The 144,179-nt window shown below is 48.3% G+C and overlaps 1 protein-coding gene across 1 annotated transcript; it reads right to left on the bottom strand.

Moving 5' to 3' along the window:
* Window positions 1-24,569: 24,569 nt before the first annotated feature.
* On the bottom strand, window positions 24,570-125,009 carry ST3GAL1 (ST3 beta-galactoside alpha-2,3-sialyltransferase 1). The gene is made up of 8 exons (XM_077351453.1): window positions 124,720-125,009; window positions 82,833-82,917; window positions 42,623-42,965; window positions 40,479-40,675; window positions 37,800-37,979; window positions 32,833-32,878; window positions 30,447-30,566; window positions 24,570-29,416 (listed from the first exon to the last, which is right to left on the bottom strand). The coding sequence occupies exons 3-8, from the start codon at window positions 42,923-42,925 to the stop codon at window positions 29,243-29,245; spliced, it is 1,020 nt and encodes a 339-aa protein (XP_077207568.1). The 5' UTR covers window positions 42,926-42,965; window positions 82,833-82,917; window positions 124,720-125,009; the 3' UTR covers window positions 24,570-29,242.
* Window positions 125,010-144,179: the final 19,170 nt, after the last annotated feature.

Here is a 144,179-nt window from a genome sequence, read left to right as displayed (position 1 = left end):
AGCAGGGAATCAAATCCGGCTTGGCAGATTAGAAGCCTCTGCTCTGAACCATTTACACCAACCGTTCTTCTTCTTCCAACCATAGAGTTTTGCCTCAGAACTAGACCGTCACGCCCCCGATGACTGCAACATTCCAACATGATTTCCAGGTGACATCAGCATGCCACATTTTAATGTGACATTCTTCTGGGTTGAGGGGAAGTTCACTGGGGAAGGGTGAGGTGCATCCAGAAAGCAGAGGACCCACCCCCCTGACCAGTGTCCCTGGCAACCCTATACCCTCCTGATTTCCTGATGAACCATGCCCTTCCCTAGTTCCTCCATGAATTTCCCAACCTGGAGCTGGCAACCCTAGCCAATCTTGGCATTTGGAGAATTCGGAGATCTTCCTTGCCTCCTGAAGGCCAGATTTACTGTGCAGAACCTCTCAGCGTCTTTTTGAGGATGTCGGTTTGATGCCCGTGTCTTTGTTTTAGCTGGCTGAGAACCAGGCGAGCTGCTTGTTATCCTTTCGCTGGTTCTTGCTGGTTCCTTAAACTGTTTTTACTGGCGTATTGAGGAGAAGGCAAGATGGCTATTGATTGAGGTCAACTTCTCTTTCCCCCCTACAGACTTTTGATTTCAGGGCAGCAGGGAAATGGAACAGGACACGTTTTTCCTGCTGCAGGGACGTCGTCACGGGGAGAGCTTTCCCTGCATAACGTCTGCCTGTCGGACAGACAAATTGGACTCACAAGATGCCTTTCCTGAACCATCCTTCCAAGCCTTTCTCCGTGGCCTGCAGTGGCTGGATTGCAAGCTCTGGTTTGCGAAATACCTGCGGTTGGTTCTTATATGCCGCTTTTCTCTAGTCAAAGGAGTCTTAAAGCGGCTTACATTCGCCTTCCCTTTCCTCTCCCCACAACAGACACCCTGTGAGAGAGCTGAGGCTGAGAATGCCCTAAGATTTCTGCTCGATCAAAACAGCTTTATCAGTGCTGTGGCGAGCCCAAGGTCACCCAGCTGGTTGCATGTGGGGGAGGACTGGGGAATCGAACCCGGCTTACCAGATTAGAAGTCCGTGCTCCTAACCACTACACCAAGATATCCAGGTCCCACCTGGAGGTTTGCAACCCTGCATGTAAAAGTTGCTACTGTCAGTGGCAAAGCTCTGGGAAGCCTTAAACTGATGCAGGAGAGACGTTGACAACATACAGAATTTCGGAAAAGATTTGAAGGTATTTACTATCTGCCGCTCTGCCGTTGTGAAACGTCCCACAGGGCAGGCTTTGACTGTAGGCCCCAGCCTGGTGGTGAAAAGTCCCAGCGCCCCATAGGAATTTCCGTTTGACAAGCCCATTTAAGAAATCGCAGCTCTGCTGACTTCACCGGCCCCCAAATTCCTCTCTCTGTAAACAGAGGGCTTGCTCCAGGGTCAGCGGAGATTTTGTCTCTGCCAGCTGAGGCCGTTCATCGGGCACTGCTCGCTGGCTTGCGCTTGCTCCTTGGAAAGATGGTGTGTGTTGTTACGTACGGGGATATCTGTTCATGCCATAGAGTTCGTGTAGCTATTGCAATTCGCTAGAATGTTTCCAGCAGCCAGTTGGCAGAGTGTGTTTCGTAGCTGTTAAGTCTGCAGGTCGGGTGAATCCATAAACAGTTGTCCTTCGAAAACAGCTCTCTTTATTAGAAATAACAACCAGCCAACCCCAACAATACCAAACAGGGAACATGGGGAAACACACAAACTTATATACACTTCAGTCGGCCCGCCAAGAGCCCTGATTGGCCCTTAATGAGGCCATTTGATTGGTCCTTCGAGTCCTACAAATAACTGTCCTTGATTGGATGCATTTCAAGCCCTTATTTGCATGGTATTCATGTTGCCACTGTCCACATACCTAACAGTAGCCAATCATAAGGGTGTGTTAACAACCAATCCTGTGGCTAAGGGGCGTGGCCTGAAGCAGGTGAATACGTATTTAAAGCCTGTGTGTTCAGTTTTTCTCCTTGTTAATAAAAGTTCTCTTCGCATTGGTGCTGGAGTGTTTGCATCCCCACTGAACCCACGGATTCAAACCCCCCCCCCCCGCCAACTCCCCCTTCCCCAAATGTGGCTCCGCTTGTGTCAATAAGAGCAAATGGCCAGCAGGAATTGAGCTGAGGAATCTTTGCCTTGACATATTTATTTAGTTATTTACACTCCTTTCCCCAAGGGGGAGCCCAAAGTGACTTACGCCATCCTCCCCGCCCCCCTCTCCCACTCTGTTTTATCCTTGCAACAGCAACCCTCTGAGGTAAGGGAAGCTGAGAGAGAGAAGTCTAAGTTGCCAGCACTAGGATGGGGAAAAGTGGGATACTTTGGGGGTGGAGCCTGCAGTGGGATGGGGAGAGACTTCAGTGGACACAGCCCACCTTCTGAGTGGCCATTGTCTCTGAGGGAACTGATCTCTGTTATCTGGAGAGGAGCTGTAATTCTGGGGGACCCCCAGTCTCCCCTGGAGGCTACAAGCAAGAAGGTCAAATAGTGTGAAATATGGGGGAACCCCATTTGAGACGAGTAGGAAATCAAAATATTATTTGATGTGGTTACTAATGTGAATCTTAATCAAATGACTCTGTGTCAGAAGAAACTATTAGAATCATAGAGTTGGAAAGGGCCACCTAGGCCATCTAGTCCAACCCCCTGCTCAGTGCAGGATCAGCTTAAAGATCCAGGATATCTGTCCAGCCGCTGCTTGAAGACGGCCAGTGAGGGGGAGCTCACCACCTCCTTAGGCAGCCCATTGCATTGCTGAACTAGACTCCTAGAATCCTAGAGGGGGAAGGGGCCATGCAGGCCATCTAGTCCAACCCCCTGCTCAGTGCAGGATCAGCCTCAAAGCATCCAGAATAAGCCCCAGTTCAGCCACAGTAAGGGGGAGCTCCCCACCTCCTGAAGCAGTCTATTCCACTGCTGAACTTTTTTTCCTGATATCTAGCTGATATCATTCCACCTGTAGTTCAAACCACATGTGGTTTTAATCTTCTCCATGATGAGCATTTCAAGGCAATTCATTTCTGGGTTTTTTTACATTTAACCCAATGGGTCCATCCTCCAAGCTTCTGTGTTATGTTTTTCGTTATATCTAAGAGGAATGTTGGGAATTGTCTGATATAGAATGTACGCAATCACAAAGACTTTTTGGGAGGGGCATTTTCCTATACTGGCTCAATTTACCACACAGAACCTTACATTATAGCTCTGGCAGGACCCATTGTGTGAATGTTTTGATCCGCCAGGGGCCATTCCTTGGCTGCTCGATGCAGGGATAGATAAACCTGCCGTCTTCCAAGGGGAGGGTTGTTGACAGTTCCCCCCCCCCCCACACACACACACCAGTGCTTTAGGCCTAAGGATCAGACCAGTCAGATTATAGCGGGCAAGGTCAGTTCATCCGCCACACTGAGAGGCGAGGACTGGAGGAACATTTGCGATGCACAGCACAAGCAAGCAGAAGATTAAAATTGCGATTTGTGCCGAGGTAGTTAGCTGCGTTTTCTCCCTCCACCCTAGCCGCTCTCTGTTCATAAGGTCAGGCTGTACTTAACTCTGGGAAAAATTTATTTTAAGTTGGCCCTCCCACAATCAGATAAAAGAGACAATTTCGGTGCCTGAAAAATCACAGGCTTTTAATTAAGTCTCTAGAAAACAGGTTTTGCCGCACGGCTGACAATCATCGAGCACACTAAATAAGAATAAAAGAGAGAGAGGGAGAGCAGATTTGAGGTTAGTGCTGGCCCGTTTGGAGTCTTAATAAAGGATTTGTGGACTAAAGAACGCGCTGTTATGGGATAGCTCTGTGATAAAGCAGAACGCCTTCTCCTCGCTGCCTTCGATAAGGTCGGAGAAGCACAAGTGGTCCTCCCCCCTCGGCTTCACAACAGCCCTGCGAGGCGAGGTTGATGGTGAATCAATGGCCTGGGACAGAGATCAGTTCCCCTGGAGGAAATGGCTGCTTAGGAAGGCGGACTCTGTGGCAATATATCCCCAAAGGTCTTCCCAGCATCACAGATGTGGGAGTCTGAGGGCATTTTATCCACAGGAGACCTGTGTCTCCAGGGAAAGCCATGCAGAGAGAGGGAGAGGACAAAGGGAGAGAGAGGAGAGAGGGCAGCTCCTGGGTTAACACAAAGACCGTTTATGCACTGGAGGTTTCATGCCAGGCTGCAGGCTGGAGTTTTAGTCGTGGCAGGTTATCCCACCTCTTCCTGCACCCACATGGGGGAGCACTTGGCCTGGTGCACGTCGTCCGCCCCTGAGTTGTGCTCCTGCACAGGAGCTAGGGCAGTGAAATCCCCAGTGCATTAACGGTCAAAGAGAGGCATCCCATTCAAGGCGATAACTCCAGTACAATCTCCAACAAGAAGACCCTCTGATATTCCACAAGATCGTCACAGGAGGTTCCATGGCATCAGAGTCACATGACAGGTTATGACCTTCCCAGTGTCAAGACCAGGAATCTATGCAGCAGAACAAGAGAACTGGGGACAGATAATATGAGCCAAGCACCAAGAGGCTGATCATAGTGTGTGTGTGTGTGTGTGTGTGTGTGTGTATGTGTGTGTGCGGGAAAGACCAAGTGCATCAAAGCAACACTGCCCACATCAGATTCCTAGTTCTGTGTCTTTACCTCCTGGTAAAGCTGGACTTTGGAAGGACTCCCCAGATATGGATTTCGTAACATTTGAGACAAAACGGCTGGATGGCAGCTCAGCATGCCTCAGGAGTCACAGAGTCTTGAGAGCAGTTGAGAATTTGGCTAAAGCAGAAGTTCAAGACCTGAACCGGCCTGTTAGGAGGCCTATGTGGTCAGCAAGTCTGGAGGAGATAGAGACACCAGCCTCCAGGTGGGGCCTGGGGATCCCCTGGAATGGCAGCTCATCTACAGAACATGGAGATCGATTCCCATGGAGAAAATGGATGCCGTGGAGGGGGCACTTTGTGGCATTGTGCCCCGCTGGAGTTGTCAGATTCCTCCAGGCAGCCAATGGGGGCTACCAGGAGTAGGGGGTTTCATCGTTTCAGTGATATGCTCACGCGGTTTCCAATGTGACTCAGATGTGACATAGGCAAGTCAGAGGTGTCAGGCTGATGTCTAATTTGGTGGCAAAACCTCTATGGTAGAATTTGCTTCTATCATAGAATCTCCGCAACCCCCTCCCCCCAAAAACCCCGGACTCTTGCCCCACTGTGCCTACATCAGTTCAGGGACATGTTGATGTCATTTGGTATGTTGCTGAAATGTTGGGTGTTCCTCCCTTTTTTGGGGGGGCAATCCCCCAATCGGTGACAGTGAGGCGGGGTCTGGAAGCAGGGGACTACTGGGGATGGGGTGGGGGTGAGGTCTGGCATCCCTGTGCCCCTGGTCCCTGTCCTCCCCAGGATCCATCCCCAAATCTTTGGGGTCTCCCAATCTGGATCTGGTAGCTCTAGCCCTCCCGCTGCTGACAAGCCCAGGAAGGGGAGATTCGAAGAGGAGACTTCCCACATCGGTTACCCTCCCCCTTGTACTGCCTCCTGCACCCCAGCCAAGCTTGCCAGAACTGTAATCATGGATACTGTGTCTGTCTGTCTGTCTGTCTGTCTGTCTGTCTGTCTGTCTGTCTGTCTGCCTGCCTGCCTGCCTACCTACCTACCTACCTACCTACCTACCTACCTACCTATCTACCTATCTACCTACCTACCTACCTACCTACCTACCTACCTACCTACCTACCTACCTACCTACCTATCTATCTATCTATCTATCTATCTATCTATCTATCTATCTATCTATCTATCTATCTATCTATCTATCTATCTATCTATCGTTATAATTGTTGACTGCCACACCTGGTCCAGCTGGCTGCTGGTGGTTTACATCAGATTTAAAATACAAACGTCCAATACCTAACAACCCTAACTCACCCAACCCTCTTCCCTCCCATCAACCCAATACTTCCCCCCCACCAGATACCACAGGAGAGGGGTGTTCAGAGGAGGACCTAATAGATGTCCCTCATCCCGGACTCAACCAAATGCCTGGTGGAAGAGCTTGATTTTGCAGGCCCTATGGGACTGTGATAGCTCCGACAGGACCTGTAGCTGGATGCTGTAGGCTGATGTTTTAGGTTGATCCTTCACTGAACAGAGGGTTGGACTAGATGGCCTGCATGGCCCCTTCCCCCTCTAGGATTCTAGGATTAATTCCCAGTGAATGTGCTCTAATGAGGGGGTCCTATTCTATGCTATGTGCAGAAGGCTGCCACCAAATTGCCAGCTGGTGTCTTTCTGCAGCCTAAGGAAAGCACCCCTTCTTGTTCCCAGCTCAAGGTTAAAGTATCGTGGCCTCGGCCTCCAGCATTCGCAGTGGGCCAGTGTGCCAGGAATGTAAAGTAAACATTACCCTTGTGCATTAATCACACTTCCATAATGCTTCCACAATCCTTCAAGGTAATACTTTGGAACATGGCCAGCTGATTTTACTAGTGCCAGCAAAGGAGTGATTGTTTGACTAGGAGCAGAACAAATTTCTGGCCTGGGCCTTCCAGGTGCTCAGGGTTGGTCTAGAAGCTGCAGGAAGTCAATGACCCTAGTTCCAGATCTGTGATGTGCAATAGCAGACAGATCCTGGCTCCGGAAGGGACATGATCAGAGAGCATGCAACGCCCCAAGACTATAATGTGCATGGCAAAATACTATAGCAGGACTCAGTAACCTGTAGGCATGCCAGACCCGTGCTGGGACTGGGGGAACCTCCACTTTGGTGTTCCTCTGCATGCTTTTGGGGGTCTCAGAAAGGGTAATTCCTCCCAAGCAACTGCTTTTGCATCCATCCTCACCCCCATACCTCTCTTTCTCCACGCCTCCTCATACTAGCAGGACCAGGAAGAACATCCCGAAGTCCTGATATCACCCGGAAGTGATGTCAGCTAGCTGAGGTTGGCGGGGGAATGACACTCTGGTTTTGGACAAAACTCTATGGTTTGAGGCTGATTGTTTTTTTACCATAGAGTTTTTTCAAAAGCCAGAGTGTCACCTACAATGTGCCGAAGTCATTTCCAGGTGATGCTTTCAGCATGCTGGAAGCTCTTCCGGGTTCAGGTAAGAGTGCGTGTGCACAGCTCCTGGAGAGCATCCATCCTCCCACTGAAATCATGGTGGTGCCCAGCAACCGTAGTCACCTGTTATAATTAAAGGGCCCAAATGATGTCAGCATTCCTAGTGAGACATCAACAAAGAGCTAGTAGAAGAGAGCCCATGTACAACGTAACAGTTCCAATTACAGATTGATGGAGTAATGATCCATAAAGTTTCTGCCGTCTTGATCATGGAAACGCCAGCCTTCAGTTCACAAGACCTGAACAAGACAGGACATTTTGGAGGTCACTTATTCATGTCAGAGGTGACCAGAGATGGGCAATTTGGTTCAGCCGTATCCAAGATGAATTACCCATCCCCGCACTTTAAATGGTTCCAATCAGCTTTATTTGAATCACAACACGATTTGGAGATTCGGATGCAATTTGGCAATTCAGTCACACTCGAATCTCCGAATTCAAACCAGCAATTTCGGTGATCCGGATTAGGCCGAATCGATTCGACCCAAATCTGAAAAGAACCATTTCTTCCCCTAAAAATGCACATCCCTAAAAATGACTTGACGTCACACAACTCATGCACAACAACAGGTTTCTGCAGCTCAAACACCGGCAATTTGTGTGAATCAGTTATGGGAAGTGGCACAAATCGAGGTCTCACAAGAAGCAATAAATATAAACAGAAGCACCCCACATTAATTCTTGATTCATGCTTACAGTTCACTTGGTTTGTTCTTGATTCGTGCTTATAGTTCCCTTCTATCTGCTTTGTCCACACCGGATGTGAGCCAAACAGGTGAATGTTCAAACATCCCTATTGTGAGTCCTTTCTTGGTGACCTATGAGAATATCCAGACAAATACATCAAAATAAATTGTGAGGATCAGCCCCCCCCACACACACACACCCCTTTCATTTTCAATGGAAGCAGAGATTTTGGGGAAACTGAATTCCATGACCAAATCCACCTTCTGTATATTTTATGCACTGCTTATTCATGAAGGTAACGCTTCTGTTTTTCAACATCTGGAGACTGGGGGCTCTTGATAACTATCTTGAGCAGGGGTAGTCAAACTGCGGCCCTCCAGATGTCCATGGACTACAATTCCCAGGAGCCCCTGCCAGCATTCGCTGGCAGGGGCTCCTGGGAATTGTAGTCCATGGACATCTGGAGGGCCGCAGTTTGACTACGCCTGATCTTGAGTCTACAATTAACTTTGTCTGCGAGTGTCTTACTCACTCAGTGTGCCTTCCTCTGCCTGGTTGCATTTTAGCGTTTATTCCAGGGGTCAAATCAAAATATTGTTCCTTCAACTGTTCGAGTGACTAAATTGAACACAGAACTTTGGACTCTCACCATGTGCCTCTCTGGTCCAGTCATGCATCCATCCCAAGAGCAATCCCTTGTGTCAGGCGGCAACGAAGAGAAGGACGATGACTGATTTCATTTTTGTAATGTATAACTAATCGGAGAACTTGGTGTGGCAAAGGTTCCTTGAGCATTTTGATTGTTTGGGGGGAAAAAAACCTTAAAAGGGACATGGCGGCACAGATACTGCCCTCTGAGTTTTCAAGCTTTCCTCTCCATGTTTTCGTTCATTTAGCAGAAGGACGTGTAAGATTTTATGTGCAATTTTACGTAATTCTTCAGTTTTATTTTGACTTGGGGAAGTGCAGGAGAAAAGTTTGGAAAGATATAAGTGCATGTGTGCATAGATATTGGCTAACTATCGAATTCTTTGGCATCGTATGGCTTAATTTGGATATTAGGACAATTTACTAATTTGCCACAATATGCTTTTGCCTTGTATATGTGCACTTATGATGGTTGTTCATTTAGTCTGAGGAAGAGGGCTTGCACTCGAAAGCTCACACCTTGAACAAATCTTTGTTGGTCTTAAAGGCACTATAGGACTCTATTTTTGTTGTGCTACTTCAGACCAACACGGCAACCCCAGACTTTCACAAAACCCTGGTTGAGAAAGCTTGAATATTCCAACGGTTTGGGCTCCAGCAGCCATCCCAGCACAGGAACCTTCATGAATGAAGCACAGTTGCCACGGCCATTTTGTGGCGGCCATTTTGCTGCTGTGCCCACCAGACCAGATCAGAAATCCATAGGCTCAAAAAGGTAGGGAAGCCCCTTGGACAGATGCTTTGTTCCCAGTGGAGTATATGAACATTTCTTTCACTTCTATGTCAGCATGTGCCAAACAGGTCAAGTTTTGGAAGCAACTCAAAACCTATTCATTGCAAAGATGGCAGCGCTAGAGGTACCAACCTTGGTTGTAGAAATGACAGGAAGCAGGGTGGGTAACCTATGGAAGGTAGGGTATGGAGAGGGGAGGGGCTAATGCAAGGCTGGCCAAACGGTGGCTCTTCAGATGTCCATGGACTACAATTACCATGAGCCCCTGCCAGCATGGCCAATTGGCAGAGGCTTATGGTAATTTTAGTCCATGGATATTCTAGAGTAGCCACTGTTTGGCCACCCCTGCTAATGCCATAGAGCTGACCCTCCAAAGCTGCTCTTAAATCCAGTCAAACCAAAATATATTACCTGGATATCATTCATTATTCTAGGGGATCTCCAGGTCTCAGCCAGAGGTTGGCAACCATAGACAGTGGGATGACAGTGCACTGTAGACAGTGCACAGGGCAAGGGGAGAGATGCTGCTGTCATTCGACCTTTGACTCTGCCAAAACCATTGTTTCTCTCCATCCTGAATTTCATTTTGCCCTTTGTACCCTCAGCAAATGAGGTACGGAGGATTTCTGGCTCCTTATGGCTTCATTAGTGTAAGCGTTAATGCAGCCATTTGCAGAAATCTGCCCCACCAATCACTTCCGCACCTGATCTGACCCTCCCTAATGACTTTGCATTGTAGCGCCTCTAGCATGCTTCTGCAAACTTCCTTGGGTCTGAAGATGCATGTCAAGGCATTAATTAGATTTTTAAAAACCCTGATAATCGGATTTCTGTCTCAAAAGCTATGGGGGGGGGGGATGGGAATGGTTTCAGAGCTAGAAGGAAGCGATACTTCCCTGCATCTTATTTTTAACCCAGCACAATAGGCATTCTGGCGCCCATTGTTCGGGGAGGTGAGCCCACGTGGGTGAAACTGAGTCACAAGAGAAACTCATTAGCCAGGCTGCTGAATGCATCTTTTGATACCCGGGCCAAAGCACAAGGAAGGCTCTGTTGTCTTTCGGAGCGGCTGATTCTGGGCTTGTGGGCAGGGCTGGTTTCTGGAGACCGTGCGCAATGCTCTTTAAAGACATATTCCTTCCAAGTCGAGAGTTAAAAATGCCAGGTCTCCCCTCCCTTGACCCCCCCCCATCATTGGTCCTCTTTCTGCACAAAGTTTGTTTCTCTTCATAATAAAACTATCTCATTATTTTAAGCGGACTCGTCCTCAACTCCTCCATGTGAATTTACACTCTGATGACAATTAGAGTGTTCAGGGCGGCTTACAATATTAATCAGACACACTTCCCCATGTCCATCAGGATGACTGAAATAATGGCCATTGTGGTGTTCAGGAGTACAACAGACACTAGGATTTGGGGGAAGGGGGGTGGAAGAACTCTACAGATGGTCTCTCCCGCCCCCCAGAACCTGGAAAGGCTGCAGGCTGGAGGCTCCCGAGCAGGGAACTCACTGGCAGGGGCTGCTCTCATGCAGTAGGGATCTGCAGCTGCTGAGCCTTGGAGGGAAATTGAAGGAGGAGGGGTTTTTCAGGGGTGGGGGACGATTGGCTGGCCGCTGGACAGACAGGCAAGCTGATTGGAGGAGGAGGCGGCGCTCAGGGGCTGAGTGGCACTTAAGCTGTGAGACCAACTCCTCCTCCAAGCCCTTACCAGAAATATTAAGTGGAACATATTTATTTATTTATTTATTTATTTATTTATTTATTTATTTATTTATTTATTTATTTAAAAGCCTATATATGAAATATGAAGCAAAACTGCCCGGGGCAAAACAAGCCTGATGGCAGCGGTGGCCAAACTGTGGCTCTCTAGTTGTCCATGGACTAAAATTCCCATAAGCCACTCCTAGCCTATGGCTTAATGTGCATTCTTTGGGGGAAGCAGGTCCAAGATCACATTGATGGATGGCTCTCGTTTCTATGTCACGTGATTCTGTGTGGTCTTTTTCAGATGTTATGAAATCCAAGATGGAACCCACCAGGGCTAGTTCCAAGATTTGATGGGCTCCAGGAGACAGACAGAGTACAACCAGGAACCCTTTGGTACAGCCCCTTTCTCCTCTAACCACGCCCCTTTCCATTGGTCTCCTCCTCTGACCACACCCCTTTCCATTTATCCCCTCCCCTTTGGCTCAGGAGAACTGAGTGTTCTAATTCCTTTTCTATATTTTTACCAATTTCTATATAAAATTCTATTATTTAATTTTAAATACTTTATTTTTATATTGCATTGCACTGTTTTTTTATCTGATGTTCCCCACCTTGAGTCTATCGAGAAAGGTAGGCGACAAGAATAAATTTATTATTATTATACTATATTATATTATTATACTATGCCTGTATTGAACCGCCAGGTTCTAAGCCTCTCCCTCCTGTGGTATCTGAAGTGATCTCTGTACACATTGTGGTTTACACATTATTCTTTTTTATGGTCTCCCAGTTCGCCCACAACATCCACCGAGGTCTTTTTCCTGGATGAACTCTGAGGTCAAAATATGCGTCCGATTGAGAAACTTCGAGCCGTCTCCTCTTATCAGGCCTATGTCTCGGAAGATCGGCTTGTGCCAGATAAGAGACGGGAAAGAACCAGGTAGAACATCTGAGGGGGAATGGAATCCTTGACATTTGGGAGGGAGGCGTGACTCCCTGTGGACCTGAATCAGCCAGTTGTGGAGACAGGAACTCTACAAGTCTTCACTTCCAAGGACCGTTCTTGGCCTTCTGGGAGGCAGAGGACCTAAAACTCAGCAGTCTTGTACTGCGAGATTTTAGGAAAGAAGGAGAAGAGTTGGTTTTTATACCCCACTTTTCTCTACCAGAAGGAGTCTCAAAGGGGCTCACAATTGCCTTCCCTTCCCTTTTCCTACAACAGACGCCCTGTGAGGTGGATGATGCTGAGAGAGCCCTGATATTACTACTCTGTGAGAACAGTACTATCAGGGCTGTCATGAGCCCAAGGTCAACCAGCTGGCTGCATGTGGGGGAGGGGGGAATCATCTTCAGACCATAGAGATCATTGTCCCTGGAGAAAATGACTGATTTGGAGGGAGAACTCTTTGGCCTTGAACCCCATGTCCTCCCCTGTCCTCCCCAGGCTTCCTCTTCAAGTTTCCAGCCGTTTCCCAATATGGTTGTGACAACCCTAGCCCCCCATCCCCTACCAGTGGCCAGGGGAGAACTTGCAAGTGAAACCCTACAGAATGTTCTGACCATAGAGTTCCTGGTGATTCCTTGAGTCACCCTGAAGTCAGATGGTTAGTTCTAGGAATCACTAGAAACTCTATGGCAAGTTTACTGGCACTTCTATCTAGAGAAAGGGAGAAAGGAGATATCCCGTTCCTAGAATCATAAAAGTTGGAAGGGACCATACAGGTCATCTAGTCTGACCCCTTGCTCAATGCAGGATCAGCCTAAAAGGTCAGCCTGGTTTTCTCTGATCTCACTGCTTCAAACCACCCCATCCTAGCACTGTATAGTTCTAGGAATCACTAGAAACTCTATGGCAAGTTTACTGGCACTTCTATCTAGAGAAAGGGAGAAAGGAGATATCCCGTTCCTAGAATCATAAAAGTTGGAAGGGACCATACAGGTCATCTAGTCTGACCCCTTGCTCAATGCAGGATCAGCCTAAAAGGTCAGCCTGGTTTTCTCTGATCTCACTGCTTCAAACCACCCCATCCTAGCACTGTATAGAATTGTCGAAATCTGCATGATTGAGTTGATTTCTCAAAATGGCTGTTTCCAGAGCCAGGGATGACCTTTGAGGCAAGGTTACGGGTCTTTCATGTGAGAGCCATCATCTTACTCCATGGAAGCACGTCGGTCAGGTACAAAACAGAGTCATGCGATGAGTCTCACCTGTCATATGATGTGGAAGTGGATAATCATTCCCTCTGGTGCAACCTGCTGCAAATCTTGCATTATGTCCTGTTAGTACAAGTCTTAACCTCACTGGAGTTTCCTTGTAGATGGAGACTGGCTTGTAGCTGAGTCCTCAGGAACTCTGGTTTTCGGAGTTAAGCTATCACCTCGCCCAACCCTGCTGACTAATCATCGGCCCAAGGCATTCATGCAGCTCTTCTCTTCAAAGCAGAAGGGATGTTTTGATGTAACGGACAGAAAGACTGTCTTGTCCTCAGGATTATGTGACACCCCTTATGTAGTGGTTAGGAGTGCGGACTTCTAATCTGGCATGCCGGGTTCGATTTTGCGCTTCCCCACATGCAGCCAGCTGGGTGACCTTGGGCTCAACACAGCACTGAGAAAGCTGTTCTGACCGAGCAGTGATATCAGGGCTCTGTCAGGCTCACCCACCTCACAGGGTGTCTGTTGTGGAGCGAGGAAAGGGAAGGCGACTGTAAGCCGCTTTGAGCCTCCTTCGGGTAGGGAAAAGAGGTATATAAGAACCAACTCTTCTTCTTCTTCTTCTTCTTCTTCTTCTTCTTCTTCTTCTTCTTCTTCTTCTTCTTCTTCTTTTTCTGTCAGCAACCCTAATATGTCATGGAGACGAGTTCCATCAACAGACATTTGCCAGAATAGCGGAATAAAACCTCCAAGGCTAGAGGAAGTATATCTCTGAGTGACAGAGTCCAGGAAAAAGTGAACAGGAAGGTTGCAATTGACTTAATTCCCTGCTTGAGAGCTTCTCAGTAGGTCTTTATTATGAGTGTACATAGTGCGTAGTTTATGATGGGCTGCAGCCCCTAACAATCACTGTCAAAATTTAGACAGCAACCCCCCCACCCACCCACTGAGTGCAGTTCCCTAACCACTATATTACCCTTCCTCTTAGGGTACAGGTTAGAGATCTTTTCTCCGATCCAGGATGTCTGGTGAAGTTCTGAGACCAGTCCCCTGCTTATTGTGTTGTGTATGGAGGTCAAGAAGATCGCAGAGTGGGATCCCCCCTATTTCTACTTCTGTTTCCAATTTTTATCGAGCAAGACACCCGGGTCATCTTGCTTGGGGGTCTTCAGCTGGGTCCATTGGCTGGAACAGCGCGGCTGGGTATAGTTGGGTTGAGATTTTCTGCCATCGGTTCTCCTTGTTGTATATGTTGTATGGGGTTTTATGGGATTTTACATTGCAATTTTGATACTTGTTTGTGAACCTCCATGAGACGACTAGTCGTGACTGACAGTAGACAGACAGACAGACAGACAGACAGACAGACAGACAGACAGACAGACAGATAGATAGATAGATAGATAGATAGATAGATAGATAGATAGATAGAAAGGTAAAGGTATCCCCTGTGAAAGCACCAGATCATGTCTGACCCTTGGGGTGACGCCCTCTAGCGTTTTCATAGCAGACTCAATACGGGGTGGTTTGCCAGTGCCTTCCCCAGTCACTACCGTTTACCCCCCAGCAAGCTGGATACTCATTTCACCGACCTCGGAAGGATGGAAGTCTGAGTCAACCTTGAGCCGGCTCCTGGGATCGAACCCCCAGCCTCATGGGCAGAGCTTTCAGACTGCATGTCTGCTGCCTTACCACCCTGTGCCACAAGAGGCTCTAGATAGATAGATAGATAGATAGATAGATAGATAGATAGATAGATAGATAGATAACCGCAATTCAAATGATGGGGACTTTTAACATTAGTGGTCAACTCGCAGGATCCATCTAGCTCTTGCTTCCATTCAAATGGACCAATCAATTCATTCCTGGAGAAATCACATGGGCCTTAGTGGGAATCCCCAACTGTATATAAGTTTGAGTGGTGAGTCACTGAGTTCGTTTCTGTGGTGTGATCTTAATAAAGAGTCGATGCTTCACTCTACGAGTGGCTCTGAGCCTTGTTGAACCTCGCTATACAAGACTTTGGGCCTCCAACATTTGGCACTTGTATGTTCAAGAGACATTCTGTTCTCCTTCTCGCCTTTCTTGCCCTTGTCCAGTCCCCTCATCTCGTCTTCAAACCTTATCCTCCATATCTTTCCGTCCCTTCATCAAACTTTCCAAAAAACACCTTTCTTATCTTTCCCCCGGATTGCTTTGCTCTCCTTCCTTCTGTTTGTTCCTGACTTAAGTGTTATTATCCCTTTTTTTTTCTTTTCTCAAGCCAGAGATCGTGCTGATAGAATTCCTACCCTTGCTTTCAAAAGAAGCACCGATTCGTGCTTTTAAAAAGTTACTAGCAAAATGGGTTCGTTTCTCTCTGTCCATTCTGCCCACTCTTTTGGCAGGGCCAGACTCAAAGCCCTCCCCCCCCACCACCAAAGGCAATTTATAAACTGCCCCAAGGCTGTCCACAGAGAGGGGTGGTATATAAATCTAATGATAAATTATAAAGAAAGTAAACTCTGGAGCCACACAAATGAGGAAGATGATGACACACACAGTGAGGCAACTGGGCACCAATACCAGAATGCTCAATAACTGAGTTGGGAAAAATCTGGAGTTTTAGGAGTAGAGCCTATGAAGGGAGTGGTTTGGGGAGGGGAATGGCTTCAGTGGGATATAATTTATTTATTTGTAATCGGAAAGGCCCTGCATGTTTTGTCCATCTAGAACAGCCTTTCTCAATTCTCTTTTAATCATTGTGAACCCCCTGAACATTCTCCAGGTTTCAAGAAATCCCAGAAGTGGTGTGATGATTCAGAATATGGTTGGTAGGCAGAGATGTGGACACGCCCATCTGGGGCCCCTCCCCTTCCCACCCCCTCCAGGCCATCATTGGCCATTTTGGAGGGCAGGTCGACATGACCATATATGGTCATATCATAATAAATGATTAAATGATTTTAAAATTAAAAATATGTTAAAAAAATTAATTAACTTCCACCTTTTCAGGAAACCCTTCCAGGGCCATTAAGAAACCCCAGTTGAAAAGGACTGGTTCAGTATTTTCCCCTATGCTCTCAACTGTCTTCATTTTTAAATGCAATAGGTATGATATATTTAGATATTACTTTGATAGGGCTGGTGATACCTTTAGCAGATGTCATCCCCCAATTTCCAGCAAAACTCTTCTACAGTAGATGTGGAACTATCGATCCTTGACAGGTTCTTAGATGCTGTTTGGTCACTTTTATCTCTGAAATAAGCCTTCTTTCACTTTTTTTTTTGCCATTTCTACTACACAAAAGTTTCTGTTTTCTTTTTCAATGAATCGGTGTGGTCCTTTTTCTGATACTATTAACTGCAACTGTCTATTTGAGGAGCTTAGCTCCACTGTGATTCTCACTAGTTTGCGGATGTCATCAAGGAGGGAAAGGAAGCCACTGGCGGGCCAAAACGGTAACAAAACCTCTAAATCAGGAGTAATCAAACTGTGGCCCTCCAGATGTCCATGGACATCTGGAGGGCTGCAGTTTGACTACCCCTGCTCTAAATCCTGGAATAGGAAATTCTTATTTTAAAAGCTTCTTCCGAATATGCTTCCTGTTGCTCTGCCCTGTTACCGATTTGGGCGCTGTACGGAAGCAGTGTTTTAAAAATAAAAAATAAAACGAACCGCTGGTCAGTAATTGGTGACTGATATATGGAAGATCAGGTTTGTTCCCAGGAAGAAGAGTATCCTGATCATATTGTTACAGACTTCCCCAACAACATGTTGGGTCTTCCTCGTGTCCTGTTGATCAGATGAGCTCTGCAAATAAATTCTGAGGCGGGTGGGGGTCCAACACGAGGGAGAGAGGGCTTTAGATTCCTCCCCAGTCTTTTTCTCCCGACCTTGTTTTCCCAAAGTCAAATGGTTACGTTTCCTCCTCCGAAAAAACAGTTGTTGTTGTTGTTGTTATGTGCGAAGTCGTGTCCGACCCATCGCGACCCCATGGACAATGATCCTCCAGGCCTTCCTGTCCTCTACCATTCCCCGGAGTCCATTTAAGTTTGCACCTACTGCTTCAGTGACTCCATCCATCCACCTCATTCTCTGTCGTCCCCTTCTTCTTTTGCCCTCGATCGCTCCCAGCATTAGGCTCTTCTCCAGGGAGCCCTTCCTTCTCATGAGGTGGCCAAAGTATTTGAGTTTCATCTTCAGGATCTGGCCTTCTAAAGAGCAGTCAGGGCTGATCTCCTCCAGGACTGACCGGTTTGTTTGCCTTGCAGTCCAAGGGACTCGCAAGAGTCTTCTCCAGCACCAGAGTTCAAAAGCCTCAATTCTTTGATGCTCGGCCTTCCTTATGGTCCAACTTTCGCAGCCATACATTGCAACTGGGAATACCATAGCCTTGACTAAATGCACTTTTGTTGGCAGGGTGATGTCTCTGCTTTTTAGGATGCTGTCTAGATTTGCTGTCTAGATCTGGAAAAACAGTACCTTTCCTAATTAAGCAACAGCTAATCAACACGTAACTCTATTCACCCAACCTGTTTGCCTACCCATCCAGTACTTGCAGAGTCACAAGCCTCGTCTACACCAGGGGTAGTCAACACTGGCAGGGGCTTATGGGAATTGTAGTCCATGAATATCTGGAGGACCACAGGTTGACTATCCCTGGTCTACACCATTGTCCACCTAAGGAAAACTATCGGGCCTGAGCTACAGGGCACTTCTTTTTCCGGAATGTTCTCCGCTACAGTATTTCAGCTTTCTTTCAGACTGGGGGCTCTCCTCTCTGTTTCTTGCTTCCTTCTCTCCTTTCCAGTTACATCAATCTACCTTTGATCTGACCCCCCATCTTCAATGACATTATACAAATATGCCACACCTTTCTTCACAAGGGTGATCCAAAGCAGCTTGCATCTTTCTCTGCACCTCCGTTTTATCCTCACAACAATCCTGTGATGTAGGTTAGGCTGGGTGGGGAACCTGAGTCTCCCATATCCCTGTCTGAAACTCTAACCACTATACTATATTAGACTACACCAGCGAGAGTCAGTTTGGTTAAAAAGCAGTGGACTCTAATCTGAAGAACTGGGTTTGATTCCCCCCCTCCCCATGCCAGGTTGGATGACCTTGGGTCGTTCACAGTTCTCTCAGGGTTCTCTCAGCCACACCTATCTCACAAGTGGACTGTTGTAGGGAGAAGAAAGGAAGGTGATTGTGAGACTCCTTTGGGAAGCGAAGAGTAGGGTATGAAGAACAACTCTTTGTCTTCTACAGTGGCTTTTTGGGGTGGCATCTGTAGAACAGTAGTGAGTACCTGGGCCTGTAAAGATATGGAAATTGCATGGCTGATGCCAGAAGTGGCCTTATGTATCTTCTCTCAAAAGCCAAAACAACCTGGGAAAGGTCCTATTCCCTCTCCCTACCTTCTATTGCCAGAAACCAAGGTTTGCAAGCTGGTAATACTCTGTAGTTGCCTAGCAACCATCACCAACATTTGTTTCTTAAAGCTACAGATACTACTTGTAACATTCAAAGAGTTAGTGCCCCCCCCCCCCAACATATATTTCAGATCTTCTTGCAAACCTGGGACATCTTCCAGTTTGTAGAAATATCATGTGTGCATGGCTCCTATTTTGAATTTAAGTATCCACAGATTTGGCCATGTTGAGAATTAGATATATCTATAAGCTCCTGTGCAGTCTGGCCTTGGTAGAGCTCAGGAATGGGTCCACCTATGTGAATAAGAACTAACCAGAGATACCAGTTTTCAGTTTCATTTGGTTGTGGGGCTGTAGGAATAGTAGATAGACTGCTAAAATTAGGCTTTCAGGCCTGTGACTTCGCCACTCCCTATGCAACCGCCGTGGACTGAAAATAGAGCATTCCTTGTGAGCTACAAAAGTGGGTGTATTTATTCTCTTAGGTGGTAGTTACTCATTAAAAACCGAAGATAAAGAGAACAACCTAACATTGCAAGATAGGAATAGATTGCCTGAGAACTGTTGATAAACATCTGGGTTACCAATTAACTAGTTTGCAGGATTCTGTAACTATAAAATGATTAATGCAGAGTGGAGACCAAAATATTGGCCTGTGCCAGAAAGGGGTCAAAAGTTTACAGCAGGAAAGTTATGTTTTTTTTTCTGAAATATTCGAGTGGGTGAAATATTTTTCAGGTTGAAGGTTCTGCACCACTGCCCCCTACTGGGAGGAACATGAGACTGCGGTGATGTTTGCCAGCTACCAACTAGTGTAGAAAAGGTGGGGGCGTAACCCTGGGGCAATCTTCAGCTGACTTCCTGCTCCTATATGAACTGCTAAGGGGCCAAAGCATTGTTAGCCTCAATCAACATCTGTCAGGGTGGTGTAGCGCAGGGATCCTCAACCTGTGGTCCTCCAGATGTTCATGGACTACAATTCCCATGAGCCCCTGCCAGCAAATGCTGGCAGGGGCTCATGGGAATTGTAGTCCATGAACATCTGGAGGACCACAGGTTGAGGATCCCTGGTGTAGTGGTTAAAGAGCAGCAGGCTCTAATCTGGAGAACCGGATTTGATTCCCCATTCCTCCTCCCCATGCAGACCACGGGGGGGGGGGGACCCTGAGCCAGTCACAGTCATATTAGAGCTGTTCTCTCAGGGCTCCCTCAGGCCCATCTACCTCACAGGGTGTCTGTTGTGGGGAGAGGAAGGGAAGGTGATTGTAAGCTGCTTTGAGATTCCTTCGGGTAGGGAAAAGCAGGGTATAAAAAACTCAACTCTTCTTATAGAATTGAAGAATCATGCATTTTGAAGAGTCTGACTCCAAGCCCCTTGCAGGATCTTGTTCAGCCACTGCTTAAAGTCTCCCAGTGAGGGGGAGATCACCACCTCCTTAGGCAGCTGATTCTACTGCTGACCTACTCTGGCTGTGAAATCCCCCCTCCCATACCTAGCTGGTACCATTCTATATGTAGTTTAAACTCATCACTGCGGGTCCTCTCCTCTGCTGCCAACAGGAACCGCTCCCTGCCCTCCTCCAAGTGACAGCCTTTCAGATATTTAAAGAGAACCATCCTGTCCCCTCTCCACCTCCTCTTCTCCAGGCTGAACATTCCCAAGTCCCTCAGCCTTTCTTCACAGGGCTTGGTCCCAGGTGCTGCTGTTTTGAGGCAGAATTCAGAGCTATGGCTATCAGGATCTGCTAATGCAGTAACACTCCACCATGGTTTCAATGTGTCTGTGTGTGTGTGGGGGGGGGGGCTTCATTGATCTGGCACAAGAACAATTCATTCATTTGCTTGTCTGTATTATCTCACTTTGTGCCGTGCCCTTGATCTGTTGTGTAGACGAATGGTTAGAGTTTTGCTGAGAGGATGGTGTTGGAAGACAGAGGAAGTCTGTAGCCTTGGGTGCTGGAAGTCTTGTCAGATCTTCAAAGCTAAGCAGGGTAGGCCCTGGATATTATTTGGATGGGAGACCACCTAGGAAGTCCAGGGTTGTGATGCAGAGGGAGGCAAGGAACTACCACCTCTGAGCATCTCCTGTCTTGTAACCACCACCAGGGGTCACTATAGGTCAGCTTTGTCACTCTCACCATTATGGCATCTATGGGCACTGCATTGCAAAGCCCAGTCCAAAGAGTCATAGGGATCCCACCTGGGGATCCCATTGAATTATAGCTCATCTCTAGGTGACAGAGATCAGTTCACCTGAACTAAATGGCTGCTTTGGAGGGTGGGCTCCATAGCATTATATTCTACTGAGGTCCCTCCCTGCCCAAAATCTCACCCACTCCTGGCTCCACCCCCAAAGTTTCCAGATATTTCCCAACCCAGAGCTGGCAACCCTACAGGTAATGATTTCTTAGCTTGTGCGTTTATAGCCATGTGTAAATTTCTCCCCTCCTGCCTTCTGCCTGGATGACCTCCCAGAAGAATAACTTTGTGACTCATCAGCATTGTTAGTAGAGATGTCAGGGGAGGGGGGAACAGGAAAGAAAAGAGGGAAAATGAGATTTGCTTCTCCTGGAATCCATCCTGTTGTTGCAAGTGGGGTGGAAAGTTTGACTTCAGTCACCTGCTTGTGAGTTAGGTCCTGGATCCAGCAACTGCTTGGCACACACCATGTCGCTTGCTCAAATGAACCCAAGTAATGTTTCCTTTCCTTTCCCCACATTTTAAAGTGGGAGCAGGGACTGGAATAAGACAGCGAATCCATACAAAACGGAAAAGCTCACCAGACACAGTAAATCAATGATTAAAAAGGGAAAGCAAGGTTAACAATTAACTCCAAGGTTTCTGTTTACCGTCTCTGATTTGGGTCTTGTTGATTTTTTGTTTTGTTTTAATAATACCCCATTTTAGATCTGTTCATGGATTTTCCTGTAGACCAGATTCCTCCCCCCCCCCCAATTTGTAGAATCATCCCCTCTGTAGGTGTGTCTTCCCATTGTGCAAATGTATTGATCCAGACACTGGGGCCAAATTTGGAATTCGATACAGTTGTGGTCAGCCGCCAGTAACTTGCCTAATACAGTCCCTTCTCCCACTCGGGGGAGAATTTTTGGAGAATGGCCCATTTCATGTGACTATCATTCATTCATTGACCTCAAGCAGTAGCCTGGTGGAAAAGCTCTGTTTTGCAGACCCTTTGGAACTGAGAGAGATCCCAGAGGGCCTGCAGCTCTTCTGGAAGCTCATTCCACCAGGAAGGGGCCAGGACCAAAAAGGTACTACCTTAGTGCACTTACCCAAGGTCACTCAGCAGGTCTCACGTGTCTCAGAGTGCATTACAATCGCCTTCCCTTTCTCTCCCCACAACAGACACCCTGTGAGGTGGGTGGGGCCGAGAAAGCTCATAGACAGGGCGCTGATCAAAACAGACCACTGGCCTGATCCAGCATGGCTCTTCTTATGTAGTTTTATTGTCTCTCTTGTTCTCAAACTTTTCTTTTTTTTTTTTTACCAGTCCACAGCCATGAAAGTTGTCAGGGCTGGGAAGAAGGAAATGGTGACATCAGAACACTCAAGATAAAAAATAGTTGCAATTGGTTTCCATCCGCCGAAAGTTGTTCGTGAGCGGATGCTGCCGTGACCCTCTCAGCATCGCTAAGAGCATTAATGCGTCCATCCTTCCGGTGAATTTTGGTCGAGTTCTTTTTGAACAGCTGGAAGCCAGGAATTCTTCGGCGGAGGATTTAAAGAAATTGCTCTCCCTGCTGTTCTTGGCTACCCCATCGGCAGGCTCTCAGAATACTTAGCGGTCCTTTTTGGCCTTTCCCGTGGATCAGAGTTGTTGATAGAGTTTGAATATGTTAAAGGGGGACGGTTGCTTAAAGACTGAACAGCTTCGTTGAGAAGCGAAACAACTCAGAAGAGAAGAAGAAGAGTTGGTTCTTCTATGCCGCTTTTTGCTACCCGAAGGAGTCTCAAAGCGGCTTACATTCGCCTTCCCTTTCCTCTCCCCATGGCAGACACCCTGTGAGGGAGGGGAGACTGAGAGAGCCCTGATATTGCTGAAGAAGAGAAGTTGGTTCTTATATGCCGCTTTTCTCTGCCCGAAGGAGTCTCAAAGCAGCTTACATTCGCCTTCCCTTCCTCTCCCCAGAACAGACACCCTGTGAGGGAGGTGAGGTTGGGAGAAGAAGAAGAGTTGGTTCTTATATGCCACTTTTCTCTCCCCAAAGGAGTCTCAAAGCGGCTTACATTTACCTTCCCTTTACTTTCCACGACAGTGGGGAGAGCACAATACAACAGACCACATTGAGTGGAATATATTTGAATTCAATATATTGAATTCATTAATACCACTTTGTGGAGGACTCATTTTTGCCACTGATGAAAGGGCTGAAAATGGAGGAATAATCTAGAGCAGCGGTTCTCAACCGCCGTCATGCTGCATCCCCAAATGCGGTGGCAGCAGTGGCGCAAGCACACATGCGGGTGGCGTGTGCAGATGTGCAGGCTTGGGCAAAAGCACACAACAATATGGAGGTGGTCAGTGCCATGGCTCCACCGCCTGCCGCCTGCTACCGCCACCAGCCACTGCCACCACCGCAGTGGCCACCAACCCACGGAAAGGGCCAGGCAACCCCAACCTTGGGGTCGGGACCCCAAGGTTGACAACCATTTTTTTTGCAGAGTCCAGGTGGAAATTATAATAATAATAAAGAGATAACAGAGACTCTTAAGTTTTGATTAAGCCATTGGACACATTATTTTTTTCTTTGTTGGGTTGCCATAATTTGGCAGCAACTCGGTGCCACTCCCCCACCCCCTTTAAATGGGATGCTGAGTGGGATGCAATTTGCCAAGCTGAGAATCAGGCCTCGGAATTAGGGAGTCCTTACCCCACTGGGAAGGGACTTCATAGTCCAAACTGAGTTAGGGAATTCCTGGCCCCGGGCGGTGCTGTCCCAGGGCCTACCCTCCCAAGCGGCCATGTTCTCTCTCATCTGGAGATCAGTCGCACAGGGCCTGGAGAGCTCCAGGTCCCTCCTGGAGGTTGGTAACATTACTCTGGGGTTGTGGGGGAAACTGCAATGCTCCTGGGTTTGCTCTGTGAAGATACAGCAAGAGACGGAGAGATTGACCTCTCTGTCACTTGTCACCGACCGGATCTTTGCCACTTTTTCACTAACTGCATAACAAGCTTTTGCAGCTCCATTCTGCAGGGCGTCTCATTTGGGGAAGAAGTCACATAACAAAAATATTATGCTTCAAGTGAAGAAAGACGGACAGTACGGAGGAAAAAGGCGAAGGCTGCACTGAACTGGGGAATAACAACTCTACTTCTCTCATAAGAGGAATCTTTCCCAAAGAGAGTGTAGAAGCACAGCACCCCCTTGTGGCCACAGCAAAAATAAGTTCTTTTTCCTTTGGGTAGTCTCACATTTGGGAATGGAAAGCTAAAGCTATGAGGCTGAAAAGATGCATGCATGATTTGAAACTGTAAATGTAGGCGGATTGTGAGTGAGGGGGCAGGGAGGGTTGTGTCCATGCTTGACTCTTGGGGCCCTCTCTTGCATGCCCAGGCCTTGTTTTTGTTATTCACAGAGAATTGATTTTAAAAAATCTCACTGACTGCTACCTGCATTCTTTGCTGTATTATAAGTGTGTTCAGGAGGAAGATCCAGTTTGGGGTCAAAATGTGTTGGGTCTAGCATTGTATGGTGGATATTATGTGATTTTGATGAACAGCATATGGGCTTATCTATGCTTTTAACTTTACAAGTTGTGCACAATAAAAGTTGATTATTTATATTTTATGGACACCTAACCTTTTGGGTCCTAACTATTTGTCGGCTAGATTTGTTGCTTTTCGATTTTTGTAACATTATCCCCTTTGGGGTATTCTTTTATTCCCTGCTCATCAAGCATGGCCTCTCCTTATAATCTGAGGACTCCCAGAATTGCAGTGAAAATATATTCCTAGGACCACCTGATCTTCACCAAAGCCGAACTTTGTGTAGTATAATCAATGAGAAATTCACACTATTCATCAAGCAATGTGTCTTTAATCAGAAGACTGCTCTATTTTTTTAAAAAGGTATTCAAGCAGACTTAGTTACAAATAAAAAATTTTAAATTTTAAATCATTTGCATCATATCGGAAACGTGAACAATAAATAAGAATGTCATCCAAATACAATTGATCCTTCATTTGGAAAGAATGATAATCTTTTTTAAAAACATAGTGTAAGATCAAAATCAGAAAAGAGGAGACCAAAAAGGGAAGAGGGGAAGTATTCAAGAAATTTGGTTTTTGTTCAGACAACACACACACACAAAATAAATATGCAAGAGATACTTAGCATTGATAAGAAATGCAGATAGCATAGCCATATATCCTCGATTCCTTAAAATAAAATTATATATAGAAAAATCCCCCCCATCCTACAAAATGTGTGAGATTTAAGGTGATCAAACAACCAAGGAAAACAGGGATGTAGGCCTGACCCTACACATTTAATATCTCCTCATTCTGTGGAAATCAGCAGGAGGGATTCACAGCTTTTCAAGGAAACATCACCCACCAGTATCTGCTTGGGTAGCAACTGCTAAAAGGCACAGGAGCAGTGGTAGCCCAAAGAAGTTGGCGACCCAATCTGTGACCCTTGCAAGAAAACAATTACGGTAATACAGACCTGGACAGCCAGAGATCTGGCACCTCCCACGCTGGTTTCAAGATAACCCGCATGTGGCATTCTGGAACACCAGCATTTCTTTGCTCTGGGTAGCTGGGCAGGAAACAGAAATTCTGAAGCAACGGTGGAGAGGAGGTATGTGAGAGGGGTAAGAAAGAGGCAGAAGAGGGTATCTCCCTTCTATTGTGAGGCCCTCTCCCAAGAGGGCAGTGGCAGTGGTAGTGGTAGAAAGTACTGTCGAGCTGTGACTGATTTACTGTGGCCCTGTAGGGTTTTCAAGGCAAGAGTTGAGCAAAGGTGGTTTGCCATTGCCTGCCTCTAAACTGTGACCCTGTTTGGCTTCCAAGATCAGATGAGATCAGGCTAGCCTGGGCTGTCCAGATCAAGGCAAGCGATGAAGAGAGGTGGTTTTCTGTTGCCTGTCTCTGTGAAGCAATCCTGGGCTTCCTCGGTGGTCTCCCATCCAAGGACTAACCAGGGCCAACCTTGCCTAGTTTCTGAGAGACATTCAGAAGTGGTTTGCCGTTGCCTGCTGGCATTTTCACTCACTCAAAATAAATAAGGCGGTTTCAATCCACGCCAGCGACTGTTTGTAAGTCGGCTTTGCTTTTTTAGACAGTAAAATCCAGTTGCAAAGTGGAATGAAAATGCCTTATTTAGTGGGTGTGGAAGCATCCGCTGTCTGACTAACGACCAAGCTAACCCAACCCATCCAGGGCTCATTCCGCTCTTGTAGGATAATGCACTTTCGATGTGCTTTTGCAGCTGGATTTCCCTGTGCAGAACCGGAAAATCTACTTCGAAAGTGCATTGAAAGTACATTAACTGTTGTGTACAGAATGGGCCTGGGAGAGAATGCCACACATGTTGGATCCTGCGCTTCCAATGCACTTTAGAAGCAGACTTTCCTGTTTCGCACAGGAAAAACCCAGCTGCAAAAGTACATTGAAAGTGCATTATCCAACAGGTGGAGAATGAGCCTAGGCAAAGACTATCAGTGACTTTCCTTGCCGTTCAGCAGATAAAGCTTTTCTTGGCATTCAGAGACAGGTGAGATACAACAGTTCGCCTCACACATATCTTCCTGTTAACCGACTGACATATCAGTGTTATGCTTCTATTTCTTGTCTTCCCTCTAAGGTAGTGGTCCCCAACCTTTTCATCACTGGGGACCAGTCAACGCTTGACAATTTTACTGAGGCCCAGGGAGGGGGGGGGTAGTCTTTTGCCGAGGGACTTCACCACTGCCTAAGCCCCTGCTCTGCTTGCTTTCCCGCCGGTGCCCCTGACTTCCCACCGCCAGCTGAGGGGCGCTGCCAGCAGCAGCTGCACAGTGCCTCGCCAAGGAGTGAGCCGGTGGCAGAGTGGCAGGGCAGCCCCCGAGGCAGCAGCTGGGGAAGAGGACAAGGAGAAGCCACGACCCGGTACCGACTGATCTACGGACCGGTCCCGGTCCCCGGACCAGGGGTTGGGGACCACTGCTCTAAAAAACACAGGGCAGTATATGCATATCTCTGCGTCTTACAGCAAGCCTGCGAGGTAGGAATTAAGGTTGCCAACAGACCTGGAGGAAAACATCTTGTGCCTTTAATAGAGGCGCGATACATAGAAAAGGGAGCTGAAGCTTATTGTGGCCTGGCAGTAAGGGATATCCTGTTTTATTTATTAGATTTGTCATTTATAACTTGCTTTTCTCACTGGCCCTCAAGGCAGCTTACAAAGAGCGAGGCAATACCAGCTGGAGGATGGGATGTTTCATAGTGAAGAAGAATAACTGGGTTTTTTAATACTCCACTTTTCACTGCCCGAAGGAGCCCCAAAGTAGTTTACAAACACTTTTCCCTTTCTTTCCCCACAACAGGCACCTGGTGAGGTAGGTGAGGCTGAGAGAGCTCTGACAGGACGGCTCTGTGAGAACAGCTCTATCTGGACTGTGAGTGGCCCAAGCTCGCCCAGCTGACTGCATGTGGAGAAGCGGGGAATCAAACCCAGCTCTCCAGATTAGAGTCTGCCGCCCTTAAACACTCCACCATGCTAGAAAATGCAATAGGATTTGGATCGTAGAACCGGAAACCACCAGAAATCAGAAAACAGAACTTAAAAGCAAAGCATGAGTTATTAACATGATACATCAAACAGTGGTAAAAATTTCATAGCAGGAGCCTTCTTACAATTAACCCTCTCGTATAGGGTCAGGATCATTGTCCATGGGGTCGCGATGGGTTGGACACGACTTCGCACCTAACAACAACAACAATAGGGTCAGGACATTCTTTATCCTCCAGGCGGTTGGCAACCCTAGTCTGAAGTCAACCAATGGCTGAGTGGGGATTTGAACTCACCTCCCTCAGCCCCAATCCAATTCCACAACTGGGCCAGAATGCTTTGGGGATAGCAGTTATCAGCTTTCCGGATAATTTCCTAATTGCTCTCCGCTGCAAGACTAAATTACAAGCTCTGACCTCTGGGGGATGTTCTTTTATCTCTAACCTTTCTTGGCAGAGAAATCTTTCTCCATTTCCTAGAAGAGGCCTCTGTCATCGGTGACATGACAGGTGCTAATTCAGCAGGGGAAGCAGTCTCCTAGATGGCGTGCCCCTTACTCGGAAAACTTGCACCTGCTGAATTTTTGCCTTTCATGCAACTAATTACTAAAGACACAGGAACAGTGGCCAGGGGGGGGGGGAGTGGGGGTGATCCGTCACTACGACCAGTGGGTTTACCACCAGAGATTCCTAGCCTGTCTTGTAAAATAATCTCTTTGAGAGGGCAGCTGTCTTAGGCTGCCGAAGAACAGCTAGATACAACTCCAGAAACACCTTAAAAGCTCCACCAGATGTCTAGGATATAAACTTTCCAACAGTCACATGTCCCTTCGCCCGTCGAAGACTCCGTCATGAAAAGCGCGTTCCCTCCCTGCAATGTGGCCTTTTTACTCCATCTGTTTGTCTAAGAAAAGTCTAAGCACAAATCTTGTGAATTTTCTTTTGTTGTCGTCGTCCCTGGTTTTTAAAATAAGGCAAAACGTTGACCTCTCAAAGGGAAACGAAATGTTTGTTTTCGGGCTTTTTTCTTTTTCAAGTAGAAGACCATCGATACAAAACGTTACCAGGACCGGGGCTCTAGCTTTGGTCGGTGACTTTCGAGTGAGGGAAACTCAGGTGACTGAGCCTGTGAGAGAAACCGCCCCTCCCCGCTTTGATTCTGCCCATTCTAGAAAGGCACGTCAGATATAGAAATATAACAAATTTCAGTCTTTTACAGAAGACTCCAGAGAAGGACGTCTTGAAAAGTAAACAGTAGTGGTGAGTTGGTTCCATCTTCGTGGGTTTTCCACGTACGGCTTCTCCCCCGTTTCCTTATGGCTGCGAAGAAAATAAAGGTGTTTATAAAAAAATCAGTAACCAGATATGGAAAGAGTCTGTATAAATTTTCTGGATGCCAGTAAATGCAGACTTGGTGCTCCGAAATACACGTGCACCATGGCCTATGTAGTACGGAACGGGAGCTGGAGACCTTCAGAGAAAAGGTCTAAAGATCCAGAGCAATCCAAGATCCTTTGAGGTATTCGTGAACAGAAAGGGTGGTTGCATCTCCTCTCGTCGGGCTGGAAACCTGCAAGCTGTTTCGGCATCTCTTCCGGCCGTTCGTTTTTCTCGCCAAAATTTCGAGAATGTGGATTCGGGCAATCTTAGGAAGCAATGCAGGCGTTCTTTTCCTCCCACTTGCACAAAACGAAATTTCGGGACTGAAATATTAGCCGAAGACTCCCTTTGCCCTCAGCAGCCGCGAAGAAGAAAGAGTTCCTTTCCCCGTTGCAGATTTCCACGTTCTTCCTAAGAAAGGAAGGCAGGTATGCAGAGCAAATCAATTCGGTTTGCTAATTCCCGTTCCACGGCTCCATCCCCTCAAGCTTCAAGATCCACTCTGCTTCAGGATGCCTTTCTTTTTCTCTTTTTTTCTTTTTACAAATTAGTCAATAATCCTTGCTAGCGGAAACCACTGCGCCCTCCAAGATGGGGGTCATCTGCCCTTGAAGATACGTATTTTGTCAACTGAGGCCAGAGTCAATGTGACGTTAGATTCAAAATCTCCGTCGTGGACTCCCGTCTGGCGGAACGCCCCAGCAGAAGGATTGTTCTCCCAGTAATGGTGCCAGTTGCCTTTGCTGTCTGCTCCAAATCCGTAGAGATCCACCTGGAGAGAAAGAAGAACAAGAGTTGGGTTTTATACACTGCTTCTCACAACCCAAAGGAGTCTCCAAGTGGCTTACAATCACCTTCCCTTCTTCTCCCCACAACAGACACCCTGTGAGGGAGGTGAGCCCTGACAGGATTGCTCTGTGAGAACGGCATTATCAGGACTGTGACGAGCTCAAGGTCACGGAGATGGCTGCATGTGGAGAAGCGGGGAATCAAACCCGGCTCATCAGATTAGAAGCTGCCTCTCACTACGCCACGTCAAGGTTCAGAAATGGGCCAAACATCCAAAGGAAAGATATTTCACATACCTTGGCATTTCCAATTTTAAAAGGATCCGGTAGGAGGTGAGGTGAAAGTCCTTGAGACCCATTTTATTTCCCTAGATCAAATCATACCCCTTCCCTTTGGCTGCCCAAGGGAACAACTGAAACGGTCTTCTACTGTGTCAAGCCATTGGTTGACCGAGGGCAACACTGTCTACATCCGGGGTAGTCAACCTGTGGTCCTCCAGATGTTCATGAACTACAATTCCCATGAGCCCCTGCCATGGGGTCTACATGACACTTTCTGCCAACTATACTCCCACTGAGTTCAGTCAGACTTTCTCCCTAGTATGCGTGCTTCAGACAGTTAGCAAATATATCCAATAATATGGCAATTCTTGGACCACCATTTCAGCAGCATACATTTTCAAATCAGGAAGAGAATAAAGGCTTAGTTCACACACAAAGAACAATGAAGAAGAAGGAACCGGAAATCACAGAATGGACTGAACCACCAAAGGCAGCCTGTCTAAATCATACATTCCTGAGAGCTCCCTGCAAGCAGAAAGACAACACCAATGAGAACCTTTCCTCTGTGCTAGTTTTCAGCTTGCGTGGGTGTGGAGAAGGCTTGTTTTTAACGCCGATAATCATTCAAAGTTGAGAATCGACCAGCTGAGATCTGAAATAACCATGCCATTCCAGGGAATTTCTGTTCCATCATCTCCCGTTTGTGAACCAAGATCTAACGGTTGCACATACCTCATCGCAGATGTGGAGGGCAAATATAACCGACAGGAAGCCAGTCGAAGGGTATCTTCCATGATGCTGCAGCCAGTTGTCGTAAACATATTTGATAAAGTTGGGATGATAAACCAGGATCTATGCGGAAAGCAGCAAAAGGTTTGTTGGTTTGGTTGCTAACACCCTGTTCTGAGATCAGGCAAGGCTTTCTGAAAGCTGGAATTGCCCAGTCAGCTGGGTGATTGTGAGCAAATCCCTTTCTCTCAGCTTAATCAACCTCACAGGGTTGTTGTGAGGATCAGAGGAAGAGAAGCACATGACCTGCCTTGAAGGTCTTGTCATCATTAAAATAATAACAATAATATATTTAGACCAGGCTTTGGTGACGTCTGACTTCCAGGGTCGGGGTAAGAATGTGTGGCTTGCTGACATTATTTCTGTGGTTTCTTGAAGCCTGAAGATTATTTCAGGGGTTTCTCAATGGTTAAAAAGGTCAAGAAAGGCCAAATTTAGACTAAAACGGCACAAGTGCAGTTCCCAGCGTTTGCAGCAGGTGGCGATGCAGCCACAGCTTAGACCTCCTGCATCTGGTCAGAGTTTCAAATGAAATTGGGAATTGCACAACATTCTGCAAAACAGCATTTTGTTTAAAAAAGTTATTGCTCCAAAGGGCTCGAGGTTGGCCGGTACTTCATGGAATGCTGAAGGCTCGGTAGCGTGCAGACACAATGATTGCAAAGAGTCTAGCATGATAGGTTTTATAATACCGCTGGGAAGCAAAACTAAATCATCTACTGGCAGCAGGGACAAGGGCTGTGAGTCCTGTCAATGCTGGGCTGGTGATTTCTCCAGGTTCAGGGATCTTGGCACCTTCGGAATCCTTCCTGCGGCATCATTGCTTTAGGATGCTTAGGGCTAATCCTGCGTTGAGCAGGGGGTTGGACTAGATGGCCTGTATGGCCCCTTCCAACTCTAGGATTCTATGATTCTATGATTCTATCTCAAGGGTCTGTAGGATCCTCGACAGAGGCAAAACTGTGCTACCTGCAGGAGTATTCTGGGCTGCAAGTTGGATCCAAAGTGGATATAGTTTGGGGCCTCAGCGCTATAGTACTATAGTGCTATATACATAATAATACTGTATATATACTATAATACTATACTGCTAGAGCTATATACATAATATACATAATAATAGTATATATAATACTGGTTAGAGCAGTCTTTTTCATCCTTTTGATCATGGAGTAATCCTTAAAAAATTTTGCAGTCTTCAAGGTAACCTGGAAGTGATGTCAGTTAGCCACGCCCCCAGAAGTGACATGTTACTGGAAGTGACATCACCGAAACTCTCCCAGCCGGCTCCAGGCTGCAGTGGGAGGTGGGAGCTCGGTCAGCATAACCCATCTAGAGCTGACATAACCCTGGTTGGGAGTCTCTGGGTTAGACTGCTGGATCTGGAAGTCCTGGATTCAAATCCTGCCAGTGAGGAGGAGATCACCACTTCATTAGACAGCCAATTCCACTGCTGAATTGTTCTGACTGTGAATTCCCCACCCCCTAATATCTAGCCAGTACCATTGTACACGCAGTTTAAACCTGCATTCAGAATGGCAGAAGATCTTGGGAACAGAATTTTGCAAAAGTGCAGCTCATGGCCTGTAGCTATTTTCTATGATACCACCTTTGAGAAATCTGCAGCTACTGTTTGAAATTTACTCCAGGGTCTATGAATCCTCTTGTGTTGTCTTTGCAACTGAGGAAAATATTTTAAATGCGGTTGTTACTAGATGGCACTTTGGGGAAAACTACAAATAAATCAGTAAAAAACAGACAAAAAACATTTTTTCATTGGTTTGCTATTCACACATTGTACTTGAAATGCGGATTCTGTGAATTTAGGCAGATTGGGAGTGGATAGGGAGAAGGGACTGTGTCTGAGCTTGGCTCTTGTGGCCCTTCCTTGCAAGCCCAAGGAAATGTTGATTGCCATTTTGGGGTTAGGAGGCAAATTTCCTCCAGGCTGGACTGGTCAGGGATTCTATTGGGAGGACGCATCATCTGGGCATGGAATTTGGGTCACTGGAGGTGGGCAGCTAATTGCGAATTCCCTGCATTCTACAGGGAGTTGGACTAGATGATCCTGAAGGTCCCGTTGAACTCTATGATTCCACTTTATTCAGCCCCTGTTCAGTACTGGTTCCAGTTTAGGTCCATCCATACAATGTCAATACCTGCGGCATCAGCTTAGATGGGACCTTTTTGAAGGTTTGCTCTTAAAAACTAAATCTGCTGCATGAGACTGGAGAATTGGAAGGAAAAAAACACAGGAAACTGAACAGGAAGACTTAGTGCTAATCAAAGAGAGAGGCATACCCCAGGAGGAAGCAGAGCGATTGCTTACCTTGTCTTTGTTGACTTTAATTTTGCGCGGGACTGGAATGTACGTGCTGTTAAAGGAGATGAAGAGAGTGGGTTTAGTCCAACTCAACTTTATAGCGCATCAGCAAACAAACAAAAATGCCGACCCGTTTCTGATATTCTGATTCCTATGGGGACATTTTGTATAAAGTAAAGGTAAAGGTATCCCCTGTGCAAGCACCGAGCCATGTCTGACCCTTGGGGTGATGCCCTCTAGCGTTTTCATGGCAGACTCAATACGGGGTGGTTTGCCAGTGCCTTCCCCAGTCATTACCGTTTACCCCCCAGCAGCAAGCTGGGTACTCATTTTACCGACCTTGGAAGGATGGAAGGATGAGTCAACCTTGAGCCGGCTGCTGGGATTGAACTCCCAGCCTCATGGGCAAAGCTTTCAGGCGGCTGCCTTACCACTCTGCGCCACAAGAGGCTCATATTTTGTATAAAGGAAATGCCAAACGAAAAGGCGGAAGATCTGGATTTGCAAAGTTAAAGGAGAGGAACAACAGGTTAGTAGCTGACTCAGTGTGCTACTTCCTCTAGCTCAGGGGTAGTCAAGCCACGGCCCTCCAGATGTCCATGGACTACAATTCTCATGAGCCCCTGCCAGCAAACGCTGGCAGGGGCTCATGGGAATTGTAGTCCATGGACATCTGGAGGGCCGCAGTTTGACTACCCCTGCGTCTAGCTATTGGCTCAGCTACTGTGAAGCCACGGAATGTTCACAAACATTCCTTCAATAGATCCTGCTTCTCTGGCCCTTCTGAGAAAAAAAAGACGAAAGGGTGTCAGAAAAGTTGAGATGAATTTGCACGCACTTCTCTAGGCGCATCGTTGGGTTACCCTCCCTGCTACAGCGATTTCGGCTGCTCTCTGGTTGCCAGAATTCATTTCTCGGCGGAGGAGAGATTGATGCCCTCCTCCACTCCGACAGAGACGCTGGCAAAATCAAGCGTTTCTCAATCCCCGAACACAATCCTCAGAACCCAGACATTTGAAGAACATCTCATTGTTCACGTCTCCGGTCTCGAAACATCGATTGGATTCGGGGGTTACCCTTCCAGCGGCCTGAATTTTTTCTGCTCCTTCTCATTTACTTTCATTTCCCTCACTGATTTTTTTTCTGGGGGAGGGAAGCTTTCAGTGATGGTCTGATCAAAGTGACCCCTTTTCCCCCCGTACCAAAGAGAAAACAATACTCAGAGAATGGGCCAGGGGCACAGGGTAGATTATTTTCAAACCATGAATGGGTCTGTCAATTGCCACATAATTTTACTATGTACAAATCCTACTATATATGAGGCAGGAAACCCAAGGGGGACACAGTACCCTCTTCAGCACAGGTGGTCTTTAAGCAGCAGCTGACAGATACTTCTTATTGATGCTTCAAGCTGATCCTGCACTGAGCAAGGGGTTAGACTAGATGGCCTGTATGGCCCCTACCAGCTCTCTGGTTCTAGTATAATCGTAGTGTAAATTATAAGAAATTCCTTCCTTCCTTCCTTCCTTCCTTCCTTCCTTCCTTCCTTCCTTCCTTCCTTCCTTCCTTCCTTCCTTCCTTCCTTCCTTCCTTCCTTCCTTCCTTCCTTCCTTCCTTCCTTCCTTCCTTCCTTCCTCCCTTCCCTTCCCTTCCCTTCCCTTCCCTTCCCTTCCCTTCCCTTCCCTTCCCTTCCCTTCCCTTCCCTTCCCTTCCCTTCCCTTCCCTTCCCTTCCCTTCCCTATTGTCTCTCCTTTTTCCCCCCTTTCTCTGTCTCTCTTCTGTTATTCTTATGAGTTCTGGTTTTTTTTGTTTTTTATGTCATGATTATGGACCAGTTTGCTTTAGGGCCTGGGTCAGGGGTTTGGAAACACCCTGAACCTGGAAACACCCTGACCCAAGAATGGAACTAGAGCTTTCCCAGTCTGTGTCCACCTTTAGTTAGAACTGAGTCCAGTGTCCACCCCCAAATAAGCTCCAACATGTTCAGTTTCTGAATATAAGTGAGAACTGACTTAGCACCTATAAGTGAGGTAAGAAGCCAATATCCCTGTTAAGTCCAGGGTGTTCCATTGCTCTGAGTGTTGTAATAATTTGTAATTCAACAATCTCCCATTCCAGTCAGTTTTTGAAATCCCTTTGCCATAAAACAGCTATTCTGAGGTTTCCCATGGAGTGTCCTGGGAGGTTGAAAAGTTATCCTACCGGTTGGTCAGTGTTTTGATTCTTGATGTCAGCTACCTGATCCTAGAAGAGCCCGATTCAAGTCCAGCAGCACCTTACAGACCAACAATATTTGAGGAGCGATGAGCTTTTTAGAGTCAAAGCTCCTTACAAGTTCGCCTTAAGTATAGCTGTGGTTTGACAGCAGTTTTACGCACACGCAAGGATGTGTGATTTTGATTGGGAAACATTCAGACTTCACCAAATAACACCCTGGGCCAAATCCTTCTGAAACCGTACGTTCCCGGAAACTGAAACGGGTGTGGTGCTGACCGAGCAGACAAAGTTGAGCCCTGACAGGACAATCTGACATCTTTCCCATAGCTATCGTGTATCTTGAGGCAAAATCTTATCTCCTGCGCAGCCCGGGCGAAATATTTTTGTGGTTGAGGAAACATTTGTTTTCCTTTCCCATAACGTGCAAGTATTTCGATAGCGAGCACTTAGGGGAATATGGGTGCGCCGTCACCCCAGGAGAGTCCACTGGATGGTACTTGTGACGTCACAACCGGGGAGGGATTTGAAAATCCCCAACATCCCCCCCCCCCCCACTTAAGCAGCAAAGCAGGAGTGTCGACAGAGAAGGGAAGATAAAGAAACGTCAGTCCGGAATGTTCTCCTCTCTGTTTATCTAACCTCGGGAACTGGCTGACTCACATTATTGGAAGCGGCTACATTTCTCCCTCTCCTCTCCCCTCCTCTCCACCTGATCTTTATTTCTGCCCCTTTGCTGTCCATTTACTGAGTCTATAAAAGTAGCCGTAGATCCAATCTCCAAGGAGTCTCGCCCGGCCCAGTAAGTTCTCTCCAGGAAATTAAAAAAGGACAAAGGAATACAATGCAGAAGCTCACTCCTCCGGCAAGCGGCTAGAAGAGGGGGCCACCAGCCAGCGGGCTGTTTCTCTGGAGTGGAGAGCTTAGGCTCCCAAATGGGCACGGAGGTCAAGACGGATGGAGACATCATTCAGTTTCGATTCTTGACTGAAAAGACCAGGAGGAGAAGAGCACAAATGCCGAACGGGGCGGGTGGATCCATTGCACAGAGAGCTCGGCACTGTTCAGCCACCCTCTTACGCTGAAAAATCAACAAAGGGGCTGAGAAGAGCAATTTTGTTCAAGGGCTAGATTTCTGAGCATAACGTTCTACAGTTGTGCTCTATTATATATTACTAGGGGCCAAGCCCGTTGAATTCAGGAATACAACGGGCGCTAGATTGGGAGGGTGAAGTGGAAGAACTCTGTGGATGGCCTCCCCCCAGGACCTGGAAAGGCTACAGGCAGCTGATAGGGAACTCACCAGCAGGGGCAGCTCTCACACAGCAGGGATCTGCAGCCTCCGAGCCTCGAAGTGGGAGGAGGAGAGGGTGGTCAGGGTGGTGAATGGAAGGCGATTGGCTGGCTGCTCGGACAGACAGGCAAGCCAGTTGGAGGAGGAGGCACCTAGGGGCGGGACAGCTGCCCTGAGTGGTTATTAAGCACTGAGTGGCACTTAAGCCGTGAAACCAGCTCCTCCTCCAAGGCCTTGCCAGAAATATTAAAGGGAACAGATATTCTATGTTGAACTCTTTTACAAAGTAGCAGGGAAGCCTATTGGATTTGGGAATTCAATGGGCGCTAGCACAGAGGACTTGCCCCTGACCCCCAGGTCCTTCGTGAACAGAAAGCAGCATCAGGACTGGGGCAGCCCAAATAGCCTCCAGGACCAGCCATGGCAGTGCCAGGCCATCTCCTCCCCCACTCACTAGCATATAAGTGGCCCAGGGGGTGAGCAGGGCTGCTGCAGCCAGTGGTCCACCTAAGGTGCTGCTGCATGGGCTCATCCCTCCTCCCACCGCTCCTCAACAGGCGGGGAGAGGCATCAGGAGTGGAACGGCCGAACCGGGGCAGGCCTTCCTCCTCCAGTGCTGCCGAGTGTGGCCGGGTCCGGAGTGGGTCAGCCGGGGAGCAGGGGCGCAGTGGCTGGCATGCCCAGGCTTACCTTCGGAGTCAAGCACATTGTCCCATCTGCCCACACCCGGCTGGATTCCACAGAATGGGTATCGATGCCGCCATGAATGGCACCCTTTACTGAGACTCTCCATCCAGGTCCCCAAATATGGCTCTGGCCTGGATGGCCCTGGCTAGACTGAACAGTTGGTTTTTCTACCCCACTTTTCACTACCTGAAAGCAGCTTCCGATCGCCTTCCCTTCCTCTCCCCACAACAGACTACCTGGTGAGCTACGTGCGGCTGAGAGAGTTCTGAGAGAACTGCTCTGCGAGAACAGTTCTAACGGGACTGTGACTAGCTCAAGGTCACCCAGCTGTCTGCATGGGGGAGGAGGAGCGGGGGATCAAACCTGGCTCTCCAGATTAGAAGCTGCAGTTCTTTACCACGTTACCAAGTTGGCTCATCAGAACTCAGAAGCTATGCAAGGCCGGCTCTGGTGAGCAGATGGGTAGGAGACCACTGCCTCAGTCCAGGATTGCTATGCAGAGGTGGGCAATGGCAAACCACCTCTCTTGCCTTGAAAACCTTACAGAGTCACCATAAGCTAGCTGCAGTTCGACGTCACCTCCTGCCACTAGCAAAAGAGGGCTATGGGGCAGCTTGCTCCGCTGGAGCAAGTTGCCCCATAGCCCTTTTGCTAGTGGCAGGAGGTGCCCTCAAATCGTAGCTGGCTTATGGCGCTTTGCGGTGTCTTTGCTTTGCCCCACTGTCAAGTTAACAAGCAATCCCAAGCCTCCTCTTGGGTGTTTGCAGGAGCCACTTACTGGTTGATGGTGCCTGTGGTCAGAGCACTGACGACCCAGCGCAAGTCCAAGGTCTTGAAAGGAATCAGGATCATGTGGACGTCCTCGGCCAGCTCTCTGTAGCTCTCCGGGTAGACAAAGTGGTGGGTGGTTTTGCTGCCGACGTCTGCTTCGAAGTTGGCCGTCGGGGCCTTGTTCATTCTGCGGTGGGGAAAAGACCAACAGGGACGAGGAGAGAAACGGGGTCAAAGTCAACAGGAGGGCGGCCAGAGCTCGGCCTCCTGCCGTGGTCTTTCCGTGTCGCTCTTTTTAAACCAGCTGGATGATCAGAAGCCAATTAGGAATGAACTTGTGACATTTCTCCCACCAACTAGATACACTTAAGAAAACGCTGTCTGATAAAGACAGTGAATGGACTTCTGCCGTAGCCAAATTTGCTTGGTTGGCTACCAAGATTAAGAATGTCTGGAAGGAATCTGGAAGAAATAAGCCAAAGGTTTGGTGCTACTTGCTAAATTTAATTAGAACGTTCTTATTATTTACTAGGGGCCAAGCCCGTGGAAATCAGGAACACAATGGGTGCTAGATTAGGGGGGTGGAGTGGGAGAACTATGTGGACGGCCTCCCCGTCCCCCCAGGACCTGGAAAGGCCACAAGCAGCTGTTAGGGAACTCACCGGCAGGGGCAGCTCTTATACAACAGGGATCTGCAGCCTCCGAGCCTCGGAGGGAAGTGGAAGGAGGAGGGGGTGGTCAGGGGTGGGGGACAGAAGGTGATTGGCTGGCCACTGGACAGACAGGCAAGCTGGTTGGAGGAGGAGGCACTCAGGGGCAGTACAGCTGCCCTGGGCGGGTGTTAAGCGGCGCTTAAGCCATGAGATCAGCTCCTCCTCTAATCCCTTACCAGAAATATATTATGTGTAAACAGATGACCCTTAGAATTTTCATGTTTCATTTTTTTTGTAAGTTTCAATTCGTTTTATCTGTAAATATTCTGTATCCTGCTCAAGGGACATAACAAATCTAAGCGGTGATGAAGCCACCGAAAGAGGACCAAACTGGAATCCCGTGACTGAGGCTCATTGTGTGTCATTTAACCCGAAAAAGCAGCCATTGGAAGGAGCCATTTTGATGGGGACAGAAGGGACAGGGCTCGCCCACTCTCAGAGCTGGCCATGATTGAAGTATTTTGGTGAAATAATTTAAAAACTGGCACAGCCAATCAGATCTCCAATGGTCAGTCAGGGGCCTTGCTGGGCAAAAATTCCACTGGGCCCAAGTCTACTTTCTGAAAAGACTTGGGGGGGCACCAAGAAAGGTGTGGGCAGATGCCATGGTGCCCCTGAACACCACCTGACCGAAAGACACTGCCCTAGCCCAGTTCATGGCCCCCAATGGCTATGAGGTCGAGCCGGATTACAAATCTGGGGTTCACTGAACTCATGCGTCACATGTGCTCGGGCGCATGGCCTGCTAGTGAGAAAGCATCATTTGCTGAATGCAGTTGGATCTTGCTCAAAGTCAACGCAATTACAATTACTTTATTGCCTTTTCTTTCCTGGGGTCACTTGGGTGCCACTGAGACATTACTGCTCTCCTGTCTAAGTCAGAAATTAAAACTGGGTGGGTGCAGTATTTAATACAAGCTTAACCCCATATGTCATCGAAAAAGGGGTTATCTTATATTTGCATACAAGTTATAGGAATGAGCAACGATGTTTAACTTCAAGGGGTGGGGTTGAGTCACCTTACATTCAGGATCGTATTCTGCTTGTGTAACTAACAGTTCTTGCGTGACTAGTTTTTAAAAAAATTATTTATAAGATTAAAAGAAGAGCTGCTTTCTTATACGCCACTTGGGATCCCAACGCCGCTTACAAACACTCTTCCCTTCCTCTCCCCACAGCAGACACCCTGGGAGGCAGATGGGGCTGAGAGAGCTCTAAGAGAACTGCTTGGCAAGAACAGCTCCAAGAGAACCTGCAGCTGGCTGTAGGTGGAGGAGCAGGGAATCAAACCCGGTTCTCCGGATAAGAGTCTTCCGCTCTTAGGGAGTGAGGTTACGCAGAACTCTGACAGTGACTCTTCAACATCTCGGGCGGAAGGTTTGGGTAACGGGATGCCTCTTCAAATGAACGCATTGTTTAAAAACATTTTTGTGCATAGACACACTTTCATTTCAGTCCTGCAATTAAGATCCTTGTACTGTGGTAGCAGCTGCTGCCAAAGCAATTAAAAAAAAAAATCTGCACAGCCAAGGGGATTTCCAGTAGCCAATCAGAAGCCCTGCTGGCCTCTGCCCACTTTCTAAAAACACTTAGCTGGTTGATACGAAAAAGTGTTGGCAGATGCCATGGTGCCCGTGGGCACCCTGTTGGGGACCACTTAGCCACTGGCTCAGCTCCCTCAAGGCTCTTCTTATATTTACTCAGAGATAATTCCCATCGAGCTCAATGGAATGAGAAAACGACAGCTTGGTGTTTCTTCTTCTTCCTAAACCCCCAGGCTCCACCCCCAAACCTCCAGGAATATCCTCCTCCAGAGTTGGCAGCCTGTAGAGTTGCGCGATTCGGCCGCTGAAGCATCCCCACCCATCGCAGCCTGACTGGGATGGGCGGGAATGGATGCTTCGGCGGCCGAATCGCACATCCCTAGGCGGGAATGATCCAAGGCTCAGGTGGAAGAACCCCATGCCACTCACCTGAACACAAAGTCATGGCCGTCGATCTCTTTGCCGTACTGCGACTGCTTCAGGTTCCCCGAATTCCCCACCACGGCGCACCTCCGGCACTGGGACCCGCTCCTCTCCAGAACTGACTCCCTGTCTCCGGGAATGACCTCAAACAACTCCCGGATGGACTCGTTCATGTACTTAGGGTTTCTCTCGCCTTGTAGTTTCTGGGAAGAAGAACACAGAAGTCATTCCACAGAAGGGGGAGTGAGAAGATTAGCTGACCTGAGAAATGTCCTGCAATGACAGCCCATCTCCAGACTGCGGACGTCAATCCCCCTGGAAAAAAATGAATGCATTGGTTGTTGTACCTGCGTTGTACCTCCTGCGTTGTACCCCACTGAGATCCCTGCCTTCTCCAGGCTCCAGCCCCAAAACTCCAGGAATTTCCCAATCTGGATTTGGCAACCCCACTGTCCCCCATCCCTACCGATAGGCAGAAAGGACCGGGTAGCCCTAGCTGACCCTGATAGGCCTCTGCTGGTCATGTGACAAGGCCTGGGCTGTATAAAAGCATCTAGATCTGTCTTGCTATTCGGTGTGAGCAAAAAGAGGACCCGGATATTCCACGCCACAAATTCACCGTGACTTGGCTTTGCCCCTCCCTAGATGTTGTTATGTATCTTTGCGCAGATGTTTCCTCATGGTAATGGATGTTGATCTGTCCTGATCTCTTCTTCTCAGTTCCTCATTTCTTCATGCATCATTGGTTGCCCTTCTGCATTTCCCTCACCATTTGTCTGCGGCTTACGGTCCGGTTTGGGAACCCCCTCAGACATTCTAATACCTGACTTATGGTTCCCTCAGCGGATCAATGGGGACACCCATGTGCAGAGAGAGGGCTAAATCTCTTCCCTCACAGGAATCTTATTCCCGTCATTCAACCTATTTCTGGCTGCACTTTCCATTTTTTAAAAGAGGCAAAAAGATTCCAAATTTGGATGCTTTGTCCCTTAATCTCTATTGCTCTTTCTGCTATGATCTTCTTTCCTTCATTCCCCATCCCTGTTTTTCTGCACACCTAGAGAGAGACACATTTCACAGCGCTCAGTTTGAAAAACCAGTGCAGCAGTTAGAAGACCTGTTAAGACCCAGAGTAAAAGAAAAAGGTCTTTATGACTTGTGCATGCCTTGTTGTTACCTGCTCTGAGATAACCAGGAAAGATGGGCTATAAAAATAAAGTTGTTATTATTGTACTCTTAAAAGTCTTCCATGAAGATCCAAGGCTGCAATCTTCAGGATGTTTTCCTGAGGGGATCCCCACATGGGGCTTATTTTTCAGTACAGTTTTCTCAGGCCTAAGTGACCTTTGGGTGTTCTTTCTCTCCCAGCTGACCCACCTTGCAGGGTCGTTGTGAGCCGACAAAAGGGAAAGTGGTCCACCTACGGCGCCCTGAACTCCCAGGAGGGCAGGATAAAAAGGAGGAAAGTAGAAAGAAGTGATGTCACTCTAGGAATCTTAGAGCAGTGTGATGTCACTGGTATGTCCTGGACACGGCGTCATTCTAGGCATCCTAGAGCAGTGTGATGTCACTTCCGGGTTTGCCCTGGAAATGACACGATGACATGACAGTGCCTCCACTAACCCCACTTCACCCTCAGTCTGCTGCTGGGGGCCAGCCATTGGCTGGCAACCCTCTTGGGGAAGTTTGTAATGCAAATGGAATTGTAGGTTGGGGCCCTGCAGACAGCTGATGCTGTCCTATATTGGATCAGCCCTGGTCCATCAAAAGTCAGCGCTGACTACTCTGATTTGCAGTGACTCTCCGTGGTCTCAGGAAGAGGTCTTTCCCATGATCAGCTGGAGAGACCGAGGATCGAACCGGGGACCTGCTGAATGCCAAACAGATGATCTGCCGCAGAGCCACAGCTCCCTCCCCCAGTTGCTGGGACAGCCCTACTATCAATGCAAGAATGTACCCAAGACATGTGCTGTTGGAGCCTATGACCTGGGGATGGGTAGACTGTCTATCTGAAGGCTTTTGGAAGGATGGACATCCATCTGCAGTGTGGATTTTCAACCCGAGGATTCGGCGCCTTCACGAAAGGGCAACACCGACCCGCCAAACATCCCACCCGCAAGCCAACGCTCTCCTTCTCCCTCCTGACTTACCAGCCACCACTTGTAGTTCTCTGGAGGCATGAAGGCATTCCGTGGGGTCAAGATAGGTTGCATAGTTTGGTTAAACCTCTCGTCGAACCAAGGCGAGACCCCCTGCTCGGAGATGCAGGCGTTACAGCTGCAGGGCCTCCGGGGGTATTTCATCAGTCTCCGAAACTGCTCGATAATCAGCTTTGGGTCCCAGGTGGCCATGACGGCGTTGTTGGTGTAATTCAGCAAGAAGGAGGTGATGGTGATGACAAACAGCAAGGCCAGCGTGAACATTTTCAGACTCTTCTTCCTGACGGCCAGCATGTTGACGCGTGACTTCCTCGGCCGGAATGAAAGGCGATGGCTGATGGAAGAAAGAAAAAGGAGGGGGGGAATCAAAAAGAGGGGGTTTATTTTTCGGGACTGGCCCCTACGTGGTGGAATGAGCTCCCGGAGGAGCTGCGGGCCCTGGGAGAGCTTTTGGCTTTCCGCAGGGCCTGCAAAATGGAGCTCTTCCGCCAGGTCTAGGGTTGGGTTCAGGGCAAATACTAGATCAGATGGGGCTTCCCCCCCCCTTGAAGATATGCTTCCATGCTGGTCCATTGGTGTGGTCAGATCTCACACCCCTCTCCAGCCACCCTGGCTGTTAATGGGGGCTGTTAGATAATGTGCTGTTATTTCCACCATGGTTTTAACATTTTTCTTTCATTTTATGGGGTTTTGATGGGGGATTTCAATTGAAGATTGTGTCATTGTGTGTATTTTGTATTTAACCCGCCACAAGCCAGCTTGTCTGGGAGTGGTGGCTAATAAATCCAACACTAATAATACTAATAATACTAATAATACTAATAATACTAATACAAATAATAATACAAATACAAATACAAATAATAATAATATAATAATAATAATAATAATAATAATAATAATAATAATAATAGCAGCATTTCCCCAAACGGCGGGCTGAGTTTAATGACCTTCGTTGTTCAGAGACGCCAGGGAATAAAACAACCACCCCTCGTCGTGTCCTTGGCCAACCTCTGAGGCAAACCCGGGCCTGCCTCTTTCTTCTCTGCCTTCCCCAACTGCACGCCCCAAACCCTCCGGTGTCCTGGCTCTTGCGGAACAGCTGCTAATTTCTCCCTCTGAAGGTTTAATCAAAGGGAACAGCGGCACTGTTGCTTTTCTCACCCTGGCAGATCTAAGAGGAAATTATCAGCTCTGTCAAAGACGCTTGGGTTGCGTGGGAGGAGAAACCGTAAGAGAAAAACCAACAAAACAAAACCCCAGAAACGGGCGAGGGTGGCCAGCTCTGGGTTGGGGAGTACTTGGCGACTTTGGGGACAGAGCTGGGTGTGGTCGGGATTTGGGGCGGGGAGGGATCCACCCTTCAAAGCGAAGTGATCTCTCTCTCCTGGAGAAGTGCTCTCCTTCTAGGGGATCCTCAGGTCCCACCTGGAGACTGGCATCCCCAACGATGGCTAGAGAAGAATCCCCCTTTCCTCTTGGTCATTATTTTATGAGCAGCTTTTGATCAGCTTGCATGAAGGCCAATGGACAAGCGTCATCCTGGTGTAATTTCTCTAGTACCTGGGCAAACTAAAGAGAAGGGGAGCTTCACCAGGACGTTTTATGGATCTTCTCATTTAACTTAAGGTTCTGGGTTGTACTAAAGTTGACATTGTTTGGACTAGTATCTAGAAGCCCAGGTTTGAATCTCCACTTGTGCTGTGGAAGCTCACTGGGTGGCTGTGGGCCAAGAACACGCTCTTGGCCACACCTACCTCGCAGGGTTGTTGTGAGGATAAAATGGCGGGCAAGAGAATGGTGCCATATGCTTTGATCCAAGGAATCACAGAATTATAGAGCTGGAAGGGACCTCCAGGGTCATCTAGTCCAAACCCTTGCGGAATGCAGAATTTGGTTCTCCATTAGGTGGGTAAGGTGGGGGTATAAAGGATATGATGTGATATTTAACCTCCTTCCCACTCTTGTCTTTCTGAAAGCATTAAAGGTTGCGAGAATCGGATTGCCGCGTAAGATGTATGTGAAAGCATCAAAAGGATGCTCTGGGTTTTTTTTTTCATTTTTTTCATTATTTTTCATTTTTTTTAAATGTTAAATTATTTTTATGTCAAATCAAACATCTCCACAAGATGAAACTGTTGGTTTTTGAAGTTTTGAAATGGTCTGAAAAATAACAAAGATACTGCAATACAATGCGATGGTCAGACCACACAGAATATGGCTTACTAGTGAAGTGTGCACCATGCGCCTGGCCTCCTGGATGCTTACTGCTCATGTCTCATAGAATCAGGGAGCTGGAAGGGACCTCCTGGGTCATCTAGACCAACCCCTGCACTATGCAGGACACTCACAACCCTGTCGCTCATCCACTGTCACCTGCCACCCCCTTGAGCCTCCACAGAATCAGCCTCTCCGTCAGATGGCTCTCCAGCCTCTGTTCAAAAATCTCCAAAGACGGAGAACCCACCACCTCCCGAGGAAGCCTGTTCCAGTGGGAAACCGCTCTCACTGTCTTCTTCCGGAGGTTTAGACGGAATTTCCTTTGGATTAATTTCATCCCATTGGTTCTGGTCCGTCCCTCCGGGGCAAGAGAGAACAACTCTGCTCCGTGCCCTTTAAATTCTGCCGGCCAATGATTACTTTCGTAATGGAGTTCCGTTGCATTTTCCATTGCCGTGGGCTAGCTGGAGCTAGATCTCGGACTACAAAGCAGGCCTCATTAGTATTTGGAGGGGACCCTTCCAAGGAATACCAGAGTCTTACCACATCCCTTGCCTTGAAAACCCTGCAGCAGCCTTTTTCAATCTTTTGGCTGGGGACAATTTTGTAGGCGTCAAGGTAACCCTGAAGTGATGTCAGCTGGCCACGCCTCTCTGCCACACCTCCAGAAGTGCTGTGTCCCCTTCTCTATGTCCCTCCAATCCACCCATCTACCCAGAGTGAAAAACCTGCACCAAAAACCATGAAATAACCCCCCTCCCCGACACAGGGGTTGTGTATAACCCTGGTTGGGAAACGCTGCCCTGCAGGATCACCGTAACTCAGCTGTGATTTGATGGCCTTTCCACCACCACGGTTCCGCACTCTAACCACTGCACCACGCTGTCTCCTGCTGGAGATAGTAATAGGAGGCACAACTTTTGTCTTCTGGCAGATGGCACAGCCTCCTCTGGCAAACAAGTCAGACGTGGGTCCACAAACGCCCCGCAGTACACAAACATTCCCTACCGGTCAGCTCCTCATAATAATTTTACTAAGAAAGAAAAAAGGACACACAAAGAGGGCTGCAGCTCATGGAAGATCAACAATACGCTGACAACCTATCCTCTTGTGTGCACCTGCTCTTCCTGTTGATTCATGTTTTTTTTATGGGAGTTTGTAAAAAAAAGAGTTACCAAATATTTGACAGCTCAAACCCAACCGTCCCTCGCTAATCAGCACTGTTATCTCTTAGGTAAGGCTCTCACCTGACCCTTCTCTGCTTTCTGTTCCCACTCTCAATTTGTGCAAGCATCAAAGAGCCATCCGGTACCTGATTCGACTAAGAATAAGAACCAGGGAGGGGAGGCGATAAATGAGGAAGAAACGGCAGAGAGGAAGAAATAGACAAGAGAGAAGGAGGAGGATCTGGTCTTGAAAACCCTTGTCTTTGCTTAATTCTTCCAATATGGTACAGTCTGATACTGAATTTGCTCTCCCCTCTGTGTGCCCCACCAATAAACACACGATCTCTCGTGGTGCTTCCTTCCCGGTCCCACTTTGCACACTGCAGGACAGTTCACACATTCGTGGACACTGATTGTGGCTGCAGCATCAGACGCAAACTGGATGTCAGAGCATAGGAGTCAGCCTGCAACTCAGGGGCAAGTGTAAGAATGTAGGAGAAGCTATGCCGGATCACGTCAATGGCCCATCCAATCCACACAGTGGCTAAAGCCCGGTGAGCCAGGGGAGAACTGGGTCCCAGGTCCAATCCCCAGCATCTCCAGATAAAGGAATCAGGTGGCAGATGATGTGAATGGAGAACTGGTGCATGACAAAAGGTCTTGCATTACAAGGCAACTTCTTAGAATCCTAAAATCCTAGAGTTGGAAGGGGCCATCCAGGCCACCTAGTCCAACCCCCTGCTCAATGCTTGCGTGTGGACATGTGGAGAGCAATACATATCCATACTCATGCCAAGAGAAAACCTAAACTTCAGGCGAAATATTTTAAAATACTTTTTAAAATTTAGCAACTGGCAGACGCAGCGGTTGATTTCAGCTGTCATGGGGGGGAGCACCCCCGTATTCAATAACTTTTCCTTGTTTCAAAGAATCATAGAATCATAGAGTGGGAAGGGGCCATACAGGCCATCTAGTCCACCCCCCTGCTCAATGCTGGATCAGCCCAAAGCATCCTAAAGCATCCAAGAAAAGTGTGCATCCAACCTTTGCTTGAAGGCTTCCAGTGAGGGGGAGCTCACCACCTCCTTAGGCAGCCTATTCCACTGCTGAACTACTCTGACTGTGAAATTTTTTCCCCTGATATCTAGCCTATATCGTTGTACTTGTAGTTTAAACCCATTACTGCGTGTCCTCTCCTCTGCAGCCAACGGGAACAGCATCCTGCCCTCCTCCAAGTGACAACCTTTCAAATACTTAAAGAGGGCCATCATGTCCCCTCTCAACCTCCTTTTCTCCCATCGCAGCCTCCTCCTCCGACATCTTTTCACCATCTTTCCTGCCTCTCCTCCTCCTATTATTTCCCAATTCACTCAGCCACCGATGTCCGTGAACCTTTTATTGGCGGGCATTGCAGGGTCAGTTTCGATGTGCCAAAGTTGGGATGCAGGCAGCTTTCCCCCCTCCCGTGAGGCTCACACGACATTGTGAGGCTGTTCCTTTCATTTCCTGCTTTTGTTTTCTTCCATTCCAGCAAATGAAGAGGGAGACACGACGGCTGACCTTTAACAGAAAGTAGTAAGCAATCCCTGCTCAGGCAAAGAATGCAGCAGCTCTGCATCCAAGTCTCTGGGCTGCACATGAATTTATTAATTTTTAAAAAATCCTTTTTTAGGGCATGTAATAAACAAAAGCATGGTCTGTTTATCTGAGCAAACTTCGGTGTCTCTGGGGGGGGGGGTGTTTTTCCCGTTCTGTGTTCGGCGTGTTAATAGCTAACCCCAAACCTTTCCCTTACATCATCTGTAGTTTTCCACTGGCTTCTAATTGGGATTTAAATGGTCACACCCTTGTTTTGCTTTTTGTCTTGTTTTTAAACAAGGTGGTTTTAACAGGATGGCTGGATCTGGCCAGGACTGTGCCTTAGCGGTAGACCACCTGTTTTGGCATGGCGAAAGTCACAGGTTCAATTCCGGGCACCTCCAGTTAAAGCAACAGAAGAAGAGTAAGTTTTCATACCCTGCTTTTCTCTACTCTAATAAATCTTTGAAGTTAAGAATAAAAATGCAATTTTGCCCCCTCCTCTCTCAAGAGGCACTCGGTAAAGCAGGCGGGGCTGAGAGAGCTCTGTGACTGACCCAATACCTGAAGACTTTGAAGAAGAAGAAAAAGTTGTGTTTTATACCCCGTTTTTCACTACCTGAAGGCGTCTCAAAGCAGCTCACAATCATCTTCCCTTCTTCTCCCCACAACAGGCAGCCTGTGAGGTAGGTGGGGCTGAGAGTCCTCTGACAGAACTGCTCTGCGAGAACAGCACTATCAGGGCTGTGACTAGCCCAAGGTCACCCAGCAGGCTGAATGCGGAGGAGAAGCGGGGAATCAAACCTGGCTCACCAAATGAGAGGCCACTGCTCTCAACGGCCACACCAAGTTGGATCTTAGTGGTGGAGCCAGGAGTGTGCAGGATTTAGGGAGGGGAGGAACCTCAGAGGAGTATAATGCTATAGAGTCCCCCCTCCAAAGCAGCCATTTTCTCTACGGGAGCCACTGTCACCTGTAGAGAAGCTCTAAAACTGGAGGATCCCCAGGTCCCACCAGGAGATGGGCATCTTAGAAGGCAAGCGTGCCTCTGATTCATCCTCTCCCTGCAGATTCATCCTCTCCCTGCCTTGTCTGTTTTCCCCAGAGCCAGAAAACTAGACTCAACGGATCCTAAACCACGAGGGCAGTTCTGGTGAGTATATTACACAGGCTCCGTGCCAACCATGTATCTGTCCATTACCCAGAGAAGGAATGGCCCTGAACGGACAGCTCTGGCCAGTGCTGATTTATAGCTCTCCGCCAACTGGCAACGATTCACAGCAGTCAGCTCTCCTGCCCTTCATGCGCAAACATATGGAACGCACACTGTCCCCCCCCCCCCACATAAAGTTCAGCTGTGCCAAAAGTTTGGTCTCCGGGGCATGTTGACTTCTGCTGGCCCAGTGCTTGGATGGCAGCCATCGCATAGACTGGTGAACCAAAACAGCATTTCTAAGAGCTGATGGACAGCCGGCTGGGGCGAGAGGTAACGTACCCCCATGCGTCCAATGAGCCAAGGCTGTCAGCTGTTACTCCAAATGCTTCCCTGTACAGATCTCCTCGCTCACGCCCTGTAATGAGGCAGAAGGGCTCCCCGTTCCCCAGCCCTGGACCATTCTTAGGGACGTGTTTGCATCTGAGGAGCTGAGAGCTGACCCTTTTCCAGCCCAGGACCCAGAAGTTACGATCATGGAGTTGGAAGGGGCCAATAAGAAGAATGATAAAAGAGGAATAAAAGATTAATACAAGAATAATTGTTATAAGAATAATAAAAGAGGGGAGGGAGGGAGGGAGGGAGGAAGAAGGAAGAATATATTTAAAAGGCTTTGGATTTTAGCTATGATAAATAAATATAAATATATATGCAATTTCTTCTCACTTACATTATGATTATATTGGAATCATTGGAGTGGGAAGGGGTCCATCCAGGCCATCTAGTCCTACCCTCTGCTCAGTGCAGGATCAGCCTCAAACATCCAGGAGAAGGATCTGTCCAGCTGCTGCTTGAAGACCGCCAGTGAGGGGGAGCTCCCCACCTCCTTAGGCAGCCCCTTCCGCTGCTGAAGCTGAACTACTCTGACTGAACTTTTTTTTAACTGATATCTTGCCCATATTTTTCTACACTTAGTTTAAGCCAGGGGTAGTCAAACTACGGCCCTCCAGATGTCCATGGACTACAGTTCCCATGAGCATTGCTGGCAGGGGCTCATGGGAACTGTAGTCCATGGACATCTGGAGGGCCGCAGTTTGACTACCCCTGGTTTAAGCCCATTACTCCTCAGCTGCCAACAGGAACCTTTCTCTGCCCTCTTCCAAGGGACAACCTTCCAGATACTCCAAGAGAGCCATCCTGACCCCTCTCCACCTCCTCCAGGCAGAACGCTACCAAGTCCCTCAGCCTTTCCTGACTGGTAACCACCGATTTTCATGCTAGAATAAAACCTTGTTATCCTAAGTTAGGGTTGCCAGCTGTGGGTTGGGAGAGTTTAGGGGTGGAGCTTGAGGGCGGAGGAGTTTGGGGAGGGACCTTAATGCAGTCAAATGCTACGGAGCCCACCTTCCAAAGTGGCCATTTTCTCCTGGCAAAATAATCTCCAGCTACCACCTGGAGGTTGGTAACCCTTTGGAAAATGCGGCCAAGTTACCGACGGCTTATGGCAAGCCAACAGGGTTTTAATTACCCTGAGAAGGAACGGTGATAATTAGTGCTGATTGATAGATCCCCACGACTGTAGCGTGTAGTGATGAAGGAGTGAAGGCTTCTAGTCTGGAGAGCCGGGTTTGATTCCCCGCTCCTCCACATGCAGCCAGCTGGGAGACTTGGGGCTAATCGCTGTTATCTTAAAGCTGTTCTCACACTGCAGTTCTTCCAGAGCTCTCAGCCCCCCCCCCCATCACAGGATGCCAGTTGTGGGGACAGGAAGGGAAGGTGAATGTAAGCCGCTTTGAGACTCCTTTGGTCAGTGAAAAGCAGAGTATAAAAATTAACTCTTCTAAAGGCAAGAGATGTCCCGAGTTGGTTGGCCCTTGCCTGCCTCTCCATAGCAACCCTGATCTTCCTTGGGGTCTCCCATCCGAGGGCTAAGCAGGGCCAATACTTCTTAGCTTGGGAGATCTGATGAGGGCAGGCTAGCCTGGGCTACTGGGGGCCAACATTTAGGGCCTATCAAATCCTTTTAGGACAAAGGAAGTAGGGCCAGGGGATGGGGGGGGGGGCACTTTTCCTGCTGGTTATTAAGACCTGTTGTGTTTGTAGGCCTGCTGCTTATGGAGACCTGAGGTCTGACGCAAGATTGCAAGTCCGCACTGCAATTAGCCAATGCGTGGCTAGATCCCGTCTGCAAGATCCAGTTGGTTTAAAATGAAACTGACCAATAGCGTGCACTGCTGGGAAGATCCTATTGTTTGTGGATGTATATAAGTTGGGGTCTTTCTTTTTTTTTTGGGGGGGGGGGGTTGGTCCAGTTTCAGTTCTCCTTGTTCCATGCTGGGGTCATAAATCCTTTCCAGTATCCATGTCTACGCCTGAACCTACAGATTTGACAAGACCTTTTAATTCCTCATTCGTAATGTTTTTAAAGAATAAAAACACATCCCTTCCCTCCCGTTCGAGGTCTCAATGGCAAAAAAAGGAAGGAGAAAGCCACAAAAATGATCCACGCCCTCTTATATTTGTAATATGTTGATTAATCATAAATGCAGTAAAAGGTTTCCAAGGAAATTTGGGGTAGGGGGGGTAGGGAGTAGCTCTTTTGGTTGCATTTTTTCCCATTCGCTTGGCTATTTTATTTGCATTTTCATCACTTTACAGACCTTCTTGAAAACAGAAGCAAAACAACAAAGTAGAAGCTTACAGCTCTGCGGATTAACTTCCCCTCGTTAATAACAAAGGTTCCTTTCGGGGTTACCAAACTTCATTTCCTCCTCGACAGACTGTCAGCACATGGTTTATCTTGGTGCCCACAGTTCACTTTCTATAAATCTGTTCCGTGGAAGGCAATTGTCACAAAGCTGCCTGGTAACTCGGTTGTTTCCTATTTGACAATTTAATTAAAATCCAAGGAGGAGCTGTTCTTGACTTCTTGCTTGGACTGCCTGCGTTGACTCTACACGTATGTGTGTGTGTGTGTATTTCCCCCTTCACCTGCATCTTTCATAAACCCAAATGTAAAATCCAGAAGTCACCGCTTTCAAAAATCTTGGTGTACTGAGACGCAGCTTGTTGTAGCGGTTAAGAGTGGCAGCTTCTAATCGGGTGTGCCGCGTTTGATTCCCTGCTCCTCCTTCACATGCAGCCAGCTGGGTGACCTTGGGCCAGTGACAGTCCTGATGGTGCTGTTCTCACAGAGCAGTTTCTCTCAGAGCTCTCTCAGCCCCACCTACCTCACAGGGTGTTTGTGGTGGGAAGAGGAAGGGAAAGGTGTGTACAACCTGCTTTGAGACTCCTTTGGATAGAGAAAAACGGGGTAAAACCCCCTAAAATCAAAACCACCAGTTCTTCTTCTTCTTCTTCTTCTTCTTCTTCTTCTTCTTCTTCTTCTTCTTCTTCTTCTTCTTCTTCTTCTTCTTCTTCTTCTTCTTCTTCTTCTTCTTCTTCTTCTTCTTCTTCTTCTTCTTCTTCTTCTTCTTCTTCTTCTTCTTCTTCTTCTTCTTCTTCTTCTTCTGTCTTTTCCAACCTTTTGACCATGAGGGACCAATGGAAGTGGCTGTTTCCCTAACTTGTGGTCATGCGGGCCACAGAATCCCTGCTTTATCTACTTGGTCATTTTCTGCTCCTCCGAGTGGTCATCCCCCTCTTCCCTGACTAAGTTGATCAGTGCCTGCAGCTAGGCCTGTAGGTGTTGGAAGGGCTCACAAGAAGTGGAAAGGGGGCAGGGGAGTTTGAAAGGGGGGAGGGTGGTGGCAGGGGGGCCCTCCCAGAAGACACAGGCCTTGGCAACTGCCCCACTTTGGCATATACGGATGCCAGCCCTGAGTACAATGCTATTGTCTATGAACCTCAAAAAGTAATAAAAGGACAGCCACAGCAAATGCCTTAATCTATCTGCCATATTTTTATTCAGCTCCTTCTCCAAGGAATTCGGGATAGGGTTGCGGGGCAGGGTACAAGGGAGCTGTGACATCATGTCCCTTCTGATGAAAAAAATGAAAGTGGCGTGAGTAGCTCTAGAAATTGCCAAAACCTCTAAGGTAAAGACATAGAGTATCTGGTGATTGCTAGAACTACCCTATGTCACTTCCAGTTTTTTCTCCCTGGATGTGATGTGATACTGCAACCAGTGTCATTAAAAAAAAAAAAAATCTCCCACTGCTGCTCAGTGGAAATGGACAAGGGGACAGTGGTCAGGGATACCCCCCCCCAAAAAAAGGGGGGCATGGCATCGCTAGTTCAAGATATTTTAACCCCCCCCCCCCCCAATGAAGCTCTCCACTGTAGGGAAGATTCTTAATATTACCGCAATTACTGAATTCACCAGGGATAATGTGGCAGCTAAGGAACAAATGGTATTTTGTTTTGAATGAATGAAATGAATAAAATATGTATTTTTAAAAAAGTATTTATGTATCTTTTAACATGTTTTAAACCACATTGAGCCATATGTAGAGAAGTGGTTTAAAATTTAATGATGATGATGATATTTTTATAGTTTCAATTGTATACTATTGTTGGAAACTGCCCTGAGCCTATCATTGGGGAAGGGCAGTCTATACATTAAATTACAAATAAAAAATGAATGAATGAATGAATGAATGAATGAATGAATGAATGAATGGATGGATGGATGGATGGATGGGTGGGTGGGTGGGTGGATGGATGGATGGATGGACGGATGGACGGACGGGTGGATGGGTGGGTGGGTAGCTGGATGGATGGGTAGGTGGGTGGGTGGGTGGATGGGTGGAAAATCTTCTTTAGGCCTTCCGTGTGATGTGAATAACAATAAAATGATCTACAGGTTTAAGGAAGGGGAAAATATAAAAAGTACAGGGGGAAAGGGGGATTCTAAAAAATATTCTGTATGAACCCAGCATGGTGGACATTAGCTTGATTTATGACCATCACGGATAAAATCGGAAATCTTTTTTATTTGTCTTTTCTTGCTCTTTCCCCCCTGTTTCTTCTTTGGATTGCATTTTAAAATTCCCATAAAATACTATTGGAAAAAAATTATTCCGGACAATTTATTGGTTGCTGGCCCACTCTCATCCATCAGCTCATGGGAGGCTTGAGAACACTTCTAAATTACGAGGGAAGCATCGAAGTTGCTAACCGTTTGGGGTAAATCAATGGTTATGGCCTCTTATCTGCCTCTACCCTTCGGAGCACACTTAAGCCCGGGAGTGGGATAAGGACACTTTCCCGTTGGTACTTCGATCCGAACACGAGAGAGTGGGCACAGCATCATTTGTCATGCGCTTGGCAGGGCGGCATTGGCAGCTGAAACGAATGACCAGCCTTTCCCCCTCCAACCCTCTGAAGAAGACGGGGAGAAACTGAAACGGGCACCAGGAGTCCTGGACCACAAAGAAGCTGCCGTTTTACCTCCTGTTCTTTTACAGTCTCACTTCCTCGGTTCTCAAGCAAGCCAAAGAAAACATCTGTACATAAAACAACGGAACCAAAGGGCCAGTGATACGATCCTTTTTCTCGTCGTGTCTAGAGGTGTGAGTGGAGGACCTCAATTTGGGCTGCCAGCTCTGGGTTGGGAGATTAACGGGAAGTTTGGAAGGTGGAGCCTGGGGAGGGCGGAGCCTGCGGAAGGGAGGGAACTCAGAAGAGCAAAATGCTGTAGACTCCACCCTCCCGAGCAGCCATTTTCTCCAGGGGAACTGATCTCTGCCATCTGGAGATGGGTTGCAATTCCAGGAGATCTCCGTCCCACCTGGAGGCTGGCAATCCTAGACCTGAAGGGGGCTGGATAGACTTTTCTTCTCTCACAAATTTCTTTAGCGCATTTTGTGTCTCGGGGTGGCCTCTCAGCAAACGAATCTTTCCTATCAAACCAACCATACGTACCCAGAAACCCGGGCTGTCCCAAGCAGTTCCTGGCTCCAACTTTCCAGTCTCACTCATTGGCCTGGGAGAGCTACTTTCCTTGGTGGTCCAGCTTTCCTCCGCCCTCTTGTATGGAAAGTATGGGATGGTGGAGGAGTGGTGGACCTAGCGTCATCAGTTGGGAGCCTATAGGGCTGGAGATTAGGGGGAACAACAGTGTGATGTTTTGATGGAACTCACATTTAGGAAGGACTGGGAAGTTAGTGCCATCCTTCTGGTAAAAACCCATAGAGATTAGGGCAATTCCTAGAATGTGGCAGATTGGATACACACTTTTCTTGGATGCTTTAGGATGCTTAGGGCTGATCCTGCGTTGAGCAGGGGGTTGGGCTAGATGGCCTGTATGGCCCTTTCCAACTCTATGGTTCTATGATTCTATGATTCTATGAGATGCCATGATGTCACTTCCAGGTACTTAAGCAGGAAGTGACATCGCAGCATCAAATACTGCTGTCTCCCCAAATTTAATTTTTGCTGCCCCACTGAGTGCGGTCCAGAGTACGGGGAAAGGAGGTAGCCCTCCATGGTGTGCAACCTGGTAAGGCTAGATCTGGGCTCTTCAATTTCCTATGGTCACCTTTGACATTCTGACACAGCCTCCTGGGTATGTGCACAAAATGGCTGCCACAGAAGAGGGAACCAGCTACAAAATGGCGACCAAAGCGTCCTTTCAGTCCCACAGGGAAGATACAACCTCCTGCAAAGCTAATCAGAAACCTTCACCCCTCACTGTACAGCCCTAAGCACCCTTATACCATTCTAAGCCCATTGAAGTCCACACTCTTGGAACGGCGCAACTCTGTTTAGGATTGCCCTGCAAACCTCCATACGCCAAGCGTATCCACGTGCTTCCCAGCCCTTCCTAAGTGTGACAAAGACGACAGCCCAGAAGGTACGCATGGAAGCGGCTCATCAAACATTTAATTAGCACGCATCCAGAAATCAAGGGATGGCACTCCTTCTGGATTAATTAATTGAGATGGCCTGCCTGCGTTCGCAGAGATGCCCCTGACTGTTGGCAAGCACGGGTGGCATTTTGGTGCGGAGGCGGCAACGCAATTCCAGAAAGTGGAGACAAGAGCCACAGCGAATTTCAGAGACGCTTTCTTGGACTCGTTCATAATTAAATTGCACAACCCCAAGCCGACCAGAATCTTTTGAAAACACCTGCTATTATCTGTGTGTGTTTGCGTGTTGTCTCCTTATAACGACAGCCATGTTATCCGACAACCTTCTGCGAAGCAAAGGGATTTGCACATTCGATGCACGTGCGCCTCCTCCACAGATGTCATGCATGTTGTCACCTGTCCGTGCCATTTTCCTGTGGGCTCCTGAATCTATATTCTGACCATGCTATGTTGATGCCCTGATCTGATATTTGCTATGGTGATTACATTACGCACAAGAGGTGCTTGTGCTTTGCGTAGTGGTTAAGAACAGTGGCTTCTAATCTGGCGAGTTGGGTTTCATTCCCCGATCCTCCACAGGCAGCCAGCTGGGTGACCTTGGGCTCGTCACAGTTCTGTTCTCACAGAGCTCTCTCAGCCCTACCCACCTCACAGGGTGTCTGTTGTGGGGAGAGGAAAGGGAAAGGCAACTGTAAGCTGCTTTGAGAACTTTGAGAACTTCCAGTAGAGAAAAGGGGCATATAAGAACGTCACTTGCCTTGTCAAACCCTGCAGGGTGGCCAGAAGTCGGCTGGGTATAAAAACCAACTCTTCTTCTTCTTCTTTGCTTGACCAGTGTGTGTGTGTGTGTGTGTGAGGGCTAGACAGTGTAAACCAGGGGTAGTCAAACTGCGGCCCTCCAGATGTCCATGGACTACAATTCCCAGGAGCCCCCTGCCAGCAAATGCTGGCAGGGGGCTCCTGGGAATTGTAGTCCATGGACATCTGGAGGGCCGCAGTTTGACTACCCCTGGTGTAAACGATGCTGTTCTAACTTTCAGATCTGTGGGAGGCTGGCAGTTACAGTCCATATGTATCTTTGGATAGCGGACCACACTCGACTCCCTTTCGCTTTCACAGGCTAGCTGCATTCACCTGAGTTTTGGTTCTAAGGGGTGCTGCGGGAGCAAGGCTGGGAGCATCTTAAATCTGGGCCACTGCTCGTTATCCTCAGTCTTGGCAAAGAGTGTTCTTGTGTCTCTTTTATTAACCCCTTAATAAAGAGTTTTCTTCAACCAAGAGTCTGCTTATTGGGGAATTTGACAGGCATGTGAAAATAGGTTAATTATCCATTCAGGGCTGTATGTACAATGCTATCTTTCCCCTGAGTGTATCCCTGAGGCCTAGTGGTGGGAACTCTGAGTTTCCCAGGTCCATGAGGACCCTAGGATTTTTTGCCTTCTTATTTTCCTCCCTTGTGTGTTCTCATTCTCCCCCCCCCCCCCCGGTGTTCTGCACATGTTTTGCTCACTCTAGTGGTCGATTTGGTATTACACTGCCTTACGTCCGGCATATTTCTTGCTGATTAAAACTGCAGATTTTCATGCTGGACATACAGTGATGTAATACCAAATTGACCTCCAGAGGGGGCAAATCATGTGCAGAACAGGATAAAAATATGCAGAACATGAATACACAACCAAGGAAAATGAGAATGTGGAAATGCCCCCAGTTTGGATTGAGACCAGGGTGTGCAGAGAGTAAGGATGGCATCCTCCAGGTGGGACCTGGGGATTCCCTGAAATTGCAGCTCATCTCCAGACTACAGAGATCAGTTCCCTTGGAGAAAAGGGGTGCTTTGATGGGTGGGCTCTAAGGCATTGTACCCCACTGAGGCCCCGATTCTCCCCAGATTCCACCCCCCCCCCAATCTGCGGGAGTTTCCCAACCTGGATCTGGCTTAGGTCCCTCCCCTTTCTGCCCAGGCTTTACCATCAAATCTCCAGGAATATCCCAACCTGTAAATTGGCAACTCGACCAACAGGAGAGACATGCAAGTACAATACAGGTAGCTGATATTTTATCCATGGTCCCAAGTCATCTTTGGCCCCTTAGAACCCAACAATCCTGTTTCAAGTACAAAATATCATTATTTTAACCTACACTCCCCTCGGTCAAGCAGACAGGGGATGAAAAAGTCTAATGACTTACAAACTCAATAAAACCCTGGATTATTATCTCGTAATCTGGAAGGCACCATCAGGCATGGATAGAGATAAGTAGGAAACAGAGAGAAAGGCAACATTTATATTATCGGCAACACACAGGAGAAAAAGGGCAGCTCGCAGCGTCGGGCCAGGTTGTCTTACACCTGTCTATCTTCTGCTATCAGATTTCTATTCTTCTCATATTCTTGGGTGCTAATTCCTCTTCTTGACCTCTGGGGCTATAAAATTCCATCGAAATACTCCATGATTCTCTCCCTGTTCCCCTGAGTACAGAAATCTTCTGATCATTCTGATCCTAAACTAGGAAAAGAATTACATTGTTGGCGGGGGTGGGGGAGGAAACCCAAAACATAGATGGGTTTGCGACACGGCCTAGCTCTCAAAGTCATTTGTGAATTGACTTCATTCAAACCAGAGGTTCCCAAAGTGGACAGTATGCCCCCCTGGGGGAAGTTGAAGGATCAAAGGGGGGGGGGGGTGAGGAATTTTGGGGCAGTAGGGGGGGAGCAGTAGTTTGACTCTTCCTAGCGAGAGACGTTCCAAGGTGGGCTTGCCATTGGCTGCCTCTGGGTAGTAGTGACCCTAATGTCCTTGGTGGTCTCCCATCCCAGTGCTGACCAGGGCCAACCCTGCTTAGCTTCCTAAACAAAACAGCAACTTCAGAAGGTGGCCTGGAGGGAATCATCTTTCCTGCTGCGCTCCTTCCCCTCTTCAGACTCTGCCTTTCCCAGGCTCCATCCCAGATCTCCAGGAATTTCTTTACCCAGGGTTGGCAACCCTTCCCCCAAAGCCTCCATCTTTGGGAGGCTGGAAAAGCCTTCTCCTGCTTGCTCCTGGACAAGGGATTTTCCACTGCTTGCTTCTCTCTCTCTTTCCCCGTCGGTCTTTCACCCCAGTGAGTTCCCAAAATGGCTTTTACAAAAAACTTATATATATTTTTGCCAGACTAAAAGATGGCCGCTGTGCAACAACCCAAAAAGAAGTGTGGGCAACTCACCCCACCATCAATCTGACAGTGAACCAATCTATGCAAGACATATATTTTTTGGACACTTTTGTAGAAAAACACCATGGATGCCTAGAGATCACCTTATACCAGAAGTCAACCGACAACCATACCTGCATGACTCCCAAATGGCCAGGCTCTATGCTACAGCTGCCACTATTCCAATCCTACAGTCATTCTCAACTGAGGGATCGGCAACAACTCTTTTTGGAACTGAAATATCTACCTGACAAAGTCAAGGAACAGATTTAGGAATGATGCCCAGAGAAAACCTGCAGCACAGGCCAGGTCCGAAAGGGATAAGAGCTGAACGCCACTCATGGTCATGCTCGGCTCACAACTCAAAACAATTCAACGCATCATCAGCAACTTACAGTCTCCATCGGAGCAGGGAGGAATGAGATTTTTGGCCTGAGTTGAGACAGAGGGTTGACAATTCTTGCTTTGGAAATCCCTGGAGGTCTAAAAGGCTGTAGAAGGTGGAGTCTGGGAGGGAGGCAACTCAGAGGGGATATGATGTCATCCCAGCACTTTTGTCTCCCGTAAACTCTATCGTATACCATAGAGACGGCTACGGGGTTTTTATTTGTAACTGAATTAGCTGAATTTTAAATCCAAATCTTAAATTTTAAAACTATATTGTATTACTTACTTTGCATCCAATTATATTGGACGCTGCCTTGATCCCTTCTGGGGAAGGGCCCTATGAAGATAGGTTGAGGGACTTGGGAATGTTCAGCCTGGAGAAAAGGAGGTTGAGAGGGGACATGATAGCCCTCTTTAAGTATTTGAAAGGTTGTCACTTGGAGGAGGGCAGGATGCTGTTCCCATTGGCTTCAGAGGAGAGGACACGCAGTAATGGGTTTAAACTACAAGCACAACGATATAGGCTAGATATCAGGAAAAACTTTTTCACAGTCAGAGTAGTTCAGCAGTGGAATAGGCTGCCTAAGGAGGTGGTGAGCTCCCCCTCACTGGCAGTCTTCAAGCAAAGGTTGGATGCACACTTTTCTTGGATGCTTTAGGATGCTCAGGGCTGATCCTGCGTTGAGCAGGGGGTTGGACTAGACGGCCTGCATGGCCCCTTCCAACTCTATGATTCTATGATTCTATGATTCTATGATTCTATGATTCTATGATTCTATGATTCTATGATTCTATGATTCTATGATTCTATGATTCTATGAATGCCGGGGCAAAAATCAAATAATAAATAAAAGAAAGAATTCACCCTGCAAAGCTGCAAATTCTTCTGAGGGCACCTGGAGGCTGGTCCATGGCCCACCCCGTCGCTATGCTGCTGTGCCAGATGTGGGAGGTGCTTTTGAGAAACCGAGATTTGTATGCATTAGAGAAGCCATGGGCGCTCGGCATCATCTGGAATAGGGAAATGCAGCGAGGGCGGATTTCAAAAGGGATTCGCTCAGGACAAAGCTCCACGAGAGAGCCCCGTTTGGCGGGGAACCTTAAAGCACATTTAAAATGTTAATACTGAATGAGGCGGGTGGCGATAACAGAAGCAAAGTGCCAGTGAGGCAGACCAGTGGAGCGTCCCCCCCCCCCCCCCAACCTCAGTTCCTGGTGTGAATCGGAGCCATTTGTGCCGTTTCCCCTGCCTTTTAAAACATGCGATATCAAAGCCTTCGTAGTCTGCAGGAACGGCTCCCCCCTCCCCTCGCTCAAAACAGAGTTTCAAAGACTCCCGCCACATCCATCTGCGTGCAGATTAGCAGAGAAAGTCTTTTTAATTAAAACTGGAGCGCAAAAGGGATTTCGGTGCCCGGCAGGATGACAACATTAACGAGCCGGGCGCTTGCCAAAGCCTGCGGAAGCGCGGATCCCAACGAGGCCGCTGCCTAAACAATATACCTGGCGGGAACCTCTTTGGCCCGAAATGTATTTGTTTATTTATATTTATATACCGCCCTACCTTTCATCACAGGGCGGTTTACATTGCAAACAGGGAAATGGCAATCCCGTGCAAGTTTCTGGCATCATACAAATGCGTTCGTGAACCCATAACATTATGTAGAACTTGCAACTTATAATTGTTTTGACATTAAAGGCATAACTTTGCAGATTCTGCATCTGCGTAAAGGTTAAACTGCGGTTAACTAAGTCTATAAGAGCCTCTTGTGGCGCAGGGTGGTAAGGCAGCAGGCATGCAGTCTGAAAGCTCTGCCCATGAGGCTGGGAGTTCAATCCTGGGAGTTCAATCCCAGCAGCTGGCTCAAGGTTGACTCAGCCTTCCATCCTTCCGAGGTTGGTGAAATGAGTACCCAGCTTGCTAGGGGGTAAACGGTAATGACTGGGGAAGGGAATGGCAAACCACCCCGTATTGAGTCTGCCATGAAAACGCTAGAGGGCGTCACCCCAAGGGTCAGGCATAACCCGGTGCTTACACAGGGGATACCTTTTTTTAACTAAGTCTACCAGACTTTGGGAGTGTTTTTTCAAGCTTTCACTGAGTGCAGGCTGCTGGCGGGAGGGGCCCCTGGGTCTCTAGCTTTATTTTTATTGGCCCTGACCAAAGGTGGAAGAGTTTTATTTTATAAGCCCTGCGGAATTATTTCAGCTCTGGCAGGGTGGCTAGGATTCCCAGCAGCATAGCCACATGGTGATGGCCGTTTCTGCGTTCTTCACAACATTTGAGCCGGCTTTGCGTTGCTATAGCAGTAATAAAAAAAAACCCCAAACAAATCCTTTGGTTTCCCTCCTTTAAAGTGAGTCCATAACTGGCATTACAATGGGGGGAAAAAATCCCCGGCATTAATTATAAATAAATGTTAGATTGGCTATAATAATAGCCTGAATTTATAGCGCTATCTCACACGCCGCTGCGTAAACCAGAGGGGCTGTCAGTTTGATGCATGTCGGACTCCCGGAAAGTGCGAGTCCTGCAGTTTGTGCTTTACTGCCTATTAAAGTGAATGCGTAAGTAGCAATAAAGCAAACAATTACTTAGCGGGGGGAGGGAAAAAAACAAACTCTTTGGCCTTAATAAACTGATGACTTTGTGGGTGTGCGCACACATGCGCCCATGTGCCATCTGGACTGGCTGAAGGCAACCCCCTGCTCTCTGAGAACAGGAAATCTATAGCGAAGAGCTCGGGAGGGACGACAGCCTATCTTGAACTCGAGATCTTGCAGAGGGGTGGAAGAAATGGACGGAATGTGGGTCAATGGCAGAACTTACATAGTGGATGCACAATGGATCAACATCAAATTCTTGGATGCTTTAGGATGCTTTGGGCTGATCCGGCGTTGTGCAGGGGGTTGGACTAGATGGCCTGTGTGGCCCCTTCCAACTCTATGATTCTGTGTTCTCCACCCTCCCCCTGGGGACTGACAGCCCTGCAGACCACCCCTGCCTTCTACACATCTTTTATGATTCTAACAGAAAGTGGAGTCCAATGTTAGACGGTATTCCCGCCAACCTCCAATGGCTGATCTCTTTTCTCCAAGGTAGCCCTTGGGGAGACTCAGTTCCGTCAGTTGAGACATTCCTGGAGATTCTGGGGAGAGGCCTGGGGAGGACTGGGTTAGGGGTAGGGACCAACCTTGGAGAGGGGATTACGTCACTTTCCCATGTGCTAAATAATGTCCTTTCAATTGACGTTCAATGCGTTTTGCAACTGGGTTGTCCACCCTCCAAAGTAGCTGCTTTCTCCAAGGGAACCGACATCCCTTGCCTAGAGATCATTTCAATCCCAGGAGATCTGGAAATGATCCCTGGAAAAGGAGGTTGAGAGGGGACATTATAGCCCTCTTTAAGTATTTGAAAGGTTGTCATTTGGAGGAGGGCAGGATGCTGTTCCCATTGGCTGCAGAGGAAAGGACACGCAGTAATGGGTTTAAACTACAAGTACAACGATATAGGCTAGATATCAGGAAAAAAATGTTCACAGTCAGAGTAGTCCAGCAGTGGACTGGCTGCCTAAGGAGGTGGTGAGCTCCCCCTCACTGGCAGTCTTCAAGCAAAGGCTGGATACACACTTTTCTTGGATGCTTTAGGATGCTTAGGGCTGATCCTGCGTTGAGCAGGGGGTGGGACTAGATGGCCTGTATGGCCCCTTCCAACTCTATGATTCTGTGATCTCCACCCTCCCCCTGGGGACTGACAGCCCTGCAGACCACCCCTGCCTTCTACACGTCTTTATCTGAACGGTGTCCACTTGCTGGCCTTATGTGGGGAAGGCAAGCATTAATGCTAGGCGGGCCATTAATCGGTCGCGTTCACCCACTGTTTAAATATTGTTGTAGTTCAAGTGGCAAACAGCGGCCGGAATTAAAGGCTGAACCAAAACACACAGAGACACACACCCCTCCAAAAAAAAAACATACTGGTTGCTTAGTCGGTAAGAAAATGAGCCGGGATATGCTCAAGAATCCACCCAACTGCCCATAGATTAACATCACCCAACCCAGCCTTTCTCAACTTTTTTACTATAGAGAGTCCCCTGGAACATTTGTCAGGCTTTGAGAAACCCTAGAAATGGCACCATCATGCAGAATATGGTTGGGAAGCAGAGCTGTGAACACACCTACCGGGGGTCCCTCCCCCTTCCCACCCACTCCAGTGTATTACAATCTGTTAGACACGTATTATATTTATATAATATATTTATATAATACGGAGACGTTTGCTTTCAGTGGAAACAAGGGGGAAACAAATGTTTCAGTACGCTTTCGTCTGTCTCACTCTTTCTCCCGATGCTATCTTCACATCAAACAGGGGTGAGGGGACACACACACACACAAATGTGAGTGTCGAATCACACAGGAATTTAGACAGGATTTTCAAAAACAGGAGATTCTGCGGGGTCTTATTTCGAAGCGCAGGTTGAAATCGCCCACTGAACAAATGTTCTCTTTGCATCCTTTTGAGCGTTAACAACAAACTGGGATTGGAGAATTGCCAAGAGAACGTTGGACTGGCAGGGGAGACAACCGCTTTGGTTTTGACCCAGGAAAGAGAGATTTGGGGACTAACGGCTTCTGGATGCCTCGCTTCCAGACCCAGAGCTCTCAAACGCTGCGGGATCCTTAAATTTATCCCATTGCCAAATGTGAACAAAGTTACTCGTTCGATGTTAAATCCCTTTTGGGGGAAGCAATACAGGGAGAGGCAGTCCCGCGGGTGTGAAGAAGGAATCAAAGAATGCAGCCAAAAGTGAAGTCTTGATAATTCTGCTTGCGACTTGCATTCTTGAGTACGGAAGGATTCCGGAAGCTCTCCTTCGTTACCCTTCTCTATAATTAGGGTGGCCAACTCTGGATTGGGAAATACATGGAGGCTTCAGGGGTGGACCTGGGAGTGGGTGGGAGTTAAGGGAGAGACCTCAGTGGAGTATAAATGTTATGGAGTCCCCCCTCCAAAACAGCCCTTTTCTCCAGGGGGACTGATCTTTGACACCTGGAGAGAGACTAGAATTCCCGGGGATCCCCCAGTCCCACCTGGGGGCTGGCATCCCTACGTAGAAGTGATACAGGCCGGGCTGCGGCCCTTTGCTCGTGTTCAGGTTCTTTGGAGCTCCGTCCCTGAACCCAAAGCAGGGCTCAGCTCGAAAGGCAGACAGAGTCCTGCCCCCTCTCCACCAACATTAAAGAGATGCGCCGCAAAATAGATGTAATCAATTCGGTGCTACCTCCTTGGACAAGACGATCCATCACCTCGGCTCGGTGTGTGGAAAGAGTGAGCTCAGCCCCTGACGGGAGCGCAATTAATCATCAAAAATTAATCAGGGTATTAATTAAGCACTGTAGCCTATTTAAGTACACGCGGGTGTGAGGTTTCCAGTTTCCAGTGACAAGGAGGGAAACGCAAGCCCAGCCGGCACACACAACACATACCTTCTCTCCCCGCCCCATTCCCTGTGAAAGAGAATTAACCAGCCACATCAAAGTGCACATGTAAGAATAGCTAATCTATGAAGAATCCAGGAGCAAAACAGGCCCTAGACCCCAACAGTTCCGGCTACAGAGGGACAAAGGACTCTGTAGTTTAATTCTCCTTCATAAAAAAGCAGCTCGTGTGTAGAAAGCTAGCTGACAAGGGGAAAGGAGCAGCCCAGGATGGAGAAAGCTAGCAGATGAGGGGAAAGAAGCAAACTCAGCTTTTCAGCCTGCTAACATCTGGGATTTCTCTCCAGAGATGTGTAAAAACCGCGGGAGCTAACAGTTCATTTTGCCTGGCTTTTGTTGAATTATTAGAGTAGAGCTGGGTTTCCCATGATTCCCCCCCCCCCAAAAAAAAAAAATGGTGGCTCAGGACAGCCCTCCAAACTGGTTCCTGCTATTTCTGGCTCTAAGTGAAGAGGAAAGAAAAAGGGTTTTGTAAATTACTCTAAAAAAATAATTATATCCTTATTGGCAGGGGCAGTCAACCTGTGGTCCTCCAGATGTCCATGGATTAAAATTCCCATGAGTCCCTGCCAGCAAACGCTGGCAGGGGTTCATGGGAAATGTAGTCCATGAACATCTGGAGGACCACAGGTTGACTACTCCTGCTTATTGGGACAGGTTGACCAGCCCTTCCCAAAGTGGCCAATGATGGGCCTGGAGGGGGTAGCAACGGGAGGGGCCCCGGTGGCTCCTTTAACTTCCGGGGCACGTGGCAGGGAGGGATCACCAGCTGACATCACTTCCTGGTCCCTCAGCGCCCGAAAAGTATTTTAGCGGCTGGAATAGGCTGAAGTAGAGTAATAAAAAAAGATTTTAAATTCTTCACTGCCCCGCCTGAACTTTTGGGATAGATAAATGGACTGAATCTGGTAGTTGTGGGCTGCATCAATAGATGCGTCACATCAAAACTGCATGATGTCATAGTCCTTCTGTATAACTCACTGGTCAGAGCCTGGGTGCAGTTCTGGAGGCCTCACTTCGAAAGGGACATGGACCAAAAGAAGAGCCACAAGGATGATCTTGGCTTAGGGACTCCTTTCCCAAGGAGGAAAGGCTGAGGGACTTGGGAATGTGCAGCCTGGAGAAGAGGAGGTGGAGAGGGGACAGGATGGCTCTCTTGAAGTATCTGAAAGGTTGTCACTTGGAAGAGGGCAGGGAGCAGTTCCTGGTGGCAGCAGAGGAGAGGACCCACAGTAATGGGTATAAGAAGTTGGAGGTATCCCCTTTTGCCACTTTCTCACTGTGACTTGACAGTAAAACAGAATCCAGGGAGGGGGATGGCCGCTATTAAACAGGAAGAAAATTCTCCATTGTGAAGCACCGAGGGAGTAAACAAAAAGCAATAACTAGGACGTGGAAATGGATACAGTCCCTCTCTGTGCAGAATTTGGGAAGGGGGGGGGGGGAAACATCAGTTGGGTGAGCCTGAAAACTCATTTCCCTGTGTAACCCACAGTAAGTTGAACCAGCTATTGTCTGCGTTTCTCCCGGAATAATATATATATTTTGAAAAATAATAAATTATACCTGTGTGTGCAAACCGTCCTGAAAACACAGACATCTAAAACCATACCCCTCATTTCTGTACCAAAAAGGAAAGACTGACGCGGATTTGTTTTAAGTCGCCCGGGGGACACAGACTGCTAGACTCCTGTTTCTCTCCTTTTTTTTTTTCTTTTGGTTTTCTTCAGGCCACAAAAGGTCTACATAAAATGCTGCAAAGACCAGCTGAATGAACACACAAGTACTTTCTCCCTCCTCTCCGCAAGAGCCCCTCCTGCTTTGTCTGCTGGGTGAAATAAGTCTCTTTATCATCCAAAATATCATGAGAAGCGGGCATTTTCGTCTGGATTCGATGAACAAGAATGCCTTCTCTCTCTGAATGGCCCTCGGCCACTTTCCCGCAAAAAGGAAAGCTCTATTGGGGGCAAACAGTTTGCACCATTCATATTTCCCCCACTCCCCCTGAAGATATGCAGTTAATTTGGAGTAGACAGGCCCAGCGCACCATAACCAATGGGGTGGTTGTTATTACAGATGCCCCCCTCCTGGGAATGAACTAAGTGGAATCCGGGCTTCAGTCCCCTACAGAACTTCCTGCTCATCTGCAACAGTATCTGGGTCTGGAACACGGAGCAGAACTGATTTGGGGTAGCTGTGTTGGTCCGTGGTAGAAGAGCAGGACTTTGAGCCAGTAACGCCTTAAACGGGAGGGAATGGACCATGGCAGAGCTCAATCTGCCTGAATCTCGGAAGCTAAACATGGTCAATACCATCCCGGTGCATCACTGGCTCTTCCTGGTCATGCCGGAAGTGACATCATCACATGGTGACAAGATCGCCACCCTCCGCATTTTGCTGGCCTGCTTCCACCAGCCAACCAGATGAAGAAGAAGAGTTGGTTCTTAGATGCCACTTTTCTCTAACCGAAGGAGTCTCAAAGTGGCTCACAGTCACCTTCCCTTTCCTCTCCCCACAACAGACACCCTGTGAGGGAGGGGAGGTTAAGATAGCTCTGAGATTACTGAAGAAGAAGAGTTGGTTCTTCTATGCCACTTTTCTCTATTCGAAGGAGTCTCAAAGCGGCTTACAGTTGCCTTCTCTTTCCTCTTCCCACAACAGACACCCTGTAAGAGAGGTGAGGCTGAGAGAGCCCTGATATCACTGCCCAGTCAGAACAGTTTTATCAGTGCCGTGGTGAGCCCAAGGTCACCCAGCTGGTTGCATGTGGGGGAGCGCAGAATCGAACCCAGCTTGCCAGATCAGAAGTCCGCACTCCTAACCACTAGACCAAACTGGCATCGGGCAAAATTGACCAGTAGTTTGCTTACTATTAGTGGGCACATGAAAAGGACCAAGATTCTGAGCCCAGGTTGGAGGTCTGCTTGGTGCTACAGTGACTCCAAATGTTTTCTGCCTCGGCAAAGTCAGGCCCACACGGCGACCCACCTGAATCTGGCTTCGAACGGTTAACGACTTCTGTATTTGGTTTTAAATGTGTCATGGCTAGCTATTTCAGTGGTTATTCTTGGAAGCATCTATGATGCGTTGGTTTTACTGTTTGCTCCCTATCCTGAGTCCCAGTTGCAAAGGGAAAAAGATGGGCCCACAGATGTGTTTGGGAAGCAGAGTGGCACATAGTATATGGAAATGCCTCCCTTGAGCATGGAGATCCCATAATATAAAGGAGCCAACATATAGCACTTGGAGTATTCACATCCCTTTATAGACGTGGCTATAATGCTTCCGCTGCCCCTGTATGCTAAGCTCATATTATTATGAAGTTTGAGTCCCTTGGCACCTGTAAAATGCACAAAGTTTTATTCAAGGTATAAGCTTTTGTGAATCCAATTCTTCTCCTAAATCTAACATTATGACATTAAAGAACTTTATTTCACCATTAAGAATTGAACATATTTCCCCTAATATATCAATCTAATCTGCTCCACGTTATATTTCTGGTAAGGCCTTGGAGGAGGAGCATGTCTCACGGCTTAAGTGCCAATCAGCATTCAACACCCACTCAGGGCAGCTGTCCCGCCCCTGAGTGCCTCCTCCACCAACCAGCTTGCCTGTCTGTCCAGCGGCCAGCCAATCGCCTTCCATCCCCCACCCCTGACCACCCCCTCCTCCTTCCACTTCCCTCTGAGGCTCGGAGGCTGCAGATCCTTACTGCGTGAGAGCTGCCCCAGCTGGTGACTTCCCTAGCAGCTGACTGCAGCTTTTCCAGGTCCTGGGGGGAGGCCGTCCACAGTGTTTTTCCACTCCACCCCCCTAATCTAGCACCTGTTGTACTCCTGAATACAATGGGCTTGCCCCCTAGTATTGTATATTGGGTTGCCAATCCTGGGATGGGAAATTGCTACAGATTTGTGGGGTGTAGAAAAAGGAGGGCAGAGTTTGGGTAGTGGTGGGATTCTTAGTAAGCTACATTGCCATTGAGTCCACCCTCCGGAGTGGCCATTTTCTCCGTAGAAAATGTGGAAAACAGTTATAATTCCCGGAGATGTCCAAGACCCAGCTGGAATTCGGAAACCCTAACTCCGGGTGTGCAGACAAGGAAGAAAATGGGCGGCTCGATCAATCCTATAAGTTTCCAAATAATTCATTTTGACTGTAGTCAGATAGTCTTATATTTCAACTAGGGGTCAACATTAAGCTGGACAAGAAGGTAAGTCTCTTGTCTTTAATATCTTTAATAGGAACCATCAGTCACAACCAAGACTAGTATCCTAGGTACAAGCTAGTTTCATTGGACTTCCTCAGTTGTTTGCTAATTGCGTGCCGCCAAAATAAATTCAGGCAGAGCTTCAAGTCTCTTGGGTACAGAAAAGAGGTTGTTCATTCCTTGTCTATGCATATTCTCCCGTGAAGCAGGGGACGGGGAGGGATATAGGGTTGCCAGACCCAGGTTGGGGAGCTGCTGGAGATTTGGGGGCAGACTTCCTCTGTTCCCAGTCCTGCGCCCAGGTGCACGTGAAATCATCCCTGCACGGCAGCTGGTGGCAGAGGAGCAGGTGGCTGACTGGACTTAGACGTAGGCAGGGGAAGATCAAGAATGTGAACAGAGGGATCAGAGGCCTTTGAATCCTGCAGTACAGAGAGGTAGAACTGCTTTTCAATTTAAATTGGCCTTTCACATTTAATAATTTTGTCCTCACCGCAAGAATTTAGTGCTTATCCAGTTTTAGGCTTTCTCTGCCCTTAATTAAGCTATCAGGGACATTCCCTGAGCTGTCAGCTGTATTATCTTCTGACATACTTCTTGCTTTCCGTGACGTTCAGATTTTATCACGAGGAACGGTTTGAGGTATTTGAAGACTGTTATGTGTACACTCTAAGGTTTTGACAGTCCTGGAAGAGTTCCACCTGAATGGGTGGAAGTTGATTCTTTAATTTTTTTTTAAATTGTTGAACATTTATCAGGTGATACAACTGCAGGGGTGGACAAACTGTGGTTCTCCAGATGTCTCTCCAGATGTCCATAGACTACAATACCCATGAGCTCCTGCCAGCAGGGGCTCATGAGAATTGTAGTCCATTGTAGTCCATGGACATCTGGAAAGCCGCAGTTTGGCCAACCCTAATATACGGTCATGTCAACTTGCCCCCCTCCTCCCAAAATGGCCAGCGATGGGCCTGGAGGAGGTAAGAAGGGGAGGGTCCCTGGGTGGACATGAACACAGGTGATTCTAATCTGTGGTGGATTCTAATCTGGAGAACTGGGCTTGATTCCCCACTCCTTCACATGTAGCCAGCTGGGTGACATTGGGCCAGTCTCAGTTCTCTCAGAGCTCTCTCAGCTCCACCTGCTTCACAGGGTGTCTCTTGTGAGGAGAGGAAAGGGAAGGTGATTACAAGCTGCTTTGAGTCTCTTTAAAGTAAAGAAAAGCTGTTCTCACAGAGCAGTTCCCTTGGAGCTCTCTCAGCCCCATCTACCTCACAGGGTGCCTGTTGTGAGGAGAGGAAGGAAAGGCAATTATAAGCCACTCTGAGATTCCTTCGGGTAGGGAAAAGTGGGTTATATAAACCAATTCTTCTTCTTAAAAAGAATTGCTGATCCCTCCACGGTGATCTCACAGCGTTTTCCAAATGATTGATGCCAGTCCATAACAACAATGCATTTTTGGAGTCTCTGCATTCATCTACTGATGCTTTGTGTATATAATTTATTCTTTTTCTCTCTCTCTCTCTCTTATGGTTCGGCTGCCAACTCTACTTGTATTTTGTGGGGGTTTTTTGGTTTGTTCCCGGAGCTCTAGAGAGACAAATTCCCTCCTTGCAATTTGGCTGGAATACCTTGCTCTTTATTAGAAAACCACAACACTCAGGAGAAACACTGTTGTTACAAACCAGCCTGCGCATGGAGGCGAGGGGCAGCCGGGCAGGAGAAAGATGTTCTGGGAGGCAGGAAAGAAAGTGGGGAGTTCCAAACTTATGCTGAATCCTAAGGAAGTATGTAAGGATATTAAAATTGTCCTCTGGTGTGAATGAAACAGATATCTCTTTTTTTGTATCCCCACTTTTTAGTACCTGGAGGAGTCTCAACGCAGCTTTTAATCAATTTCGTACCTTTCTTCTCTCCACAATGGACACCTGGCAAGGTAGGAGAAGAAGGAGAGTTGGTTCTTATATGCCGCCTTTCTCTACCCAAAGGAGGCTCAAAGCGGCTTACAGTCGCCTTCCCTTTCCTCTCCCCACAACAGACACCCTGTGAGGTGGGTGAGGCTGAGAGAGCCCTGATATCACTGCCCGGTCAGAACAGTTTTATCAGTGCCGTGGCGAGCCCAAGGTCACCCAGCTGGTTGCATGTGGGGGAGCGCAGAATCGAACCTGGCATGCCAGATTAGAAGTCCGCACTCCTAACCACTACACCAAACTGGCTCTCTAACTGAAAGGTAGGTGAGGCTGACAGAGCTCTGAGAGAACTGTGCCTGGCCCAAGGACACCCAGCAAGCCTCACATGTCTCAAAGGGGCTTACAACTGCCTACCCTTTCTCTCCCCACAACAGACACCCTGTGATGTGGATGAGGCTGAGAGAGCTCCAAGAGAACTGTGACTGGCCCAAGGTCACCCAGCTGGTCGAATATGGAAGAGTGTGGAATCAAACTCGGTTCACCACATTAGAGGCCACCACTCTTAGCCACTATATGCGATGGCTCTCACACCAAGAAGAAAGGTAAAATACACTCAGGTTGTAATCTAGAGTAGCCACCCTCCAGGTGGGACCTGGAGTCCTCTCAGAATTACAGTTGCTCTCCAGAAGGCATAGATCAGTTTCCCGAAAGCAGAAGTGGCCAAACTGTGGTTCTCCAGATATCCACGGACTACAATTACCCTGGGTTAAATTACCAGCTGGCAGGGGCTCAAGGGAATTGTAGTCCATGGACATCTGGAGAGCTACAGTTTGGCCTCTCCTGCCCTAAAGGAGATGGACACTAGGAAGGGAGGACTCTGGGACATCACATCCATGCTGAATTTGCTACCCCTCCAAACTATAATCCCCTGGAACCGCACCTGGTCTCCTGCCATTTGCCAAGCAGTCATGAACACCTCTATTTATAGCCTCTCTAACCCTTTTCAAACAAAAGGATTATAAAGGACTAAGGGCCAAGCCTGTTGCATTCAGGAATACAAGATTAGAGGGGTGGGGTGGAAGAAATCTGCGGAAGGCCTCCCCCTCTCCCCAGGACCTGGAAAAGCTGCAGGCAGCTGTTAGGGAACTCACCAGCAGGGGCAGCTCTCAAGCGGCAGGGATCTGCAGCCTCCGAGCCTCGGAGGGAAGTGGAAGGAGGAGGGGGTTGTGAGGGGTCGGGGACGGAAGGTGATTGGCTGGCCGCTAAACAGACAGGCAAGCTGGTTGGAGGAGGAGGCACTCAGGGGTGGAACAGCCGCCCTGAGTGGGTGTTAAGCACTGAGTGGCACTTAAGCCATGAGACCAGCTCCTCCTCCAAGGCCTTACCAGAAATATTAAGCGGAACAGATCATCTTTATACTGTGGCCTTAACCACTCTCTCTTTGCCTCATCAACCAGAAGGCCGATAGCCCCATTCGGTGTGTTTATTATCCTCAACTCCCATGATTCAGATTGGGGGTCCGCCACAAAGTGCCATTGGTGCCTGCTGACTCCTTTCCTCATGCCCACCAAGTGTTTTCAGAAAGCAGGCGTGGCTGGGTGGGGACGCCAAGCAGGCTCCGTGGAAGTCGGGGGACAAATGTCTGACTTGGCCTAAGATGGCCTCAGATAATGGAATACGGCTCCCGATGTCTAAAATGTTCCTTACGAGTTTTTTGAGGCGCGCTCTTCAATTACGGTGTGGACAAATCCTGGGGGAGGTAGAGGCAGCGGAAGGAAGGCCGCTGCTTGCATTTATCAGCCGCGTTGAAGGGTCGGGGACAGAAATGGAGACGTGTTTCCTTTTCGGAGCAGGAGATGTTTATTCGGAGACAGCATTCCAAGAAGTGGGCCTGTTCTCCCCGGCTCTGCTCAGCGAACAAAGCCAACACTTCAAGCTTATCTTCTGGCTCTGCTTGATATCGAAAGGCGGGGGGGGGGAGAGAGAAAGAAAGAAATGGGGGGAGATTGGGGGGAGAAAAGAGCTCGAATACCTGGCCAGCTTGTGCAGCGGCCGTGTTTTCAGCCGTAAAGACGGAGCCAAGCCCAGCAGGTCTGGCCAGTGCCTTGTGCAAACGGCGAGGGTGTTTTGGACCACTTCCCAGAATCCTTTGCAACTTACGCCAACGGGGGGAAGGAAACGAAAGAGGAGCTGGATGAACGGCGCAGCAGAGAACCTTGTCAGCGGGACACAAGCTGCACGAAGATATAACCTCTCCAGAATGTTTCTTGTGGGACTGATCTCTGAGGTGTTCCAGGACACCTTACGGCTCCGGGACTTGTTTGGCGACTCCATAAATTAGCTCATCCGGCTAGCGGCTCAAATTCTCCTTCCCCAGCTTTCTCCTCTTTCGGAAAAAAAGAGAGCAGCCGTGGAGCAAGCCAGCTGGAGCCGGTCGAGCCCGTCAAGCGCAGAGCCAGAAAGGGAGAGAGTCCAGAAATAAACTTTTTAATAAGAGCCATGGCTCCGAAACACCTTGAAGATTTCAGAGGCACCTGATTAAAAAAAAAAAAAGGAAAGGAATTGATCCGGACTAAGCTGGGTCAGGTTGGTTAAATAACTCGAGCCGTTTCGGATGGAAATAAATCGGCTTTGGGAGAAGGGGCCAAGCTGCTGGACTTTGGTCTTGAGTGTTCCATGAGAGGAGACGTGGGGATTAGAAACAAGGGGGAAATTTGCACCGTTCTGTAATTAGTTTGGTCAGCAGAGTAAAGACCAATTGGAATTTGGGCTGGGCTGGGACACGCCAATGGTTTTGTCTGGGCAAATGCCTTCCTTTTTGATATTATTAATTCCATCATTGATACCCTACTGCTCTGCCCAGTAATCCATGCCATAGTATTGCCCTTTATGACATATGGGGGTAGGAGCTGGATGGTGGAAACAGGGCAGGAAGAAAGAAGAAGGGTTTTATACCGCCACTCTTCACTGCCTGAATGAATCTCAAAGCAGCTTACAGTTGCCTTCCCTTCCTCTCCCCACCAACAGACACCCTGTAAGTTAGATAAGGCTGGGACAACTCTGACAGGACGACTCTGTGAGAACAGCACTATCAGGACTGTGACTGGCCCAAGGTCACCCAGCTGGCTGCATGTGGAGGGACGTGGAATCCAACCCGGCTCGCCAGATTCGAAGCCGCCACTCTTAACTGCTCTTAACTCCACGCTGGCTCCCCTTCAAAATGCAGCGTTGGAGGAGCATTTCACACAAACCGGTGACCACCCCACGATGGCAGGAGGGAGGACTGATATTGCTATAGTTGTTAACTAGCTCTTTATCTATTTAGTTGGTCTCAACTGCAGGCCCGGCAGAAGCGCTCCATCTTGCAAGCCCTGCAGAACTCAGGTAGTTCCAACAAGGCCCTGATCTTGCTCGGGAGCTCATTCCATCAGGCAGGTGAATTTCCGTGGGGCCAGGGATCTTTCGCTGGCTGGAATTGCTCAATCAAAGAGCTCTCTGGGGAACAGATTGTCATGAATCTCCGCCCACTTTTTGCTCAAGAATGGAGCAATATTTACACTCTTTGGTAACATTAACTGCTGCAAGGTACCGGCTGTTCCCCTCTGACCCAGATGGCCCGGGCGAGCCTCATCAGATCTTGGAAGCTAAGAAGGATTGGTCCTGGTTAGTCTTCGGATGGGAGGCCACCATGGAAGTCCAGGGTCACTGTGCAAAGAGAGGCAAGGGCAAACCAGCTCTGGAGGTCCCTTGCCTTGGAAGCCCTCGGGGGTCACCCTAATCTGGCTGTGACTTGATGGCAAAAAATCAAACAAACAAACAAAAAAACGGCTGTCCTGTCATGGAACACGGAAAATATCAGTGGCTTCCAGGTGCTTGAAGTAAGGGGAAAGTTTGCCAGCCTCTTCTGGTTTTGCCCTGCCCCGCTGGTGCGGGACTTACCAGTAGAAAGAAGATGGTGTCATACGGGAAGTGACATCATCATGCCAGCAACTTCCAGGTGGCACTCTGGTATGTGGGCAAAAAACTCTACGGCAGAAGTTGGTTTTACCATAGAGTCCTCCACCATTACAAGAAGTCACCCCAAAGTCTCTAGAGTGATGATGAGCACAACGAAAGAGGGAACAAAACAACTCAACTTGTGCATACCAGCTAGGAACAGTTGTGTCTGTAGACCTGATGAGAACCGAGCTTGAGGTCTTAGGCAGGATCATAGTTTACGCATGGCTGGATCCCGTCTGCCGGATGCGGCTCAGTTTAAATCTAAACTGACCACTGGCGAGAAGATCTATTATTTGCTAGTCCAACCCCCTGCTCAATGCAGGATCAGCCCTAAGCATCCTAAAGCATCCAAGAAAAGTGTATATCCAACCTTTGCTTGGAGACTGCCAGTGAGGGGGAGCTCACCACCTCCTTAGGCAGCCTATTCCACTGCTGGACTACTCTGACTGTGAAAAACTTTTTCCTGATATCTAGCCTATATCGTTGTATTTACCTAGAAGCGTATCCCCCATCCAGTAGGCATGCTTTTCATTTTTCTGACCCAGATGTAGAACTTTACACTTATCTTTATTAAATTGCATCTTGTTCTCATTTGATTAATGCTGATGTTTTTAAAATCTTATATGTGCACATGAATAGTGATGAATATTTGTATTTTAACATTTAGCATATTCTGCTTTTCAACCTCTAAGGTCAATAAGTGACTTCCAGTTTCACACTGACAACAAAGCCTAGGCTTTCCTCTTTCAATTTTTTCTACTGGTAAAGCTCCCCCCCCCCCGCACACACACACACACCAATCCCCCGTAGGTTAACCAAAAGAAGAAGGTGGGTGGTTTTTATACCCTGCTTTTCATTGCCTGAAGGAGTCTCAAAGCAGCTCCCTGTCTGCGAAACAGACACCCTGTGAGGCAGGTGAGAAAGAGAACCTGATAGAACTGTACTGTGAGAACAGCACTATCAGGACTGTGACTAGCCCAAGGTCACCCAGCTGGCTGCATGTGGAGGAGCAGGGAAGCAAAACCCGACTCACCAGATTACAACCTGCCACTCTTAACCACTACACCAAGAAAGAACCTGGCAACTTTAGAACGAACCTTCCAGGAACTTTTCAAATGCTAAATGAGAGGGCAGGGGATTGTATTGTTCTGATTCACAGTGCTAAGATGTCGCTCTGACTCCTCCCCCCATTAAAAACCTCTCCCAACATTTTTCATTATTTGTGTGCATGAGAGAGAGCACTGTGGAGATGCAGAGGAAATCAGCAAAAACGGACCATTTCCTTTCATTCAAGGAATAGTATAGATTCAAGCGGGTAGCTGCATTGGCCTGGAAAAAAAAAACAATTCTATCTTTTTTTATTTGTTATTCAATTTCATTATTTGCGTGCGTGTGTATTTCATACTGTTGGATGATTTGACACAGATAAGCTCAAAAGTACTCAGATCAATGCTGATTTCCCCCAGCCCCCCTCGCTTTGCAGAGCCTGGTCTATGCAGTTTTGAAGGGGTTGGCAGGGAGACATTTCAAGACCCCACCACAATCAGCTGTTTGGTGGCCTTGTGCCGAGGGGAGCAGATGGTTCCTGCCATCTCCATCGCCGCCAAACAGCTGATCCCCAAAGATCAGCAATCCGGCAGCTGTTCCTAAATCGACATCCCGAACCAGGAAGCCCCCGATCTGTACTAATTTCCCCACCCCCACGCCCAGCCCTAATTGTGTCAACACTGTGAAAATGCAGAAGTCTGCCAAAGGAGCATTTCCTTCCATTCAGAGACAAGGCATCCCTCCCTTCCAGACGCAGGGGAAAAAAAGTTTGTCATAACAGTACCAAATACCTGTGGGGGAGGGGAATTTAGTTTTTGTTCTTTCTTTTCTAAAGCTGAATTTTAAGTGGGGGGGGGGGGAAACAGGCTGTTCACCATTTGTGCCGGAATGGAGGACAAGGTCATGTGAAAACAAAGTACAAAGGTGCAGCGGAAAAGTTGCCAGAATGGAGAAAAACATCCCCGTGGAACCAGCTAGGTTTGCCTGCTCTGGGTTGGGGCATACCTGGAAGATCTTGGAGATAGAGCCTGGGGAGGGTGCAATCTGGGGAGAGGAGGGGAGGGACCTCTGTGGGGCACAAAGTCACACAGTCCACCCTTCAATGCAGCCCCTTTCTCCAGAAGAACTGATCTCTTCTGTCTAGAGCAGGGGTAGTCAAACTGTGGCCCTCCAGATGTCCATGGACTACAATTCCCAGGAGTCCCTGCCAGCTTTTGCTGGCAGGGGCTCCTGGGAATTGTAGTCCATGGACATCTAGAGGGCCGCAGTTTGACTACCCCTGGTCTAGAGGTTAGTTGTTATTCCGGGAGATACCCAGGCCTACCTACAACCAGCCTCTTTTTCAAAAAATGCATGGTTCTAGCTCAGCGGCAGACCACATACCTTGCGTGCAGATGGTCCCGAGGTCAAATTATCGATAGATCTCTGCAAGCACATCTGTGTTTCCCTTGATGCAGGACAGCCTGGGCATGTGGAACCAAATCCTTCTGCCAACTTCTTGCTTCCCCAGACGGCTTTACAGGGGAGAGCACAACTAGCGTTCCGCGAAACATCTTCAAAAGGCAGATGTTTCTCAGAACAAACACCACTAAAATGCTGCCAGCTCTACAACTAATTTGCATCTGCACAAATCTGCATCTACCAGAAAGGAGGGTGGATCTGACAAAGGCCAGGAAAGTGGATTACTGAAAGATACAAAGAACTGGTTTCCACAGCACACTAGATTAATCACCAACCTCATCCGCTAAGCAGAAGAAGAGAGTCGGGCAGCACTGAGGGTGAAGGCTTTGAAACAATATTTCACCATGTGCGCGCCACATTAGACATTCTTATATGCAATACGTGTGGGTTAGAGCTTCACTTTCTAGATTTTTCACCACCTTGCACGTCCTAATAGGCGGGGTCTGTTGTGGGGAGAGGAAAGGGAAGGTGACTGGAAGACACTTTGAGACTCCTTCTGGAGAGAAAAGCGGCATATAAGAACCAGCTCTTCTTCTTCAGTCATCTCAGAGCTCTCTTAGCCTCATCCACCTCACAGGGTGTCTGTTGTGGGGAGAGGAAAGGGTAGGTGAATCTAAACTGGTTTGAGACTCCTTCTGGGAGAGAAAAACGGCATATTAGAACCAACTCTTCTTCTTCTCCTTCAGTAGTATCAGGGCTCTCTCAGCCTCACCCACCTCACAGGGTGTCTGTGGTGGGGAAAGGAAGGGTGGGCGATTGCAGGCCACTTTGAGACTCCTTTGAGTAGTAAACATGGGGGGCCATAAAAACTGTTCTGCTACTTTTTCAGAAAGCTGTGTCACAACTTGAGCCCCATTTCCATTCCGACACTCGTACACACATCACTTTAAAACGTTCCAGCTGGACGAGAACTGAAGCACAAAGGGGATGGGCGGGACCATTTAAAGGTTTTGCTGTCCTCACCGCCCAAGACCAGCAGTTACTCCTGAACGAAATTGAGCTCCCAAAATCCAATTTGATTTAAAGCAAACAAACACATTTATGAATCACGGGCCACAGAGCTTACGGTGACTTTCCACATAGACTATGAAACATTTCGATACCCTCTTCTCTCTGCTAGTAGAAGGGGGAGGGGGAATCCTCCATGAATTAAAAGTGCCCACCTTAGTCAGTTTTACAGATAGGGATGCCAGCCTCCAGGTGGGGCCAGGGGATCCCCTAGAATTAGAATTAGAAGAAGAAGAGCTGGTTCTTATATGCCACTCTCTCTACCTGAAGGAGTCTCAAAGCGGCTCACAGTCGCCTTCCCTTTCCTCTCCCCACAACAGACACCCTGTGAGGGAGGTGAGGCTGAGAGAGCCCTGAGATTACTGAAGAAGAAGAAGAATTGGTTCCTAGATGCCGCTTTTCTCTACCCGAAGGAGCCTCAAAGTGGCTTACATTTGCTTTCCCTTTCCTCTCCCCACAACAGACACCCTGTGAGGAAGGGGAGGCTGAGAGAGCCCTGAGATTACTTCTTTATCAGTGCTGTAGTGAGCCCAAGGTCACCCAGCTGGCTACGTGTGGAGGAGAAACAGGGAATCATATCCAGCTCGCCAGATTAGAAGTCCGCACTCCTAACCACAGGGGTAGTCAACCTGTGGTCCTCCAGATGTCCATGGTCTACAATTCGCATGAGCCCCTGCCAGCAAATGCTGGCAGGGGCTCATGGGAATTGTAGTCCATGGACATCTGGAGGACCACAGGTTGACTACCCCTGCACTACACCATGCTGTCTCTCCAGACTACAGAGATCAGTTCCCCTGGAGGACATAGATGCTTTGGAGGGTGGACTCTAGGGCATTGCACCCCACTGAATCATTGCATTAGAGTTTGAAGGGGCCTCCAGGGTCATCTAGTCCAACCCCGTGCGTAATGCAGGAAGGTCCCTGTCCTCCTCAGCCTCCATCCTCAAATCTCTAAGAGTTTCCTAAACTGGATCTGGCAACTCTTCCTCCTCCCCCCCCAAATAAAACTCTCATTGGGGGCCGAGGGTTCCTGGTAGCCCTATTTCAAGATTAAATCAAACATTAACAAGACTATCGGTGCCTTTGAAGACACTCGTGCACACAGAACAGTTTCGTAACGCAATTGCGACCTGGCGCTTGAAAGCTAGGAGCCCATCGGCGGGAGCCAGATGTTTTGAAATATGCAATCTTTCCATTGCATAATTTAAGCAGCTGCAATTTTCGACTCTCCCCCTATTCTCAGGAGAAAACGAAGACATTTAGTGAATGAATAATATAAAAGGGTGAAGTAGAAAAGACCAGGGCCTCGCTAGGGCTTCCCAAACTGGCCAGAGATCAGGGCTGCGGCCTCTGTCCTTCTAGACCAGGGGTAGTCAAACTGCGGCCCTCCAGATGTCCATGGACTACAATTCCCAAGAGCCCCCTGCTGGCAGGGGGCTCTTGGGAATTGCAGTCTATGGACATCTGGAGGGCCGCAGTTTGACTACCCCTGTTCTAGACAGGCAAGCAGAACAAGACGAAGAAAAACAGAGAGAGAGAGAGAGAGAGAGAGAGAAGAAACAGGAAGAAAAAGAAGAGGAAAAGGTAGAGGAGTTGTTTCTTTGTACCTCATTTTAAGTACACAGAGGAGTCTCAAAGAGCTTACAATCATATTCCCTTCCTCTCCCCACAATGGACATCCTGTGAGGAAGGTGAGGCTGAGAGAGCTCTGAGAGAACTGTGACTGGCCCAAGGTCACCCAGCTGGCTGCATGTGAAGGAGTGGGGAATCAAACTCAGTTCTCCAGAACAGAGTTCACCACACTTAACCACTACACTACACTGACTCCCCTAGGGGATTATGATCCCGTCCTCTCCCCACAACAGACACCTTGTAAGTCAGGTGGGGCTGAGAGAGCTCTGAGAGAACAGTGACTGGCCCGAGGACACCGAGAACAGGCTGCATGTGGGGAAGTGGGGAATAAACTTGGCTCTCAAGATTAACCACTATACCACAATGTCCTTGAATCTTCCTTAAAAATCAAGGTGGTGGTGGGATCTGTAATGTTGGACCATATCTAACTATTACAGCCTGAGGAAACTGTGTGGGGTTAAGAGGGGCGGCCTCTAATCTGGAGAACCGGGTTTGATTCCCCATTCCTCCACATGCAGCCAGCCGGGTGATTCTGGGCCAGTCACAGTTCTCTCAGAGCTCTCTCAGCCCCACCTACCTCGCAGGGTGTCTGCGGTGGGGAGAAGGAAGGAAGGCCATCGTCAGCCGCTTTGAGGCTCTTTCAGGTTATAAGAAACTGAGTATAAAAAAGGACTCTTTTTTTTCTTCAAGGGACACGTTGGCTTAGATTTTAGAAAGGCTTTCTGCAGATGGATGGGAGGGGTTAGTGCCGATTCCCCCTTTCTGCTTCAGACCTCCGGCTCCTCCACGCTGTTCCCGAGGCCTTCTCCCAGAAGGAGCACTTAAAAAGGCATCTTGGGCTGGAGCGAAAGAGGGCAAGAGGCCAAGTCATCTTCCAAGGGCAGAAATCTTCAGTGGATCTACGCAAAGGCCTCCGGGACCATTTTCTTCCCGGCGGCAGCCCACACTCTCTGCGGGCAAATCTGAAACGCAGGGCTCCGTTTCAAAAAGCACTGGCCAATGTTGCAGGGTGGCTTCTCACAAAGCCAGACTCCGGTAGAAGGAAGGGAGAAAATCGACCGTTCGGCTGTGGCTGCTGCATCAAGAGGGCCGTGAAGTCTGTGAGCTGATTTCCTCCTCAGCACATGATAAGCGGCGGATCAAGGCCGTTCCAGTCTCTGAAGTGACAATAGTGATGATTTACCGCACAGGAGGGTAGAATCAGAATGCCACAGTGGCGTTTTTGGTATGACAAAAATGGACCATGAATGAAGTTTTTGAGAGGGCGGGGTGGGAAGGTGCAGAGCAAAATTTCCCGAAGAAGAAGAAGAAGAAGAAGAAGAAGAAGAAGAAGAAGAAGAAGAAGAAGAAGAATTGGTTCTTATATGCCACTTTTCTCTACCCGTCTCAAAGTGGCTTACAGTCGCCTTCCCTTTCCTCTCCCCACAACAGTGGTGGGTGAAGCTGAGAGAGCCCTGATATCACTGCTTGGTCAGAACAGCTTTATCAGTGCTGTGACTAGCCCAAGGTCACCCAGCTGGCTGCATGTGGGAGAGGGTGGAATCGAACCTGACTCGCCAGATTAGAAGTCCACACTCCTAACCACTACACCAAACTGGTGAAGGGTTGTTTTTTATATCCCTAAAGAGTCTCCGAGCAGCTCACAATCATCTTCCCCTCCTCTTCCCACACCTCGTGAGATAAGTGGGGTTGAGAGAGTTCTGAGAGAACTGGGACTGGCCCAACGTCACCCAGCAGGTTTTAGGGGAAGGAAAAAGAAGACAAAGCATTGGGTTTTATATCCCACTTTCCTGAAAACTACGCAGCCGGGTCTCGAGACAGAAGCTTCAGTGTTAACACCTGGCTGTGTAAGTTTTAAAACACACAAAGATACACACACACACACCCCTCCTGCAACAATTAATGAAATACGCAAACATACCAGTTGTTTCCATACATCTTAATCAAGCACGTTCAATCCACTTCAGCCACCATTTGCAAGAAGATTTTGCCATATCGCATGGCAAGATCTAGTTGCAAAGTGCATTATTTAGCATGTGTGGAAGCACCCATCGAAACAGATGCATCAATGACTAGAGGGATAAAACCGTAATGCTCACAAGTCCATCGGTGGTAGAATACTGTGGGAAGATCTTGGAGCTCTTCCATCAAACATACAAAGTACAGCTGAGAAGTATCGAAAAGGGAAACCCCCAAGAATATGATACACTCTGTGACAAATTTGTAGAAAAGAAGAAATATGCCATATTGAGTACGTAGTATTGATTTTGTCCTCACAACAACTCTCTGAGGGACATTCGAGTGAGAAAATGACTGGCCCTAGGTCACCCAGACCGTTTCTGCACTGGAGGCTTCAAGCCAGGCTGCAGGCAGGAGTTTGAGGCAGGGCAAGTTGCCTGCCTATTAACGTGGGTAGTGATGTCATTTCCAGTGACAAGTAATTCCTGGGCGGCATGACCAGATGACATCACTTCCAGGCCTCCTGGAAGCCAGAAAAATTATTTCAGGGTCTCCTCCATGGCCAAAAGGTTTTAAAAGGCTGTGCTAGACTATTCTACCTGCCACACTGCATTTTATTACTTAATCTAGCCGAGTCACTTTTTATGTATTTAACAAGCTTGAATTTGTTCCCTCAGTCTGATTTAGAGCAAGTGCCGTTCGTCTAGTTTCAAAGATGCATCCTCAGTTTATATATATGAACTCCGTTTTGTGAAACTGCGGTTGCCGTGGTTTATTATAGCAGCTTTAGACAGTCTTTAACGTGTTTCTGCCCTGCTCTCTCTCCCTTTTGTGTGTTTATCATAAGCCACTTCGAAAATGCCAGGAAAGCAAGCAAACTCTAATAAATAAGCAAACGTCTTGCACATGCTTCAGTGCCCATGTGTTTGCACATGGAAGGTAGAGCACATTTCTTTCATTCCAGGCACATACCACGAGCATAAATTGCAGCATCCAGAAGGTGTAGATTCAGGCTTTCCCTCCTTCTCCGTGCATCGCTGCTGGATTGTGGCCTGTTCTGAAAGACAGGAAAAACACAAATAAAATTAAGAAGAAGAAGAAGAGTTGGTTCTTATATGCCACTTTTCCCTACCCGAAGGAGGCTCAAAGCGGCTTACAGTCGCCTTCCCATTCCTCTCCCCACAACAGACACCCTGTGGGGTGGGTGAGGCTGAGAGAGCCCTGATATCACTGCCCGGTCAGAACAGTTTTATCAGTGCCGTGGGGAGCCCAAGGTCACCCAGCTGGCTGCATGTGGGGGAGCGCAGAATCGAACCTGGCATGCCAGATTAGAAGTCCGCACTCCTAACCACTACACCAAACTGGCTCTCTTAAGCCTGATATTTCAGTACTCGGTTTGGTATAGATCCCAAAAGCAAAGAAAAAAATGTAAAAATATGCTTCAGGTAAGGATGATATGAAATAGGATTTAGAGGCTTTTGGAGGGAGGGGCTAATAGCATCTTTGTTTTGTTGTTACTGTAATCTTTTGCACATACGAGACTATGGCATGCGCAAGGTGTCCGAATGGAGTCAATATTAGCAAGAGAGACCTTGAAGAAGACTCTGCAGAGGAAGGCAAGACTCTGCTTCTCAATAGTGTTCAGGTATTGTTCAGATTGGGGCATACTGAACCTAAAATATTGGTATTTCCCGATATTCCTGAACCCCAATACTAGCATGGTATGCAAATTCGGGAAAAATTCGGGAATGCCGAATTTTTGGGCTCCATGGATCCAAGGCGTTTAAAGCCTAAATCCAGTGTAATCTTTAAGACAAACAAAATTGAATTTCATTTCAACGTGATTTAGGCTGAAGTGGCAACTTGGAGTAAACTCCGAGACATTTAAAAGGATCTCATTCCGTTTAAACACCGTATTCAGCAGCCCTGAAAAATCGCAAATATTTTCAGGATTTTTTTGGACTAGGCCATTTCGATAGCTGGAAAAATTAGCGAAAAATAAAAAAAAAATACCACTGAATTAATACCTGTAAAACACCAATAAGGTATTTTTCTGCTCGAATCAGTCAAATGCACACCCCTACAACTAGCCTTGATAGCCCCATGCTTAGGTTGTCCTAAGTTGGCTGTGACCCAACTGTACCACACACACACACAAAATTGTGTGGGCAGGGAGTCTGAGGTTGAGATTCAAACCAGTGTTATTTATCCTGTGTGGGAATTTAAAGTGCTATGCCCTCATTTAGCAATTCTTGCCTTGTGGACTGTGTTTATGCTGACAGCAATGTTCACACAACCTTCCCTCTCAAGAGAAACAGATATTTTTAAAAGTGGACATTCTAACTTCACTAAAGTTGCCAGCTGTAGATTAGGAAATCCACAGAGATTTTGGCAGTGGAGCCTGAAGAGGGCGGAGTTTGGGGCATGATGTCACAGAGACCAGCTTCCAAAATGGCCACTTTCTCCAGATGAATTATGGGGGCTGGACAATTCTTCAGCAGAGTATAATGTCATAGAGCCCGGCCTCTCAATGAGCTTGAACTTGGTTGCCTGGAAATCAATCGTCATAGCAGGAAGTTTCCAGGTACCACCTGCAGATTGGCAACCCTAAATATTCCTCCCATGTATCTGTTGTTGGTGTTATTTTGTTAATTAACTGAGCTGCGAATATGAAATATCTCCAATAGTTTATCGAGAACACTGAAAATGCATAATGTGTACATCATTCTGAAATTTATTGGACCAATACTTGACAAAAAAGGACCTATATTCTCAATCTATTTATTGATTTGCGAATTTATAACCTAACCTTCAGGGGTAATATTCATCTTTCCCATTGTGTGGCATTTTACATTTTGTTTGCTGCTTCATTAAATGAAAGTCCTTCCACCTCCCCGATAAGATACAGATTTCGGTAAATGTTCAGTCCGCAACAATTTCCTCATCTGTTTTCTCTCTTCTTGACAGGTTCCCAGAGAAAACTTTCAGATCACATCCTGTTACAGCCTTAATTAAATTCAGTATTTCTTGCCAGAACCTTATCATGGTTACCCAATGCCGAACTTTGTGGAGAATTGTTTTTTTGTGTGTCTTAGCAACACTTTAAACGTTTTAACGCCAAACTTCAAATATTTAACGCCTGACGCCAGATGCACCACAGTTTGTATATCTTGTGAATATACACGATATATTTCTCTTGTACATTTCCCCCCTTAGATAAGCTGATAAATTTGAGCAGGATTGCTCCCTTATCTGTTTCTGCTTTAGAGCCTCGCCCCTGGACAGAGGGAGGAAAGAAGAGCTGAAAAAGTCAGGCAGTCTCTGGCTTGGGACGGCAATTTCCTCTAGAACAGGGGTAAGTCAAACTGCAGCCCTCCAGATGTCCATGAACTACAATTCCCAGGAGCCCCCTGCCAGCATTTGCTGGCAGGGGGCTCCTGGGAATTGTAGTCCATGGACATCTGGAGGGCCGCAGTTTGACTACCCCTGCTCTAGAAGCTTATAGAAGAGGGACAAGTATTCCCTCTTTGCATGGCCCATGTGTTTGTGGAATTGCTGGGGATTTGGGGGTGGAGCCTATGACAGGCGGAGTTCGGGAAGGGGAGGAGCCTCCTGAGAGTATAATGTTACAGAATTGGCCCTCCAGCCATTTCCTCCAGGAGATATTTTTCAGGCTTCGAGGAATCCCAGAAGTGGTGACATGCCACTTCAGAGAACTGACCGTGGAAGCAAGATGCGGGAGCCAATCAACTAATTGATCCTTTACGACAGGGGTAGTCAACCTGTGGTCCTCCTGATGTCCATGGACTACAAATGCTGGCAGGTGCTCATGGGAATTGTAGTTCATGGACATCTGGAGGACCACAAGTTAATTACCCCTGCTTTACGGTTTCCATTGTGGAGAAAGAGACTAGGCCTGTCAAGCAAGTTACGAGCCTCTGCTTTGAATAGAGATGCTAACTCCAAGTTTGGAAATACCAGGAAATTTGAGGGCGGAGCCTGGGAGAGCTGCGTTAAGAGAGAGGAGAAACCTTGGTAGGGTGTAACGCCATGCAGTCCACCTTCCAAAGCTGCCCTTTTCTCCGGGAATAAAGGTTTTAAATAATAAATATACAGGTGATTTGCATAGTCTCAATATCAGTTATTTTGGGAGATCTCTGGCAAATCTAGGGCCAGTCCTGCTCTCTCTGCCTAACCCACCTCGCAGGGCTGGCGTGAGGATAAAACAGAGGCAGGGAGGATCACGAATGCCACTTGAGCATCTGGAAACGAGGTCAGGGTTTTAAAAAAGTGCTCAACAGGACCTGACCGACAAGCTTTGAATTCGAAGCCGATTTCCTTTTTAAAAGGGGACTGCAGAAGCTGAAATACTAGGCGAGGAGCGGAACACAGAGAGCAAGCGGGTGATCTCTGACTCACGGAAACTCACACTGAAATAATTGTGTTAGCCTTCGAGCGGCCCCTAGACTTTTGTTTCATTTTGCGACAAGTGAGCAGCACGGCGACCCTTTTGCTTTCCCCATAAAAGTGGCGGAAAGAGAGAGGCAGGCAGAGGGATCTTCTTTAGATCGATGACCTGGAAAAGCTACCTGAGGGTTTGTCGCTGTTGTTCCAGCTGACAGGCTCACCCAGTTGGGCAACTGAGGTTGGCCTCTCAGCGGCAGATGTAGTAGTCAAGCATGGGAGGTTCTCTCTCCCCCGGGACTGTGGGGAGGGGAAAAGGAGAGACTAATTCGGTTTTAGGCAGCCATCTCAGTAGCCGTTTACGCAGAGAATCTTTGTTGAATGAGCCAATGTTCTGTTAGTGGTTAGAGTGCAGGATCGGTGAGGCCCTGGGCTCAAACTGGACCTCTGCCTCAGAAGCCTACTGGGTGACCTTGAGCCAGTCACAGATTCTCAGCTGAGTACCTCACAGGGTTGTTGTGAGAATAAGACAGGGAATAAGTTTTGGGCACCGCAGTTGAAGAGGGATGTAGAGAAACTGGAGCGTGTCCAGAGGAGGGCAACAAAGATGGTGAGGGGTTTGGAGACCAAGACATATGAAGAAAGGTTGGGGGAGCTTGGTCTGTTTAGCCTAGAGCAGGGGTAGTCAAACTGCGGCCCTCCAGATGTCCATGGACTACAATTCCCAGAAGCCCCTGCCAGCGAATGCTGGCAGGGGCTTCTGGGAATTGTAGTCCATGGACATCTGGAGGGCCGCAATTTGACTACCCCTGGCCTAGAGAGGAGACAACTGAGAGGGGATCTGATAACCATCTTCAAGTATTTAGAGGATGGAGCAAAGTTGTTCTCTCTTGCCCTGGAGGGACGGACCAGAAGCAATGAGATGAAATTAATTCGAAAGAAATTCGGTCTCAACATCTGGAAGTAGTTCCTGACAGTTAGAGCAGTTTCTCAGTGGAACAGGCTTCCTCGGGAGGTGGTGGGTTCTCCATCTTTGGAGGTTTTTAAACAGAGGCTGGAGAGCCATCTGACGGAGAGGCTGATTCTGTGAAGGCTCAAGAGGGTGGCAGGTGACAGTGGATGAGCGATTGGGATGTGAGTGTCCTGCATAATGCAGGGGGTTGGACTAGATGACCCAGGAGGTCCCTTCCAATTCTATGATTCTAAGACAACAGATACGCTGGTGTGGGTTCCCATGAGGAAGAAAAGTGGCATATAAATGAAGCAAATAAATAATATTGGGAGTTTTAGAATATCTGGGAATCTTTCTTAAAGGTTGCAAGAATCAGATCGTTGCGTAAGATGTACGCGAAACCAACAAACCTTAAAACTCGGTTTTAAAAAACTGTTATTAAAATTTCCAAACAATAATATAATTTGATACTGCAAACCGGCTTGAGGCGGTTTCCAGCATACCAGATACAGCCATGTCTAATTAAAGATCTTGACGAGACGAAACGGTGGGTTGAATTAATCACAGAATCATAAAGTCACAGAGCTGGACAAGGCCATCCGGGCCACCCAGTCCAACTCACTGCTCAATGCAGGATCAGCCTAAAGAAACCATGAAAAATATCCCTTCAGCCGCTGCTGGCATCCCTACGCTTTGGACTCACTCGGAGAGGCAAGCTGACTCGTCCTGTGCCCCCGTGTCGGATTGTTTGGGCGGCCGCTTTGCTACACTCAGACCCAAACCCAGCTGGCAAATGGTGTTTATCATGACAGAATGCAGAAAACCGGCCAGTTTAAAACCCCTGGAGTCACAGGCCCCATCTGCTTAGTGCATTTGAAAACTGCTTATCAACGTAAACTAATCTCTCGTATAGGCCTGTTGTTACCCCCTGGAACCAACCGAATGGGGCAGGTGGATACTAATAAATTAGTACAAGTTGTTGTTATTATTACATTAAGTTTTCTTTCATTACCCTGGAAGTACAACTCATCTCCAGACTACAGAGAGCAGTTCCCCAGGAAAATTTGGATGCCTTAGAGCAGTGGTTCCCAACCTTCCTGCCAGTGCCCCTGACTTCCCGCCGCCCGCTGGGGGGCGCTGCCAGCAGCAGTTGCACAGTGCCACGCCGAGGGGGAGCCCCAGCCATGGAGGCTGCTGGAGAGCACCAAAGGTGAGCCAGTGGCAGAGTGGCAGGGCAGCCCCCCGAGGCAGCAGCGAGGGAGGCCAACGAGGAGAAGCCGCGGCCTGGTACCCACTGATCTACGGACCGGCACCGATCCCCGGACCGGGGGTTGGGGACCACTGCCTTAGAGGGTGGATGCCATGGCATTGTAACCTGCTGGGATCCCTGTCCTTCCCATACCCCACCCCCAAGTCTCCAGGAGTTTCCCAGCCTTAATCTGGCAAACCTACTCCCCCACCACCACCACCTGGTAACCCTGCAAGTACAAATGATCTTCAAATACCATGCATGGCTTATTTATGCATTAGGCATTAATTGAAAACATTCCTTCCATTCTGGAGAAAATGGCCTGATACCCCGCTAAGGTTCCTCCCCCTCCCAAAACCCCATCAACCAAACTCTACCCTCAAAGCTCTGGGGACTTCCAAATCCATAGCTGGTAAGCCTACTGCACAGGTGGCCAAACTGTGGCTCTTCAGAATGTCCAAGAACTACAATTCCCATGAGCCCCTGTCCACGGACGTCTGGAGAGGCACTGCTTGGCCACCCCTGGCCTACAGGGATCTCCTGTTTGGGTGGCAGTGGGCAGAGTTGCCACCTTGTAGTTGGCAGATTACTGGAGATTTGAAGGGAGAGCATGGGGAGGAAATTCCATGGGGTAGAATGTTATGCAGCCCACCCTCCAAAGCAGCCATTTTTTCCAGGGGAACGGATCTTTGTTGTCAGGCAATTCGCTGGAATTGAAGAAGAAGAAGAGTTGGTTCTTATATGCCGCTTTTCCCTACCCGAAGGAGGCTCAAAGCGGCTTACACTCACCTTCCCATTCCTCTCCCCACAACAGACACCCTGGCAGATCTCCAGCTCCCCGCTGGAGACTGGCAACCACAGGCCCTTGTCTGAGCCTCACCATGCCTCCAGGACGACCCAATTTGAGGCATGCCACCCAAAAGGGACAGCGTTGCTAAAAAACCTCCTTTCAGCTTGCTTCACGAGAGCTATTTCAGCTCATGTCAGCGGACTCTCCGCTCTGCCACAATATGATAATTAATTCCTCCTACGGGCTCTTGCCAGAGGAGCCTGCTGGCTGACTCAAATTATAGCCCTCAGTTTCGCAACGTATGTCAAGGGGGTCCCATTTTCTTCTCCCGGACCCCCGCAGAGCTCTTCATTCAAGTGACAGGGAGTTACGTGCATCCCAGCTCATGGGAGACAGTACGTGTTCACACCTGCAAAGTCCGAGGTAACTTCAAATCCAGGCAGGTTCATCAGGTGGCGAATTAAAATAAGTTGCTCAGATATTCGGAGGGGGGGGGATTATTTAGAACAGAAAGACAGAGTTCCAAGGAGACCTGGGGGAGGGGAGAGAATCCAAGATGCTCCCTTCACCTCAGTAGAAAAGACCAGCCCGTTACAGCAGCCTTCTGTCAAGCTTTTGACTATGTTTTAAATGTTTTATATGAGTTTTGATTGTTGGACATATGTACATTGCCATGATTTGCACGATTATGGTTTTGTAAGTGGCGTGGGTTTTGTAGGTGGTTTGAAGCCGTATTACCATAAATCTAATCTGCCCTAATCTAAGTTTCTGACTGCCCTGAAAATCCCTGAAAATTTGTGCAGGATTCGAGGTAAGCAGGAAGTGATGTCACACCCCTGCCACATCCCTGGAAGTGACATCATCCCTTTCTCCCAGAGTAAAAAAAGAGAAACAACTCTCTCCTGTACCCAACCAGCCCCAAGAGGATCTACCACCCTGGACTCCAGCTGCCACCAATAGGTCAGGGGAGCCTCAGCCTTCAAAAGTTTGTATGGCCAAGATCCTGCCCCATCCCACCCCATCTTGGGCCACCATTGGCCGTTCTAGGAGGGGATGGGTCAACCTGCCCAAAGCTAGCCCAGGTCCTTTCAAAGACTTATGGTTGTTTTAACAAATGACTCGTTAAGTTTTATATGTAGTTGGGATTTTAATGGAACTGTTCTAAGCCACCCCTAGACCATTGTGGAGAGGGGTGGCCTAAAAACCAAATACATAAAATAAAAATAATTTTAAAAAATTAAATCCCCCCTCCCCCAAATTGAGAAAAACTGCCTTACTGGACTCCCAAAATTTTTGGCAGTGTAAATCACCGTTCACTTCATCAGACAGAAACGAGCAAGAGATCCGTAGAACCTTAAAGGCTCACAAAAAATTCCAGCAGGAGATGAGCTTTTGTGAGTCCCGGCTCGCTTCTTCAGACGGAAAATGTGCAAGAGTTCTTCCATATTAATTGGGAGAATCAAAAGGATATCGTGGCCGTCGAAGTGATCCCTCGTGATCCCGCAGCACAGCTTCTGTAGGGAACTCTAGGCAAGCGTTTGAAAGTCTCGTCTTTGCGAGGTTGAAGAAAAGCAACTGGGAGAAACTGCAGGGAGACTAATAAACTGTAGACAAGCAGGCAACCAGCAGCTCGATGTCACCCAATTCCTAGTTGACCCTCTACAGAGGTTAGCCTAACTATGTCTCCCTCAGAAGGTATCTCCCCGTTACTTATAACTAAACGCTTCTATGGGAAGCGAGCCAGACTTTTGGCCTGTTCTTAATCTAGCGCTAGACTCTTTGGTTCGGCCATTACATGGCAGCAGTCAAATGTTTTCAAAGCTTCCACAGGGCCAAGATTTCCCTTGCATGAGAGGCAATCTACCTTGGCCTATTCTGCACACAATAGATAATGCACTTTCAATGCACTTTAGAAGTAGATTTTCCTGTTCTGCACAGGAAAGTCCAGCTGCCAAAGCACATTGAAAGTGCATTATCCTATGTGTGCGGAATGGGCCCTTGTCTACTGAAGCAGGAATTATGGAGGGTTTTCCACATGGAAACACCCCTCTTTTCGTTGGCGAAACACCACAGGGGGCAGAGTTTTCGGCCTCTCCCCTCACGGCCACAGTGGCAACGTGATATTTCCTTTTCGAACAATGCAGCGGAAAGATCATTCTTGGAACTCCACGTGCCCCAGTGCCCCCTGTGGCTTTCAAGTAGCCTTCCCAGGTGCCCACTGGGGGAGAATGGGGGGGGGGTAGGGGTGCGAGATCCCAAGCTTACCATTATTCCTCAGTGACAGAACCCATACAAATATTTAGGGGGATGTAGTAGAGGGGGGCTGGTTTTTGCCAGGATCATACCACGAATATTTCTCCGATGAAATCATCTTACACCGCAGATTTCGGTCTTTCGACACCTTATCATAAAATGTCTCTGTGACACTGCTTGGTCTTATAACTAACACAGCCCTCATTGTCTCAAGATTTCATCCAGAAGGCAAAACAAAACCCAAAACCTAACACCACAGCTAGTATATGCCATTTATTAAGAAGGAGATAAAACTGACGTTTTTGTTATAATGAGGGGACAGCCAGGAAATGTGGGGAAAGGGGTTTTGTCCCCTTCAAAAGGGGACACATGGTCAGCCTAGCTCTGAGAGAACTGTGACTGGCCTAAAGTCAAACCCAAGAATCTGTCCAGAGAATGTAGAGCATCTACCTGGTAGTCAAGGCTACCTATTAAGTTTCTGGGCAGGCCTAGGAGAAGGGAAAAGAAGCCATTAGCTGTAAACCAGGTTGTCCAGCTCACTAAATATTTTACCTTGGTAAGACTTTTGACTTTTTGCTCAACTCTGGCCTGGAGCTCACACATCAAATATTTAATGTCAGCTGCCATGGATTTAGGCCCTGTTGGAATGCGAAAACTTTTTGGCCAGGCTTTCTGCCAATAATTCCTTACATACACCTGCCAATGATCTCTTGCGTGGGTACAGAGCTTCAAGAGCAAACAGCAAAAGGAAACACAGTTCATTGCAACAGGGGCCCATTTTCCAGGGAACTTCAGAACAGGTGAAGAGGAAGACGAGAATCACAGAATCATAGAGCCGGAATGGACCTCTAGGGTAATCTAGTTCAACGCCCTGCAGAATGCAGGAAACTCTTAATTACCTACCTCTCTACAGTGACCCCAATTTCATGCCCAGATGACCCCCCCCCCCACACACACACACACACATACACAGAATCCCTGGCCAGGCTGGCTTGGAGGAATTTCTCAGGCCATGCAAGAAAGGGCCACAAGAACCAAGCACGGACACAACCCTTCCTGCCTACCCACTGACAATCTGCCTAAGTTCACATAAGAAGAGCTGGCTTTTTGCACCCTGCTTTTTGCTACCTGAAGGAATCTCAAGGTAGCTTCCAATGGCCTTCTCTTCCTCTCCCCACAACAGACACCCTATGAAGTGGGTGGGGCCGAGAGAGCTCTGAGAGAACTGTGACTGGTCCAAAGTCACCAACCGGCTGCCTGTGGAGGCCGAGGGGGGACCTCAGTTCCCCAGATTACAGGCTTCCCCTCTTAACCGCCACACCTAGTTGCCTCTCAACACCATTTCTATACCAACCGATGGACAAAAGTGGTGAAACTCAGGCTGGATTTTGGTAAACCATTGTTTGGGGCAGCCTTTTTCAACATATTGACCATGGAGGAGCTCCTGAAATATGTTTTCGGATTTGAGCAGTCCGGAAACTGGGCCAGACGTGATGTCAGTTGGCCACGCCTCCCTGCTACACCTGAGGAGCACCGTGAGGGAACATGAAGGAGCTGGTTTAAGGCAGGAGTAGACATCCAGACTCTGCCCCGTTTCCCTGGCATGGTAACCGCACAAGAGCACGGCCTCCCAGGTGAAGGGAAGCAGCTGTTTCCCTGCATATGGGGCAGTGCCGGGAATAGCTTATGTCCGGGTCCATTCAGGCAGGATAGAGGGGAAAGGGATCCATTGAGCCATGGTTGGGCATCCCTGGATTAGGGCCTAACAACAGAGAGGCCTCCGCGCCCCCCCCCTTTCAAAGCCCACTCTTAGGTGCGGGTTTTGAAGCCTAGTAGAAGAATAAAGGTACAGTAAAGGGGGGGGGGCATGCCACATGCTCTAATACTGGCCCTAACCATAAACCTGGCAGAAGAGCTCTGTTTTGCATGCCCTACAGAACATGGTGAGCTCTCCAAGGGCCCACAGCTCCTCCGGGAGCTCATTCCACCCCGTAGGGGCCAGGACCAGAAAGTCCCTGGCCCTGGTCTAGGCAAGACGAGCATCCCTGGGGCCGGGAACAATCAATAAGTTGTTGCCTGTAGAGCACAAGGCCCTGCAGGGGACATAGGGTAGAGGACGGTCCCTCAGGTATGTGGGTCCCAGGCCGTGAAGGGCCTTAAAGGTCAACACCAAGACCTTGAACCTAATCTGGGCCGCAATTGGCAACCAATATTCATTCATTTGTTTGTTTATCGATTATATTTCCATACCACCCTCCCTTTTGGCTCAGGGCAGTTGACATATAACAAGCGGAAGCGCATATAACATGAAGAAGATGATCCATCCACAGCAAAGAAGCAAAGATCCAGCCATACAAAAGGGCACAGGGAAAGCAGATGCTTTAGCTCCAGGTGTCTCGAGACGACCAAATTGTCACTGCGCCTTCCCCGAATGTTAGTCTGCAGCCCGCTGCAAGCGGCAATCAGGCAGGAAGAGCGTGGGGGTGGGCCAGGAGCGAGAAGAAAAATCGGTGACGGGCGCTGATGGCAGCGAGGAGGGGAGATCAGTAAATTGATTTTGACGGCTGTGTCGCAGGCTGGGTTCGACTGTTCACAAATGGATGTGACAGCCGGCTAATAAAGAGAGAATTTCCATCTGGGCGGAAGCCCCGTTGACAAAGCAGTGTTTAAACACAAAACAGGAGAGAAGCAGGGAGCCTACGCTTTGTTGTGGAGGAAACAACCTCCCTTGGGAGAACTGGCCCAGCTGGAAGTTTGGGCTGGTTTTAAAAGTCCGGTGAAGTTTTCTGTAGAGGCATTTCAGGTCTGTGCCTGGAAGGCCCAGGTGAAATCCTGCCCAGGCCCAGATGCAAATCTTACCCAGCCACAATTTTACAAATCCTTGAGCAAAAACCACTCCTGACAGAAACAAAGCAGGGGAGCAGAAGGGGGCAGCCCAAAAATGACCATGTTGCATTTTCAGGACAGAAGAATAAGGCATGTTTACAAGAAAAGACATGAGAAACGGAATGCCAGCGTCCTCTCAGGATTAGTGTGGGCATCAGGCCAGGCACAATGCTGTCACTGGAACTCAATGCATGCAATGATTGGAAAGCAATTCAGCCACTTAGCATTGCTGGCAGAAAACTGCAGACTTGGAACATTGGCAGCAGGGCCCTTAAAGGATCAATTCAAAAGAAATGCATCTTATCCTTTCCATTGCAAGCCGCACATGACTTCCCAGATGACTTTTCAAACTGTTGAGCAGCTGGTTCCAAAGGGTGCTAAGCAGAATCAACCCGGGGGTGGAAACGACTGTCAACAGGGGTAAGATGAAACAGACCAAGGGAGACACGGAAATCACAGAGGCGAGCCACGGATCCAAGACAGCTTGGGAGACTGCCTGGTAAATAAAGCTTCCTCGGCAGAGTAATCGACTGGCCAATGATCAGAACCCCAAAATCCGAACATTGTGGACACATGAACGAGTCTCACCATACTCCAGGAATTCTCTGGAAACTTCCACTTCACAAGGAAACCAACAGGACCACGAAAAGAGCATTGCTGATTCATTTGTATTGGGGGGGGGGGGGAGAGAGAATGGAACAACCCAGGCCTGGTCAAAATCATGGTGATGGAGCATGCTGTCAAGTCACAGCAAACTGATGGAGTTTTCAGTGCAAGAGACATTCAGAGGTACTTTGCCATTCCCCACCTCTGCATGGAAGGCCCAGGTGAAATCCTGCCCAGCCCCAGATGCAAATCTTACCCAGCCACAATTTTACAAATCCTTGAGTAAAAACCACTCCTGACAGAAACAAAGCAGGGGAGCAGAAGGGGGCAGCCCAAAAAAGACCATGTTGCATTTTCAGGACAGAAGAATAAGGCATGTTTACAAGAAAAGACATGAGAAACGGAATGCCAGCATCCTCTGAGGATTAGTGTGGGCATCAGGCCAGGCACAATGCTGTCACTGGAACTCAATGCACCCTAGGTGGCCTCCCAAACAGGTATTAACCAGGGTTAGCTTCTGAGATCTCATGAGATCCGGCTAGTCTGGGATATGCAGGTCAATGCAAGAGGAGAACAGAGGTGGTTTGGCCAAACTGTGGCAAATACCATGAGCCCTTGCCAGCATTATGCATTATGGCAACTGTAGTCCATCTGGAGAGCCACAGTTTGGCCACCCTGCTAGGAGATGCGTCCGACTCATATTCCATGCTCCCTTCTCTTCCGATAGCTTCTCTGCCTGTTCCGTGTGGCTTTAAGAAGATCAAGACGGAGAAAATCTCCAGGAAAGGACACTTTCACCCTCTGCTAAATAATGCTGCTTCAATCCACTCCAGTGACGGTTTGCAAGCGGACGCTGCCTGTTCACCCAGTCAAATTCAGTTGCAAACTGGACCAGAAGTGGATTGAAAGTATATTACGTCACACATGCAAACACACTCATAACCCTGCGGGACAAACCTCGTTTTTGCTCTTGACTACAAGACTCAGTGCCTTGAACAGGACAAGCGCCCTGCCTTCTTTCCTTACTACCTACATCTCACCGAGCCAGGGATGTTTAATAACCGTCTGGGTGGCCTGCAGTCTTATTCCTGTTTCTCTCTTGCACTGGCGTGTGGGTTTTTTTGTTTTTTTTAAAGCAATTGTATTTTCCGCAGGTATGCCCAGACACCCGGATCGATGTCACTCTCCAGAATCTGGCAGAGGATGAAATGGAAACACAGCCTTTTCGAGAATAGAAGCTTGTTTCTCTCCCTCCTTCCCACCCCCCGTCTTCCACCCTGGTTAGCGACTGCAAACCTGACATGTCGCAATTTTAATATATTGTACAGATTGTCAGCTGGACATCATGCAGGAAACAAGTCAGGAAGGGAGGCAAAGGAGCCGGCGAGGTGACAGTTGAGCTTTCTGTCTTCCAGTTAAGGTTTTCAGGCTAAAAGGGCATTTTGCCCCTGCCTCCATATACGCGCCGGGGTTCCACTCCACCAATCCGGAACCCTGAGTTCGTTTTGAGCCACTAGGGAAAGATCTCACAATTTGTTTCAACAGAGGCCACATGAAATACATGAAATTGGAGGAGGAAGAGGAAGAGGAAGAGGAGGAGAAGAAGAGGAAGAGGAAGAAGAAGAGGAAGAAGAGGAAGAAGAAGAAGATTTTTCATACCCTGCTTCCTACTACTCAGGAAAGTCTGAAAGTGACTGACAATTGTCTACGCTTCCTCTCCCCCCCACTATAGTCCCAATCCAGGAAGTGACATCACTGCATCATGGAATGCCATAGAATCCCCTTCAAACTCTACGGTTTGCACCAGAGACTTTTGGGGAAATCTGAGTGCGCCCCCCCCCCAACTTGATGATGTCACAACCAGTTCTAGAGCCAGCAGTGAGGTTGTGAGATTGCGTGCCATTGTTTGCAGAAAGCATCTCCCCCCCCCACCCCAACCCCAAGTCTCCTGGGCAGTACCAGTCAAGGGCTAGCAGCCCTCCTTGAATCTCTAGGATGGCCAGTCTTCGGGTGAGAGATGGACTTTCCCAGGAATTACAACTGGGATCCTCGTTCCAGCTATCAGATCCCGCAGAGAAAATGGCTGGCAGTCCTTGGGTTGTGACAGTCATTGGCAGGTGAAATCTGTGTGGATAAGGTAATCCAAGCACCTGTGAGGGCTACCACCCAATGGTGTGTGAACACATAATTATTATTCATCATACAGCAGAGTTACACACACAGGGAGCACCTCATAATATCAAACATGTAGCCAAGGCGGTACAAAGGTTATGCAGATCGATTGGGCAATCCCAAAAATCCTAACATCTAAGCTTTCAATTCACTCAGTCGCAGCTGGGGAGAGTACGGCGAGCTCTGTCACATCTCCCTGGAAAGCACGACGCTCACCTTCCAGAGATGGAAAAGAGCCTGCATCACACTCACGTTCAGCACCTGGTGTTTTGTATCCATTTAAACAACGTGCTAGTGTATCTTCTACTAGCTTTCTTCCATGAAGAGTTTTATAGAAATACTACACTTCTGGCATATATTGGATAATGCATTTTCGATGTGCCAGTTTCGCCCAGAGAATTGTAATCCGGAGCAGACTGTGCATTATTTCATGAGCTCTGTTCAGTCGGTGGGGAATTAATAACCTGTTTGTTCTGCCCAGAGGTAGCAGGGGAGGGGGAGACATCCCCCAGAGGCGTCCAACTCTTGCCTGAAGGGCCGATTGTTTCTCCGGCCGCAAGCAAAGAGAGTTATCCAATCCGGCCCTCCTCCCCGGTCGTGCTAAGAGAGCTAAGATGATTATTCAAGGGCTCTGCCCAGGCACTTGGTCTCTTAATCCTTGGCAGACGTGACTTTTCAACGTGCTGCAGAGGAATGCCGGAGGCAGAGCTTTTAGAAAGACAAGCTTCATCTTTCCCGCTGCTCCGATTCCACAGAGTTCACTCCGGGTGAGGGATTTCAAGGAAGGGTCCCCGCACCCACCGTCAAAGCGGAGATGGGAGCAGACCGGTTCAAGACTAGAAGAAACTTTATTGCAGCCGGGAAATGTTTAAAACCCCAATCAGAGGGTGCGTCCTTTCCTCTTTTTTATTTAGGGTCAGGAACGGGGAAAGCACTGGGGCTGAAGAGAGAGAGAGAGAGAACCACACGGGCACATGGAGGTGTATGTGCACCTGTCGGCCCGATTAAACGTGGCGGAGGCCATGGGTCCACCCCATGGCTGCCGATGACGTTTTCGAAGCAGTGGGCTAGCCCCCATGGTGTTGTGGTTAACAGTGGCGGCCTCTCATCCAGAGAGCTAGGTTTGATTCCCCGCTCCTCTACGTGCAGCCAGCTGGATGACCTCAGGCCAGTCACAGTTCTCCTTGAGCTCTCTCGGGTTCACCGACATCACAGGGTGTCTGTTGTGAGGAGAGGCTCTGTAGAACTTTGACAGCTCTGTCAGGGCCCAGATTTCAACTCGTTCCACCAGGTTGGTGGCCGGGGTCTGAGACCATGCAAACCTCGGGGGCTGAGAGCATGCAAACATCCTTAGACCCAGGGATTACCATCAAATTGGCATTGGTGGTGCGCAGTGCTCTCTGGGGGGTATATCGGGAGAGGCAATTCCTCAGATAACACAGGGCCCAGCCGGCTAGGGCCTCAAGGCCGATATCAAGATCTAATATTCCCTGCTAAAGTTTGTTCTGATCTTTAGATGGGCCTTCCACCAAAGTGGATTATATGCCTTTCCCCAAAAGCAAAACCTAGGTAGGCTTTGACAGGAGGCAGAGAAAGAGAGAAAGAGAGAAAGAGAGAGAGAAAGAGAGAAAGAGAGAAAGAAAGAGAGAAAGAAAGAGAGAGAGAGAGAAAGAAAGAGAGAGAGAGAGAAAGAGAGAGAGAGAGAGAGAGAGAAAGAAAGAAAGAAAGAAAGAAAGAAAGAAAGAAAGAAAGAAAGAAAGAAAGAAAGAACTGGTGCAGTTACTCTTTTGTTCTATATTGCTGTATCTAATAGAAGCATTTTTGTGCCAAGACTATGGACTTGATGTCCCTGGGTGAACACGCCTTGAACTTTTGGCCCTTCTAATCTAAAGCTCACACAAGGTTAGCCTGCCACCCTGGAGTGAAGAAAAGGTCTTATAAAGATCTAGGATTTCCTCCAGAAACTTTAGAGAAGGCACTCTAAATAAACAGCTGGGTGCACTTGTGCGTAAGCACAGGTGGTGTCTCTTAGAAAAGCACACTAAGCTAATAATTAAAAGCTCTTTGATATGTATTTGCCTTGCTGAGACCATAGAATCATAGAATAATAGAGCTGGAAGGGACATCCTGGGTCATCTAGTCCAACCCCCTGCACTCTGCAGGAAACTCACAACCATCTCGCTCATCTACTGTCACCTGCCACCCTTGAACCTTCACAGAATCAGCCTCTCCATCAGATGGTATCCAGCCTTTGTTTAAAAATCTCCAAAGATGGAGAACCCACCTGTTCCACTGAGAAACCACTCTCACTGTCAGGAACTTCTTCCGGAGATTTAGACGGAATTTCTATTGCATTTCTTTTGGAGTAAGTATGCCAGGCTAAAGCGGTCATTTCCCTTGTAGCAGCCAGCAAGGGGAGGGGGGGTTACACTTATCAAGAGCGCAGAGAAACACTGGAAATTAATGTGACCTGTCTATGTGACTCACAAGTGACACAGGGATCTCAGAGGGTGACATTCTGGCTTTAGGGCAAATCTCTGTGGTAGAATTAAGCTTCCACCATAGAGTTTTGCCCAAAAACCAGAGTGTTGTCACCTGACATCACACACAGGCACACCAACTGGCCTGGTGCATGCAGCCGGCTCTTTACCTATGAGGTGAACCCATGAAGCCCTGACAGGACACCATTGCTGGTGTCTGGCCCAGTACAGAAGAAGAGCTGGTTTCTGTGCCCTTATTTCCCACTACCCAAATGAGCCTTAAAGCGGCTTGCAAATACCTTTCCCTTCCTCTCCCCACAAGAAGACCCCCCCTGCGAGGTAGGTGGAGCTGAGAGCTCTGAGAGAACCGTGACTGGCCCAAGGTCACCCACAGCTCGCTGCATGTGGAGGAGGAGTGGGGAATCAAAACCCAGCTCTCCAGATTAGAAGCTGCCGCTCTTAACCACGGCACCAAGCTGACTCTCCAACACACGATGCGCGTCTCTACCCATCCCATGGCTTCTTGGCACCGTCTTCACAGGCAGGTCTTTTGAGACATGGGCCAAACAGTAGCCAGCACTTGTTCTAGGCAGCTTTTGAACCGACACACCAGACTTGTTCTGAACCTCTGCCAAGCTTCTGTTCCTCTGAGTGAACCAAATGTGCCCGAGCACAAGAACCGACTTGCCCAATATCTGTTGGAATATATGTAAGATCTGGAGTGAGCACGAATCAACAGCAGGAGAAGAATATCTTACAGGGGCCATCAGAGGAGTTACATAGTCAGTATATTTAGATTAGAAGAAGAAGAAGAGTTGGTTCTTATATGCCGCTTTTCCCTACCCGAAGGAGGCTCAAAGCGGCTTACAGTCGCCTTCCCATTCCTCTCCCCACAACAGACACCCTGTGAGGTGGGTGAGGCTGAGAGAGCCCTGATGTCACTGCTTGGTCTGAACAGTTTTTATCAGAGCCATGGCGAGCCCAAGGTCACCCAGCTGGCTGCATGTGGGGGAGTGCAGAATCGAACCCGGCATGCCAGATTAGAAGTCCGCACTCCTAACCACTACACCAAACTGGCTACACCAAACTGGCTAGGAACTTCCTGGTCTTTTTTCAAATAATCTCCTCCTGATTGGTTCAGTGGGAAACTTCCTGCTCCTCCAAGCACACGTCCTCCCTGGTTGCCACCAGAATGACGTGAATGGGACCAAGCCCTATGGAGATAAGTTAAGGGACTTGGGAATGTTCAGCCTGGAGAAAAGGAGGTTGAGAGGGGACATGATAGCCCTCTTTAAGTATTTGAAAGGTTGTCACTTGGAGGAGGGCAGGATGCTGTTTCTGTTGGCCGCAGAGGGAAGGACACACAGTAATGGGTTTAAACTTCAAATACAACGATATAGGCTAGATATCAGGAAAAAAATTTTCACAGTCAGAGTAGTTCAGCAGTGGAATAGGCTGCCTAAGGAGGTGCTGAGTTCCCCCACACTGGCAGTCTTCAAGCAAAGGTTGGATACACACTTTTCTTGGATGCTTTAGGATGCTTAGGGCTGATCCTGCATTGAGCAGGGGGTTGGACTAGATGGCCTGTATGGCCCCTTCCAACTCTATGATTCTATGATTCTATGAATGAACTGAGAACAGTCAGACAGTTAAGACACTCTCTCTCTCTCCTCTCTTACTCACAAAGTTGTTTCCCTCCTAAATAAAACTATGTTATGCTTTTAAGCAGCCTGGCCCTCAGCTCTCTTGCCTATTAAAACTCTGTGTGTAGTATCCGGGAGCCACGGAACCCAGAAGGGGAAACTAAAGCTGTCAGTCAAAGAGCATCTCATTTGGGAATCTTTTTGGCGATAAAGAAACCCAAAGCTCCCCAAACACATTGACAAGTCAGAGCCCCATCTCTCCTGCCAAATGTTTGTAGAAACTTGCTTTCAGACAACCCCTCTCCGCCAGGTCTTTCAGAGAGAAGGCTCTTTGGTAAACAGAAATGAGAAGCACCCATACTGTATGGGGAAGATACACTTCCGGGTAGCAGTTTGTGAAAACAAGATCGCTCAGGGGGTTCTGAACTGTTAAAAAGTGGAGAAAGGCAGCCTTGGGTGAAGAAGGGCATCCTTTTGTCTGCTCAAAGCTTCCTGCCCATCGATTTCATGGAGTACCCAAGTGTCCTTGCATTGGGAGAGAGAGTGGAAAGTCCTCCTCTCTCTACTTTCTCTATTGTTGTTGTTAGGTGCGAAGTCATGTCCAATCCATCGCGACCCCATGGACAACGATCCTCCAGGCCTTCCTGTCCTCTACCATTCCCCGGAGTCCATTTAAGTTTGCACCATTTCAGTGACTCCATCCAGCCACCTCATTCTCTGTCGTCCCCTTCTTCTTTTGCCCTCAATTACCATCTATTGTTGTTAGGTGCAAAGTCATGTCTGACCCATCGCGACCCCATGGACAATGATCCTCCAGGCCTTCCTGTCCTCTACCATTCCCCGGAGTCCATTTAAGTTTGCACCTACTGCTTCAGTGACTCCATCCAGCCACCTCATTCTCTGTCGTCCCCTTCTTCTTTTGCCCTCAGTCGCTCCCAGCATGAGGCTCTATCCCCTGCCTAATTTTGTAAGCCTCTGCTACATCACCCTCCAGTCATCGTTCCCTTCAAGCTGAAAAGCCCTAACCTCTTTACCCATCCTCCATAGGGAATGCATCCCATCCCTTTAATCGTTTTAGTTGCCGTTTAAAAAAAACAAAACATTTTCCAATTATATGTCTTTTTGAGGTGTGGTCACCAGAACTGCATGCAGCATTCCAAATGAGGCCGTCTCATTAATGTATCCAGGGACATTATGATACTGGCTGGTTTGTTTTCGGTGCCCGTCCTAATAATCCTCAGCATACCATTGGCCTAATTCATTGCAGCCACACCCCGAGAGAGCCGGCATGGCGTGGTGGTTAAGAGCAGCGGCGTCTAATCTAGAAAGCTGGGTTGGATTCCCTGCTCCTCCCCAGGCAGCTTGCTGGATGACCCTGGCCTCGTCACAGTCCTGATAAGTGCTGCTCTCACAAAGCAGTCATATCAGGGCTCTCTTCTCCTTCAGTAATTGGAAACCGCTTTGAGCCTCCTTTGGATAGCTAAAAGCGGCATATAAGAGCCAACTCTTCTCCTTCAGTAATATCACAGCCCTCTCAGCCTCACCTCCCTCACAGGGTGTCTGTTGTGGGGAGAGGAAAGGGAAGGCGAATGTAAGCCGCTTTGAGCCTCCTTTGGATAGCTAAAAGCGGCATATAAGAGCCAACTCTTCTCCTTCAGTAATATCACAGCCCTCTCAGCCTCACCTCCCTCACAGGGTGTCTGTTGTGGGGAGAGGAAAGGGAAGGCGAATGTAAGCCGCTTTGAGCCTCCTTTGGATAGCTAAAAGCGGCATATAAGAGCCAACTCTTCTCCTTCAGTAATATCACAGCCCTCTCAGCCTCCCCTCCCTCACAGGGTGTCTGTTGTGGGGAGAGGAAAGAGAAGGTGACTGTAAGCCACTTTGAGACTCCTTTGGGTAGAAAAAAGAGGCATATAAGAACCAACCCTTCTTCTTCTTCTTCAGTAATATCAGGGCTCTCTCAGCCTCACCTCCCTCACAGGGTGTCCGTTGTGGGGAGAGGAAGGGAAGGAGATTATAAGCCGCTTTGAGACTCCTTCAAGGCAGTGAAAAGCAGGATATTAAAAAAACTCTTCTTTTGAGTTCACATTTTCGGGGCCTTATCTCTATGACTCCCGAGATCTCTTTTCTGGTCAGTTCCTGCCCATTCGGGCCCCATCAGCATGTAGTTTGTGGCTCTCCAAATTTGTGCCTCTCCAATAGACACTGCTCTGTGTTTGCCCACGTTGAACTGCATTTGCTACGTTGACCCCCACTTGTCCAGGGTCATCAGATCCCTCTCGAGGGCCACAGGTCTTCCCTGGTTCTCAGCACCCTGAACACCTTAGCGTCATCCAAAAACTTGGCCGCTTCACTGATCAATTCCAACTCCAAATCATTAACAAGCAAGAGCGGGTGGGCTTCTGGAGTTCTGGCCCTGCTGGTGTTCCTCCTGGTGGCACCTGGGTTTTGGCCACTGTGTGCCACAGAGTGTTGGGCCTATGTGGGCCACTGGCCTGACCCAACATGGCTTCTCTTACGTTCTTAAGCAGCAGAAAACAGATCGAGATCCGTGGCACCTCGAAGACCAACCAAATTTTATTCTGTGTATCAGCCTTGGTGTTTATGTGCACATGAAAAGTTCAAACCCGGAATAAAAGTTTGTTGCTCTTCAAGGTTGCTCTATGATTCTATGAATGAACTGAGAACAGTTAGACAGTTAAGACGCTCTCTCTCTCTCTCCTCTCTTACTCACAAAGTTGTTTCCCTCCTAAATAAAACTATGTTATGCTTTTAAGCAGCCTGGCCCTCAGCTCTCTTACCACCGGACTCAAAGCCTTTTGTGTTGACCAGCATCCATGGGAGATCAGCTGACTGCAAAGCATGATGGGAAAGAGAGCAGAGAACAGAAGAAAAGGACTCTGGGGGAGCCAATCTCTCATCTTGCCACCAGCGTGTGAGCTAGTTCTCCCAGGAGACTGGCACTTGACCAACCCGCCGTCTTGCCAGACTGCCAAGCCAAACACGGCCATGCGCGGCAATCTACCAGATGTTCGAGATATGTTTCTGATACTCGCAGAGGTCTGTCAGCCATCTGGCAGGCCACAATACCTTCAGCTGCAACCCCTGGGTGACCTTAATTCAAAGGAAGCATGCCACTCATATCTGTAGGGCTGTTCCCCTCACTCCAGATAGACCTGTATTTTCTTTACAATCACCCCCAGTTCAATCCCACTCCCACACTGAAAACCTAGAGCAGGGGTAGTCAAACTGCGGCCCTCCAGATGTCCATGGACTACAATTCCCACGAGCCCCTGCCAGCGAACGCTGGCAGGGGCTCCTGGGAATTGTAGCCCATGGACATCTGGAGGGCCGCAGTTTGACTACCCCTGACCTAGAGGGCCAAAGGGGTTTATAAGAATGGTTCTTTTCAAGGATTAGGTCTCTGAAGTTTATATTCAAAAAATTGGATCCGGGATGTTCTGTTTCAAAGTCGCTGTGGTCAAAGTGTCGGACTGGGATCCGGAAGACCCAGGTTTGAGTTCCTCCTCTGCCAGAGATGTCTGCAGGGTGACCTACTACCAGTCACCCAAGCTCAGCCTAACCCACCTTGCAGGGTTGTTGTGAGGTTCAAGTGGAATTGGGGTCACTGTGGGTGGGCAGGTAGTTGTGAATTTTGTTCATTCTACAGAGGGTTGGACTAGATCAGGGGTAGTCAACCTGCGGTAGTCAACCTCCTTCAAATGCCACAAGGGAGTCTTATGGGCCTTTCTGGGGTAGAATCATAGAGTTGGAAGGCACCTCCAGGGTCATCTACTCCAACCCCTTGCGCAATGCAGGAACTCACAACTCCCTGCCCACTTACTCACAGCCACCACCTCCCGAGGAAGCCTGTTCCACTGAGGAACTGCTCTAACCGTTGGGAACTTCTTCCAGATGTTTAGCCGAAAATTATTTTGAACTACTTTCAATCCATTTGTTCTGGTCCAACCCTCTGGGGCAATAGTAAACAACTCTGCTCCATCTTCTAGTTGTCCACGTTGCTGTTGAACAAATTGACAGGTGGCCTTGATTCAGCACAGTGCTATTAGCAGTGGAATAGGCTGCCCAAGGAGGTGGTGAACTTCCCCCTCACTGGAAGTCTTCAAGCAAAGGTTGGATACACACTTTTCTTGGATGCTTTAGGATGCTTTGGGCTGATCCTGCGTTGAGCAGGGAGTTGGACTAGATGGCCTGTGTGGCCCCTTCCAACTCTATGATTCTATTACATCCTTTGGTCATTTTTGACATATTTTTAAATAGATCTCATGGAGCCCACCTGTCCAAATGGAGAAATAGCATCTCGTCAAGGACTCGCAGTTAAGCTTCTGCAAATTCATTGAGCGTTCAACGGTGTTAACCCAATTCTATAGCGCAATAGCCAATTACAATCCGACGGAATAGGTCAGGAGCAGCTTCGTAAACTACTTCGAACGGGACCAAAAACGGTTAACGAGAACCTATTAAGGCATTTCATGAGAATAATTAATTTCCACGCGGCTTATATAACAAGGGAACGCGATTGTGCCTAAGATTTTAATCAGAGTTAAGAATCTCCAAGTAATGCTGTCAACATCTCTGAGCACCAGCATTAGAAGAAGGCGACTGTTATTTCTTAATGAGGTACACAAATTAGCATTCTGTCTGCCCTGTGATTTCGAGTTACACAACGCTGCTACACCCTGGAGTAATCACAACTTCCCATTACAAATATGATCAAGGCTGGTGGTGTTCCTCTTCTTTGTGACCTCTAAATTAAGAATCCATTCCGAAATAATCTCTACCCTAAAACGAGCCCTTACATTTTGTCTTTCAGGGTGGCCTTTGGCTCTTAACTCATCCAGGGGATGGGGTCGGCACCCACTCTCAGGTAATGGCAGGAGAACTGGGGGCCAGGACATTGGAAGGGGAGAAGAGAAATGACATCACCATGTCAATTCCAGGAACAACCCAGAGGTGACACAAGGCAGCTCTAGGAATCTCGAGAAACTTTATGGTTTTACTATAGAGTTTCCAGCAGTTCCTAGAGATGCACTATACTTACTTCTAGGTTGTACCTGGAAGTAATAAAGCAATGCCTTTTGTGTTGCTGGAGTTCACCAGCACAAGGCTGGTTGAAGCCTATCTCGGTTGTTCCCATCCCTGCACGGTACGTCTAAATACACCTTTTTTTGAGTACACAGATCTCTTCTTCAGGCTTTCTCAAGAAGCGTTCTGTGAAACCCTGGGGTGTCTTGATGGCCCTGGAAGGGTTTCCCAAATGGGTGGAAGTTAATTTTTAATAGATTTGTTTAAATTTGTTAGAGGTTTAATGGGTGATATGACCGTATATGGCAGGGGTAGTCAAACTGCGGCCCTCCAGATGTCCATGGACTACAATTCCCATGAGCCCCTGCCAGCGAATGCTGGCAGGGGCTCATGGGAATTGTAGTCCGTGGACATCTGGAGGGCCGCAGTTTGACTACCCCTGGTATATGGTCGTGTCGACCCATTGACCCGCCCTGCCTCCCAAAATGGCCAGTGATGGGCCTGGAGGGAGTGGAAAAGGGAGGGTCCCTTGGTGGGCGTGTCCACAACTCTGCTTCCCAAATATATTCTGGACAACGATGCCACTTCTGGGGTTTCTCAAAGCCTGGAGAATGTCTCAGGAGTTTCTCAACGGTAAAAAGCGGAGAAAGGCTGCTCTACTGTATGAACCTGAGAGCAGCACCAGGAGTGAATATCCTGCCCTACAGATAAAAGGCAACATCTGGAACCCAGAAACACCGCCCTAACAAACCGAATGGACTTCACCCTCTCTCTCCAGCTCACCTTATGAAGTGCTATTTAGCTACCATATTACTTCACTGAGCAAAGGTTACCGGAGGTATAGGAGGGGCACAGTGGCAACCTGCACACGTACATCCACTCTCACACACAGGTGAATGAGTGGTGAAGGGATTGATCCCATGAGAGATTCCTAGCTAATGGAAGGGGACGGGTGATTTTAGCCGATTCCCTTCTTTCCCCGCCCCTGAAAACAGTGTTTCCAGCTGCAGTGGAAGGAGGGAGGCTAGGGAATTCTGATTCCCCTGAAGGAAAAAAAATACCCTTTTCCTTTAAGGTAGCCAACTTGGGGAATTCCTGAAGATTTGGGGCTGAGGAGGGCAGGGCTTGGGAAAGGGGGAGACCTTGGCGGAGTTCAATGCCATCAAATCCACCACCACCCCTTCAAAGCAGCTATTTTCTCCAGAAATACTGATCAGTTATGTGAAGATGAGCTGTAATTCTGGGAGATCTTTCTCCTGCCAGGAGGTTGGCAACACCCTCTTCTGAGCTCTCCCATGGGATCCAGGCCCATCTCCCTTTTCAGAGTTAAATTACATGGCTGGTTGAGATGAGTTCAAAAAGTGACTGAATCAAGGGCAGCTTCGATAACGTACCTCTTAGGACAGTGGTTCTCAACCTGGTAGTCGGGACCCCTTTGGGGGTCGAAAGACCCTTTCACAGGGGTCGCGGCATGGCAAGCAGCTTGGCCGGGGGGGGGGGCGCCATCTACACAGCAGCCTTGCATGGTAGATCAAGGCAGAGCGTTCGTCTGTCTGGAGCAGCGGAAAACAGCGAGATCAGCATGGCGGGACAAGAGGCAGAACTGAACTGAGAAACCACAGGGGGGGGGGAACAAACAATTTCTATACAATCACGAAAAATGGATCTCCCCACCATTGGTCAGTTTCAGTTTAATTTCCGTGAACGAACACTTGCATAATGTTATGGTTTGGGGTCACTACAACATGAGGAACTGTATTAAAGGGTCGCGGCATTAGGAAGGTTAAGAACCATTGCCTTAGGAGTCTAAGAAATATATTTCAGACTTCTACAGGTCGACGGGTCCAGAGATCCAGCAGTCCCTTGGATCAGACTAGCGGCCACATATCCACCAGGAGCTAGAAACAGGGGCTCGAATTAGTTCTGGGCAAACCCCAACAAAATCTTTAGCTGCTGGATGCAGCACCCAAGCACCTGTGAATGTTTAAACCAGGGGTAGTCAAACTGCGGCCCTCCAGATGTCCATGGACTACAATTCCCAGGAGCCCCCTGCCAGCGAATGCTGGCAGGGGGCTTCTGGGAATTGTAGTCCATGGACATCTGGAGGGCCGCAGTTTGACTACCCCTGGTCTAATCTCAGGTTTGCAAGTCTCTATCACTGTTCTAGCAATGGCATGGTTTTATTTCGATTCCATCTGTGCTTAAGAGGAAGACCCAGGCTTCACGCCGTTCTTGTCCACTGCGGGGGGAGAGAGAGCGGTCTTGGTTTTGTTCTCATCTTGCCCTTGACGCTCCTTATTGATAAGCTTCAAAAAAGCCAATAACGTCTCTGTCTGGTAACTAACAGGAGGCACAGTCTAAACCAAGAAAACAGGATGCTACTAGAAGCTCCAAGCAGTGCCTCCCAACACTGCTCTAACCCAGCCAAAAATCTTTTGAAATACAGACAGCATATATAATAATAATAAGTTTGTGTTTATACCCCGCTTTTCACTGCCCAAAGGAGTCTCAAAGCGGCTTACAATCCCCTTCCCTTTCCTCTCCTCACAACAGACACCCTGTGAGGGAGGGGAGGCTGAGAGAGCCCTGATATTACTGAAAAAGAAGAAGAGTTGGTTCTTATATGCCGCTTTTCTCTACACGAAGGAGGCTCAAAGTGGCTTACAATCGCCTTCCCTTTCCTCTCCCCACAACAGACACCCTGTGGGGGAGGTAAGGCTGAGAGAGCCCTGATATTATTGAAGAAGAAGAAGAGTTGGTTCTTATATGCCACTTTTCTCTACCTGAAAGAGTCTCAAAGCGGCTTACATTCATCTTCCCTTTCCTCTCCCCACAACAGACACCCTATGAGGTGGGTGAGGCTGAGAGAGCCCTGATATTACTGAAAAAGAAGAAGAGTTGGTTCTTATATGCCACTTTTCTCTCCCCGAAGGTCCTTCAGTAGCAACGAGCCATGGTCACTAAACAGAACCTCCATGTTCAGGGGCACTAAACCTCTGAATACCAGTGCTAGGGGGCAATGTCAGGGGAAAGCCTCATGCTCTCTGCCCCATTGTTGGCCCTCCAGAGTAAGTGGTTGGCCACTGTGTGAGATGGGAAACTGGACTGGATGGGCTCTTTTTAAGCTCTTCTACAAGTGACTCCTGACATTCACCTCCCATCTGCATTCCGTTAATTATACTAACTTTAAGATTCAAAGACGTAACGAAGATTCGAAGATTTAAGATTCAAAGACGTAACGAAGCCAACGCTGACTTGTGCTTTCTCCCTCCACCCTGATCTACATACTAGAAATCCAACTTTCCATTTTTGGAAGATTAGTTCACAGGCGGTCTTTTGAAATAATGAGCCAAAAAGATGGATGACGAATTTGTCAGCATTCCAGCCGCTTTCCGAAATCCATAATTAGGTACTTTCCCCTATAAACTTCAACCCAGGAGGCAAATGCCTAATTGCAGCCATTTGCAGGAGGGATTGGAAGCACATGAGCTTTTGCAAAGCATCTGGTGTGCAAACGCCCCTTAGAGTGCATGAGATTTCTCTCGTCGGCACGCACGGCTGCGTAAAAACGCACTTTCGGCAGCTTTAATCTGCAGAACACTGTTCATTAAATCAGGGGTTACGTGAAATGCAGAGAGCGTAACTTTTAGGTAGCCTTAGAGAGAGGGCCTTCTCAAGGAATTTTCCAACTGTTGAAATGACCTCTTGGAATTTGCAGCAAGAACGAAACGTGGGAAAGAACTCCGAGATGCTCATTGCTCACTTGCCTTCCCCACATTTCCTTGTGATCCACGAAGGGGAATGCAAAGTGTCCCACAAGGTTGCTTTAGCTCCTACAGAGATCTTCCCCGGATTCGACTATGGTTATGATAGAGGGAAGAAAGCGGACTCCTTTCTAAAGGCAGATGGGGAGAAAGTACTTGCAAGAGGGATATCTAGTGGAAACTCAAGTTCCCTTTTAAAAGTTTGCGCAACAAATCCCTGCCTATGAGGGATGCCAAGGTTCAAGGTGGAATAAACGACGCACCGTTGATTTCACAGTATCAATAGTTAGTCCAAAATCAAAGTCAGAAGGCTATAAAGTTATAAATCTCTCATTCTCAGCAACCGAGAAGTTGATTGATTAATATATATCCAATAAAAGTGGAATGAGAGATTTATAACTTTGGCCTTCTGTTTAACTTTGGACTAACTAAAGATTTAAGGTGAGACAGTGCCCCCACCCCAGCAGCAAGGGGGGAATTAAATAAAACATTTTTTAAAACTCATCAACATTGCCTTCACGGAGACATCACTTTCAGGGAGTGCCTGGAAGTGATGGTAGTAGCTCTAGGAATCGCTGGAAACTCTATGATAAACTATAGAGTTTTGAGCGATTCCTAGAGCTACTACCATAAGTCCCTAGTATTTCACAGAAGTGACAGTATCATGCTGGCAATGCCACCCCCCTTGTCAGCTGTCAGGCTCAACTCTGTGCATATGTGGATTTGTTATGACCAGGGGCCCACCCTGAGCTCCCAAGCAAGAGGTGGCATACAGAAAAATAAATCCGAATCCTTCTTTGACATCAGAAAGCAAAATTGAAATTCTTCGGCCTTGGAGAAAGAGCAGATCAAAACAGACCAAGTACCTAATTCTGCTGTAACCTTCCAGGCTCGGAAACAAGACTGCAATTTTTAAAAGGGATTAATTTAATCTCGTTATTTTTTTTTTAAGCCTGTCTCAAGATGGAGGGAGGGGGAGGTTCGGGATAAACTCAGCAGGTTCTGTTTCAGTAGACCGACGACAACAAAAGACCCTTTTATGCCCGGTTCTCTATTCCTTCCAGTTTGCGTCCAAAAATTAGCTCTAACCTGAATGAGCGCTAGATTCTTTTCAAGTGGAAAGCCACTTAACGTGATTACAATCAACGTCAGCTTTTATTCCTGCAGAAGATCGTACACGCAGGGGAAAGGAAAGTGCTTGAGGGGTGCAGTGGATCGGGGGGGTCAGTGAAGCAACAGACCCCTGCAGAATTAAAGGCTCACTGGATATCAAACAAGCTCATCGGAACTTCCGTTTAATGAACAAGGTGAGCACCGACTGCTGGTAGCTCGCGACAACAAATCTGGGTGTTCTGTATTTTCTGTAATGGCAGGTTTCTGTAGATCAGGGGTAGTCAAACTGCGGCCCTCCAGATGTCCATGGACTACAATTGCCAGCGAACGCTGGCAGGGGGCTTCTGGGAATTGTAGTCCATGGACATCTGGAGGGCCGCAGTTTGACTACCCCTGTTAGGAACCATTTTCTCCAGGAGACAAGCAAATGTTTTCAATGAGCCTTTGGGGAGGGCGGTATATAACCAAACAAACCAATAGTAAACTAGTCTGGAGATGTTAACTCTGGGAAGTCTCCAGCCCCCACCAGGAGGTTGGCAACTCTGTGGTGGGCAACTACAGCTTTCCTCTCCAAAGCAACCCCTTTTCACACGCTGCTCAGCTCTTCTGCGGGGGCCATCTGTGCTTCGTCCAGGAGGTTTCCATTCCTGGCCGGATTCCAAGATTAGGCTGCAAAGTCAAGGCATCTCTTACTGGATCCAATGTTATTAATAGAACATTTCACCGACGAGAGGCGAGTCCCGTATCAGATATCCTGGCCGTCTATTCTAAGACGTTGTTGGGGGATCTCGCCGAACAAAAAAAAGGATGCGTTCATATTTGGGGCATCAGATGTTAACCGGCAATAGGTGTCTATTATTTTATTTTTATTTTTTTACAAACAGACCTCTGCGGGATTATGGAAAGTACCACCAAGTCCCAGCCGACTTCTGGCCACCCTGCAGGGTCTGACAAGGCAAGTGACGTTCTTACATGCCCCTTTTCTCTACTGGAAGTTCTCAAAGCGGTTTACATTCGCCTTCCCTTTCCTCTCCCCACAACAGACAACCTGTGAGATTGGTGAGGCTGAGAGAGCCCTGATATTACTGAAGAAGAAGAAGAGTTGGTTCTTATATACCGCTTTTCCCTACCCGAAGGAGGCTCAAAGCGGCTTACATTCGCCTTCCCTTTCCTCTCCCCACAACAGACACCCTGTGAGGTGGGTGAAGCTGAGAGAGCCCTGATATTACTGAAGAAGAATTGGCTCTTATATGCCACTTTTCTCTACCTGAAGGAGTCTCAAAGTGGCTTACAGTCGCCTTCCCTTTCCTCTCTCCACAACAGACAACCTGTGAGATGAGTGAGGCTGAGAGAGCCCCAATATTACTGAACAAGAAGAGTTGGCTCTTATATGCCGCTTTTAGCTACCCAAAGAAGTCTCAAAGCCGCTTCCGATCACCTTCCCTTTCTTCTCCCCCCAACAGACACCCTGTGAAGTGGGTGGGGCTGAGAGAGCCCCGACATAATTGCTCTGTGAGAACAGCTTCATCAGGGCTGTGGCAAGCCCAAAGTCACCCAGCTGGCTCCATGTGCAGGAGGAGCAGGAGATCAAACCCAGCTCTCCAGATTAGAAGCTGCCACTCTTAACCACTACATCACTCCCTTCCAGGGCCGTCAAGAAGCCCCGGCATGTTTCAAGAAACCCTTGTTGAGAAAGCCTGCATTAGACTATGTCATACCTATGCCGTTCTGTGATTCCACTGAAGCAGCAAGATCTTGGAGAAACAAAGAGTTCCTGGTAGGGTTGGGCGCTTCGGCTGCCAAAGCAGCTGTTCGTGCCCGAAGCAGCCAGAGCTGTGGTTCAGGGGGGCACATGATCTGGTGCTCACATGCAGGATCTGCGCCTGTATGCATGCACCGATCGGTGCACCGGTGCCACACCCCCCCCCCTGCGCTGGCTGTGAACAACCGCTTCGGCAGCCTAAGCGCACACCCTACTTCCCAGACCTTTTTGTGGCCGAGTGCGACATTCAAAATAAGAAATCAACAGTTATTCTGTAAATCAGGGGTAGTCAAACTGCGGCCCTCCAGATGTCCATGGACCACAATTCCCAGAAGCCCCTGCCAGCGAATGCTGGCAGGGGCTTCTGGGAATTGTAGTCCATGGACATCTGGAGGGCCACAGTTTGACTACCCCTGCTGTAAATGTTTACAGATTCTTTCTACGAAATTTAATATAGCATTTTAAATACATATATATATATATCTTTGATATTTGATTGTTGATTTTTGAGTTGAACATTCAGAGCTCCCTCACACAATGATTTCTGGTCTGATGTCTTCGCCTGGAAATTTGCCACCCTGATCCGGGTCGGAAAGCTGCCCCTCTTAGCCGGGCAGAAGATCTGACTCACTGGTGACCGGCGGACTTCAGACTCCCTTCCCCGTCTCCTCTGGAGGAGCCGAGTGCGTGAGGGTGACTGTTCCTTGGAAAAAGAGAGCAATTACAGGAGGTGGGCCTGATCGCTCACTGTCGAATTTAATCAGCCCTGTCATTGTTATGAGAAGCGGCGCCACCTGACAGAACATTTGGCACGCCCTGACCCACTTGAATCAGATGCCCTCCCTCGCCAGGATGTGGGGTGTGTGAATACATACTGCAAAGTGCAGAAACTCTGACTTGTCTTTGCCTTATCGCATCAGATCTGGGAAGCTAAACAGAGCTGGCCCTGGCTAGTATTAGTATTAATATTAGTATTAGCATTATTTCGATTTATTTCCCACCACTCCCGACGTTGGCTCGTGGCAGGCTAATTTCGTCCACAATACAACCCTGGTAAAACGCCATTAAAACCCACGGACGTAAAGACATACCACAAAAACCGACCAAGTCACAGAGAACACAGCGGAATAACTCAACCTTCAACTTTCAATCCCCCAGTAATATCTAATTGAGGGGGTGTGAAGAGGGGGGGGGGGACCCAGACAGATCTTCCTTGCCACGCCAGCCTCAACCCTAGACCTGGCGGAAGAGCTCCGTTTTGCAGGCCCTGCGGAACACAAAAAGCTCTCGCAGGGTCCGCAGCTCTTCTGGGAGCTTGTTCCACCAGGTGGGGGCCAGGACTGAAAAGGCCCTGCCCCTAATTGAGGCAAGATGGGCTTCTCTGGGGCCAGGAATGACCAACAAGTTGGTGCTCATAGAATACTGGGATGGGAGACCACCAAGAAGGTTACTACACAGAAGCTAGACATGGGAAGTCATCTCTGCTTGTTCTCTTGCCTTGATAACCCTGCAGGGTCACCATAGACACCTGGATGGAAGGTAGGCCAGGGTAAGCCACCTCTGCTAATCTCTTGCCTTGAGCTGCAACCTGCCGGTGCTTTCCGCCACCACCAAAGCTCAGGAAGAGTAGAAGGCAGCTGCCAGCCACTTCCTTCCTGTATAGCCCTCAAGAAAATTCAGCAGTTAGATCTTGCTAACAGTGTCTGTAAACACCAACATGAGAGCCCCAGAAAAATAAAATTCAAAAGCCTTCAAGCCACACATTGTTAGCAGTCAGACCCCCTTCCTCTAACTGAGGGGCAGTTCATAAACAGAAAACCATAAATGCTCTTCCTCTAATATAATTTCAAAGGTCACAAACAACACACTGTGTGGCCCAAAATGACACTAAAGTGGATGTCAGCCAGAGACGAGTCTGGACATGTAGTTTAGGAGTGTGGGGAACAGCGGCTGACCCGCTCATGACTTCCTCTCCACCCCACGGTGACATATAATTTAGGACAATGGGCATCCTGAGAACCTACAGCCTCGCCTTGAATTAATCCCATCCAGCCTCACCTCCTCGCACCCATTTACCCTACGTAAGCAACACTACTCATCAAACCTGATAGCCGTCCGCATCCCGTAATCACAGGGTCAACAACCCTGTACGCTTACAGTTCACTTAAGGTAGACACTGCCCACCACAGTGACCCCATTTCCATGCCCAGATGATGCTCCCCCCGCCCCTAAAAACAGAATCCCCGGTCAGTTTGGCCTGGAAGGAATTTGTCTCCCGACCCCAACATGGCAATTGGTATTTTTCTGGGCATGTTATAAAGGGCCACAAGAGCCAAACACTGACCCAATCCCTTCTGCCCACCCACTCACAAACTCCCTGAATTCACAAGACCAGCATTTCTGTCAGATGACTATCTAGACTCTGCTTAGAAACTTCCAAACTACCAGGGGTAGTCAAACCACCTCCCAAGGAAGCCTGCTCCACTGAGAACCTGCTCTAACAGGAGGAGGTTTTTTTTACGAAGAATTAACTGTTTTATTGCTTACTATATGTATTCTTTTAAAACGTTAACTGCCCTGAATTTAGAGGGACGAGGCTGCATAAAAATAAAATATTTTATTATTTATTTAATGTAGGTTCAGGGCTCTGGCCACTCACATAGGTAAAACACGCTTGAACTTCTTTGGACGTTAAGGAGACAGAGTTCGGTCTAGTCAGCTCTCCCCAAATCAGACTTCAAAGTTTAGAGCAGGGGTAGTCAAAGCAAAATCAAAAGGGATTCAGGACAGAGGAAGTCACAGAGGCAATGTAGTAGAGGAGTTAGATCAGGAGACTCCTGTCAAAATCCCGACTAACCAAGTAACTTTGGGCCAGTTGCTCTTTCTCAACACGTCCTCCCTTAAAAGGTTGTTGTGAGATATAATGGTACAAGGAGAACCAGGCATGCTTCTCTTTGGTCCTTGGAAGAAGAGCAAAACATCATGAAAAATGCAGTGACAGTTATGGATCTTCAACAGCCTGGGAACAGGGGTGGCCAAACTGTGGCTCGCCAGATGTCCAAGGACTACAATTCCCATGAGCCCCTGCTGCTGGCAGGGGCTCATGGGAATTGTAGTCCATGGACATCTGGAGAGCGACAGTTTGACCACCTCTGGTCTGGGAGAAACATCCTGTGAGCTGGTGCACTTATGATTCGGATTGTGCTCACACGAGAAGAAACAGGGGGATCCAAACTTTCAACCCTTGCTCGTTCAGTAAAAGACACTGAACTCCATGTGCAGTTGTGAGCAACCCCTCCCCCAGTGCTATCTGTGCATAGACTTTTATTGCCATTAACAAAACCGAGTGGGACCTGAAGGGTTAAATCCCACTTCCTCTTCCTGCAAAACAGACTTGCATCAGGGCAAACGCCCAATTAATTTTCGAAAGTCTGAAATTAAAGTCGCCTTGCGCCTTAATACGCCGGGCAGAACGTTGAAGCTCTTTCCCACCGTCACAAGCGACAACTGTACTAATGACCTGTAACTGCAAGTGGCAAGATGAATATGGAAGCGTCGGCACCCACTATACACTTACACAGAATTTCACACCCTCCAGAGAGGTCTATTTCAGCTGCTGCAGCAATTCCGCACAATATCTCCCTTTCGAAAAAGAGTTGGTTTTGATATCCCACTTTTCACTACCCGAAGGAATCTCCAAGCAGCTTCCAATTGCCTACCCTTCCTCACCCCACAACAGACACCCTGCAAGGCTGGTGGGGCTGAGAGAGCTCTATAAGAACTGCCTTGTGAGAACAGCCCTAAGAGAACTGCGATTAGCCCAAAGCCACTCAGCTGACTGCATGTAGAGGATTGGCAACTCAAACCCGGTTCTCCAGATCGGAAGCTGCTGCTCTTAACCACTACATCATGATGGGAAACTGAGGATTCAGGAAATTTGCAGCCATGATCCAAACCCTAGCATCGCCTGTGACACTACAGTTATGCCAGCTGCCTCCACAGACCGGCTTGGCGCATAGTCCAGGCAGGGAAAGGGCAAATTCATACCTCACCAGTGCATCATTTGCACATCATGTGCAGTTTCTGCAGACCTCGGCCAAACGTACAATCACAAGCTTGTATCACAGTGCCAGATGATGGAACACTAGGATGGGAGGGGGAGAGACCTGTAGCCCAGCATCCAGGAAGGGAAAGGCCGATCCACAGAGGAAACCCGAGAAGCCCCTTTGGTTCATTTATCAGCAGGCAGAAGCCCTGGAGAGAATATCTGACGGGTAAGAGGGCTGAGGCCAACCTGCCGGCAATTCCCGAACTTAACTGCCTGTAGATAATACACACGCACAGACATGCCCACCTGCTCTGTCTCCAAACACGGAGCCCTCGGTTCAACTCTGCAGTTCAAACTTGCCATTTCAGAAACAAGGAGGAATGTAATTAGAAGGGGAGGGAAACTTCAAGGGCCTGTGCCCTTTAATTTGCTGCTCTCCTCCCCAAAATTCTTCTGCACAAATGTCCAATGAACTTCCTGGCTTCCCAGAAATGCCCACCTAGTATGCCATTCCAACCAGTTGATAGCAAAGAGGGCTATTTTCTAGAAAACCGTCTGTTTTTGCCCTCTGCAGAGCTGTGGTTGCTCCACACAAGCTTGTCCCAGCTTGGTGTAGTGCTTAAATGTGGTGGTTTGCAATCTGGAGATCTGGGTTTGATTCCCCACTCCTCCACATGTAGCCAGCTGGGTGACCTTGGGTCTGCACAGTTCTCTGCCAGCTCTCCAAGCCCCACCTATCTCACCGGGTGTCTGTTGCAGGGAGAGGAAGGGAAAAGCATTTGTAAGCCACTTTGAGACTTTGAAAAGCAGGGTATAAAAAAGCCAGCTCTTCTTCCGTTTGATTCGGAAAAGGATGGACCAAAATCTTATCTATTTAGTGTCTATTTATTCTGCCTTTACTCCAAGAGGTTCAGGGCCCTGCAGACAGTTCCTCCTTTCCCAATGTATTTTCACAACAACCCTACGAGGTAGGTTAGACTGAGAATGAGCAACGGTTGAAACTTTCTTCAGGCTTCGAGAAACACCAGAAGTGGCGCAATCTTGCAGAATATGATTGGGAAGCATAGATGGGAACATGCCTACCCAGGGCCCTGCCCCTTCCCACCCCCTCCAGGCCCATCATTGGCCATGGGGGGGGGGATAACATTATCATATATGGTCATATCACCCAATAAATGTTAAGAAATTTTAAATACATATCAGAAATTAACTCCCACCCATTCGGGAAACCCTTCCAGGGCCGTCAAGAAAGAAAGCTGGAGATCAAACTTTCAACTACCTGCGTGATGCTCTACCACCAAGCCACACTCCCCTCCCCGCCTCCCTGACCCTAGACTGATATCTTAGCAGCTATAACTCTTTGGGCCTTCTGAGATCTGCTTTGCAAACAAGTCCTGCCTTCCACTCAGGAGCTTTCTGTGAGAGCTGGTTGTCACCGTTGGGAAGGCACTCTGCACATGTTCAAAGGCCCAGAGTACAGGTTTTGCTTCAACAACTTTGATCTTATAATCTTTCTGCTGGCTCTCTGGGCAAGGACTGATTCCACGGCAAAACTAAAAGCTTGACCCAGGAAATTGACCCTGGGCCAAACCTCTAAAGTAGGGGTAGTCAGCCTGTGGTCCTCCAGATGTTCATGGACTACAATTCCCATGAGCCCCTGCCAGCGTTGCAAACGCTGGCAGGGGCTCATGGGAATTGTAGTCCATGAACATCTGGAGGACCACAGGTTGACTACCTCTGCTCTAAAGGACGGACGCAGAATTCGAACACACACCACCAGGTGTCACCGAATTCCCCCTTGCCCACAACTGACAGCTGCTCACGGCCAACACAATGGCCTCTCCCGGGCTGCCTTCCCCAAAAACAACTGGATGTTGACACAACTACAGAAGGAGGCCGAGTGGTGACCAACCCATGTGCAAAAATAACGCCTTCCGCATAAACCGGAAAATCCCCTGTTTAAACATCATTGTGTCGCCAGATAGCCTCAGGTAAGAGCTATCCGAGGCCATGCTGTGCAAATACTCCCGCCCCACCTTAACAGAGTTGGTTGAGAATATTACCAAAGATAACTTGCTACACGGAGGATGAGTCAACTGACTTCAACTGACTGATGGAAAGTTTTACTAGCGAGCTGGGATCACATGCCTGGGTTCCCTCAGCACAGCATGGCACAGAAAGGTCAACTTTTAAAAGCATCGATAAGGTGGTGGTGGTGGGTGGGGGGGGGAAACCTGCTAATATTCTTCACGCAGGACACCCTCTGCCTCCTCGTGTACCTCGGACTTTTTGTTGGTCTCTTTCCTGATGGTTTTCGTGCAGACAACAGTCGAATCACTCAAGAACAACCCCTGTTAAAGTCTTGCTGGACCCAAAACCACACATTAAACTCAACTGCTAGAAGCAGAAGAAGAACGGTTGGTTCTTACGTACCCTCTTTCTCTACCGAAGCAGCTCAAAGCGGCTTACAATCACCTTCCCTTCTTCTCCCCACAACAGACACCCTGTGAGGTGGGTGAGGCTAAGAGAGCCCTGAGATTACTGAAGAAGAAGAGTTGGTTCTTATATGTCACTTTTCCCTACCAAAAGGTGTCTCAAAGCAGCTTACATTCACCTTCCCTTCCTCTCCCCACAACAGACACCCTGTGAGGGAGGTGAGACTGGGAGAGCCCTGAAGAAGAAGAAGAGTTGGTTCTTATATGCCACTTTCCTCTATCCAAAGGAGTCTCAAAGTCGCTTACATTTGCCTTTCCTCTCCCCACAACAGACACCCTGTGAGGAAGGTGAGGCTGAGAGAGCCCTGATATTATTGAAGAAGAGTTGGTTCTTATATGCCATTTTTCACTACCCAAAGGAGTCTCAAAGCCTTCCCTTTCCTCTCCCCACAACAGACACCCTGTGAGGGAGATGAGGCTGAGAGAGCCCTGAGATTACTGAAGAAGAAGAAGAGTTGGTTCTTAGATGCTGCTTTTCTCTCCCCGAAGGAGTCTCAAAGCGGCTTACATTCCCCTTCTCTTTCCTCTCCCCACAACAGACACCCTGTGAGGTGGGTGAGGCTGAGAGAGCCCTGATATTACTGCTTCCTCAGAACAGCTTTATCAGTGCTGTAACTAGCCCAAAGTCACCCAGCTGGCTGCATGTGGGAGAGGAGCGAGGAATCAAACCCAGCTCACTAGATTAGAAATCCGCGCTCCTAACCATCACACTAAGCTGGCTGGTGTACATTTTACAAGGTATCCCCTGTGTAAGCACCAAGTCATGTCTGACCCTTGGGGTGATGCCCTCCAGTGTTTTCATGGCAGACTCAATATGGGGTGGTTTGCCAGTGCCTTCCCCAGCCATTACCGTTTACCCCCCAGCAAGCTGGGTACTCATTTTACCGACCTCGGAAGGATGGAAGGCTGAGTCAACCTTGAGCCGGCTGCTGGGATTGAACTCCCAACCTCATGGGCAGACAAGCTTCAGACAACATTTCTGCTGCTTACCACTCTGTGCCACAAGAGGCTCATTACATTTTACAAACCAGGACCTAAATTTAGGCCCCAGAAAATGTATGCTGGGATGCAATTCTGTTAACCTTCTAAAGTGGCCTCTCTATGCAATTAATGAACCAGCAGGGTGTGACAATTGGAGGTTCAAACTAAGTCTGGGAGACCCAGGTTCGAATCCCCACCCTCCCACGGACTACTCTAGGGCTGCCGTATTTCGAAAAGCAAGAAAGAGGACGTATTTCCAGACTGCTTCGAGCAAGAGACCGCTGTGACTAATCTCATTTTAAACGCCGCCTACTATTTCAGCTGTGATGAGGGCTACTAACTAGGAATATTCCTAACCTTCCAACTCAAAAAGAGGGCATTTTCTTTAACTTTTTTTTTCCAAAAGATGGTGGACATCCAAAAAAGAGAGATCGTGTCCTCTAAAAAGAGGACATCTGGTAACCCTACCTACTTATTCTTTGCCTAACCTATCCCAGAAGGCAGGGTTCCTATGACCAAAACAAAGGAGAAGAGAATCATGTTGCAAACCACATCAGGTTCTCCCAGAGAGAAAAGCATGGGATAAATAAATACATACTAGGGTTGTGTGCTTCGGCTCAGTTCGGCCACCTTGACGATCACCGAATCCCGAAGCGGCGTGTAGGAGGTCAAGGTGACCAAACCGAGCCGAAACACACAGCCCTAATATGTACCACTGCCCCAATAGCTTCATCCACTAGAGCAGGGGTAGTCAAACTGCGGCCCTCCAGATGTCCATGGACTACAATTCCCAGAAGCCCCTGCCAGCGAATGCTGGCAGGGGCTCCTGGGAATTGTAGTCCATGGACATCTGGAGGGCCGCAGTTTGACTACCCCTGCACTAGAGACTTCCTCAACCCAGGTTTTGTGAAACCCTGAGGTTACTTGATGGCCCTGGAAAAGAAGAAGAAGAAGAAGAAGAAGAAGAGGAAGAGTTGGTTCTTATATGCCGCTTTTCCCTACCCGAAGGAGGCTCAAAACGGCTTACAGTCACCTTCCCTTTCCTCTCCCCACAAAAGTTTTCCTAAGTGTGTGGGATTTGATTTGTACATGCTTTTAAATGTGTGTTAAACAGTTATCATGCGATATGACCCTATGTGGTCATGTCAACCTGCTCTGCCTTCCAAATGGGCCAGTGATGGGCCTGGAGGGGTTGGGAAGTGGAGGGGCCTTGGGTGGGCAGGTACAGGGCTGTGCTTCCCAACCATATTCTTCACGATCACGCCCCTTCTGAGGTTTCTCGAAGCCTGGAGAACGTTTCAGGATGTTCCCGAAAGTGAAAACGTCCAAAAAGGCTGCACTAAACCTATAGACCACCCCTAAGAGGACCTTCATATTTCAGTCAAATGAAGATAGCAATTCCAGAAAAATCCCACTCCTCCTAAATGTATTTCGTAGCAGGACAAAAGCTCAACAGACGGAATAATCCTACCTGGGATTCCAGTGAATCACCACGCAATCCTAAGCAGACGTAACACGTCTCCAACCTCATTCCCTTCAGCAGACATAGCAGGGTGTGTAACTCCTGAGGAATGCACAGTTAATTTCCTCCCCTCTCAACAATGCAGGCCACGCGTCAATCACGATCTACAACACGTGTGTTAAGCCAGGTTGCTTCCAATTTGCGGCGGCCCCTGATGCACGATCACCTTGTGGAGGACTCTGCACCCCTGAAAAGCAGAGCTCAGGGCTTGCAAACCGAGGGCAGTGGCTTCTCTTCTCTAGGAGATTGCACCCTTAATACCCAGAAGGACTGAGTCAGCAGTTATCCCTGTCTTGGGCTTATTGTTTGCCCAGGATAAGCTGCTCAGTTCACACAGGGTTCTTTGGTCTACTCTCCAGTTCAGGTAGGGTCATCAGGCGTTCCCTGGTCACCGATAGGGGATGGGGGGGGGCAGGGTTGCCAGATCCAGGTTAAAAAACATCTGCAGATTTGGGGATGGAGCCTGGGGGGGGGGGTCAGGGACCTCAGTGGGGTACAAGGCCACAAGGTCCACCCCCTAAAGAATCCAGTTTCTCCCTGGGGAACTGACCGCTGTATCCTGGAGACGAGCTGTCATTCCAGGGGTTCCCCAGGTCCCCCCTGGAGGCTGGCATCCCGAAGTTCAGGGCAAATGAGCAAGGAAGGAGCAGCAGTTCCCCTGAGCTTTGGGGCTGGATTCACTCTCTCCCCTATTTCTTCGAATCATAGAATGATAAGAGATGGAAGGAGCCAAAGAGGCCATCTAGTCCAGCCCCCTGCTCCATGCAGGATCAGCTTAAAGCATCCAGGGATCTTCCTTCTTTGCTCCTATCCCCCACCCCACCGCCCACCATTCTGTTTATGGGAGCATCCCCATCCCAACAGGGAAGTGGTACGATCCAGCTCCCGTCCTCCGCATTCACTCTAAGTTACCTGGCTTCTGTGTGTGCTCTTAATGGACACCGGGGACAAATCCAACCATTATGCACCCTACTCATACGGGCCACTGGAGCAACAAGCCAACACATGTTCACCTTGCAAGTATACTGTGTTGTCAGAACGAGGCAACCGTGTGCCCCTTCCAAAGGAAAGCAGGGACCAGCAGCTGGAGATACTGGCTGTTTATTTGTTCAGCTGTACAGGCATTAGATATTGGGGGGGGGGTGAGTTTTGCCAACAATTCACACATGACAAATGGCAATCCCGGGGGCTTATCAAGGCAAGAGACAGCGAGAGGTGTTTTTCACCATTGGCAATGCATGCAATCCCGGTGGTGCTTTGTGGTCTCCCATCCAAATACTAAGCAGGCCCCACCCTGCTTAAGCTTCTGGGAGCTCACAAGAAATTGCTAACCAGGTTAGCAAGGGGCCAACAACAGAATTCCTCAACATGCTTGAAGATAAATCGGATGCATAAAGTACATTTGGTGACCTGGGTAGCCCAATCACCAGATCTGAGAAGCTCAGCAGAGACTTGGAGGGGAGACCCCCAAGGAAATCCATGGCTGCGCCCCAGAGGCGTACAGTGGCAATCCAGAGTTGCACAAGCCGGCAGCCACCTGGGGGCACTTCCTACCGCCAGGCTGTGAACACCTCCCATGCGCTTGCTCACCGGCACTTGTGAACATGGCTGCCCTCACCCCTCGGAAAGGAGGCATACCACCATATGTCCCGGGCATCCGTGGGGCAAAACGATTTTTAAACAAGGGTCCCGAGGTGGGTCACTCTGAAGCCATCTCTGGGGATTTTTCTCACTGGATTGCTGTAATTTTAAAAACCATAAATGCCCAGGGAACCCTTGGGGGCAGGATTCCTGGGTCAGTTCCTTGGCTGGCATTTCATGCCATCGGAGAAGGAGAAAGAGAAGATGAAGAAGTTAACTTCCAGTTTCTCCACCCAACTGCAGGCCTTTTACCTCTCCCTCCCCTCGCCATGTGGGGTGGGGGGCTGTCAGGAAGTCAAGCTTGCTGGGACGACTCTGGCTCTGCTGACAGGGCTGGGGGAGGAAGAAGCCCCCCCCCCTCCCTTGGCCTTTAAAAAAATGCTATCGGCAAACAACTGGCGGGTAGAGATAAAGCTAAGCAGGGGGAAGGGAAGAGGACGGAGCCTCCGCCCCCGGATAGGCGCCTTTAGGAAACTGCAGGGAGGGGGTGGCTGGCTTAAAGAGGGTGCCCCCCTCCAAAGTCGCTTGATTTTAAAAACTCAGGAAATGGGGAGGGGGGCAGTGCGAAGAGAGGGGGCGGCCACAAAGTTAGGCATTTAAAACACACACCCCTAGATCCTAAGCGTCAAGTCCAGACACAGAACTGTTCCCCCCACACCCCCACCCCCAAATCAAGAGCCCCGAAAGGGGGCTGCAGGAAAAGAGAGGAGGGGTCGCCGCCCCGCTTCCCGCACGCCCCCCTCGCCCGCGTCCACACGCTCCGCCTGCGTGGTTTCGCCGTAACCGGATCCCCCGGCGCAGCCCCCTCCCCCAAATCCGGTTTGGGTTCCGTTTCTCGGCCGAACCGAACTCCGGACAGCCCGGGCTTCGTCGAGCCCGCGGCAGTCCCGCCCCCGCTTCCAGGGGCCGCCGGCGGTCCCGATCCGCCCTGCCCTGCAGCCCTGCCGCTCTCCGGCCGGCCACGGCGCTCAGCCTCTCCAGGCGGGCTCGCTCCACCTCCGCCCGGCCGAAAGGTGCCCGCTGCCCGCTGCCCGCTGCCCGCCCGGGCTCACCGCGTCCGGAGAGGCTCCCGCCGCTCGCCTGCCGCTCGCATCCCCGCGCCGCGCCTCCTTTGTCCTGCCCGAGCGCCGGCCGCCGAGCCCCCGGGGCGGCCGCGGCAACAATAGCAGCGCTTCCCCCCGCGCTCGCTCGCTCGCTCGCTGCCTGGCTGGCTGCTCGTCCGCCGGCAACGCCGGCTGGCTTCCTGCCTGAGGTCCTAATATAGCGGCTTCCCTCCCCGGCCCAGCCACGTGGATCGCGAGGGGGGGAGACCGCCAGCCAGCCAGCCAGGCAGCCGGAGCGCAAAGCGCACCCACGAGGGGCGCAGCGCAACGAGAGAGGACGCTGCGGCGCAGAGCCCGGAGCGCGGGCAGGAGCGGTGCCAGGCTCCAGGGGGCGGCGGGAGATCTCCCGGAATCGCGATGGGTCTCCTCCGGGGTATACAGATTCGCTGGAGCTAGGCTGAGTTGCGGCCCGGATTGGGAGCAGGGTTAGTTAGTAGTCTCTAGGAGGGGGTTGGAGATCTCCCGGAATTGCAAGTGGTCTAGCCCCAGGGAATAGAGAGTCGCTGGAGCACGGCTGAGTTCAGGACCGGGTTGGGAGCAAAGGTGCCCAAGCCTCCAAGTAAGGGTTGCCAATCTCCAGGTGGCGGCGGGAGATCTCCCGGAATGGCGACGGGTCCCCTCCAGGATATTGAGACTGCTGGAATGCAGTGAGGGTTGCCTGTTCTGAGTTGGGAAATCTCTGGAGACTTTGGGGGTGGAGCTGTAAGTGGGCAGGATTTGAAGCAGGGAGGGAGCTCAGTGGAATATAATGCTCTGGGAGACCACCAAAGCAGCCCTTTTCTCCAGGGCAACCAGAAGAAAAAGAAGAAGAAGAAGAGTTGGTTCTTGATATCAGGAAAAAAAATGTTCACAGTCAGAGTAGTTCAGCAGTGGAATAGGCTGCCTAAGGAGGTGGTGAGCTCCCCCTCACTGGCAGTCTTCAAGCAAAGGTTGGACACACACTTTTCTTGGATGCTTTAGGATGCTTAGGGCTGATCCTGCGTTGAGCAGGGGGTTGGACTAGATGGCCTGTGTGGCCCCTTGAAACTCTATGATTCTGTGATTCTTATATGACACTTTTTTCTACCAGTAAGAGTCTCAAAGGGACTTCCATTCGCCTTCCCTTTCCTCTCTCCACAACAGACACCCTCTGAGGGAGGGGAGGCTGAGAGAGCCCTGAGATACTGTTTGGTCCAAACAGCTTTATCAGCGGAGGAGGAGCGGGGAATCAAACCTGGCTCTCCAGATTAGGTGCTCCTAGCCATTACACCAAGATCTCCCGGAATCTTTGAATAAACTATCATTCCAGAGGCAGATCTCATGACTGGGTCGGAAGGAGGCACCTTCCAGGTGGTGCCTGGAGATCTCCTAAAATTACAACTAGCCTCCAGGTTGTACAGAGAGCTGATGCTCAATGGATCTCCAACCCTGCTTGAGAGGAGGGTCCAGGGGTGGGGGAATGGGGACCTTTCAGCATTTCACCTGGTCTCCGAGTTATGAGGACCATTTTCCCTAGAGGCCATGGCTCCTTCACAAGGTAAACTCTATGGCCGGGGTAGTCAACCTGTGCTCCTCCAGCTGTTCATGGACTACAATTCCCATGAGCCCCTGCCAGCAAACGCTGGCAGGGGCTCATGGGAATGGTAGTCCATGAAGACCTGGAGGACCACAGGTTGACCACCCCTGGAGGTCTGAGGAAGTGTGCATGCACACAAAAGTTTATACCTTGACCAAAACTTGGTTGGTCTTCAAGGGGCCACCAGACTCAAACTATGTCCTGCTGCTTCAAACCAACACGGCGACCCCACCTGAATCTATGGCATATTAAGGTTGCCAAGTTCCCCCTGGTCCAGGCTAGAAAGTGCCTAGAGATTTGGGGATGGAGCCTGGGCTGGAAAGGAACCTCACTGGGATGCCAAACCATAGCATAAGGCCCACCCTCCAAATTGCCCATTTTCTCCAGGGGAACGGCTCAGTGTATTCCGGAGATGAGCTGTAATTCCAGGGGTGCCCCAAGTCCCACCTGGAGCCTGGCGACCCCATATTATACCATACTGAGCCTGTCCCCAAGCTCCTCCCTCCCCAAACGCTGCTACCCTGAAATTCCCATGAATTTCCCAACTTAGGCGTGGCTAACTTTACTCCAAGCAGGTTCTGTAGAGCTCCTGGAATTGCATTCCTGTAAGAAACGGCTGCTTGGGAGGGAGAACTTCTTGGGGGTGATCCCATCCTCCTTACCCTCCCCAGGTCCCACCTTGAAATCTCCAGGACTTTCCTAACATGGAGTTGGCAACCCAAGAGGGTGGTTGAGAAAGGGGGAAATCGGGAGATAAAAGGTATGAAAGGTATGCCGCCAGGCATTTGGTTGAGACCAGGCACCACCAACAGCGAATGAAGGGCCCCCGCTCCCCCCCCTCCCCCCCATTTCCCCCCTTCCTCCCAGAACTCCACCAGAGCGCTCTGGACCTGTTGTGGTATTGCACCGTTCCATCGTTATATTATTTTATTATACTGTTATACTGTTACATTATTCTGTTATATGGTTACAACCACTGTTATTATTTACTGTATGTTTTAACGAAGACTGTTTCATGTATCGTTGATTAGTTTTAATGTAAACCGCCCTGAGCCTTCGGGGAGGGCGGTATATAAATCTAAATAAATAAATAAATAAATAAATAAAATGGGGGCGCGGGGGGGGGTTGGACTGTGAGGGTGCATGAGCAGGCACCGGCCCAAATCGGGGTGTGTGGGGCTACACAGTCATGAACACGTGTATTACACGCGATAGGTCCGTTGCAAGGCTGGACACGTGTGTTGCAGTCCAGTCTCCCCCCAACAAGACTTTCAAGGGGATGCTGGTCTCTTAAGGGTCAGAATCTAGCCGCTCTTCTGTAGACCAACACAGCGACCCTCTGAAACTGCGCGCAGAGACGGAGACAGATCGAGGAGAGATCCATAGTAGGGCAAAACTGTCACCGACCCAAATCCCGTCTCCCCTCCGTTCCGGTGCTCTGGATTTGTCTCCGCGCCGCATCACGCAAATGCTGGTAAGAACTGAGCGGCTGCCTGGCCAATGAGGTTTCCATTTCCAAGGGCCAAGAAGAACCTGCGCCTCGTTGGAGAGTCAGGTCCCCTCGCAATCTCTCGCCGTGCACAAGGCGAGCCGGCCCCCGTTGCGCAAGAGCTGTCGAAAGGCAGAAGGGGGAAGGCATCGGGGAGGAGCCCCGCGCCGCAGCCACGCGGCTACACACACGTTAGGAAGGGGGAAATTGCATGCTTTTCGCAGCCCCAAAGATCGCGGAATCGGCCGGCCCGCCGCAGAATTGAAACTGACCACCCCGCAGAAGCCGCCTGTCAATTTCACTCCTGCCAAACGCGGAAGACCGGTTCGCGTTTTCCTGGGTGGGTCCTAGCTCCCGGGGTCCAATCCAGCTTGGTGACAAACGGAAGAAGAGCTGTCTTTTTAATACCCTGCTTATCACTACCCGGAGGAGTCTCAGAGTGGCTTACATATGCCTTTCTCTTCCTCTCCCCTCAACAGACATGCTGTGAGGTAGGTGTGGCTCAGAGAGCTTGGAGAGAACTGGGTAGGCCCAATATGTGGAGGGGGAGTGGGGCTGGTCTTTAAGGTGCTTGCTGGACTCAGATTTTTGTTTGGTAGGTCCAGACTCACCAGGGGACTACCCAGCCAGAAGATGCTGTTCTCAAAATCTCTCTCATTGGGGTTTCCTCATAGTTCTGCACACGCTGGATTATGCACTTTCGCTGTGCTTTTGCAGCTGGATTTCCCTCTGTGAAACAGGAAAATCTTCCTCGAAAGTGCATTATGCAACATATGCTGACTTGTCATTCTGCACGCCTTGGATAAATGCACTTTAGAGGGAGATTTTCTTGTTTCACACAGGACAACCCAGCTGCAAAAGCACATTGAAAGTGCAGCATCCAACATGGGCACAATGCTGAGGAAATCAAAAAGTGCATCGTCCAACTTGTGTGGAATGAGCCCGGGCACTTGGCAAGGAAGTTTGCCTCCATTTTTTCTGCATTAATTTATTTTGTCCTCAAGTGACAGCCAACGTATGGCAGCCCCTGGTGGCATTTCTCAAAATGCTGCCTCTGCATCTCCTTTTACTGAATTAAACCTTTGGTCCATCTAAGTCAGTACTGTCCACTCAACTGTCAAGCTCCTCCAGGGTCTCAGGTGGAGGTCTTTCACATCACCAACTACCTGCTCCTTTCAAGCTGGATATGCCGGGGATTGAACCCGGGGCTGTCTGCAAGACAAACAGGTGCTCTGTCACTTCCTCAGCAACCTTCCTCTCCAAAGGATGAATGAGTGCTAACCCTGCTTGGCTTCCAAGATCTCCTAAGATTGGGCTACCTGAGACAGAATGATAATGCCCATTGGATAAAGAATATTGGATTGAGAGGGTGCATGTGGAGGGGGGGAGGGAGACAAGGGGGTTACTCGGGTGTAATAGTAGTAAAGATAAACCAATAGAGGGGAGAGCAGAAGAGATGGTATTTGTTCATGAAATCTAGAGTGTCAGCTACTGGTTGGGAAACACCTAGAACAGGGGTAGTCAACCTTTGGTCCTCCAGATGTTCATAGACTACATTTCCCATGAGCCTGTGCCAGCAAACGCTGGCAGGGGCTCATGGGAATTGTAGTCCATGGACATCTGGAGGACCACAGGTTGACTACCCCTGACCTAGAGGGTTGTCATAATCACAAAGCTAGAAAATGAGAGTTGTGTATGTCATCTTGAACTGCATAGATGTAAAGATTCAAATGGGTAGCTGTGTTGGTCTGAAGTAGCACAATAAAAGCAGAGTCCAGGAGCACCTTTAAGACCAACAAAGATTTATTCAAGGCGTGAGCTTTCAAGTGCAAGCACTCTTGAGCGCCTTACAGGTGCTACTGGGCTCAGGATGAAAAAACCTTTTTTGATCATGCTTGCATCTTCCTTGCACTCAGGACTTTGAGTGAACCAAGTCTGTGAAATTGGTTGCTGGGCATCTTCCCTTCTTTTGCTCTATCAGTAAAAAGGCTCTCCATTTTGTCCATGTCCTTTGTGAAGGGAGGCCTCCATAACTGCACACACATGCCGTCTTGACCATGCAGCTGCCTTCTCCTGAATCAGACCATCAATCCATCTATGTCAGTATTGCCCACCCAGGCTGGCAGCCGCTCTCCAGGGTCTCAGAGATCTTCCGCATCACCTGCTTCTGGGTCCATTTTACTGGAGATGCTGGGATTCAAACCAGGGACCACCTGCATGCAAAACAGGCAGTTTACCACCGAGCCACAGCCCCCCCACCCCAAAATAGGGAAATGCACAGATGCCTGAAAATACACCCATTCCTCCCATCACCACAATATACAACACATCCCACCCACACTGCTAATTTATTAGCACTGGCTATATCTGTTTTATCCAAGCTATTGCTATGAAAACAATTCCCTTCAGAATGGGGAGGGGATTTGGGTTATTTGTCTCTAAATCTTGTTTACACCATCTGCTACCCAGAAGAGCCATCACAGGAAATTTGCAGGGTGCATAAGGTTTATTTTTCAAAACAATCTTTTAAAACAATATGTATTTTTCCCCGGAGTTTAGATGTTTCTGACAAGGAGCCCAGCCTCAAAAGAAGTTTTAGATATTAATAGAACCCAGGCTGCGATTTAAACCACACAATCCTTGTAAAGGGCATTACAGGGCAGCGATGGATGTTCAAACATTTCCTTTTTTCCCAGTTTGTTTTCATCAGTTGAGTCTTACTTCTGGTGCACCCAACTTCTTTTAGGTCATAGTTGTAGCATTTTATGTCCCCTGGTGGCCATTTCTGTTTGCTGGTGGCTAAGGAACCAACTCTATGATTCTATGATTCTAGGTGGAGCATCCCATCAGGCCTGGTCCAGGCTGAAAAAGCCCTGACCCTAATTGAGGCCAGTTGGGTTTCTTCGGATCCTGAGCAAATTCTGATTGCTTGATCTAAGAGCACTTTAGGGCAGGGGTAGTCAACCTGTGGTCCTCCAGATGTTCATGGACTACAATTCCCAGGAGCCCCTGCCAGCATTTGCTGGCAGGGGCTCATGGGAATTGTAGTCCATGAACATCTGGAGGACCACAGGTTGACCACCCCTGCTTTAGGGGATATCATGGAAGAGGCAGTTCCACAGGTAGGACAGCCCAAGACCATTTAGGACTGTAAAGCTTAAGACCAAAACCTTGCACCTGAATTGGTCATCAATCTGGAGCCAGTGCAGCTGAGAAAGCACAGGCCAAAAAATGTACTCTCCAAGCTCCTACATTCAAGGCCACTGTAATGCCGAAAAGGGGAGCATCTGTGGCTCAGGGGTAGAGCACCTGCTCTGCATGCAGAAGGTCCCTGGCAACTCCAGTAAAAAGAAGAAAAAAAACACCACCACCAGGAGGTAGATGATGTAAAAGAATGGAGAGCTGCTGCCAGTCTGAGCAGACAATTCTGGTCTTTATAGAACAGTGATCTGAGCCAGTATAAGGCAACATCTCCAGCCTCCCAAACACCCCCAGCTTTTCAGGTGACATGGCAAGCATGATTTCGGCAAGGTGTTTCAGTTACAATTTTTTAAAGACTAACTAAAGAGGATGACGTTTCTCCACCATCAATTAATGACACCCTAAAGCAAGAACATGAATGGTTGGGGGCAGAGGACACAGACAGAAGAAAGGAGAAACATGGCCACATATGCTTCAAATGAAGAGTCATGGAAAGCTCCTTGCTTGTATACTCTGTGGGAGCGAGCATCAAACCCTGCAGTCCTTTTGACTGAAGCATCCCAATCAAAAAGGCTCACCTTGCTCCAATGACCTGGATTCTTGTGCTCCTTCCACAGACTTCAGAGGAGGCCTGGCTGGCAGGAGGCAAGCAGTTAACCCCTGGAAACAGCTGACCCCTCTTTGAATGGGACTAAGAATCTGCTAGCAGCATATCCAGGTTTGCACCTGAGAGTTGTGGAAATAAAGCCAGGTACGCAGCATGCATAGTTGAGTGTCTCAGGATGTGCAATGACCATTCTTCAACATGGTTTCTACCTTCATGGTAAAAGCTCCTAACATCGAAGATTTGGTGTTTGTAATTGGAACCTGTGATAGGTACGTCTCTGTCATCATATCACTCCCGATTTATAGCAATCGCAGAAAGGGATTTTCATGGTAAGTGAAAAGCAGAGATTGTTTACTATTGCGTTCTGCATAGACCCTTAGTTGATAGATACCACCCCAAGTGCTCCCAAATCTTTCCAGGATCAGGATCCACCTCTCACCGCCAGCATGGGACCCACTGAGCCACAAACACATGACAGGAAATCACGCGACTTAATAGCCATATGATAAGAAGTGGGGAGGCCACAATTTTAGTGGCATCATGCCTGGGGACAGCAGGCAAAGGCAGCCAGGGACAGGAAATGGAAGCCAAGCATCAGGAGGTGAAGAACAAGGTAAAGGTCAGAATCATGAAGGAATTTGCCTCCTGGGACGGATTGCTCTTTCAAAAAACTTAGAAGTGCAGCACAAACAGCTGAAGGAATGGGAAGGGTTAATTCTTTACAGAACCGAGGGCCTTGAGTGACAGGCTGCTCCAAGAGATCTGATCAGTTAGCATCAGCTGAGCAGACAGAGACTTCAGAGCTGAAAGATGAGGAGGAGATTTCATTTGGAATTCAGCCCTGACTGAGCGCAGTTTAACACAGACAGAAGAACTGGGAAAAGTTGACAAGGATAAGTGGGTAGTTAGGCAAAGACCCCAATTCAGGCCAAGGAAAGGGTATAATCAAGGGAGAAAGATTTTCCTTGCCCAGTCTGAACAGGGGGATAGCTCTGAAGTGTACAGAGATATTTCATCTGGAGGGGTCAGAAACAGCCTTTAAAGATCTTAAGAGTGAAGATGTTCTGGCTTTGGGTGCTGGAAAGAGTGCACCAGCCTTCTGGAAACTAAGAGTCAGTGAATATGCAAATAAAATGTATACGAGTACTTGGGGAAAACACCAGAACCAATGCCTCCCATCCAGAATATTTTAAATCACTATAAATAGCTTAAGAACCCCTCATTAGCCTTAAACATAAGAATGTACAGTTTACCTCAGACTAATCAATATTGAGTTACTTCAGAACTTTCAGCTCCTGATTTTACTTGAATCTTTCTCCTCTATGTTGAATAAATGTTTTGTTAATATGGAATATGAAATTTCTTAAGTGTCATTTAATTTGTATTAAGTTAAAGGGGGCTCCTATTCCTTGCCTCAGATTCCTGGGAAGAGCAAACAGCTAAAATATTATACTGCCACAGGGTGGGACAGCCAGAATCCTTCAGGAAAGAAGAAAACAGACAACTAAGCTCAGTTCCAAAAGGGAAAGAAAAATGGAGGGGAAATCTTGGCTCTGGGGGTGGGTGGGGAGTGGGCAGGGCATCAAACTTTCCCTCACAGTTCCACCATTCCTTCCTGAATGCAGAGAGAAGCAGGAAGCATGACATCTTGGAGTACAAGAAGGGTCTCTAACAGTTGCTAACCCAGAATCCTGGCCCATCAATTGTAATAGGTGTCTTTTAAAGCAGGGGTAGTCAACCTGTGGTCCTCCAGATGTTCATGGCCTACAATTCTCATGAGCCCCTGCCAGCGTTCGCTGGCAGGGGCTCATGGGAATTGTAGGCCATGAACATCTGGAGGACCACAGGTTGACTTCCCCTGCTTTAAACCATCTACAATCTGGTCCTTTTTACTGAAGATGCCGAGGACTGAATCTGGGACGTTCTACATGCAACGCAGAGATTCAACAACTGAGCTGCAGTCCTTCTCCAAACCTGCATGCATAGGCTTTCTGCACATGTAGATACTGGATTGGCTCCTGCCGCTGATTATGCTGGTTGAAATGGGAGGGTATGAACTTTGACCACCCAAAGGCCACACTGGGAGACCAGCATGGACAAAATGCATGCAAGAGGAAGAGCTGTTTTTTATACCCTGCTTTTCTCTACCAGGAATATCTAAGCGGCTTACATTCGCCTTCCCTTTCCTCTCCCCACAACAGACACCCTGTGAGGGAGGCGAGGCTGAGAGAGCCCTGAGATTACTGCTCGGCCAGAACAGCACTATCAAGGCTGTGACAACCCTAAGGTCACCCAGTTGCTAAGGTCACCCAGCTGGCTGCCTGTGGAGGAGCGGGGAATCAAGCCCAGTTTGCCAAATTAGATTCTGCCACTCTTAACAACTACACCACACTGGTAAGATGAAATAAAAAACATGTTTCAAGCCTGTTGACCAAGGATAAACATGTAAAGTGATAACGCGCCAGGTCCTTGAAGAATAACTTGATTGAGAAGAGAAACAGCTTTGCAAAGAGAGATGGACCTAACTTTAACTGAATAACTGCATCCTTCTACACTCAAAGGAGCAGGAAGTCACCAATTGAGTCAGTCAAGACACGTGAGACTGCTTGAAAAAAATTACCAGGAAGTTCCTAATCTAACTAGGTTAACTACACATCTCCCCTGATGCCCCCATAACATATTCTTCACAGACGCAGCTGAATTATACACCCAACAGACTCTGCATATCCTTCTTAACTCAAAAGCCAGCAACTGAGTATCAACAGGGGGTGCAACCATCACACCCACACCCCCTTCCTGACTATGTGTGCTGACTGCAGTGTGCATAGTTCTTGGGGAGAAGGGGTTACACAGAGAATGGTTTTAGGCCACCCTCCACCTGTGAGGAAGAAGCAAAGGTGGCCCACCACACCAAGAACCACATCATGAGATTCTGCAGAGTGCACATCTCCAGTACATTAAGCTCCATTTACACAGCTCAGCTGGGCTGAGCTCAGAGGACAACAAACTTGACAGGTCTGTCGACAGCCCTTGGAATGACACCAGCTTCTGCCAGCATGTCCTCCTTGGCCAGGACACTCTCAGAGGCTTCGAAACAAAGCTAGCCAAGAAGATTTCAGCTCACCACCCCCCAACAAACAACCCATGAACCAACCTCCCTTCCACTCCATGCACTGCTTCCCTGGCTTTTGGTTTGGAACCTTCTTTTATGCTCCACCCCTTCCTTCCTATGCCCCTCCCCCATGCAGTTATAAGGCTTCCCCAGCTCCACCCCCCTGGCCCAGCTGCCTTCTATTTGTAAAGCTCTTTCTCTCGGGCAGCTGCAGCCAATGTGCTTAACCCTGCTCTGACCTGCTTTCATGCTGCCATTTGCTTGCGACTGGCTGCTTCTCCTTTCCTGGTTCTCCTGGTTGTTGCTGGTGCTCTCTGGTCTGCTGGTGGCTGGAAGACTGTAGGCTGGTCCTCATTCCCCTTTTTGGACTTCACTTGAGGAGTCTGGTCCCTGCTGGCTTGGCTCCAGCACATTGTCCTCCCTGTGGACACCCAGGTGGCTGTAATAACCTCCACATACCCCAACTTGCCTCTCTCACCTCCTTTGGCCATGAGGGAAAAGGCCAGGTCCTCCTTCTGTGGAGTCAGGATGTGCTCTTTTACAACATTGGCCATCAGCATCCATAATGTATGGCATCCATAATGTATGGCATCTTACCATACAGGCAGGACTGGTTCCAATCATACCATAAGCCTTACCATAAGGTGGCTGGCTGCATGTGGGGAGTGCAGAATTGAACCTGGCATGCCAGATTAGAAGTCCACACTCCTAACCACTACACCAAACTGCATTTATATTCTGATTGCTATTCAGTTGTGTATGATGTTGTATGCTGTGTGCTGTGTAAGCCCTGGTTCACACTGTTGTGATCTCTGAGCAGTGCGAGTTCAGCCATGTGCTTGTATGGCTGAACTCACATTAAATTTGGAAGAAAAAAGGCATATGTGCCTTCTTTTTTCCTGCAGTGGAATCTGATTGCATGGGTCTTAATCTCACCTATGCAATCAGATTCCTATGCGAGTTCACAAATCGCAGTGCAGTTTGCACAGGGTAGTGTGAACTGGAATGGTGGTGGAGGGACCGACTCTGTAATTGTGCCGGTTCCCACACCACACCAGTTTGAGCCTGAAATAAAAGTGGAGTTCCACCAATATGGGCACTGGTGAGGCTTCTTCATTTTATCTTCAAAATAAGATATGTGCAGTATACATAGGAAATTGTTCAGTTTTTTTTTTTTTTTAAACGATAGTCCGGCCCTCCAATGGTCTGAGGGACAGTGAACTGGCCCCCTGTTTTAAAAGTTTGAGGACCCCTGCCATAAGGTTTTCAGGACAACATAAGGAGAGGAATGAGCACTCAGCATGATGATGAAAGCTTTGCAGGCCAGGTTACCAACCAGGGGTTCATGGATCCATGGGTTTCTGAGGGAGCTCCAGAGGTGGGTCTGTGACCTTTTCCTTGGACTTGGCCACAAATGAAGTAATCTGCTGCTTCCACTACTCCCCCTCCAGAGTGTGGCTCAGTTCTTGATGGAATTTTCATTCTTACATCCTCGCAGGCACACTCACAGACACCGAAGTGATGCATGATGGGAGAATCTCATTTCTGTTCGTTTCTGAGAATTGGTGACTTGGTTTGGTGTACGAGAGAGTGAGGGCTAGATTGAGAGAGACTCTGTGTATAAGTCAGCCTGAAAATGTAAAATAATCTCTGCTTCCTGAGCCATGATAAGTAAGCATGATCAGGATACCAATTAGGCATGAAATGAGCCCATCTCATCTCATACAAGCATGAAAGTACAGTTGTTGTTGTTAGTTGCGAAGTTGTGTCCGACCCATCGCGACCCCATGGACAATGATCCTCCAGGCCTTCCTGTCCTCTACCATTCCCCGGAGTCCATTTAAGTTTGCACCATTTCAGTGACTCCATCCAGCCACCTCATTCTCTGTCGTCCCCTTCTTCTTTTGCCCTCAATCGCTCCCAGCATCTTCTCCAGGGAGTCCTTCCTTCTCATGAGGTGGCCAAAGTATCTGAGTTTCATCTTCAGGATCTGGCCTTCTAAGGAGCAGTCCATGCTGATCTCCTCTAGGACTGACCGGTTTGTTCGCCTTGCAGTCCAAGGGACTCGCAAGAGTCTTCTCCAGCACCAGAGTTCAAAAGCCTCAATTCTTTGACACTCTGCCTTCCTTATGGTCCAACTTTCACAGCCATACATTGCAACTGGGAATACCATAGCCTTGACTAAACGGACTTTTGTTGGCAGGGTGATGTCTCTGCTTTTAGGGATGCTGTCTACATTTGCCATAGCTTTCCTCCCCAGCAGCAAGCGTCTTTTAATTTCTTTACTGCAGTCCCCATCTGCAGTGATCATGGAGCCCAGGAAAGTACAGTACATAATCATATATTGAGAATGCATAATCAGTACATAATCTATATTGAGGACGCACATGTCTTTTGCTGATGTGTTGCAGGTTGTTCTCAGAAGTCTACTTTTTATGATTCCCCGAAAAGCGCTACAATGGAGTGAATTTGCGGGAGTGTTGCAGGATTGTTGCATTTTGTGTACCAAGTCGTGCATAATGTAAAAAATTACAAAGTGTTACTATTCAGCTACATTTAAGTTGTGCAGAATGGACCACAATTTTCCTCATTTCACTGAATTAACTCTGACCGGGAGGTTAGCACAAGTGAATTTTCACAAAGATTTTGTCTTTTTTTGAAAATTCAGATATTGATAGAAATCAAAACCCCTCAATATTTTTACCTTGAGAAGAGCTCTCTTGTGGTTTCTGCACCTAGGAGGGGCGGAGCTTGCATGCCTACTCTCACCTTAAAATGCCTCCTCACTCACCCCCCCCCCAGTCTTCCTTGAGCCTGCTTGTTAATGTGGGTGGTGATGTCACTTCCGGGTGGATGGGGGCGAGGAGAGAGCTGACATCACTTCCGGGGTTCCTTGAAGCCTGAACAATTATTTCAGGGGTTCTTCCATGGTCAAAAGGTCGAAAAAGACTGATTTAGTATCTCACACTGAAAAATTGAAAGTAAATGGGTGGGGGGAATCCCCTGCTGGAGAGCAGATATGGGGCAAATGGGCCAAGGGGGAAGGGCTTATAATCTGGCATGCAGAAGATCCATTATGTCCAGTTTTGAGGGCCAGACAGGGAGTGATTTAAAAGACCACTGAAGAGAAGATGGTATGCTGACCTGGGTGTACCAATGGCCTCAGTAGAAGTAAACGTCATCTGTTTATATGTTCACTCTATGCCTGTTTTTGTTAATTTAATAAAGAAGGGCTGTGATCATGGGTCTAAGTAGATGGAATGGGCTCCATCTAATAAAATCAGATGAATCCGATTAGAAATTAGATTATCTGGTCCTATTAATCCTTTGAAACCCTTGAGTTCAGTGCTTTTCCTGGGAAAAAAATTACTTTAATGGACCCTCGCTCTTTGATATGCACTGGTTATTTTGCACTGTCTTTCACATTTACAAAACGTGGAGGTGCTACAAATACATGGCTTCCCTGGCTTCCATTTTTAAATATAATAACCCCATTTGATAGCAATTGCTGTAAAAGGAGGTTTGGTTGCTCAGGAGTCCAACATTTTAAAAGTGGCCTCCGGGCTGGAATTAAAAATGAATAATTTATGCCGGTTCTGTCATGCAGAATTTTAAGAGAGTGCTTTGCAGCTGTTGCCACGTCATTTGGGAGGAGGAGGGGAGGCAGCCTGAGACCTAGAAGAGCCCTGAGAACTGGAAGTAGTCTTTGACCCCTTCCACATTATGAGACATACCTTGTCGTTGCCTCATTTTGGCTTTCCTTTGGAGGCTGAGAGTCGACTCTAGAATTTCTGCCTTTGGGCTTTGCTCTCCTTATTTCCCAGGCTGAAATCTGCAACCTGCTTTCCGCAGCATCCCATCATGCTTTTCTCCCTTCCCCTTTTCAAAAAACATGTTTTCATTACGCCCCTTAAGCACACCATTCTGCACCCTTGATCGCCTCCCCGCTTCCCCACCAAGTGTCTCAAATGTAATTTTTTTTTAAACTGAGTTATAACGTTATAACAACATAACAACACTGTGTAGGATTGAAAGACTGCTTTTTTTTAAAACTCAGAAACAGTGCTGTAACGCGGACATATCTCTTTTTTTAAAAAGCAATCGACACTGCATTGTTATGATGTTATAACATTATGTGGCAATGAGGAAAGGGGTGTTCCAAAACAGCTCAAAATGGAGGGCCTGGGGAAAACCACGATTGTATGCATTTCTACTTTTGGCAGGCACAAATTAGACCCCATCAGTCCCCATTTAAAAAAATGAAAACCGGTTTTCTGGGGATTCCTTTGCTGTGAGGCAGATGAGGGGCAATTCAGATCTGTGCCCCAAGAGGCAAATTCCAGTATGGAAATGAACAAAAAACTCAACCCTTTAAAAATGCAAATCCGAACAATATCCTTAGTGCAGAAACAGTCACAGTTTATCATATTTTCAGCAGTACATCGTTAGACCTCCTTCTCCAGCCCTCTAGTAGTGGGGGTTGGGAGTGGGTTTTCCGCCATGTTGGGTACTTTTGATGTCTTTTGATGATTGTTTTAATGGGGACTTTATAAGACGTTGTAACCCGCCACGATCCGACCAGGGAGTGGCAGGGAATAAATCGAACAACAACAACAATAACAATAATGACTCCCTGTAGATCAGTTTTAGGTGGCCCTTCCAGTCACAGAACTTTCTTATGTCTTTGTGAAGGGAGATCTCAGACCGTGTACCCTCCAAACCTGGGGAGAAGGGAGCCTACGGTCAGACATTCTAGGCTTCTACCACCTATGTCATGGCTACGGGGAAGACATTCAGCACATCAGAGTGGGATTTGTGCTTTCTGGAGAGGTCAGCATCAAGGGCAGAGCCACAGTCACGAGCTGTGTAAATGGGCCAGAGATGAAGATAAAAGGAGAAGACGAGCCACAGACAAGTGGACGAATCCAAAGGAGACATCAAGGTGAATACTAAAGTCCCCAGAGGATAAGGGCCGTGAGCTTAGAGCAAAATAAATGAAGACGAAAGACACGGAGGTCACAAAAGGAGTGACAGGCTATGGGGAGAGGCAGGTAGAAGTGGGGAATAAATGTCAGGGAGATGACGGGCACATTGGCAGAGTTTAAATATGCAAAGGAGCTGAATGCAGGCTGCTTAAAGGAATAAAAGTTTTATCGAGAATAGAAACAAACTTTGTGAGTGAATGAGAGGGGAGAGAGATTGCCTTAACTGTCTAACTGTTGAAAGCCCTGCCTTTCTCCTCGCAAAGGAGCCTTAAAGCAGCCTACAATTGCCTTCCCATCCTGTCCCCTCAACAGGCACCTTGTGAGGTAGGTGGGGCTGAGAGTGCTCTGAGAGAACTGTGACTGGTCTGAAGTCACCCAGCAGCCTCATATACTTCCAAGCAGCTTACAATCTCCACCCCCTTCCTCTCCGCACAACAAGCATCTTGTGAGGTGGGTGTGTCTGAGAGAGTGAGAGAACTGAGACTGGCTGCATATGGAGAAGCAGTGGGAAATCAAGAGGCCAACACTCTTCATCGTGACACCACACTGGCTCTCGAGAAGAACAGCTGGCTTTTTGTACCCTGGCTTTTGCTATCCTCCGCACAGCAAGCACCTTCTGAGGTAGGTGGGGTTGAAAGAGCTCTGAGAGAACTGTGCCTGGCCTGAGGTCACCCAACAGGCTTCCTGTGGTTAGAGGAATGGGGAATCAAACCCAGTTCTCCAGCTTAGAGTCTGCCGCTCTTACCACCATGCTGGCTCTCTCTCTTTTGGCAGGACCATGAGTATGGGAGTGGGGTGGGGGGGACACATTTTATCTCAGCGTCTCTCTATGATGTGAGCCCTCCAAACCTGACCTCCTTAACCACTGAGCTGGCTTCTTTAGTTCGGAAACCAGAACAGTGGATTGGATGGCCTTGGGACAGAGACCCCTGGCCGGCTGTGGATTGGCCACCGGAATGCTGGCGGTTCGCATCTGATCAGCAACAAATGCACAAGAGAGCTCTAGGCCAGCTGCTATGACTCAATGCCAGACTCCCACTCCGGAGCCTCCTTGTCTTGAAGTGACTGCCCCGGGTGGCAGGTTTTATGCATTGTTAAGCAGAGGCCAATTGTCAGCTATTTCGTATCTTTATTTTTTAATTAATTTGTCAACTCACTGGCAGGCAATTCCACAGCTGAACTACACTTCCTGTTTAAATAAAATCCCGCCACCCAGCTAGGGATGCCAGCTTCCAGGTGGGACCTGGGGGTCCCCTGGATTTAAAGCTCCTCTCCAGCCTGCAGAGATCGGTCCCACTGGAGAAAAGGGATGCTTGGGAGGGTGAGCTTCTCAGTTTGGTTCTGACAACCCCATTTCCTTCCATCCTCTGCTGGTGGCCAGAGGAGACCTGTTAACCCTATCCCCACCTGGTACCTTTTCACCCATAATTTAACCCCGTTGTTGTGGGTCCTGTCCTCTGCTGCCCTTCTCTAAGGCAGGGGTAGTCAACCTGTGGTCCTCCAGATGTCCATGGGCTACAATTCCCATGAGCCCCTGCCAGCAGGGGCTCATGGGAAATGTAGTCCATGGACATCTGGAGGACCACAGGTTGACTACCCCTGCTCTAAGGGACAGCTTTTCAGCTATTTCAAGAGAGCCATTCTGTCTCCCCTCAACCTCCTCTTCTCCAGGCTGAACATTCCCAAGTCCCTCAGCCTTTCCTTGTAGGGTTCTTCGCCAGATCGCCCTTGTTTCTTCTGCACCTTCTGATACTCTAATAGCCAGTGTGGTGTAATTGTCACAAGCTGCAGCCTCTAATCCAGAGAACTAGGTTTGATTCTCCAGTCCTCCACTTGCAGAATTCTGGGTGACCTTGGGCCTTTCACAGTTCTCTCAGAGCTTTCTCAGCACAGTTCTCTCAGATTTCTCAGGTTGGACTAGATGGCCCAGGAGGCCCCTTCCGACTCTATGATTCTATGAAATATTCTTCAAGCTTTGTGAAATCCCAGAAGTGGTTTGATTGTGCAGAAGCAGAGCCATGGACACGCCCACCCAGGACCCTTCCCCTTCCCACCCTCTCCAAGCCCATCATTGGCCAGTTTGGGAGAGGGGGCAAGTTGACATGACTATCTATGGTCATATCAGCCGATAAATGTTTAACAAATTTAAACATTATATAAAAAATGAAACAACGCCCATCCATCTGGGAAACCCAGGGCCATTTCACAAAACCTTGTTTGAGAAAGCTGGAGGGAGACGTGTATGTAGCAGATGAAGTGGAACCAAACAAGTTCATAACCCGTGTACTAGTCACACTGTATGCTGGACGTGAATGAGAAGGTTATTTGGAAGATTTATTTCAATCAAGTTTTTGAGATCATTTTTATTATAATGCGTTATCCTTTATTGCACAGCCTATTCCACATATAATTTTTGTATTTTACATTTAGTTCTTACTGTCTATACCTGGCTTCTTCCTTGTATTATTTGTAACCTTTAACCTCCCCCTGCCCATGTCCCACCGGTGGCCAGGATGACCTTGAAGTCCTACAGAGAACAGATCTCTTCTGGAGATGTTGTAATTCAGAAAGAACTCTAGCCCTTATGAACTCATAGAAGATGATTTAGCACTCTGGTAGCAACCGCGGTCACCTCTGCAAAAGACTTCTGCGCTTAAATCGGAGGATTTAAAAACTCTTGCGTGCCAATATAACAAAAGAAAAAAAAAAACCCTAACTCCCAGGGCAGACATGGAAGTTGTACAAATGCTCCCAGGGCAGGACGAAATGTACAGAGCCCACCTCCTTTCATTTGTCCCGAGCAAGTATTTATAGCAGCCCACGTAAGGGTGGACATATTGAATTGATAGGATAACCTCTTGCTCTTTGAGACCCACTTGCCGTGCCCCAGATTATGGAAACGTTAATCTCGATTTAGGATTATTTTTAACCACCTGTTTCAATCCTGTACTTAACTGACCGTCAGCCGCAATCACTTCGGATGGCCTTTCCTTCCAGGCCCGGTTTGCGGGGGGTTAAGAGTTCAGCGAGGTTCTAATCATTTCAAGCTGCAAGGCTAAATCTCCGGCAAGCCATCCAGATGTTTCATTTTTAATAAACACTGTTTGCATCTGTCCAGTGACCAGGAGGGAGGTAAAAAACAAACAAACATGCACAATTGCATTCTTGCGGCCTGTGGCCCAGGAGGAAAATAAGTTTGTTTTACTGTGTCATGAATAAAGTATTATGACCTTGAAAACATCAGAAGAGCCCTGCTGGATCAGACCTGTGGTCCATCTAGTCCAGTATCCTGTCTAACACAGTGAAATGCCAGTTCCTCTGGAGGGCCAACAACAGGGCAGAGAGGCCGAGGTCTTCCTAAGAACACCAGAAGAGCCCTGCTGGATCAGACCAGTGGTCCATCTAGTCCAGCATCCTGCCTCATACAGTGGACATCCAGGTCCTCTGTAAGGCCAACAACAGGGCACAGATGTTGAGTCATTCCCCTGATGTTGCCTCCTGGCTCTGGGATTCAGAGTGTTTCTGAAGGTGGAGGTTCCCCTCAGTCATCATCAAATCCCACATTTCAGCCCCTCTCAGTGCAAAGCCATATTTCCTAAAAACAAAACAAAACATTGGATTACCTGTACTTGAAATTAGATTCCTACTGCTAGTTAGAACAAACAAACATGTGGAATCATCTCCCAAACTCCCTTGTATTGCTTGTTTCTTCTTGCCCCCCTTCCCATCTTTTGCCAGGCTTCCTTCTTCTCGTTGATTCTCCTCTTCCACTGATTTTGGCACCTTTCCTTGGACCTCAAGTACACCTAGCGGAACAAGTAGTTTTCCCCAACAGACCCAGTGATCCCAGAGAGAAAAGTGGCATATAAGGACCAACTCTCCTTCTTCTTCAGTAATATCAGGGCTCTCTCAGCCTCACCCACCTCACAGGGTGTCTGTTGTGCAGAGAGGAACGGGAAGGCGACTGTAAGCTGTTTTGAGACTCCTTCAGGTAGAGAAAAGCAGAATATGAGAACAAACTCTTCTTCTTCCTTACTAGAATTCTCCAGCCTGGGAAAATGGCGCAGCGAGGTTGGTTATATTTCCTTCTCCACATGCATTACTATTTTAGTCCTAATGATGCAGTGCACATGTGGGAATTTAGGAAAACCCACAACTCTCATTATGTTACAACTGATGGTTAAATGTAAGCCTCTCTCTGCCCCACCTACCCCACAAAGTGCCTGTTGTGGGGAGAGGAAGGCAAGGCAACTGGAAGGTTATTTGGGAATCCTTCAGGTAGCAAAAGAAGAAGAAGAGGAAGAAGAGTTGGTTCTTATATGCCGCTTTTCCCTACCCGAAGGAGGCTCAAAGCGGCTTACAGTCGCCTTCCCATTCCTCTCAGGGAACATAAACTCCTCTTCCTCCTCCTCCTATGGTGAGATACTAATATTTCTTTTGGAAGAAAAATAATTAATCCT

The sequence above is a fragment of the Paroedura picta genome, chromosome 9 (assembly GCF_049243985.1).
Source record: "Paroedura picta isolate Pp20150507F chromosome 9, Ppicta_v3.0, whole genome shotgun sequence".
NCBI classification, from domain to species: domain Eukaryota; kingdom Metazoa; phylum Chordata; class Lepidosauria; order Squamata; family Gekkonidae; genus Paroedura; species Paroedura picta.
This window is presented reverse-complemented; position numbering and strand designations above follow the sequence as displayed.

Excerpts from the sequence above, each read along its gene's own strand:
- ST3GAL1 (XM_077351453.1), bottom strand. The coding sequence starts at position 42,925 with ATGCTGGCCGTCAGGAAGAAGAGTCTGAAAATGTTCACGCTGGCCTTG. Across the intron at positions 30,567-32,832 it reads TTAAAGTCAACAAAGACAAG|ATCCTGGTTTATCATCCCAA; the intron begins GTAAGCAATCGC and ends CTTTCCGCATAG. Across the intron at positions 29,417-30,446 it reads CCCTCCACATCTGCGATGAG|GTGGATCTCTACGGATTTGG; the intron begins GTATGTGCAACC and ends CTTTCTCTCCAG.